This window comes from Convolutriloba macropyga, chromosome 8 (genome assembly GCF_964194025.1).
Source record: "Convolutriloba macropyga chromosome 8, txConMacr16.3, whole genome shotgun sequence".
Taxonomy (NCBI): Eukaryota; Metazoa; Xenacoelomorpha; order Acoela; family Convolutidae; genus Convolutriloba; species Convolutriloba macropyga.
The window spans coordinates 19,267,126-19,395,835 of record NC_134475.1 but is presented as its reverse complement, the minus strand read 5'-3'; the positions used below and the strand labels follow the sequence as shown (position 1 = coordinate 19,395,835).

Genomic DNA, 128,710 nt, shown 5'->3' with positions numbered 1-128,710 from the left:
AATCATTGGAAAGGCTGCAAGCGGAGAGAAATTGGCCGGTAAATTAGGCAATCAAACTAATATAGGGTGTGCTAAGGAGGATTTTGTTGACAACGCAGCGATATTTATTTCCCGTTTCCAGGGTGTCACCTCAGTTAACTCCAGCCTCTCCATTCGGTCTGTTGGCCATCAATGTTGTATTGAGTTCCTTCCGTCACCATTTTTTTGGGCGTCGAATGTCCAATTTCGCAGATCAGGTTTTTCAGGCTCGCTAATTACGGAGACCGTCAGATATACATTAATATCCGTGGAGGTAGGGACTACTCCTACAGGTAGTGCCTGAAATTTGAGTTTCGCGAGTTGTTAGCGTCGTTTTTCCGGGCCACTTTAATCTGAATGGGTCTACGGGTAATTTTGATTTCTCGCCCTAAACCTTTTTCTGAGTGATTTTCAATTCACTATCCGTTGCTTTTCTTCTCCTTCAGGAAACAATTTGTGTTGCTTCGCATATCGCTGACTCAATCTGTATCGATCGCTCACCTTTCTTCTCAGGTCGACTTTATAAACAGAATTTTTAGCTGAATATAAGTTCCTTAATTTTTCGAATGACAATTATAAGTTACTATGAATGCTGCCCGTAATGATGAGCTGGGTGTTCAGTTTTATGCCAAAGTGAGTGTTGAAAGACGAAATCCTGGTAGTTTTTTGTTTGCAAAACTATAAATTGAGGTTTTTTGCAGAGAGACTTGATCTTAATTGAAATGCATTTCTGATTCTGTTCTTTTTTTGATAGACGCAAGACATTTTTAAAAAGAAGAAAATTTATGTTAATCGTTGAACACGCAAAATCCTCCATGGTCACTAACAGGTGCTTCAATAATTTCTGCAATAAATTAAATGTTTTGATTTTCGTTGCGATGAAACAACTAATGTGTCGAACGGTCTAAATGTGTTGACGTCGATAATGAACATGATTTTAAGTACTTGTGCTCCCGAAACTATATTACCCCACATCCCTTTGTTTATCAAGAATATCAGCTATGATATTTTGGCAACCGATTAATAATGGCTAACAAATTCGTTAGAAATTAGGCTAGCAGAACCAAATTAGGCTCTTTTCGTTAGAAATTAGGCTAGCAGAACCAATCATTTGCCTTTCATGAATTTGAAGGAGACCTTTTACACTTTTTATTATTGCTTTAAAGTGAAAAGAGATATTCACAGGTTACCGATTGCGCTACCAGTTGTACAATCAAGTGGCCGTACAAACTCATTGCTGTGTTTGTGCCGCCACCACATGTATTGCAATGAACAGATCAGCCCCAAGTTATTGGGGGATGTGTTCCATAAAAAGTTTTCCCTGAAAAGTGCTGACCGCATATTTGGTCGAGCATTTTTTGTCTATGTAAACACTGCCCCAATTTAAAGATAGAGTTTGCCAGTGCAAGTGAAGGTTTAATGACATCTTGTTTACTTTGAATAAAGAGTTACTCAGTTCTATAAACACAGCGTCTCCTGAGGAAGCCACGAAATGTTGCCACGAAAACACCAAAAAGGTTTAGGGGTGCTCCTCTGGCCAAAGGTCTTCGACCTAGTTTGACATTGATGGTGTTTTAGAATGAGCAAATCCGCGTGATTGATGATGTTTAAATTGGATTTTCTATTTGCGACGCGTTTACACTTGTGTTTAGTTCGCTAAAATGAAAAATTACCTGAAATTTTTTTGGGCAATTAAAAGCTGCGTGGAATTAGAGCCATGAAATCAGAACTACTATTTGTCAAAAAATGGTCGCTTCCCACTTAAAATTGTATCTGTGGCGCAGTTGAAACGCTTAAATTTGGATTGAAATATCTTTGTGTAATGGTTAATCTTTTTTGAATACTGGCAACTGTAGCAAATTTGCAACACAGGTGGAAACAATAATTGAACATTGCGAGATCTTTATGGAATTAAAAAAGACCGAATGACATGTTGGTTTGAGCTGCCAACTTTTGATACGATTGCTGTCAAAAAATATTTCGCCTACGACAAAAAGTTTTTTAGCTATCTGACATATAGAAAGTTAAGAGAGACGTGCTACAACAGGCATGTTTGCACCTGGCAAACGTTCGATAATAAAATTTTATGATTAGAGCAATCGATCAAATTAATCTACAGTTTGACAGCTTTTTCAGAACAATTTTTTTTTAAAATCTAGCTAGCAACGCTCAGTGCTATAAACGTAATTGATTTCCATTCAGATGATATTTCGATAGGGAGGAACTATATTTTCAAATGGGTTTTTTCAGACAATTTTGGCCGATCAATACGTTCATCGTAGAGTTGAGACTGGTATAATTAGAAAGCTTGTACCGCGTAGAATATAGAAATGAAAAGAACTATTTGATTTTCGTTTGTTACAGGGAATTATCGAGGCTTAAACATTTGAGAAAATAGAATGAATTCCGTTGACTTTGTTCATATTTTTCCAAACTTTAGACTAACATTACTACAATTTTACCAAAAATTTGTTAAAATTATTCAAGAAAGTGTTGTTTGTATTGTTTTTTAAAACAAATGTCTATTTTTATTTAAATTTTTTTGTCAAAAATTCTGGCTAAATATTTCACAAATTTCATACTTTTCCATCAAAATCAGCACGAAATAAGTTTCTTTAGTCCATTTTGATTAAATTTGTAGGGCGTGAACACCACTAACACTATTTTTGTAGTCTAAAAGGGGGCTATTTTTACTTCAACTTCCGTTGAGAGTGCTCTGTAATTAAAGCTTTGCCGTTTTTTGCTAAATTTATTCGTTGATTAACAAAAACGTAGCATTTATTTCTAATTTTTTAAACAAAATATCTATATCTATTACATTCGTAAAATTGAATGTTCTTAACAGACGAACAGCATTAGCAGGGTTAGCTCTTGACCAATCTTGTACTGTTACAATCCAAAAATAATTCGGATTGTAATCGGTCGTTCTTTTTTTATTAATTAACTAACAGAACATTTCGAATCAAAACTCACTAGTGATTGATCCAATTGGCTTCCTAATAAGCTCCCAAATTAAATCTTCTAGTCTTTTACTTTAAAACTTATGGTCGTTTTGACTTTTAAACGTATTTGATTTTTAAACAAAAAATGGTTTATTGAAATTCGCCTCCATTTTTCTTTTAATTTGGTCAACTTGTAGCTTAGTGTCAGCAATGAAAGAATTGTTCTTCTTTCCAGTGAAATCAAAATCCCACTTTTTTGCTGTTTTACAACTTAAATTGTGGTTTTCTGGCTTTGATACTACTAGATTTCATATTTTTCTATTTTTGTTGGCATTTGCCCATTTTTCATGTTTGCTAGATTTGTCACATTATCACGTTTTTTACAGTTCATATATCAATTTATTGGCGTTCGAATAAAACAATTTTGATTATATTAAGGTCCTTAAAGATACAGATTATGGTTTTTTACGTTTTCGACACCACTTTCTCGAAGAATTTAATTGAAATTGCTATTTTTGTCTTTAACTGTCGTTTTCACTTTGTCTTTTTAGTCATATAAACTTTCCTGAACAATGACCCAATTTTGTTGGAGATTTGATGAGCCGATATTCTCAAATTAGAAGATAGCTGATGGCTTTCATGATTTTGACAACAATTGTTTTCCAAAATAAAAAAAAACACTTTGTTTTCGCAATTTTGTTTCTTTTATTGTCTGTTTTTTACCTAGTCTTGTTGATTACAGGCCAAATATGACATTATTTATGCCACGAGAAGATTTCAAAAGGGATTGGTGTCACAAAATCTAATGTTTTTTAAGAATTAGTTATGATTTTACTGGCTTCGACACGGGTCTTTCACAAAAAAAGTAAACTAATTTTTGATTTTTGTTATAATTGACGTTTTATTGCAGACAAAAGACATGTTCTGGAAATTTGCTGCACGTCTCAAAGACTTCCTTTGGAAGAATAAACGAACCTATTCAATAATTTCATTTTGTAATTGATGGCTTTCATGTCTTTGAAAATAATGTTTTTTCAATAAAAAAAACAAGTATTGCTTAATTTTGTCCTTTTTTTTCTTTTTTGTCTGCTTGTTACCTAGTTTTGTTGAAAAAAGAGTTCGCATAATACATTATTGGTGTTCGAAGAAGGTGCAATCGAACATGTTTTGAGGGCCTCAAAATTGTTTTCTGGCAAGTTTTAATTAATTTCCGTTTGTTGTCTATGTGTTGTTCTTTTTTAGCATTATAAAAAATTGAATACCAATACATCTTAATTCCCTTCTATAGAAGCTTTTGTAATTGTAAACCAAAGGGATATTTTAGTTGATTTCTAATGGTTTTTATTAATTTGAAATTAATTGTTTTTGTAAACTAAGCGGATTTTTCATCTTTACTGTTTTTGTTCTTTATTGTCTAATTGTTACCAAGCCTTATCATTCATTCGTCCCATATCTTTTCTGTTCAATTACAAATCACTCTGTTGAATTTCAATTTTATCTGACGCTATTTTGACTTTGTTATTAAGTTTTGTTTTTTAAAACGGACAAAAAGTTTTGATGTAACTAATGTTTGTTGTTGTTGTTTGATTTTGCTGTTCGTCTTGACTCGCTTTCCTAATATTGCATATCTCATCAATCTAATTCATCTTTTTATTTACTCCACTAAGTTATTTGCTGTGGAGGCTATCTTTTCGTTCATACGCCAATTTTTTTTTGAATCAAGCTTTATTTTTTGGGTTTTTCTACCTGTTCCTCATTTGGTAGACAATTATGCCACAATTGTGGATGAGCGGGGTCGGAACCTTAAGTGCGATCGCGCATTACCGAGCCTCCTTCTCATGAGAGTCTCGAAGGGTAACAATTTTGATCTCAATTTGCTGTAAATTCAGTTCAATGATGATCTGATTGAATGAATGATCCCATTTTCATTAGACAAATGCAGCTGAAAAGCTATATTTCCTAACACAGACAGTGAATTTCGTTTGGCAGAACAAAAATTTTTTTTAAAAATTGATTTGTAGATTGTCTTTGTATATAAGCCGGAAAAAAAAAATTTTCTTTCTTGGTGCCAATGTTTACAAAGTATTGTCCAAAAAAATACTTTTAAGGCTTATCAGAGTATACTTCACGGATTGATGAATTTCTGTTGGCATGTCTGTGACGCCGTAAGAAAAATGTTTGAATCTGTTAAAGAATTCTGGCGAATTTTATAGAGAACACATTTTAGTGCTGTTTCGGGGTGCAGAAATAATTGGCTGAATGTATACTTCAAGTCAGTTGTCGAAAGGTAAACAGTGTTTTGTGACGCGTAACCATTCTATTTCTGAATTTATTTTCAATTAAACAATTTCTGATTTTAAACTTCATTTAACAATTGATGTGATCAGGGTACTTATAATTGTCATTTAGTTTTTGTTTTTATGAATCAATTCATTCAACTTTTGAATGTAACAATAATTTCACTTTATTGTTTTTTTTTCAACATTGATGACTCTTTATGGACTAAAATTTTGATCAGAGCAGGGGCTCTCTTTTCTTGAGAGCCTTGGTCAATTAATTTCTGTTTTCGTTTTAAGTTTCTGCGGAAATTGTTTTGCACACGTATGCCTTTTGGATGTTTTGGAGTATCATGTTTACAAAATGTCGAACAATGATATGAATTTTTTGCTGGTTGTAGAAGATTGGGTTAATTTAATATATCCCTCTTGAGCTTGTGGACATTGAATTGCTATCTCATTTTCCAGCTGATCTGGTTGTAGTCTAGTGAACATGCAAACAGTTCATACGAGCGTTTCCTTCTCGTCACCATGTTGACAGTTTTACGCTTCTTGATTTTTTTCCAAAAGAAAATGGTCAAATGAATTCACATCTGAATTGTTTAATCGCACAAAAAAGACGTACCAATCGACGATGATATTCCCTGTTTCGACAAAGTTTGTTGCCAATAATGTACAGGGAAATGATGCAAACAAATTATCAATTTCGCAATGTGGCGTTTTGCTATTGAAGATGCGCCAACTCTCAGGGCTTAAAGCTCGATCGAGTTTGCAAGCTCTTCTTTTGTCACTCCGACCGAACTTAGGATCAGTATTGTTCAAATCTAAATTCAAGCCTTATTTTGTTTTCAAATACTGGACAAGACTGACTACATGTCTGTTTTTCTATCTGTTCTTCATTTGTTGGAGAATAATGTCAAAATTGTGGATGAGCGGGTCGGAACCTTATGTGCGACCGCACATTACCGAGCCTCCTTGTTTAATTTAAGTTCAAATAAAAGCAGGACTCAAAATTAAACAAAATTTACTGCCCGCCTCTTTGTGATTTTTTTCATTTTTGAGAATTAATCGTTTTTCTGTTCATCCCACTGAATCGAACGCCGGTAGCGTTTCTATTTCTAACAGTTTTGTGGAGAACTAACACCTCGAGACAGATTATCAGCTTGATAAGGCTAGGGATCCAAGGTAGTCATTCAAAAATCCTACGTTTTGGCTAATTTTTACAACAAGAACTATTTAATGCAAATCACAATTAAGACAGTTAGTTTCTGCCATCATCACAATTATGATGCTCTTCAAATTTTATTAAGTACTGATTCCATTGTTACTACCACTATAACTGTTGAAATTAGCAGATTCATCATTCGTTCATTTTAGTTCTTCGTCACAATTTATGAGACAAAACCTCGGACATTCCCATTTCTTTTTCAAATTAATCTCCGCTATAAAATCACAGTGGGATTCCCAGTTGCATCACGGCATTTTTAATGGCAACTCCAAGTTCCCCAGTGGGAATAGAAGAAACTGTAAGGCAATCTTACAGTCCCTTTGGGATTGGTGGGAAGAATAACTGTTTCCAAGCGTTTCCCATCAATGAACTGGAACCCCTCTTTTTCGCGATAATTTACATTACAGTACACGAGTCAGTTTTTCCTATTCTAAAGTCCTCGCGTTTCATGTGACCTCGCTAAACAAAGTGTTCAAAAAGTTGGCAAATTTAATGAAATTTTGATGAGTGAAAAGTTTCATAAATTGAATTGAAGTCAGGTGCAACTGAGCATTTGGCAGTTTTTGCATAAAGCTCCTGTATGATGATGACCTGATTCTGAGATGACTTAAATTTTTACGACAATTTATGAGATGATCAGAAAATTAATGTCAAAGGAATATGCTCATGAACTGCAAAAATGAAATCTGAAAGTACAGAAGATCGCACTGTCAAATTTAATATTATTTATCTTAAGTTCTGAAATCTGTACTCTGGACACCGTGAAATCAGCTTTAGATTAGAGTGATTCAGTATCGAATTATTAATGTCGATTCTGCATGAGTATCGTCATACCAAATCTCAATTCAATATAATTCAATACTGAATCACTCTAATTTAAACCTGGTTTTTGCTGTACTCAAATTCTAATAGGATATATTGTATTAGTTTGAGTTAAAGTTCCCAGCCCTTGAAAACTGCTCATAAAAAGGACCACACAAGGCCATTATTTGGGACTACAATGATTTATATGATCATGCAAGCCAGGGTCATCTTGCTAATGGTTTCTATAAACACATTTGTTGACAAGTTTCATTAATTTCAAGCGAACTTATGAACTATTGGAGCAATCATTTAGTATAGCAATGGAACTGAACAAACTGCTCATTTTGTTTATTGTGGTTCTGCATCAACGTAAGTATACAGTCATAGATGTTATTTCCCCCATTGTAGTAAAAATGCATCCATCTCTCTCATAGACAGAATCCAATTCTGTTAATTAGTAATGTGGTCAAGTGGGCAAGATGTTGTAGGAATTGGGCTGCAATAGGAGAAAATCCTCAAAAGTTCTCCGATTGCAGCCTCGCTCTGACACCATTGTATCCTTAACATCCGATCTCCGGGAAGCTTGATCAACAACCATCAGCCCAAGCCAGCTCCCGAACACTGCTGCATCCCAATGACTTGGCAATCGGCCATTTATTTTAATAAGAGTCGGAAGACAAATTATCCACTGGCACTAGCACTTTTTAATGCCTTGTAGAAATGACTCCTTTCACATTTGCTTCAATTTAGCTCCCCATTTTTGAACAGGAAAGAATAGATCCTCTAGAGTTCTTCCATTGCAACCCACTCATTTAAAACTTTTTTGTCGGAAAGTGTATGATAGTAAAAAAGACGCAATTCAGGACTGAAATAATTGTTCCGACCAACTTTAGTGGGATAGGAACTATATAATCAACTGGGTTTTCTTTTGTTCAGACAATTTTGGCCGATCGATAAAATTTTTCGAAGAGAGTTGTGAGTGTTATCAGTAGACAACTCCTCCAGCGTAGAATATGGAATAAAATTTTTTTTCAATTTTCGCTTTTTATAGGAAGTTATCGAGAGGCTTAAGGTTTTGTGAATATTAGACGTAGACGTGATTCAGCTGTTTTATTCATATTTTTGGTATTTTTGACCAAATTTTCGTCAAATTTTCTAGAATATGTTGTTAAAATAGTTAGCTGTAGTATTAATGATTTCATCTTTAAGGACAGAGGAGGGTTGCTGAACTGTTTGATCCGAGTTTTTTGGCTAGAATTAATGCTAAACTTTTCAAAATTCAGACTTTTTTCGTGAAAATGAGACCAAATTTGCTTCTTTTAGCCCACTTGAATTAAATTTGCTGGAAGTAGACACCTTAAAACTGCGTTCATATGCTTCTCAAGCTTGAAAAAGAGCTTGTTGTACTCCCGCTGGCCTCAGGAGTCTTCTGGAATTATAGTTTTTCAAATTTTCTCCATTTTTAAACTCAAAAATTATACAAAATGCATTATTAACTTTTGACAAACTGAAAAGTTTGTTTGAAAATTGATCTACTTCGCAACCGTTTAAACAATTGAGTGTTTTGTTAGACGCGCAGCAATATCTGGGTTGACGTTGATCTCAACATGGATCCTTACGATTAAAAAATCTTGATTTTAGTGATCTTTTTTCAAAATATTTCCGCTATGTAAACGTTTTTTATGGAAATTACTGACACGAAATTTCAATCGTGGATCAATTTATGACTGGTATTACTTACAATATACAAAGTCAAGCGGGATTATTTTACTTTTAGAGAGTTTAGCTCATGGCATTTATGGCTCTGACCAATTGTTTTCGTAAAAACTGTGACTTCTAGAATTTTGCTTTCATTTGTTGTTTTTGTGTTCCAATGACTCAGTGTCCCCAATCAAAGACCCAGTTAGTTTTCCACGAATTGTATTGAACCTAGACAACTTTTTCAGTCATTATGTATGTAAGGGGTTCGAATATGTTCGTTTTAAGATGATATCGGTGATTTTTGTACGTTGCCATTATTTCATCTTATTTTTCTCAACTTCTAGTGCAGTCTCAGTAAAAACAAGACAAAAATCAATTTTTTATGAGATATAAACTAATGGGTAACGTTTTCTTGTTCAAAAAATGGTTTCTTTGTTTTGATACTAAGCGTTTTCATTTTTTTTTTAATTTTTGAGTATAATTGCATATTTTATGAGTTCGTTTTGTTTCCTTGTCCATTTATTACAAATTTAACGAGACCAATTGAAGCAACGCATGGTATGGAAAATGCAAAGCGTTGGAAAAAGGATTATCTGGATATGTTAACCAATTTTGTTGAATAGTTTATAATTTTTCGGCTGAGACACAGTCACATCGCATATTGATGTGCATTTTTTAATTTTTTCAATTTTTGTCTTTCTTTTTGTTGTTGTACCCAAAACACCTAATAATGATAGGTCTCAATTGCTTCATCAGGACGTATAACTCAAAGCTGGTTGAAGATTTCAGCTTGTAGTTGTTTGTTTGAATGACATTCAAATAAATTTTTTTAAAAAATTTGAACTGTCTCTTTTTTTTCTTTCATTTTGGTCTCCTTAAAACTCAATCTCACTAATTAAAAGTGCCAATTATTTTCTTGATTCGAATATTTTTTGCGCTTGTTTATGCGATGTGACTGATTTAGTTTCAGATAAAAGTTTTCGAGATTTCTACTGTTCAAATTTTGAAGTTTTTTGTTGTCATGTCTACGTAGTCCCTTTATAAGGAAGAATCGTTGATGTTTTAAAACATGATGATGATTTACAGATAAACAACTTACAGTTCCTTCAGGTAATATCTTATAATTACAGTGCGTCGACCAGTGTGATGTCGTAAAATTATTTGAAGTTCTGCCTTCTTTATGTGTTTGTTGCTATTTTGTGGGATCGTGTCATAATCTCATTATTAACAGATCCAATCAGCTTTCCGAGGTGTTGCAATCTAATCCATCGCCCTTTTGAAATCCTAAGTCTGTTCTGACTTTGGAAAATATTTGTTTTCAAAAACATATTTGGGTTTTTTAGCTTCGTCATTTTTCAACTATTTTTTGGTTGGTTTATAGCTCAAGCTCTGTGAGCACAGGTAACAATCTAATTCCAGTGAACTTTTGTTTAATCTTTATAACGGTTTCAGCTTTAGCATTAAATATTTGCTTCGTTACTACTGTTACTACGAAATTACTTAAAATGTTTGAGATTTTAATTTGTTTGTACATTCTTAAAGATTTATTTTTTTAATTATTAAAAATAACCGTTGGTCCCATGTGCTTTAACATTTTACGCAATTGAACAATGGATAAAGACAGGTGCCAGTTTTTTGTCTTCAATGGAGATATAGGTGACGATTTCAGTGATTTCAGTTGATATCCTATGACATTAATAACTGTAAAAACATTATTTCCTAAAATAGAAACCTATTTTCAAACTTCTTTGATCTTTTTCGTCAATCTGTTAGCCGGTCCTATTGCAGACAGGTCCCATCTCTTTTCTATTGAAATATAAGTTAAATTGTTTTGTTCGGTTTTTTTAAGCGGGTTGGATTTTGTTCTAATTTACTAGTAGTCCTATTATCAACAACTTTCATCAGCTCTCTAGCGTGGCATTATTCTATTTTATTGTTTGTTTACTGAACGTTATGTATGTCTCTGAAAGTTGTTTTAATCTCTTCATCATTTGGCGGCCAATTAATTCAAGAATTTGGATGAGCGGGTTGGGAACACTATGTGAGTACCCACATTACCGTGCCTCCTTGTTGTTACAAATTTTCAAATGCTGATAGCAATTGAAATATGACTAAACAAAGCCCTATTTGCTTAACTAAGGTATAATTTACAACAAGATTTTTTTTGCCTACATATATAGAAAAAAGTATATTTAAATGCAATCTAAAATTGTTTTTTATGTTCTGTTCTTTTTACTGACCTAATAATTTTGCTGAATTTTTGTGTCGTGGATTTTCTCCCATTGTAGTTGATCCATTTTAAAGAAATATTAAAAAGGAAAAGTATTAGGTTGAATTCAGTAACAAAGCGAGGCTCATATGGGTGACAGCACAATAAATTATATTATAATATCATTATTGATGAAGTTCAAATTTCATTTCCCTCATTTATTAGAAACATATATTTGCGGTTTAATAAAAAATAATTCACTGGAAAAAAAAGCAAGTGGTTCTGCATATTTTTTAAATGGTTGAAAAAAGGAAAAAAACGCTCATGAGAATCTTGGTAATATCAAATTCATGCTCCATGCGGTACGTAAAACCAAAAGAAAACGAGTAAGGCTCTGACGTCATTGCTTGTGATTGGCTGAACTTAACGCATATAGAGAAGTATATTTAAAAAAGACTCTGAGAAACAAACAGTTTTTTCCTGCCCTCTCAGCATCAACGAATAATTGGGTTCGGCCCTCTCTCCAGCAACTCTCTCCAGAAGAAGAAATAAACCCAATTCGATCTTTTAGCTGCTCCACTTTTTCCCTCTGAGTACCTCAGCAAAAACAGAAATGAGGAATTGAAATTTTTCCCTTGCAAAAGAAAAGAACAGGAACCTGAGAAAAACAAAAAATTATCAGGCACATCAGAAGAGCTTGACCACCAGAACGTGTTGTAGCAAGAAAAAGACAATCTTACATTGGTGGTCCCAGAGAGGTTACTACGAGGAAGAAGTAGACCAATAGCAGCTCCAGATTGCACAACCAGGCGCTTGAGTGGACGGTGGTAAAAAAGTGTCCGCAATTCCAGCGAAAGGAGGCTCTAAGCAAAAAACACATCAAGTTACCCTCTACCCGCAAAAATCCTCAACTTTCGATCGTTGAGCGGGGCACTTCCGTGCTCTGTGCCACGCCAATGAGTGGAACGACGCCTGTTCAACAGGAATGCTGTCAACGTGCTTGACTGAACGTGCAATTGACAAATACTGCATTCTCCCGTTGCAGTTTCTGCAACAGGAAGCAGGACACCCGGTGCCAACGCTCCAGTTTCAACTCAATGAGCTGATGAGACACAGGATCGGGGGCTACCCAATTTTGAGGATGGCCAGGTAAAATTCATGAGTCTCCAACAAGAGGAGACTGAGAAAATCATGGACTCTTACCAAGAGTTTGGAAAGTTAATGAATATCAGTTATGAGACTCCAGTGCCAGATAGGAGATAGAGGGTCAAGAAGGACGTGGAGTGCTACGCATACCACAAAAAAGGACACTATTCTCAAAACTGCCGAACAAAATAGAATTTTAAGGGAATCTCGGCGAGCCTAAAATAATTCTATCAGCGAAATCTCAGGTCAATAATATGTCACCCAGAACTTCCAAGGCACCATCAGTGCGAGAAAGTAGCCATTCCTCGATACACATTAACAAAATTGATACTCATGAAAAGCAGAGCGCACTAGCAGAAACTGACAAGGCACTGGATTCCCATTCAAACAGTTCGGGTAAAGAAGACGAGCGGTCCTTCACTGGGACAGGGGAACCGACACAAATTGCGACATCATTTTTTTTGTTTCATCAGGAAGAAAACGTACAGCAAAGTCTTGTAGAGAGACTTCTGTCAAAACCTCGAATCAAGGCCAAACGATACCACACATTGGAGCTCAGAACTTGTGAGATTTACCGTAAGCTCCTTGAATTGAACATGAAGATAGATCGATTGCAATTTCATTGCAAGGAGTATTGACGTTTCTGATGTTATATTTTGGATTATCTCTGACCAATCACATTCGAAAAGTTTGGAAAAAAACTCAGTGGAGAGAGCCCCTGCTGTACTCTCTACAATCCACGCAGATGGTCAGTTCAATACGAATGAAAAAAAAGTCCACGGAGGCACTCCCCGAGAATGCAGATGCGGCAAACAGGGAAAAAATTCTAGTTCAACGTATTGTCTAAAATCTTTGAGCAAATTTTTCAAAGGCTGACTAACAATGCATTAGATGTGACAAAACTAGTAGAGCACAAAATTGACACCAGTGATATCACATTGATTGAACTACCCGCTAGTGGGAAAAAGTTGCGGCTTATCGATACTAGTGGAAGCCGATATCAAAACCAGTGGAGCTGAGCGAAGGACTGTTGAGGACACCAGCAGTGGGAAATCCTCATGCATAAGGAGATAGCTGGACAGTAACCCATGACACTTCACAATTACGTACGGTCCGTATGAAATGCTGAAGGAAAACAGGTCCGACTACTGGGAACAAAACAAAAGTTTTCATGTGAGGCAATTTTGTGGAACAACTTTCCCACTAGGACAAATGAATCAACTGCTGGGGCTTTTAGGGTGTTTTCAAACAAAGGTGACAGCCAACACTGTTGGCGACGGGCCAATTAAGATGAGTTGCTTTGAAAGAAGATTCCTCGGGGGCAGATGACTAAACAGAACAAAAATAGTGCCATACGAAAGACTATCCGTAAAGATCAAGGTCCCGGGAGCAAGTGTAAGCAATCCTCGAGGATTTTTCTGAATACAGAAATCAATTGCACTTGGAATTCTGTTTTCGTATTCCCGCAATATATTCTTGAAACAAAAGGGTTTATGGTGAGATTGTCACTGAAAGCCATGACGAAACAGCAGTGAAGACTGAAAGTGTCACACTTTTGCCAAAACTATGACGAACGTCAGACAAGAGAACCTAGATCGGCTCGAAAATACAAACGACAAGTTTTAGAATATTACCCTCAGTTGAATTGCTTACGAGAACATGTCCTCCGACTGTGAACAGAGGAACAGAGTACTGCTGCTGAAGTTGCTCCGCAATTTGCTTTAAAAACAGAGTGCAATAGCAGAAACTGACAAGGCACTTAGACGTTGTTTCTATCTGTTCGGAAAAAAGAACAAGAGCGGCCTTCCACTGGGACAACGGGATCGATGCCAGTTACTTCACTAATAAGTTGTATCATCAATGAGCAAACGTACAAAATGCACTTGTGGAGCGTCTTTTCAAATCTTCGAAAATGAGCCAAATGATACCACACAATGGAACTCAGAAATAAAAAGCAGAACCGAAGCTCATTTGATTGAACGTTGAGATCGTTTGCAATTTTGTTTCAAGAACTTTTAGCCCTTCTGATGTTAGATTTTGGATTATCTTTGACCATTTACCATCCAAAATTATGAATGAAGGCTCAGTGGAAAGAGCTCCTGCTGTGCTCTTTGCAATCAACGCAGATGCTAAGTTCAATGCCGATATGTGGAGATTCACGGAGGCGCTCCTTGAGAGTGCTCATGCGGCATACAGAGGAAAAAAGACGTATTTCAGAGTTTTGCAAATGCTGACAATGCACTATAACTGATCAATTGGTTAAACACAACAATGACACCGGTGATGGTACACCAATTGTGCTACCCGCTCACAGGGCGAACCTGCCGAAATGGAAGAGATTAAGCAACAAATGCGGCCGATGCTTGATTTGAATATCGTTAAACCGATACTGAGAATCTCACCCTAATTGGGATTGCTTACAAGAGCTGGACGTATGGCTGTGAGCAAAGGCACAGAGCTCCATTGCTCATTTTAAAACAGAGCAGACTAGCAGAAACTGACAACGCACCTGGATGCCTTTTAAAACTGTTCGGCATATGATTAAGAGCGGTCCTTCACTAGGACAATGGAACCGATGCAAATTACCATCTCAATCCTTTCTTTCATCAGGGAGAAAACGTAAAGCACAGATTTGTATTGTGCTTTGTCAAACCTTTGAACCAAAGCCAACCAATATCACAAAAAGGAGCTCAGAATTAGTAAGAGGTGCTGAAAGCTCCTGGGATTGAACAAGGCGATCTTTCGCAATTGTGTATGAAAAATTTTTGACGCTTCTTAGGTAAAATTTGCCTCTTTCTCTGATCACTCACCTGCCCAAAAAAGCAATGAAAACTAAGTGGATTAGGAACTTCTGCAGTGCTCTCTACAATGAACGCAGATGCTCAGTTCAATACCGACGTACAAAATCACGTAGGCGCACCCTTAGAACACAAATTTTGTCAACAGCAAAAACAAAAGACCTAGTTGAGCAGTTTAAACACCATTTTGCAGCAATTAGTGCAAAGAATGACAATGGACTATGTCTGAATAGCCTGGTCAACTTCAATTTTGACACTGGTGATGGCATCTCGATTAGGCTACTCGCCTACAAGGCGACCCTTGCCAAATTGCAGAGACTAAGAAATGAGTGCATCAGATGTCAGATTTCAACATCATCCATTCCTCGAAAAGTGATTAGAACACACCAGTGGTACTAGTGAAAAAAAAATGACATTTCACGTTTCTGTGTTTACTTTCAGAAAGTCAAAGCTGTCATCAAAGAGGACGGCTTCTTTTTGGCATTAAAGGATCAGACCTTGGATTGCTTGGAAAGGGCTCAGGTTTACAGCTCCTTAGATTTAGCAGCGGCCTATCGGCATCTATTACTCACCAAAAGTGCAAGACGGAATAAAGCACTATTTTCAACACCAGATGAGTACAAGGCAATTATAGGTATAAATGGTTACCTTTTGGCCTTAGCAACGAACCTGCAGATTTCCAGCGCTTCGTGTCTCAATTGTTCAAAGAGTAGCTGTATGATTTCAAGTTTATATTTCTTGATGATGTCCTCACTTACAGACAGAGCCCTTAACACCTCAGAAGAGCACCTTCAACATCTCAACTTTGTCAATATTGAAACCAAACTCATGAGGTTTGAAACTGAAGCCCAAAAAGTGCAAGCTAAATCAAATAGCGGTATCCTACCTTGGATGCCACATTAGAGCCAATGTAAAATGGCCAGATGAAGCGAAACAGCACGCCATATCAAATTGACCTGAGCTCACCAATTCAAGAGAAAAACGAGCAGTTAATAGCTTCTGTAGCTAATACAGACAATTTATTAGAACTTTGGGAGCATAACGAAGCCGCTGCATGATCTTAGTAAACAGCACCAGCTGTTCTATGGGAACAATAGGTGTCAGCGTTCCTTTGAAGTCTTCAGAAAAAAGTTTGTCGCAGCGCCGATTTTGAGCCATCCAAATCACGACTCACCTTTATTTGGACACGGACACGGGCGCCAAACACAACAGCATTTTGGTTGTCCTATCAAATTTAGACAATAACACGGAGATTCCAATGGCTCTCACTAGTTGTGTGCTAATGGGAACAGAAGTAAACTACATTAGAAGGGCGAAGTAAGCCTTGGCTGTTGTCCAAGAAGTAAAATGGTTCCGGTCCATTTTGCTGGGCATCCTTATTACACTTCGGACGGAGCACGCGAGTTCGCATCAGAACTTCGTCCGAATTCTGATGGAATTAAAAACAGAATGAAAGAGGTGTTGCAAAATTTTTACTTTCAAGTAGTTTATCGGCCTAGTGAGGAATATGATAACGCGCAAACAATGGCAAGAAGGCGACGGAGAGACAGCACCTACATCTTGCACAAAACCCCTTACTTTGAGCCGGCAAAAAGTAGTTTGCGAGCATCAGAGGTTTTTTGTCAACAACGTTTTGTCCAGAAGAAATCGTGGCCTCAATGACGAAGAAAACTCAATGACGAGGGACCAGGCTTAGAACATGCAACCTGAAAATTTTGGGTCTGTTGAACAATTGTGACCAAATGATGATTAAATACATTAGACTCATTCAAACGTATTATAACCTTGTCAAAGACGTCTATCTAGAAGCTAACTACCTATCACAGGTTGCAAATTGCAGTGTACTGGAACAACTCCAAAATGACAGGAGGGCAATTTGAAATGCGTAAAACACTCGATAGAACTTGTCAACGGTACTGGTTGCCCAATATCATTGATCTATAGACCAAAAGCAAACCATGTACAGCGCGATGGGCATTGGGGAAGAACTTGACAGTCAAGTTTTAACCAGTCACAGTGGGGATAAATTTTGCAATAGTGGCTGCCGATGTCTTGACTAGTAACGAGTAACAGAGATAAGGGAAACAGTTACATCTTCGTCATAATTGAATAATTTTCGAAACACGTAATCACTGTCCCTATTAAAAAAAACAACAGCTGTTGAGGCGGCGCATTTGTTGAAATATGGGTTGAAACATGGGTTTTGCAGTTTGCAAACGCTGATACGCTGCATAGATACCAAAGAAATAATTTCTGCAGCGAACTCGTGACCGAATTGTGACCCGGCTGAACATAGAGAAAACTCGGACATCTCCTTTTCACCCTCAAAGAAACGGGCAATTGGATTGCCACAAAAGATGTCTGTCAGATGTGGTATAAAAAAACTGCTCATTAAACTAAGAGAAGGGGAATCCATCAGCCCATTCGTATAGTTTGTGTAGAACACAACGGTCTACAAGTCCACAGAAGAAATTCCTTTCGCTCTAGAGTTTGGAAACAAGGCTTTCTACTCCATTGACTTGATTTTCTCCAAGCAGCTGGATGCATAGTAGACTCTGTTGTTAGAGGAGAAGATGTAGGAGGTCCAAATTAGTGCACTCGAGACCCTGGCTGAAGCACAGCAAAGTCAGAAACTTAAAAAAAGAAATTTGAAAGCATAAATGAAAAGAAACGTATCGTACAGACGACAATGTGTCACCTCAATTGGCAAAATTTAAAAAATTCTACCTCTCATGGCGCAACCCATACACAGTTGTACGAAAAATCAATGAAATAAACTACAAAGTCTGTTTCAAGAAGAACAAGAGGAGAAAACAAATTGTTCACTAGAATCTATTGAAACCTTTCAAATTGCGATAGCGAAGGTGCGATCAACCTTTGCGCTGATCAGCTCACAAGGCAGAGAGAAAAGATTAACAACTATATGATGCAGACGAAGTGGTCAGTGGTAAAAACGAAGACGCTGCTTTCCTGCCGCGTAATTGAAATATCAACAAAAGTGAGCCTGTGTACCAGCGGGACAAAGAATCACATTGGTGGTGGAATTCGAGATGCTGGTCTAACGCGACAAAGAATCACAATGGTGGTGTAATGCAAATGAATGCAAACTAAGGCTGTTGATTACATTCGTTTGAGTACAAAAACTATTTCTCGTTAAATCTTGGTTTGGGAAGCACATTTCTCAAGTGGAAAGTTGCTTGGCATATTCTGAAGAAAATTTTTTACTTTTAAATATCAATGATTTTTTACTTTTAAATATCATTGATATTTAAATATCAAACCTTTAAATATCAATGGCTCTGTGACACTGTTGTCAGATTGTCTTGAGATTGAAAATCTAATTTAATACCTTTCATATCATTGATGAAAAGTAAGACAGAGGTATACGTGGTTAGCTTGCTGTTTCAACAATTATTTGAGAAAAAATTGAACGTTTTTTCCTGAGAGTTACAGTCAATATATTAGATTCAACTTTTACCCGGGTGGAAGTTGTTGCAAAGAAGAAGTGCTAAAAATGAACGTGCTCACTTTTAACGCTTGGCTTGCATAAGTTATTTTGTGAGAATTGTGTTGAAATTTTGATCTGGAAGTTTTAGTGGAGTAGACTGAATGCCAAAAATTTGTCAAACAGTCTGCAACGAATTCAAAAAAAATATTGAAATGAAAGGTGTTGAAATTTTTTTCATCGGAATGAGCACTTCGAACTATTTTTTATTCAGAACATTTGTTTAAAAAAAATGACAAATATGTAAGGTTTGTTGGTTCTTTAGCCATAATGTTGGGCCAAAATTGCACTAACTTTCAAGAATATCACATATTTTACTGATTAAATTGGCCTGGTTCCAGACAAAAAAATCACCCAAGGAACACTAGAAAGTGTTTTATCGTCACAATTAATTTCATCAAAACTGATTCGCTCTGTTGCTAATAGATTAGATGATTATTCAAAATGATGGAGTGTTGCTGAATTACTCATTATTCTGGCTCATTAACTTATTTTGAAATCTTGATTGTAACTTTATTTTATTGTACCAATTGTTTGCGTCATTTTCTCTTCACTGATCTCTGTCGGTCCTCTTTTTCCAAAAATACGACAAAATAGCCAAAAACTGAGAGATATTTCAGAAAAAAATTTTGAAGCACTCTTCAATTATTGAGAAAAAACACTAGGCATGACAGATAGAAAAGAAACTATTTTTTTCGATCAAATTTCGCTGAATTTTGATCACATTTGATTTATCCGGGGAGCATTTTATAGAATTTGACAATGAGCAGTTTTTACATTATGTAATAAATTGAGAGGTTGTTGAATCGATGTTTTAACTGCGTTCATCAAATTAATGGATTTTTGCAAGAATAACATGATTGATTTTTTATCAATTTATTCCTCAAAATTTGGGGGACAATTAGAAAAAAGTCATTCTGAGGGGTATTCAAGGAATTATTATCGTTCTACTTGCAGTGGATTGTTTATTTAGCAGAAGGAACAGTTTTAAGAGAAACATCTATGAATGAATGGGAAGACATCTGAAAAATTAAAATAAGAATTCAAGTGGAGCCAGATGATTTAAACAACATCTTAGTGATTTCCATTGTTTTCCGAAATTTATGATGCTTATCAAAATTAAATTTCTCCTCTTTGTGAATTCTAGTAATGTTGTTGCATCGGAAAGGTTGTGAAAGTGCAGTATTGACAATTGTGATGCTGCTGAGTTCACGATATTTCTCGTTACGCTTGCTCGAATGATACTGAAGCAATGATAAACATTTTTTCTAAAAATTTTTCATGTCAATAAACACTTTTTTCAAACCTATTTCAAATTATGAAAAATAATCTGCGGTATATGGATTAGTTTAAGAGGAATGTGTGCTGCCATTACATTAACCGTTAAATTTAAGTAGAAATTTTGTGAAATTTTGTTATGAACGCTGTGAATTTTATTTACCTTAAGTTTGAAATTTACCTTAAGTTTGCTCATCAAAAATCTGTAAACATCAAAGGCATGCACTATGCGTAAAGTTCAATTATGTTTCGGATTGATTTTAATTTCGAATCCTGTGCATTCTAGTTATAAATATTTAAAAATCACTAATCTTGAAAGGGCGAATTCTACTTGCAAGTGTACTCAAATTTCTTTGTTGTGAGCGCCGCTTACGTTTTCTCGATTATATGTTTCCAAATTCAACAAAAAATTTAAGGTAAGCGTTGATCGCAAGTGGCAAATAAGAAGATATTTGACTCAAGCGATTGACTCAAGACATCTCCCGTCATAATTTTGACGCAAGCTGTTACTCTGGATTTAATTAAGAAAAGAATAATAATCAGAAAGGCTCTTTTTCGAGAGCCGTGGCTGTGTTAGAAACCATCAAGTTACCCATTGATCATGTTCTATCACTTACGGTACTACGAAAAGCATTGGCAAAGGCAGACTGGACATTGAACAGATCCAATTTATTACAGATCAAAGACTGTTTGAAAAACAGAGCATCAGTGGTTGACGGAACACCACATGAAACAAAAATTAATGCTCAAAACGTCGTAAATAGAGAAATATTGCCTCATAATCCAGCCTACTTTTCTAACCAAAAGGGCATCAAAAAATGGCAGTAAAATTGCCCAAAGATGATAGCGCACTCGTTACCGAAAAGATTTGAAATCTTACAAACAGCATAGCGTGGTGACAAAGTTATGTATTATGAACAACTCTAAATATCAAGGATTGATGATTTCTTGTTTGTGTAACTCACTTTTGTTAGTCAATGATTTGCAAGATTAATCAGTTCGTTGGTTTTGCGATGGGACAGAGGCTCCAAATCTCTCTATCAGATCTCAACAGAGTTGAAAGTCTTCTATCAGATCTATACAATTCACGCTTCGATTGACCTTTCGAAACCCTGCCGTTCGTGAATGCTTCTCATCCTGAAGAGAAGCAGTCAGCAACTAAAAATTAATGAGATTGCTTCCGACCAAAAACTACAACAAAGCAGATACGAATAGACATCTAAGATGCAGTTTGGAAAGCATTTATTCATTGGATTGGAAAATTGAATCCTAAATTTGCTTCTTCCAGCTCGGTGAGAACTTAAAGAGAAATGCGCAGTGAGCCGTCAACTGCTCGGATAACAACATTAACAATAGTTCAGAATTTTGCAAAATATATCAAACTGTATTTGCACGGTTTTCTTGACAGTTAAACATGTCTTAACTGCATGTGAAAATTTTCAGTAAATTTGCTCAGAAAACTCCTTGTTATGTGAAGACCAAATTTTGCATTTCTTGAAACAATTGCAGGAACGGCCCTGGGCGTATAAACAAATCTTTCAAATTTTGAACAGTTTTTTCTTCTCAAAGGAGAGCAAAAGAATAATAAGTAAACAAGGACTGAGCAGGTAACAGCTCGCCAACAATCAAAGTGGCCGAAAAACAAATTAGGCAAAAATTGACGAGAACTTACATCAAATTGTGCAACTGTACCAGGATCAGAATATTATTTGATTTCTTGAGTGGCTGCACTTATAATCTTTTACTATTTGAAGTGTTGATTCTGCTATTATGATCAAATAGCTTCCGTAATCTAAATTCAAAATGCTAGAGGTGATAGGATTATTTGAATTTTGATCAAAAACAAATTTTTCAGTTTCTTCTTCTCTACTCAGCTTTTTTCTCCGTTTTTTAACTACCTAGTTGTTTAAACGTTCCGATGTGATTAGCCCTCATGATTTGATTATTGTATAAAGTTCTTGTAATTACTCGAGCAGTTCGAACCGTAGACCTCCGAATCCGTGGTAACTGCACACTATCCACTCAGTAACAATGATTTTGGTGTTTCAACTTCAAAGTTCGTTTTGAGATTATAAAGCTCTTTTGATCGATCTAAATTGCGCATTAACCATGATTGTTTTCTCTGGGAGTGTGTTGCTTGTTTTTTCGACTGTTTATTCTGGGACTGTTTCGCCTGATCACCTGGCTATCGTGTGTAGACATTACATCAATGATCTTTATGTATTAAGGCCACATCAACTTTAAGGCCTCTTCTGTTGTTTCTTTCTCTGACTTGTTGGTCGTTTTCGGGATGAAAAATACACTTCCAATTAAAAATTTCGAGACGCTATCATCACATTTTAATCTCTATAATGTTAGCGCACATTGAAATGATTAAAGATCATTACGCCGTAAAACACTCATATTTACCACTGTAGTAGACTTTGGTTGTAGTTGGACAACAGTGACCTGCTTCAATTAGAAAGAGATTTATATAATTTATCACGAATTAATAATTACCTAAAATCGGATTTAGAAACTATAATTTCCCCGCCTTCAAACCGTCTTTACATTGCAATTCGTCTTCTTAATCCGGAACTAGTAATGCCTTCTATTGAATTATTTTCCAGTTTGGTATTTGTTATTATTTTTAGTTGACACTTTGTTAAGAGCAATCGTGAAAATCAGTTTCGAATTCGACTAAAAAAGCTAGAAAAATGTAACTTTGTGGAGTACTTGTCAATTCTGCGGGCCTGGAAATTTGTCTGATGAAATGGCAATCAATTATTTAGGTGTCTAAGTATGAACAGTGGTTTGGTCAGATGACATTTTTTCAATATTCGGGAATCTGATCGCCCTTACCTAATTGTGAGAGAAACTCCGCCCATCAGAAAATGTTTTACTGCCATTAGTAGCGAGTCAGAGGCTGATTCAGGTTACACTTTGCTCTGAATGAGACTTATTTTTCTTAGAGTGACAAAAAGAAGTCAAATTCAGAGCTAAATTAGAAACCAGAGAATTAATACAAATCTTTGTTAAAAAAATTTGATCCGGAATCAAAAGTTTTTGCTCATTAAAGGTTCAAATAAGTGTGTTTGTTTTGTTGAAGAATTCTTCATTCTTCTCAATCGATCTCTATGACATCAGTCCTGTTCTCCTTAAGTTTCAGAATTCTTCTCGTTTCAATCTTCATTGAACTCTTGAAAATTATTTATGTTCTCCCCGCTCGTTGGGTGATACAATATTTACAAAGACGAAGGTCCCCTCTCGTTGGGTGACACTTCCCAAATTAGAAAAACCCTCGAGTTTTCTGAGTATTCCTATGATTCAGAGGAATCCAGATATTAACAGTGCGGAATTCTGCTCTGATTCAGTGAGGTTCGGAATTACTGCAGAATCGCCATCTTCTACCGCGTCTGTCGTCTACCGCTTAACATATTATCATTGTTTTAGCTACAACAGTCAGGTCCTCAACAGATGTGTGTCATTTAGAAGCAGCCAGTCGCCTGCGAGCGAATGTAGATGCACACAAAAGGCAGAAAGCAGAGAGGGAAAACAAGAAAAAAAGAGGAAGATGGGGTGCAAAGGGAAAAGGAACTGAAGTGCAATCAACTCCAGGAGTTCTCGAATTTCTTCTGCCCAACAACGAAACACTAATAGGACGGCTGTGTAAGTCTTTGAGGTGAGAGCTACTCAAAAACTCAAACGAAAAAATTGACCCAAACTTGCGTCAAAGTATCTGTCAAAGTATCTGTCAAATAACACACCAAACTTTTTTTGCAGTTTTTACTGACCCTAGCAGACCGAATTTATCATAAAAACAGGCGGGCACACTTGGTCCGCGAAAGTCATGTAGAAATTTTGTTTTATTGTCTCGCCACGGTTAGTAAGCTTTCATGTACATTCTGTTTTTTTCTTGGTACATCAATTGAAAAAAATCAGCATCTTGGCACTTTTGGCAATGTGCGGGTGAAACCCTGTGCTTAATCAAATAACCCTGAGTCAGAGAGAATTGCTATTTTGTAAGGTCTTGCAAGGTTCTTGTAAGGCATGATTATCTTGAGTGTAGAAATTTGTACTTTGCTTAGAGTGGCTACCTGGGGACGGATTAGCGCCCAAAACTCTAACAAATTGAAAGGTGAGATTTGAGAAATCTTTTAGAGGGCTGATTTCTCCCCACACTGCTGTTGTATGCTCTCGTCGGCTGTTAGAAACTCAAGTTGAAACAGCGAAATGATTCAAGTAATCAAATAACATAGGATTGGCAAATAAAAGACGTACTTAATTACTGAAAAAAAAACAAAAAAAGAGTTTTTATTACAAAAAATGGTTTACCGTTCTACCCTCGTTACCAAATTCAATTAGCTGAAAACTACTGCTCTTTATGGCTACAAAATTTCACTCCAAGTAACTCTCAATTAAGCCGCCTGATCTAATCTTGGCTTTCCGGTGTTCTCATTTTGCTAAATTGGATCAACTCGACGATGTTTTTGTTTTCACAAGTTCTCTACTGGTCAACTCCTAAACTAAAGCTCTGTTGGTATACTGTTATGGTCCTCCCCCTTAGTTAATTACCAAGCAACAACATATACAAGAAGGCCAAAGAAAAGATTTTGTCCACATCGCAAATTTGGACTGCTTTATTTACGCCTTTCTAAGTTATATTTTGCTATGACTTCAAACAATCAAATGCCCTGAACGCCTTCTTTGTACATTGCTGACTTCTGTTCCAGCTCTTCAATTTAAACAAAAATGGATCAGAGTTCTAACTCAACCAACAAATTTATCGGTCATACACTCAACTCAGGTTATTAGAACTTTCTGGAAGTTTGAAGTCCCCCACGGTATCTATTAAAAAAAATCCCTAACTAAGACAGCAAACATACTTGCTCTAACTTATATACAAGTTTGTCCAGGATACGATAGACTCCTGACAATAACTAATCTTTTATAAAGCTGATCCCCCTCAGAAAATCAATATTGCACCCGTTCAGCTTCTAAGAAATCTCTTTATGTTACCTAAAATTCTGACTTGCTCTATGGCCTTGAACTGCGAGCCAACAATTTTACTAACAATTTGTAGTAAAGAGAGCTTTGAAATTCAAGTTCACTCAGTCTCAATTGCCAATTGAAGTTTTCTCAGTCGACATTTTGTGGTAAAGAGCTATTCTCCAAATTAATCTCCCTTCCCTTTTACATAATGCTTCTCCATAATAATTGCTGAAAACTGTTTCTCTTTTTCGTTACTTGGCTCAAACTGTCAGTATTCTGGTCAACAAATGATTTTATTTCATGCACACTTTAGGAGGTCACTATTACGGCATCGACTCAACCTATTACCCTTATCCCTTGTAGTCTCTAACTCATCAGACTTTTTTGTGAAACATTGCTAATTACAAATGATGGTAATTAGTACATCAAACAACTGCTACGGCACCCTTCAACTTACAACATGTAAATATAAACCTAATAAACTGGGCACTACTTTTGAAAAGGATTACGTGAATTATGAACTCGTCCGTATTAAAATGATATGAAGTACCTAACAAAAAAAAACAAAAAACTCGAAGTCATTTTGGGTACTTCTCAACATCAATTTGGTTAGTTGAGCCATCATAACCTTTGAAATCTTCCCCCTGGCTATCTCATCCGAATTTTCACCCATGTTATGGTTCAACTAACCTATCTAGGAGTATCATAAGGTTAGCACTTATGAAATTAAATGACCAAGTTCTGCTGCGTAGCACTCAAAATAAATAAGAATCACATGTTCCTGTATGTAAGTACTGTTAGTCATCCCCTTCTCAACAATATTATTAAGATCATAAAGTCTATTGTATTCTCTAGACCAGTAATTGAAAACAGGAACCTGTATGAAACAGAGAAAACGATACTAAAGTGAACTAAAGGATTATTAATAAGCTTGTGATATCAAATCTACTCATCAAATCAATTTTACGTGTCAAGTCTTGACATTTTCCCTCCTGTGGTGCTTGAAAGATTGACCTTCAATCTCTTGACCAGACCGCTACCTCACAGCTGTTGGTATCCTCCTCCCGTACCATTTCTCCACCCGTTTCATCCTGCTCCATCTCTCCTTCCGCCTCGTTTCCCATTATCCTTTTCTATGCCAGAGACTGTCTTCGGAACCATTGACGTTTTTGACCTCACACAATCCAAAAGATTGCTGAGTGAAACTCTTCTTTCGGTTGCAGCTTCCACCCCTGATCAAAATCAACTGGTAGGTACCACAGATCCGAAGTTGTAGCTACTTCCACGCTTCTGTTCCCAAAATACTTTGATGAATCAAAGCACAATGCACAACATCTAGCCCCGAATCTGTCCTCCGGTTGACAGAGTGATAAGCTGCTCCTAATTGAAAACTTCTATCACTCGGTTCTTTTTCCTCCATCCAAACATCGCTCTCAACCTCAGTTTTCATCTCACTTCCAGATATGAGAAAGCTGTCTAAACGCCACTTGTCTATTTCGTTCCCCGTACTGTCCTCAACGGTGTTCAAGTCTTTTGAACAAATGCAGGCTCCACCCGCAAGATCTTGCGGATGGTTCTAGTCTTCAGTTATGTTGACAGAGAAATTTTTTACCAAGTCATACCGTCTGTCCGTTTCCTCGTCCTCCCTATTTGTCGACAATGTAAACTTTTGTCCCGTCAACTAGATCAAAATTACTTCCTAAATTTAGATTCTAGAACTTCTGCAATTTTAACAAGTACCTTTTGTATTGGTTTCTCCAAAGCTGACACTTCGCCGCTGGACTTTTAGCAACGTTTACTCAAGAAGCGTTCCGCCATGTCCTGTCGCCTTGTTTCAACTCTGCTAGCACCCACTCCGGCACCAAACCAAGTTCTAAAAAGGAGCTAAGCCTCTGATTACTACTTGATAATCGAATTGGTCCTTTGAAGCTGCATCCTGCATTCACTACTAGGCGAATGTGTACTATTCAGACGAATGCTCAGAGTGTCTACCTCCTTCACCAGCTCTTCCAACCTCCTCTGCATCCCCAGTTTCAAACAATGATCACGACTTACAGTCTCTACTACATACTTTCGGTTATAAGCCGTGCCTGCCAACGGACGAATCGACGCGAATATTGTTGCAAAATCAGAAAAACTTGATGTCGTCTTCCGCACCACAATTGCATCCCAACCTCTGCCCAACACATCAGATTGCCTTGTAAATAAACTGCCTAAAACTCAAGTTCAACCATTGAGTTGTCCTCACATGAAACAACTGGTAAAACCCGTTCAACTGATAGGTTTTCCATCATGTTGGATAGGGACTGCTCCAACGCTTCATGAAAACATTCAACTTTTCTCATTGAGAGAACACTATTTCTGCCTTTACTTCACACCTCTCGAGCTCCTTCGCGGATATGAACTCGTTTGATCATCCTATCCAATAACCATTTCCTTAGTTGGTTTTTGTATTACGAGCACTTCAGCTGTCACAAGGTACATCACCATCGAAACCGTACGATATCCCTTGGATCGGCTTTTGTCCCAATTACCCATGATTCTAATAGAAATTTAGGTTGCGTTTTCATCGTAGAAAAAACACAACTATCAGCTTTTTCAGCCAACCCATCATTAATTTCTAAGAAAGTTTTTGTGAACACGACCTCGTGTATAAATTACACAAAGCTCCTCCGCAATGAAGACGTCCGTTGAACCAGTTGTATTTGTTCCAAGTCTGTCCGTTATGAGACACTCCGCAAAAAAATATTGGTTGACCCGACATTTTTTGAATGAATTTTTCCACCTACTACTGACGAAAAACCATGTTCCCAAAATTTGACGTCCTTATAACTTGTCCTACGTTCAACCCACTCATTGCGTTCTGAGGGAAAATCGACCTCATCGTCTCCATTATCTGAACCCTCATTCAAAATCACTCAAGAAATAGGAATTAGTTTTTCCGTCAGTGGTTGATGAACGGTCTACATAGTATAAAAGCCTTTCAGGATTTTTTTTTCCTCCAGCTTCGACAGAAAAAAATCATATTGACATTTCACAGCTTTACTTGTTCTGGATTTTTCCCTTTCAAATTCTAACAACTTTTCACGGCACTCTCGTTCCTCTCCTTTATTTTGTGACCGGAACTCCGGAAATCTCTATATATGCCTCTTCCGCTACTGATGAAGTTGGTTGCTTCCCATTTGTTATTAGTTTCCTCAATTGGTTGATCCGCAGTGGTTTGATCAACAAGTTCTTTCACTCCCTCTTTCACTCTTGTATTCCAATTTGTGGTCTGCCATTCAGTTGAGGACAAAATTACTTCCTGTCGAGTTTTCTCATCAGCCTGATATTCTATGCCTACTTTCTCTTCTTTGCTAATCTCTCCTAACCTACTCCACTTCAACTTTTCTGCCTGCTCATCCATCATTTGAAGTAAAATTACAACTTGCACAACAATTTTTGTCTGAGCATCTTGAGTACTACAACCTGCCATCATTAATGTATTTCATCATCTACTATTTCATTTTTTGTCTATGCGATAAATCCGTAAACCCACGACTGCTTTTTCTAAATTCCTTCAATCCATAACAGTCTGTTTCAACTACTGAAGACAACCGTTCGTCGAGAAAAATATGGTATCCTTTTATTGTAAATGCCGCCCTGCTTTCCAAAAACCGGGTGGCAAATCACATACTGCTTCCAACGCCTAACCTCTAATTAAGAAAAGCATTGACTCCGTTAATTGTTCCTCACTCACTTGCAAAGACTACAACTTCAAAACAATTTATTTTCCAGTCCTCCCAATTCGTGAAACTCTCTGACGGAAAATGTTCCACAAATGGGAACGAACTTCAATCCATACTTCAAAAAATTTTTGCCGTTAATTTTCTTTTTCGTGTTTTTCAACACTACACTTATCTACTGCTACTACTTGCCTTCCATGCCTAAGAAGTTTTCTTAATCTCTCATTCCTGCTTTGTGTCCCCCTTCTCAACCATCAACTACCCCCTTCTCAACCAACAACTACCGGACTTCGGACTTCACTGAGTCTTTGCCACCGAACACTATCTGACTGCTGTTATTGGACAAACACTTGCCTGCTTTGAAAATTTCTCTCCCTCAGAGTCAAACTCCCAAATTTGTTCACTAGTTTGACAGAAAAACAATACCAGTGAAAACTACACCATCTCTCTCACACACTCTCTATCTTTCTCTCTATTACACTCTACTTGCCTATCTCTCAAAACTGTCACCTGCCAAATGTCAGCTTACCAAATTCTTGTTCTAAAGTTTTGATACTCTGAACCGGCCTTCTGTTCCCAAGAATATCAATTACTAACACAGAGAGTCTTTATCTGTCTTGAATGCACTCAGATTTTTTTCTTACTCTACCTTTCTATAGCTCTCACTACTCTCTACCATCTCTACCTTGCCTCACAAATCTCTTGATCTTGGACAAGGTCTTGTCGCAACTTCTTCTCACTTAGAAAGCTAATACATAAGTTTACCTCTCTAACTTCTTTCAGCCTCACTTTAATTTTCGCTATTGGATAAAAGTTTTCTCAGTCTATCTTCGGTACTAAAAAAATTAAATGAGAACAATACCAACAGTACAGTTTCAACTCAACCCTGATACTGCTCCACAACAATTCCAGCATGCACACCCACAAACTCTCTCTCTCTCTCTCTCTCTCTCTCTTTTTCTCAGTCAAGCGCTATCTTGACTCTGTCCGTTTGTTTCTGTTTCTTCTCTCATTGTCGCAAAAGTCGACTTTTTCTCTCGTCTTCTTTTTTGCCGCTCTTGAAAAATCCAATGTTCCGCTGCAACCACCATAGCCGCTGATTCAAACGCAACCATTCCAACTATCAAGCAGTCTCTCGAGAAAACTCACGCAGGAGCGCCAGTGTAGAATAATGCGCTTTGCTCAGGCTGACTAGCTGGGGACGGCCTGACGCCCAAAACTCTAAAAAATTGAAAGGTGGTTTTGATGTCTCTGAGAGACCTCTTGGAGTACTGATTTTTCCCCGAAGTACTCCGGTACGCTTTCGTCCAACACTTAGAACTTCACGTTGAAACAATGAATTGATTCATGAAGTTAAATAACATCAAATTGGTAAAACCGAAACGTACAAGATCACTGAAGGAAATTAAATTCAACAATAGTTTCTTTTACAAAAAAAATGATTCAGAATTCTATCTTTGTATTCAAATTCACTAGGCTGAAAGCTATTCTTCTTTATCTCAACAAAATTTTTCTCCGGTTAAATCTCAACTAATCTGCCTGATCAAAATTAGCTTCTCCTTTGATATCATTTTTCTAAATGGGATCAGCTCCCTCAACAATGTTTTTTCACAAGTTCTATACAGATCAATTCCTAAACCAATGCTCTGTGGTGGTAATGGTTTGTTCCGCCCCCTAAAAAGATATAAATCAACAATGTACAATAAGTCCAAACAAAAATGTTTTTTCACATCGCAACTATGGACTACTCTATTTAAGCCTTCCATACGTAAGAATTTTGAGTTTTCTACAACTTCGCTGCCACAGCACACAACCATGGTACTTTACTCTTCCTTAGCAACTATTCAAAACACCGCGTATTAGAACGAGTGAACAGCAAATTCGTTCAAACCTCTTTTTGTTTAATATGACTTCAAGTGAACAAGTTTGCCATAACCTCAAGTGAACAACTGAATGACCTGAACGCCTTTTTTATACATTGTTGACTTCTGTTCAAGCTATTCAAATTTAACAAAAAGCGGTATCAGACTTCTGACTCCACCAAATAATAAATCGGTCAACCACTCAACTCAAGAAATTTTGAGAAAATTAAAGTCCCCAACAATATCTATGAAACAAATTCTCCAAAAGTGACAACGAAGATACTTGCCACAAGGTATGTACTTAGTCCCTGCCAATTTTGAATAGCTAAGGTAAATATTTGAGGATAACTAACCTTTTATAAACTTTACACCCATCGGAAAAATCAATTTTGCACCCGTTCAACCTCCAAGATATTTTTTTTTCTGGTTCATAAGTTTCTGGCTGGCCAAATCGCTTTGAATTGCAAGCCGTCAATCTCACTATCAATTTATAGACAAGCAGTTTTCTAATCTCATTATCAATCGTTCTCAATCGCGACACTTTGTGATAAAGAGCCTATTCTCCTAATTCTACATTAAGTTCTGACAAAATTCTTACAATGAATGGCTATCTTGTAAGATTACTGAATTCTCATTCAGTTAAACTGCACTCTCATTGGCTCTTTTGTGCGCATTTTTCTTCATTTAATGCATTGAAAACATGAGAAAAGATTGCGCACACGATTGGTTGATTACAAGATTTCAAAACCGATTGCCTTGCAAAACGAACGCCTATCTTGTAAGAATCTTATAAAACGAACGCTTATCCTATAAGAGTCTTGTAAGACAAAGTCGTATCTCAAAATATTCGTTCATAAAACCGTGCAACACGATGTATCCTCTTGTAAGATTCTGAGAGAATCTTACAAGACCATACAAGATAAACATGCCCAGTTCACTCGGGCATGGTCCGGTTTATTGTTAATTAGGTACTATATGTGGCCTGTTTTATGTTTGATAAGGTATCATATATGGTCCGTTTTATGGTAAGTCCAAAAGCCTCTCAAACTAAACTTTCCTGTTATCAGACAGACCCAAGCCAGCTTACCTGTTAAAACTCAGAAATGCCACATTAAAGGCAAAATCAGTATCACGTGATCATAGAAACGCGCTAGGTCATTGTGAAACTAAAAGGGCGCTCAAGCCTTGCTAAGAGTTTATTGTCTTTTTTAGTAAATTTTGACGCAAGGTTGTGAGAGTTCAGAACAAAATTTTGGTTGCATTTTAGTCTGATATCTTTTGGTGAAGTAATTTGTAATCACATTTTGGCCTGAAATTCTGTCATCAGAAATTTTTTTCGCCTCGAACATCAGCCAGAGCCGCAATTCTCACAATTATCTTAGAACTTGGATTCTAAAAAACGTTTTAATAAACATTTTTTTACTTTTTTGCCTTCCAGGGCTGCTTGGCTTGCTTTTTTGTTTTCTCTGCTATTTCAGCCTGACTCAAGGATTTCTTTTGAATTTATGAACAAAAACCGCTAACAACGGCTCGAAAAAGTATTTTGAGCGAAAAAATCTTCACATTTTAGCACATTTTTACATGACTTCAACATTTTTAGGGATAATTGTAAAAAAATTTAGATGAATTTTTTTAGCTGTCTATGCATTTCTTACAAGTGCATAGACAGCTACGTCTATGCATTTCTTACAATTTCACACTTTTTTTTAGAATTTCTCAACTTTCAGCTTTTATTACACAATTTGCACTTTTTAGCCTGCATTTTTGCCTGACTCGTTTCCGCTACACACAGAACCCGAATGGACTGCGCTACCCAACAGTAGGTGACAAAATGATGTTCGAGCTACTCATAATTCACAGATACAGAAGCCTCAACTGGTTCTCCCTATATCCCCAAACAGGTACGTTTTCAGCCCAATTCGACACTGTAAATCCTAGCTAGGACCTGAGATTAGGAAAAATTTTCCAAAATGTAAACAAAGACCTATTTTTGTATTTTTAAACAACCTATTTTAACGGCTCACTATTAATTAAAAACCTATTTATCATTGAACATAATATTTAATTATTTATTTTAACATTAATCTCAACTACAAACCTATCTTTCATCACATATTTTTATGTACATAAAGACCCATGTAAGCTTCTGTAGTTTATCTAGACTCCATCTGGGATTAAAAATCACGCTGAGTTAAAAAAAATGATCCACAGATTTCCAGTAGCGCCGAGCAAATGTCAATTCATGAGTCGATAAACTCTTTTCATTGGCCCTTTTGAGATCAGAAAAGGAAGTTTGTCAACAATTGAAAACATTCTTCTCCTTTTCGTTCGAGATTCGGGGAGCAAGGCATCAATGACATGGGGTAATTGGGATACATATTTCAAAGTAATATTATTTTAAGTATTCACAGATCCACCGTTCCGTTCTTGTTCATTGCAACTGGACGCATTATGAAAACGAACATGAGGAAAATAGACGGAATTTTGACAAAATGAAAAAAAAGAGTAGCTAAAAAATGACAAAATGCGCCAATGTGAAAATTAAAATGATGCTATAAACACTTTATTGTCCAGATTACATGTCAAATCTCTTCCCGCAATCAAGTGTTATCTTCTTCAAATTTTTATGTGGATTTCACTCTACGTCTGTTATACTTCTGGGCTGGGGCTAGAACAGGAAGTCAAAGGATAGTAAATTGAAAGCCGAAAATTGGGACCGTTATACTGCTGGTCCGTACATTAGATACTTAAACGACGGGGTTAATCGCGGGATCACATGTATAACTTGAGAGTTCAACCCCTAGTTCTACTCTTGGTATATAGTTAAGTATTAAAGAAAGTTAAATGCAAATATGAATTAATAAGTTATGTTAAACAGCATCAAATACGAACCGAGCATGATATAATAGTTAAGGTTATTAAGACTGAGATAGCACAAGTTAGCACAGGTTGAAGTATTCTAAGTTAACTTGTAACTTAGATAGAATTTAAGAGATGTTAATTTATAACTTAGAAAAGTTAAGCTGAACTTACCTGATTTCCAAATTTGTGCTAAGTTAATATTTTATGACTTAGAGAGTTCTTTGTTAAGAACATGTCACAAAATATTCTAAGTTAGAAAAATATCTCAAGTAAACTGAGATTGGGCAAGAGAGCAATACGGGAGTATGATTTTAAATCAGAAGTTATCAGGGACCAAATTGTGCTGGTAGTTGAGCGTGCAAGCTCCTTTTAAACTTGCGGACACATGGTTCTCTAGTATCCTATTGGATAAAGATAACAGTGTCGACAGAGTTACCAAGGTTAAGTTGGTGTTTTCTACGTGGCGTGACAATATCACGTCATGGTAGTTTTAGTTTGAGTTAGTAATCTTAAAATAGTAGCCTATTCAAAACTACTTAGTAATTTGTTCACACGTTAAAATGGACTTTGTCCAAATCAAGTTTGTGCTTCACGCACTATAACGTAAATTCTCAAAATAGCACTAAGATGATCAAATAGTGTTACTGAGTGTAGCACACTTCAGTACATCCCATCCCGGTCCATAGGTATTAAATCAAAGCATCACATTTTACATAATCGAATAAATTATTTAGCTTAACTTTATAATAATTAAGCATTTAAAGTTTGTGAGGTAGATTACTTGGTTAAAGTTCTAAAGTTCATCGTAGCTTCTTGTTTCTGAGTTCTCTCTTGAAGAAGGGTTGACGATGTCCTAAGATACAAGGCTGTACAAAATAATAGATCCAATTTTCTTGACTGGCCGTTATAATAGACCTTTTGAAGTTTTTCTGTAAAATTGTGCTGCTAATATATCTGACGTTGAATAATAGAATAATATAAGTTGAAGAATATACTGGTTAAGTTAATGGTCTATAATGACAAGCAAGGTAAATAAATAAAGAGATTAAAATGACTGAGCACAACACCATAAAGGCTAGTGTTGCCGCAATGACTCCCCAAATAAAGAATTCCGTTTCGTAATTCATCTTTATTTGAGTTTTGTTGAAGAATAAATCAATTGAAGTAAGCTTTGTAGCTATAGTTTAAGGAATTAATATTTAGACTTGGTTGATTATTATGAATTAGCTTCATGAAATAATTATTCTTGCTTTTTGTCGTTGATTCAAAATAAATAACAATTTCTTTTTGTTCAAAGTCTTCAAGAAATAAAATGACTTCGCATTGGAATTCAAAATAATATAATTCTGAGATTCTGAAAAATTTATCGTTAAAAATAATCTGTTTAGAAAAGTTAACCCATGCGGATTCAACATGATCAGAGAGTTGACAATAATCTTTAAACCATTCGAAATCAACACCTCCTTCAAAATATGTGTTCATAATGTAGTAGTTCAATTTTTGTGTCAATGGGGAGAATGGAAGACCAATTAATCTTTGAAAGGAATTGACAGGAAGATCCAAATAGTACTTAAACTATAAATGGCGGATCGCGATGAATGAAAACCTGTTAAAGAAAGGTTGTAACATTTCTATATCCGTGATCACCAAAAAATTGAAGACTAACATATTAATTGTAATAAGTGAGCGGTCGAAAGTTTAGATTATTGATGTTAAGAATTTCTTCTGTATGAATAAGCGTTAGAATTTCAAATAAGTCGTACTCAGGAATTTGATGAAAATAAACTACAATTTCATTGGAATTGTTATCTTGTAAGAATAAGATAATCTCTTGTAACTCAAATGTTCAATGAACTGACAATGGTGTATAGAATTTATTTCCAACTAAGAATGTTTTCGAAGTTTTAATAACTTGCGATTGAATAAATTCAGCGAGATCACAATATGTTTTGAAATATTTAACGTCTACTGAAAGATTGTAAGACATTAAATAAATTATGAAATTCGATGAAATAATTGAATTATGTTATAAGCAAGATAAATCGGTAAAGATAAAGAATAGATTTTATTTAGAGAAGCGAGAACAAATCAAATCTGTAATCTAAAGATAAGAATGGACTCATTGTTCACCATAAAGGGCGCTGAGTGTAATCATAGAAGAAATGCGGATTACTTTACTTGATGTGAGCAATGGAATCAAAGAGAGTAAGGTAATCAAAATGACTAACAATTAGGCGTTTAAACTAACGAATAATTTTCCTCACCGCGGGAGAAAGAAGGAGAAGTAATGAAGGAAGCAAATTTATCTATTCCATTCCGTGAGTGCTCAACGTGATGAGCGGAGGATGTGGAGTTGATGCTTCAGATTTGCGATCTCCAGTTGGAGCTCAGTAATCTGTTGTTCGAGCTGTTGAGAGCGTTGTCTTTCTGTCAGAAAGTTTTGCTGTACCTGATAAGTGAAGGTATCAAGCTGAGGAGTGAGGTTTGCTGTAATTTTATCAAACGGGACTTGTATTGTTTGTCCTTGTAGGTTGTGATTAGTTAGTAGATAAGAACTTTTGTTTGACAAATAACCAATAAGATTGAATCTATTGATGTTGGTTTGCAACTGGTAGATTAAATTTGTATCGTAGTTCGTGTGTCCACAAAAACCGGGGGTTTTAGCTTGTATTTCAGCTTGGTGTTGTTTTTGTAGGCGGTCTTTCAGCGGGAGAGTTGTGTAATGAAGATTAAGAAAGTTTGGTCGTGACGATTGAGTAGTTGTAGTGTTTGCTAGGACGTTGGGTACCGTACTGTTTGTCTTGGGTATATTTACTTCTAGCGGTGTCGCTGGGCTGAATGTCTCTCTAATGAAATGTTTACGTGGTTGTTTCTTTGCAATTGTATCTGCGGTTTCAGTTCTCTTCTTGGATGATGTAACCGTCGTTGATGAATTTGCACTAGTTGCCTGAGTTTATACTGCTGAAATCTTGATAGCTGAGAGAAAAGTTGTAGATGGGGTAACGTGAGTTGTGGTTTGTACTAGTCTGTCAAGCTGTGGAACTCCAGATTGAGGTTTAGAAGTTGATTGTGTATTGTATTCGGGCCAACACTTGAAGGTTCCTTCTGAAAGACTGGTAATAGTTCGTTAGGAATTGAGGAAAGTTCCTGAAATATCAAGTATTCTCTACTCTTATTCTATTCTAGGAGTATATTTTTTGAAGTTATTTTGAAAGTATTCTCTTTTTCTTATTTTTTGTATTCTCTTTCAAATTAAATCAGTAGTAAATAGTCAGTCTGTATTATATTATCATCATATAGTTTGATGATATTAAGGTAATAGAGGAATTAATCCTATACTGGAGACGTAGGAACGTTGTTATCGTTTCTATTTTCGTCTTTATTATTCTCATCATGTAGGGTTGGATAACCACTTTTTTTCTCGTGAGTTAGTGTTTGCATTCTATTATTATAATAAGGTGGGCTTTGAGTAACTCTGGTTGTATCTTCAGATTTTAGAACTTGCATCGTCCTTTCTCTATTTTTATCAGTCTTATCATTCTCTGAATTAGTTGCTAGATAGATAGAAGTCAGAATTGTGGCTGACATTAAATCAAATGTGGCAGCAAAGAGTGCTTTACCAAAATGAATAGATGCATCTGTAATTTTGTTAATTTGCATTGCTCGAATTAAGCACAAGACTATGTCGATGAGTAGCTTAATGAATAAGAAAGCGGCAAAGAATATTCCGCATCGCTCAATTATATATTGTATTTTAGCAAAGGTTTCAACAAATTGATTATTAAAGTCCGGTGAAATGAATGAATCTAGATAAATAGTTCTAGAGTTATAATAATTCGTGCCTGAAATAATTGAAAATGATTTTCTGCAATCTAATAATGACTTAGTAAAGTGTTTGAGAACTCCTTTCATATTGGAGTTGAAAGTTATTGAATTCCAGAATGACATCATTTCTTTATATGTGTAGATAGAAGCCTGAATGCTTGCAGTAATTATATTTGCTAATTGCTGGATGACTATGTGTGGTTTAAAGAGTGCAGGTCCTCTTACTTTTGTTATTTGTGGGGTTAGTTCAACCCAAGAATTGTCATCGTCAACATCTAGTTCAAATAAGTTTGAATGTTTATCAGAGCACAATTGTTCTTCGGCTTCAATGAAGGTTTGTCTAGAAATGGAATCAACAAACTGAATTTCATCTTCATAAAGAATTGGTATTTGAATATAGCGCTTACTAAGAATTTGTAACGGTGAATGAAACTCAGGACAATTATAGCCAGGCGATATTGCCTTTGGTTTTGATAAACATAGATCGGTTTCTTGTTAAGGTATGTCCAGCTGAACGCGGATTTTCATGAGAAATCATTAAAGTGTTGAGAATAGTTGAGCGCTCTAATTCACAGTCATTTCTTAATAGTTCTAGAGTAGAAGTTTGAAGTTTCCGAAGATTATTAAAGTGCAAATAGTCATATTTTGTTCCAAGATGGGCTTCGAAATCAATATTTTCATAGATTTGAAAATGATTTGTATCAACTGTTTTGTTGTCACTGGAATAATATTTCTTTAAGCGTGATGGCACCGGTATCAGAGTTATATTTGTGAATGGGTTCTCCAGTATTCATATCGAAACCGTCACGAAGACTAATATATAGAGAATCATATGGTGTAGGATATACTATTTGTGGATGATTACAAAAAGACTGTGGTTTATTATAAACTTGGAATATAACGCTTTGTAAGTCGAAATCTGACTGAGCTGAAGTATGTTTAGGATCCTTTACTATGTAGTATTTGTCATTAGCTTTAATCATTTGAGCGTCAAAAGCGCGAATTATAGTGGAAAGACAATTATTGGGCTCATCCCAAGTGTATGCAAATGGATCAGTAGATGTAGAATCGCAGCCTCCGGCTGATAAAGGACAAGGTAGAGGTATATTTTGCCAGTTATTAACTGTGCCATCTCTAAGGTTTACATTCAGGCTAACATTTTGCATATATGTTTCATAAGTATAGTGTGTAATTCAACCTCGGGAGTTACATTCACTGTTTCCAGTTCCAACATCGCCTGAGTTAAATTTTGAGAACAAAGATTTGTCAAAATCGAATTCTACTCAATTAGAAGAAGGGGAAAGCTTTATCTTTTTTCTTTCCCTTGCAAGCTTGCATTTCTGAGCATCAAGCTTAACTGAAGTAGTAATAGTATTATGTCTGGCATTTATGACGCTAGAGTCAAAAGAATCGCAGAACCAACGTAATTGTTGTTGGTTTGCTTTACACATAGTTGCTTCTAGCTTAACTTTATAATTTCTTTGTTAGAGGGTGACTCGTGCTTGATTTGTGCTAATTTTATCAGGGCGAATTTCGCAGGGTACTACTTTGTTGAGAGAATACATCTGGTTTGAGATCATTTTTGAGCAGTCAAAGTGGTTAACATGAAGGTTAGGAGCTGTGTTTTCATAGATACTCATCTTTTCAATTGGTCTGGCGTCAGTGAAAGACGTTAAGAGTAATAATGCAAGAAATATAAGGAAGATCAAATATTTTGCATAGCAAGCAGTTATAACACAGAGAAGGGCAAGAGGTATTATAGCAAATAATTTATGAAACTGAGCAAAACGAATTTGGTTTCCTATGTAGTTTATAAAGTATTCTACTCTTGAAACGAGAGGTTTCCTATTAGTAAACTTTTTTTAAAGAGTTGGTGAATATTTAGTGATAACGGTGAATGAACGTTGAGTTTTGACCAAATTTCTGATAGCTTCTCAGGAAGCTCTAACAATTTAAGATACGGAATTTCTTCAGGTAAACAATTGTTACTATCTTTGACACATTCGAAGAAGTGTGGATGAGAATCTACATATTCAAAGAATATCTCTATTCTAATTTCGGATTCACTATCAGTTGCAACAGGTTGGAACAGAGTTAAACAAAGTAACATAAAAAGAAACATTTTGTAACTTACGTTTATTACTTCGTCTATTGCTGGTGATTTCTTGATTTCTCCGTCTTCCATTTAATAAACAAATACAGTATGAGGTGCGTCTAGCAAATTCAAATTAATTTTATTGGTGAAAGTAATCTGATACTTTACTTCATAAACGTGAGTGGAATTATATGGTACCCAAAAAATGACAAATTATGCGTTATTTTCTGATGTTACGAAGAATCCAACTATTCTCTGTTGATTAGAAACAAAACACTTGTCAAGTGTTACAGTTTTATTTCCGAATTTCAATATTTTCTGTAGGAGAAATATTCTAATATACGATAGCGCGTCGAATGCGAGAGCAGTAAGAACTTGTGTTTCAAGGGAAAGTGGTAACATAGATTAAGGGTCTATATTGAAGGGAGCTCCAATGATATCAAGGTTTATTTCGTCTCTGTTGTTCAATTGGAAATGAAAGCGTTCAATATGTTCTGGTTTGCTAGGGGTCCAACGAACAATTATATCCAAGTTTACAAACTGGTCTTTAACGAAGAAAATAACAATGTTTTCTTTATATGAAATATACGATCGGTCAATTGTGGCTGATTTATTGTTATATTTTAAGATTTTATGCGGGATGTTATAAGGACTGTAAGACGTTGCGAAAGTTGTTCTTGAAGCTATAATCCAATAATCGTTTAGCGGAATATTTATTGATCAGTTGGTGGTTCTAAAACCAAACAAGGGACATTTAAAGTGTCTAAGTCAACTAGACTTGAAGAATGAATTTGAATTAATAAACTGTTAAGTTGTTGAGGGTTATACTTTCCCCAGAAGACAGCAATAGGGTCTTCGTTAGAAGTAAAGAACACTACAGTTCTTACTTCTTTAGAAATATGAGAACTGGTTAAGGTGTTTAGTGTGAGAATTGTTGTTTAGAATTCAAATTAGAAACTTTCTGGATTGTCAGTCTTGTACTATGTTCAATCTTAAGGGTTATGAATTCCTTCTATAGTTACTGACTGAAAATTTAAAATTAATATTGAACTGAGATACCTGATATATGTGTTGTAGGAATGTGTTGTGACAAGTATTGGTTGGTCACAATTTGGAATGCTTGAAAACTTTTCTAAGTTTTCTAAGTTACTAATCGAAAGGGGCAAAATGTAAAAGATAGAAATTGGGACAGAGAAAAAAAGAGAGAAAGAGAGAGAGAGAGAGATAGAGAGAGAGAGAGAGAGAGAGAGAGAGAGAGAGAGAGTGTGTTAGAGCTGATTCTGAGAGCAGAAGAAGTAATTGATTTCAGAGAGTAACTGAGAAAAAGTGATTTTGAATTTGGGTAAGATTCTTAAATAGTGGTTATCGTGGTTAAGTTACCAAAATATGTGTGCTCTTTTCTGATTGGCCAATCACTAGCTGTGACTAGTGCCATATAGCATGTGGTTAAACTGTGATATGATTGAAATGTTGCGCTAAGTTCTCTATTTTCAGCACAGAATTGCGTTTATTAGCAGGTTTTTGGGCACAAATTATGTGTGTTTTTGACCATTCCTGTAAAATGAAAACAAACAGTGTATTACGAGTTGTCTGTCGATAGTAGCTAAGTTAAAAGGTGTCATAATATTGATTTGAATATATCTTATATTGTCATTTATTTCATGAAGTTAGGTATTTAGTCTATAACCAATCTTAATACTTGGGTGAATCGTGAACGTTGAATTTCTCCTTAACTAAGATAGCAAAGTTGCTGATTTTTGGGCTGAAGGTAGTTTTTGCATCAGAACGTCGTGTGATATAGGAATAATTAACAAAAAGTTTGCTAACTTTTTGGGGCTACCTTTTTTTGTTTATAGCCAATCTTAAAACATGGGGGAAAATTTGATTTGGTCATTACTTTATGAAAAGGGCTTCAAATTTGAGCAAACTTGGCAGTGCAATAGCTGTTGTGCAGAGACGTTGTTCGAACCAAAATTAAGCGGGAAAAACACTTGAGACGTTCTAGGGCTACCTTTTTTTAATTCTATACCCAATCCTAATACATGGGAAAAATTAAAAATTGTTGTTGTTCTAGAGCTAAAGCTTCAGATTTATTAATCGCTTAACTAAACATTTTATGGGCAACTATTATGTGTATGAGACACCAGAAAACAATTCGTTTTCAGTTTAAATCATTTTATCTCGGTTTTTATAAGCAAAAATTATAATTTCACCAGTTTTCAAAACTTTGTCATGAAATTTCGACAACTTTTTTGACGAAAATGAAAAATCTGCTCGGAACACATTAATAACTATTATCGTGTATGTCATACGACGAACTTTCATTTATCTATCTTGTATAACTTTTAAAGGGGAACACTTTAATGATTGGAAGGTAACGAAATAGAAAAGTTTAGTTTTTTTCTTTAAAACTTTTGCTAACTCTCCTTCTTTTCAAAAGTCAATTTGTTTTTCAGCGTATATCTACTAATCACAGATTTTAATTTAGAAATCTGAAAGTTTGAATACAATCGGAATTGTTAATAAAAAGCGCGAACAGAAATAAATTCACTAACTTGAACTTTTTTGAGATTTATAGTACGGCATTTCTAATTTGTGTGTTGTAAACTTTTGTGAACTATTAAAGCAAGCATGCGTTTGTGCAACTATGTGGTCTGAGTTGTTGAGCGGATAAATTCATCAAGTTATAGCTCTTCCTGACAATTGTGTAAGGTTTGCACTTAGGCGACAAAATTCTTACGTGCGGAATTTAAATTTGCGGTTAGTTATTTGTTCTTAAGTGATCTAATGTTTATTTTAAACATTCCTTGGGTCCTTAAACTAGTAATGTTAGCTCTATTTGTTGACTGGATAAATTGCTTAAATGTATATCTCCTGACTAAATGCGATTTTACGTGGGTTAAATATTTTGCAAGGGACAAATTTTTGTACTTAAGATATTCAATTTAGATAAGGTGTTTGCTCATGGGGGACTTGTGTCCACTTAGCTTTGCTTTGGGTAACATGTGTTTTCAGCGTTAGTTTGCAATAAGAGGTATGCATAAACGTTGAAAGTGTACGAATGTTGAACATGTATAGAAGTTTTTGTGTGTGTAACAGCTTGCAATGGTGATTAATTGCGTACTTTATGTAGAATTTGTGTTTAGTGGGCTATTTGCTTTTTGCCTTAAACCTTCATACTATACAGTTGGTATCTCTTAACTATTAAATTTCAATCCTTTAGCTTCTTAATTTTCTTTCTTTGTTTCAATCTATAACTTCTATTTTGTTCATTTCTATTTTTTCTTCTTCTATATCTTAATTTAGTTGATTCTGTTAGTCTATTACCATGGCTATTTATACTCTGAATTATTTATACCAAACCAGCAGATGGAGGATGACCTTGGACATGCTGAAATTGATTTGTCGCAGAATGGTGTAAAGTTAGAGCCTACATCTGGCTTTCGAAATACTATGCGCCGATATTTCTACCGTAAATACCTCTCCGGGGATGTATTGGGTCTCTGTGCCAAAGAATTCCTCTTCTACATGTCCACTTCTGATCACTACTCTAGACCGGTGTTGGGTGAGGAAGAGATCTTGGGGATAACAACGGCAAAGAGGTATTTCAGTCACTGGGAAAGGCGAGAAACAGAGTTAACATCATCAACTTCTTCTTGGGAAAGGATGTAAGTTATTTTCAATTACTCAGTTAATCTGAGGCTTGCGACGGGCTTTGTTGAGACAAATTAATAGGATCATAAAATCTAGAGAAAAAAATGTAGGGTGTTAGGAATTGCAGTTTTTGAAATATAAAGAACTAAGGGTTAAATAAGAAAATTTTTGTTATAGTTCTTCAATCGCTTATTTCGCAAAAAGGAGATAACTGTCGAAGAGTGTGATATGCAAGAGTTGTTAGAAAAACAGTTGTGGGCTCTTCGTGAAGCTTGGTTCGACGTAACAACGGGGCCGAATTTGCAAAAATTGTATTTACAATTGAGGGAGTGGAATTATGAAGAGTGTCTGCCCTTCGAACCAAACAACTTACGAGCGGTGTTGGTGCGAAACCTTGTGCTGCCATTTATGGAGGATTAACTTTCATGTGTATTTTAGTTTTTTTAATTGCTGTTTTCTATTTTTATTTGGTTTTGTGCGCAATAACGCTTTTATTATAAAAGTTATTATTTGAAAAGAGATTTTGTGTCTCTATTTCTTTTTGAGTTTATGTAGCAAGTCAGAAGGAATAGGTTCACCAAAGAATGTAGGTTTTTTTTCTATTACACTGAGGTCTGCTCAATACTTCATTTGCGTAAGGTAAATTAGATATAATAGGTGATGCTGTAGGTGTAGAATTATATGGTGATGATGTAGGGCTTTTATGCGATGCTTGGGGGAATAATTTGCGTGTAGCTTTAAATTTACTAGTATTATCAGGTGGGGAAGAAAAATTTTCTTGCTGTGGGCTATTGGGTGAATACATATTTTGCATAGGGTAGGGGGTTGAAATGCGTGGAGGTAGAAAATTAGAAGATCTTGTGCCTTGAATGTGTGTAGTGTTATCTACTCGTGTTTGTAGCGATTCTAAGCCTGAATCTTTTGTTGGAGTAGCCGCAACGTTAAATGTTGGCTGTAGTGTAGTACTAGCATTAACAGTATATTGTGTTTCTACTAAGGGCCACTGCAAAATAGCAATATGTTGTGCGCCTCTATTAGCATTAGATCTGGCTATATTATGTTTATTATATTGAGTATAATAATCGTCATTGTCGTCTGGGACTACATAGTTCTCAACTAACTCGTGTATTTTTTCTTCTTTCGGGTAATAAGGTACTATATGATTTCTATGCACGGTTTTTTCTCATTTGTTTTGTCATTTTGTATATCATATGTAGTATTAGTTAGCATTCGTTGCACAGTGTAAGGGCCTGAGTGTAGCTCTTGTAGCTTTTTAGACTTTAGTAGTCCTTTAGAGTGATTTTCTAGTAGTACTTTTCTACCTTCAGGTATAGGTTTTCCGAGTTTAAATCTATTTCTATACTTGTGCGCTTTATTCGTAGTTTGTCTACATTTAGTGTAGGTATTCGAGTATATTGTTTTAAATGTATTCTCTCGCTTTAACATTTCGTTAGATAATCTGTTTTGTAGTAATTTCTCTATCTTTTTGTTATTACAAGTTTCTTCACTATGTGAGTGTGGCGGTAGATTATTACAATACTCTGATGTGCATTTCTTTTGATTATCTCGTAGTAGTCCTAACTTTAGTGATAAGGGTATTTGCGGTTTCGTTCCGAATAGTATTTCATAAGGAGTATATCCCGTACTGTAGTTTACTGCAGTATTGTGTGAAAATGCAAATTTACTAGTGTACTCGGACCAATTAGATCCACTTTTACTAATAAAATGTCTTAGGTAATTAGTCAAATGTTTATTTTGTACCTCTACTTTGCCATTAGTCCACGGTGAATATGCAGTTCGGGGGCATAGTGTAATTCCCATTTCGTTTGTGTATTGAACGAAATCATTACTAATAAAAGCATGGCCGTTATCATGTACTATTTGTTGCGGTATACCATATGTAGTTATAAATTTCTCTAGTTGATTTACTGTTTCGAGAGCTTTAGCATTCTTGCTAGGGTATACTTGGGATACTTTTTTGGGATTTATAGTACGGCATTTCTAATTTGTGTGTTGTAAACTTTTGTGAACTATTAAAGCAAGCATGCGTTTGTGCAACTATGTGGTCTGAGTTGTTGAGCGGATAAATTCATCAAGTTATAGCTCTTCCTGACAATTGTGTAAGGTTTGCACTTAGGCGACAAAATTCTTACGTGCGGAATTTAAATTTGCGGTTAGTTATTTGTTCTTAAGTGATCTAATGTTTATTTTAAACATTCCTTGGGTCCTTAAACTAGTAATGTTAGCTCTATTTGTTGACTGGATAAATTGCTTAAATGTATATCTCCTGACTAAATGCGATTTTACGTGGGTTAAATATTTTGCAAGGGACAAATTTTTGTACTTAAGATATTTAATTTAGATAAGGTGTTTGCTCATGGGGGACTTGTGTCCACTTAGCTTTGCTTTGGGTAACATGTGTTTTCAGCGTTAGTTTGCAATAAGAGGTATGCATAAACGTTGAAAGTGTACGAATGTTGAACATGTATAGAAGTTTTTGTGTGTGTAACAGCTTGCAATGGTGATTAATTGCGTACTTTATGTAGAATTTGTGTTTAGTGGGCTATTTGCTTTTTGCCTTAAACCTTCATACTATACAGTTGGTATCTCTTAACTATTAAATTTCAATCCTTTAGCTTCTTAATTTTCTTTCTTTGTTTCAATCTATAACTTCTATTTTGTTCATTTCTATTTTTTCTTCTTCTATATCTTAATTTAGTTGATTCTGTTAGTCTATTACCATGGCTATTTATACTCTGAATTATTTATACCAAACCAGCAGATGGAGGATGACCTTGGACATGCTGAAATTGATTTGTCGCAGAATGGTGTAAAGTTAGAGCCTACATCTGGCTTTCGAAATACTATGCGCCGATATTTCTACCGTAAATACCTCTCCGGGGATGTATTGGGTCTCTGTGCCAAAGAATTCCTCTTCTACATGTCCACTTCTGATCACTACTCTAGACCGGTGTTGGGTGAGGAAGAGATCTTGGGGATAACAACGGCAAAGAGGTATTTCAGTCACTGGGAAAGGCGAGAAACAGAGTTAACATCATCAACTTCTTCTTGGGAAAGGATGTAAGTTATTTTCAATTACTCAGTTAATCTGAGGCTTGCGACGGGCTTTGTTGAGACAAATTAATAGGATCATAAAATCTAGAGAAAAAAATGTAGGGTGTTAGGAATTGCAGTTTTTGAAATATAAAGAACTAAGGGTTAAATAAGAAAATTTTTGTTATAGTTCTTCAATCGCTTATTTCGCAAAAAAGAGATAACTGTCGAAGAGTGTGATATGCAAGAGTTGTTAGAAAAACAGTTGTGGGCTCTTCGTGAAGCTTGGTGCGACGTAACAACGGGGCCGAATTTGCAAAAATTGTATTTTCAATCGAGGGAGTGGAATTATGAAGAGTGTCTGCCCTTCGAACCAAACAACTTACGAGCGGTGTTGGTGCGAAACCTTGTGCTGCCATTTATGGAGGATTAACTTTCATGTGTATTTTAGTTTTTTTAATTGCTGTTTTCTATTTTTATTTGGTTTTGTGCGTAATAACGCTTTTATTATAAAAGTTATTATTTGAAAAGAGATTTTGTGTCTCTATTTCTTTTTGAGTTTATGTAGCAAGTCAGAAAGAATAGGTTCACCAAAGAATGTAGGTTTTTTTTCTATTACACTGAGGTCTGCTCAATACTTCATTTGCGTAAGGTAAATTAGATATAATAGGTGATGCTGTAGGTGTAGAATTATATGGTGATGATGTAGGGCTTTTATGCGATGCTTGGGGGAATAATTTGCGTGTAGCTTTAAATTTAATAGTATTATCAGGTGGGGAAGAAAAATTTTCTTGCTGTGGGCTATTGGGTGAATACATATTTTGCATAGGGTAGGGGGTTGAAATGCGTGGAGGTAGAAAATTAGAAGATCTTGTGCCTTGAATGTGTGTAGTGTTATCTACTCGTGTTTGTAGCGATTCTAAGCCTGAATCTTTTGTTGGAGTAGCCGCAACGTTAAATGTTGGCTGTAGTGTAGTGCTAGCATTAACAGTATATTGTGTTTCTACTAAGGGCCACTGCAAAATAGCAATATGTTGTGCGCCTCTATTAGCATTAGATCTGGCTATATTATGTTTATTATATTGAGTATAATAATCGTCATTGTCGTCTGGGACTACATAGTTCTCAACTAACTCGTGTATTTTTTCTTCTTTCGGGTAATAAGGTACTATATGATTTCTATGCACGGTTTTTTCTCATTTGTTTTATCATTTTGTATATCATATGTAGTATTAGTTAGCATTCGTTGCACAGTGTAAGGGCCTGAGTGTAGCTCTTGTAGCTTTTTAGACTTTAGTAGTCCTTTAGAGTGATTTTCTAGAAGTACTTTTCTACCTTCAGGTATAGGTTTTCCGAGTTTAAATCTATTTCTATACTTGTGCGCTTTATTCGTAGTTTGTCTACATTTAGTGTAGGTATTCGAGTATATTGTTTTAAATGTATTCTCTCGCTTTAACATTTCGTTAGATAATCTGTTTTGTAGTAATTTCTCTATCTTTTTGTTATTACAAGTTTCTTCACTATGTGAGTGTGGCGGTAGATTATTACAATACTCTGATGTGCATTTCTTTTGATTATCTCGTAGTAGTCCTAACTTTAGTGATAAGGGTATTTGCGGTTTCGTTCCGAATAGTATTTCATAAGGAGTATATCCCGTACTGTAGTTTACTGCAGTATTGTGTGAAAATGCGAATTTACTAGTGTACTCGGACCAATTAGATCCACTTTTACTAATAAAATGTCTTAGGTAATTAGTCAAATGTTTATTTTGTACCTCTACTTTGCCATTAGTCCACGGTGAATATGCAGTTCGGGGGCATAGTGTAATTCCCATTTCGTTTGTGTATTGAACGAAATCATTACTAATAAAAGCATGGCCGTTATCATGTACTATTTGTTGCGGTATACCATATGTAGTTATAAATTTCTCTAGTTGATTTACTGTTTCGAGAGCTTTAGCATTCTTGCTAGGGTATACTTGTATAAACCTAGAGAAAGCGTCTACAATAACAAGAAAATCTATTTCCTTTACTAATAGGTCGTAATGGACTTTTATGAAGAATATGAAGTGTACGTAGAGGTATAGCTTCTAATTGTCCCCATGTTTCTAAGGGTGCTTCGTTCAAATCTTTGCGTGCTGACTTACTAATTTGGCAACTTAAGCAATCTAACATTAACATTTCAATCCATTTAAACATACCGGGCCAATAGAAATATCGCTTAACTCTATTGTAAGTTGTGCTTTCTGCTCTATGACCACTAAGTTCATGCGTATGTGCGACTTCGAATATCTTTATAAACAGCGAAAGTGGTGCACATATCCTAACGTCAAAAGAGCCTTCTTCACGAGGTTCGGAATAACAGAGTAAATCATATTGACTCTCTAGAAACAACAAGTTTAAATTATTCCTATAAGTTTGTAGTGCTTTAGATTGTTTAATAATGTAGTCCTTTTCTGGAGCCTTGCCTACTTTTAGCAAATCTCTAACTTTATTTATCACGGAGTCGTTTACTTGTTCTTCAAGAATAATATCAGTGTCAAGATTAGCGTTTTTTGCAAAATCTGTAACTTTAGCTATTAAATGTATCCGTGTGGACATCCTTTTCTAAGATGTTTTGAAAAACTTCTGGTTCAATAAGTTTCTTAAATTTTGTCTGTCTGATATAGTCGGCTTTAGCAGATTCTAATTGTTCAATAAGTGAATTTTCAATATTTCTTTCTACTAGATCTAACCAATCTTGGTCATCATAACCTTCTCGGTCATCACTTATTTCAGCTATTTCTTCTATCTCGGAATAGTAGTGATTATCATACTCGCTAGTTAGTTCTGAAGTTAATTTCTTTCTTTGATTTATTTGTGTGGCGTAGCGAAAACAATCAGAGAAACTGTGTATAGAATTACAGTGTTCATTTATGTAGTCTGGTGCATCATCTACGCTAAAGTCACCTTCATCATTTATATTAATAAGTTTCTTTCTTTCGCCTTTGACTTGAGCAATAATTGGATAACAGTCGTTAGCTGATGCGTCCTTATCGTCTTGATGCAATACAGAGTAGTTAACTTCTTTTCCGTTAATATGAAATTTTATATCTTTAGGTATTACTTTGTGTTCTAGTTGATAAAATTTAGCATCTGCTAAAGAAACGTTTCGGCTAAGAAGGTCAGGGAACGCTAAGTTTTTGCCTTCAGTGTATATAATTTGCAAGTTTTGGAACTTAGTTATTACAATTTGATACTTAAAGAAACGATGTGACATTTGTCCTCGTCGTGACCAAAAAAAAAGAATTGGTCTGTGATTACAATATAGGTAAATTGGAAAAGGGGATTCAATTACATAAAATTCATAAATTTGTAATGCAAATATTATTCCTCATAGTTCTCTATGTTGAGGGGACATCTTTTGTTCAGCTTTATCAAATACTCTTGAGTTTGCTGAAATCATACGTTTTCTATCAGGAAAATCTTGTATAAGAACACAACCTGTTCCTAAATTAGATTAATCAGCATGTATATGAAAGGGATAGTCATTAGAAGGAAATTCGATAGAAATGTCGTGACAGAATCTTTGCTTGAGGTCTGTGAATACCTTTTCGTGTTCTGGTAACCACTTGAATAGTGTTGTATCTTTAGTTAAATCATATAGAGGTTTTGCATCTATGTGAAAGTTCAAAATATAGGTGTGATAGAAACCCATCATTCCAAAAACTCTTAAAACTTCTGTTTTCGATTCTGGCGTTTTTAGGTGTCTAATATCATCTATGCGCGAAGCAATAGGCGATAGTCCGTCCTTAGATATAACAAGTCCTAGAAATCTCTTTTTTCGTAAGAAAAACATTGTTTTATTGGGGGCTGCTTCAAGGTTTGCCTTTCGAAGCAAAGAGTGATACTCTTTTACTATTGTTAACATTTCTTGTATATCTTTAGCTTGTAATAAAGTATCATCTATATATGTTATGACTTGTTTACGTTTTATAAGGGGTCCGAATGCACAACGCATCAGTTTGCTAAAGAAACTGGGTAATGGCTTAAGACCATAAAATCCTACTTGATAGGTGTGCTGTATGCCTCCTACAATAAAACTTGTAACCTTCTGTGTATCTTCAGTTAATGGTACTTGATTATAAGCTGATGATAATTCACTACTTGTAAATATAGTTCCGGTTATTTTTGTCATTAGAACGTTTAGTGGTTCGAGTGGCCAACTAGAATTACTTGTATCAGTTATAGAGTTTAGGTATCTAGCATCAATGACTAGTTTTATATAATCCTTCTTAGGTAATATGATAACGGGATTGACAAACCAACTATTCATATCATCGTTCTCATTGAGCTCTCTGATTATCCCTGCTTGAATTAATACATCCATTAGTTTTTCTAATTTATCTCTGAGATGAACGGGTATTTTGCTTGGTCGTTGCTTTTTAAAGGTTTCGTCTTTCTTTAGGGGTAAATGAAATTTATGTTTAGTTTTGCCAATATCATACTTATGATGTGAATAGACATCATTATCCTGAAGTATTATTTCTATCAACTCAAACAATTCATCATCAGTCAAATCACTTTGCGTGAAATCAAATTTATCTGAGAACCTTTCTAGATACTCTATGTCTTGAACTGTATTTCTATTTTGCTTAATTACAAAATCACAAACTGCTTTATTTATCATTCGGTTGCTTTGTAGTTTATCTCTAAACTTAGGAAACTGGTCGTTGACTTTAGGTCTACATAACTCTCTTGCTCCGGTAGATAAGTCTGTGGCTAGTTCTCTCTCATCTTCTTTGCATTTTTCTATTAACTCACTCTCAATGATTTCGAGCACCTCTTCCTGTTCTAGTGTATTGGTCTCTACTTTTTGTAGTTTATCAATATCATCTTTGCTTGTATACACATAGATAGTTATTCCTGAATTCTTAAATGTTTGTTCAATTAGAGAAGTTATCTCTCTCCAATCCATTCCGTCTAAACCACAAGCTATTTTTGGCATCGCTATGCAGCGTAAATTTAGTCCTAGCGCATGACCTCTCATAGCAAGTAGTGTTGTTTTGATTGTATCAATTGTTGCCTTCTCATAATGATTAGCCTTAGTGATGAGGTTATATACTAAGTTATTATCTGCTCTGAAAGTTATTATGTCACCTATATCACAGTTTCTACTTTTACAGTAGTCCTTTAATTAGGGTATTCTTTTGGAGATTGAGTTAGCAAAACCTTTTCTCATTTCTGCATCTGAGGAGATCGTGTGCGCTATAGGCATATTAGAGTCAAATGTAGATTGGGTACAAAAATCTGTTTACTACTGTGTTCAGTATGAAGCAACTGTTATAGTCCTCACTTTCGTTTAGTATTGTTCTTGTAAATTCGGTACAGTTTTTGATATTGTTTCTTTGTATAGGTTTGTCGGTTATATCGCACATAGCATAACCTATTATTCCTCTATTTATCTGTATTGGATGATTCTTTTGATTTTCCATGAATATGGGTAGAAATTCTTCAGGTTGTGGACAAAGTGTGTTCACAAAGACTAGGTCAGTTTTTGCAACATTAATAAGAGGCATGAAATATGTTCCTGGTGAAAATAAGGCTTGACTGGGGTGCTTTTGCTTGTACAGTTGTGTATTTTTCTGTTGCAGAAAGATCGGTTGAGCTATGTTTAAAGCAGTCATTTAGGTTATGTATGGATAATCTTTCTCTTTGTTGAGTGAGCCGTAGCAAATTAAATTCTTTTCAGTTTTTAATTCTACTGCGGGGATATCGAAGTGAAGTGCTTTTAAAAATAAATGACAAAAATCAATACCTATTATGTTCTGTCTCTGCTCTTTAGTAACGAATACTTTATGGGGGACTGTATATTTACCGTCAGTTTCAAAGCTAGATTGAATAGTTGTGTAGCCAAGCATTCTGATTGATGAACCAGTATATGTTTTTGAATCACAATTTGTTTTTTGTAAAGGCAATTTTTGTCCGAGGTTTACTAAAGCAAGGTATGTAGGATGGTTGATGATAGTGCAAGTTGATCCTGGATCAATCACGAACTCTACTTCTAAACCACTATTATTTTTAATGTCTCCGGTGGCAAAGTAATATAAGTTGAGGTAAATTCTTGACTTAGTACTACCTTCTTTAGTAGCGTTTGGAGACTTCAAAAGTTTAAAGGAAGGAAGTCTGTTATAGCATTCACGTAGTCATCGTCACCTTCAACGAAACCTATTTGATTTGGTTGTTGCTGAATATTGTTGGGTTTTGATTGTCTTTGTTGTAGATTGTTATTTCTACTTGGTGTTTAGAAGCTAGCACTTTGTTGTGGCTGTTGCTGTTGTTGTGGTGGTGGTGATTGTTGTTCAAGATTTGGTTCATTATTTCTAAAAGTGTTTTGCTGAGGGAAGGTTTGTTCGTATGGTTGAGTGAACCTATTGCCATAACTGCTAAAAGATGTATTTTTTTGTTGATAGTTAGGCTTGTTGAACCTAGGATTATAGTTTGAGTAGCCACCTCTTGATTGATAGCCTTGGTTTCTAGGACCATTGAATCTTGTATTGCCTGGGTTATTCTTTCCATAATCATTAGAGAATGTTATATTTGGCCTTCTTGGTTCAACAATTTCCTTTCTCAATTTGTTAACGCTATCATCTATCTGTTTCTTTGTGCATCTAGAGATGGAATGACCATTGCTTCTGCAATAATCACAGAATCTAGTACTGTTAGGTCTGCCTTTTATGTTTGGGTCTCTAGGCCTAGAAGTATCTATAGCATTCACTTCGTGGCTTTTTAAAAGACTGGTTAAATTGTTAATTTTGCTCTCGAGTGTTTTAAGTTTATCTATTCCTGTAGCTCCACTAGATTCTGTTGTTACAGAAAATGTTAAGTCTTTTACGACTAAGTGATCAACAAACTGTGTCCAAGTTATTGAAGGATTCTCAATAAGTTTCTCGTGCGCTTTGCGTTTTGAACCTTGTGGTTTTAGTCCTCTTATAGCAAAATCTATGTATTTCTGACTTCGTTGTCTTTGTTGGATTTCTTTCTCCTTTCTTATATTGTCATCGCCTTCAATACTTGTTGGTATCTTTTCTGGCCAACCTTTATCAACTCCACTCTTTATTCTATGTAGATAGTTCTTTATTAATTCTCCTTCATGCCTGATTGTGTTCTCAACCTCAAATCTAAATCTAAATTGGTCTCTACCGTCTGTGAATCTTTTTATAAATTCATCTTTTAAAGTATTCCAATCTGTAGTATCTGTGACTTCACTTTCAAACCTTTCTAGTGCTGTATCAGTTAGAAGTGAGCCGAATAAGGATTGTTGCCTTTTATCATAGCTAGGTTGTGCAGCGGGTGCTGTAGGCCTAGTTCCTAATGAAAAGAGTACTTTGTTTTCTACAGAGTTCCAAAAAGAAGTGGCATCCTGATTAGGATCATTGCCTGAAAAACATACAAGTGAAAGATTTGGATGTGTTATGGGAGTTTCAGGTGGGGAAGTAACGGCAGGTGGAGGAGTACTACCACCAGGACTGGTCACTGTTTAAAGGACTGAAGTTTTTGTATTAAGACTATTTAGAACAGAGGAGTAGTTTAATTCTAATTCAAATAAGAATTTAAGTGAGAAGCCCTTTGAATAGTTAAATTACACAAGCTAATTTTAATGGCCTCTCTATAATAAGTGAACAAGTTAAATTGAGATTGCCTCTCTTGTATTAAATGAACAAGTTAAATTGAAGTTGCCTCTCTGTATTAATTGAACAAGTTAAATTGAAGTAGCCTCTCTGGGACCACCATTTATACTGCTGGTCGGTACATTAGATACTCAAATGACGGGGTTTATCGCGAGACCACATGTATAACTTGAGAGTTCAACCCCTAGTTCTACTCTTGGTATATAGTTAAGTATTAAAGAAAATTAAATGCAAACATGAATTAATAAGTTAGGTTAAACAGCATCAAATACGAACTGAGCATGAAGGGATATAATAGTTAAGGTTATTAAGACTGAGATAGCACCAGTTAGCACAGGTTTAAATATTCTAAGTTAACTTGTAAATTGGATAGAATTTAAGAGATGTTAATTTATAACTTAGAAAAGTTAAGCTGAACTTACCTGATTTCCAAATTTGTGCTAAGTTAATATTTTATGACTTAGAGAGTTCTTTGTTAAGAACATGTCACAAAATATTCTAAGTTAGAAAAATATCTCAAGTAAACTGAGATTGGGCAAGAGAGCAATACGGGAGTATCATTTTGAATCAGAAGTTATTAGGGACCAAATTGTGCTGGTAGTTGAGCGTGCAAGCTCCTTTTATACTTGCGGACACGTGGTTCTCTAGTATCCTATTGGATAAAGATAACAGTATCGATAGAGTTACCAAGGTTAAGTTGGTGTTTTCTACGTGGCGTGACAATATCACGTCATGGTAGTTTTTGTTTGAGTTAGTGATCCTAAAATAGTAGCTTATTCAAAACTACTTAGTAATTTGTTCACACGTTAAAATGGACTTTGTCCAAATCAAGTTTGTGCTTCACGCACTATAACGTAAAATCTCAAAATAGCACTAAGATTATCAAATAGTGTTACTGAGTGTAGCACACTTCAGTACACCGTAAACTGGAAGCGATATTGAGGTTGTCATTATATAAAAGATTACGCTATGTATGTGTATATCTTAGTCAGTCGTGAAAAATTACTCGGTTATGATAGAGTCATGTCGTCTCAAGGCCAATAGATTCATGTGAAGTCTCAAGGCGACTGGTCTATAATGGAGGTCTAAAATAAAAGTGTCACTGGAATAAAAAAAATGAGAATATCAGGTTGAACTATGTGCTATCTTGCGTTCTTACGGTTGCCCAGACCCCGTAATTTTGAGAGCAGAATTCACAGGTGTGCGCTCGAGTGGCATAAGTCATTTCGGTCTGCACCTCATCTTGTGTATCGACTCGTGAAGTTGTTCTATTTGAAATGCATCATCAGGAGGTTGCTGCAAATACCAGGTGCGCCAATACTCACAATACGGACAGGTGATGGGAGTTGGGCCTGCCGAATACTTTGCTAGTGTGTCTGACTTTTCTCTCAGAAACAAACACCTCTCATACATTTACGTTAGTATCGTCACTAATACTAAAAACACTTACCCCCCCCCCCCCTCCACACACACACACACACACACACACACACACACACACACACACACACTGACACGCACACACACACACACACACAAACGCTTGACAAGGCCTATGGAAGAACAATTTCTCAAAAAAGATTTATGAAAAACGGTCATTTCCTAAAAATACAAACAACGGTCAATCATTAGGTGGCCAAAATCCAAGAGGGCAATTTTTTTTTAAAATGAGTTTTGTGGAATCTAGTGGCTAAAATGTGTCCCCACTTTTCACGATTCAAAAACCCCTTTTTACTATGAAAATTAGTTACCCAAATTGTGGAACTAAGTTCGTTGTATCGTGGAAAAGGCTTACATTTTATAACGATGAATCATGGAAAAACGTAAACCAGTTCCACAACGTTGAACATGTCATTGGTCTAACACTTTTCAGCTTGTATTTGGTGAACAGAAAACACACTCTTAGACAAAACAGTTCAAGGCAGTACAAGCCTACATAACAAAAAATTCCCAGACAAAACAGTCCCAGACAAAACATTCCCAGACGAAATAGTCCCAAAAATCAGTCAAAACAGTCCCAGACAAAACAGTCCCAACGAGGAACAGAGTTAAACATCTGCACACTTATTGACTTAAAACATCCTTAAGTTATTGATTTGATTTTTGTCATTAAACAAATTATAAATTGATTTTTGTTTTATTCCTAAATCATATCAATTCAAAACAATGCATTCAAAAGCTTAATTCATAAAATATTTTTTTTGTAAATTGTTTGTAAATTGTATTTACAATTGTTTACAAATATTTATTTTGGACTATTTTGTCTATACCTGTTTTTTTCCGGACACGGCAATTTCTTTGTAATTACTTGAAACTCATATCAAAAACTTTAATGTTCTAGTGAACAATGGTATGTGTAATCGCAAAACTGCTAGTTATCATTTTAATCCGCATTTAGTATCGAGAAGAAAACTTCTGAAATTAGTCACCAATTGCACTTTCTTTCATTTCGTTTTAACTGACACTGTCTCAGTTATTTGGAAAGAGTTACTTATAGTGTTGATACTAAAGACTTTTAGCGTAGAAATTAGTGACAAAAAATGTCTAAAGTTTTCACGCTATCCACAAAAACACGCTCTGTGAAAAAAGAGAGCAAATATATAAAATTTTGGAGCAAATTAGAATTTAATTAGCCTGGTGTCACTCATTTCCACGCAGGCTAACAACTATAATCTGGAAGCATATGCGATTTGATGCATATTCGATTTTTTGCACATTAGCCACGTAATGAAAACAGTCGTTTCATTATTTTGAAGGCTGATGGCTGTAATTTCTTAATAGTACCGGTTACAAGCGACCATTTTCAGGTTTAAAAGAGGGCAAAAAACAAAAAGGTTTTCAAAATTTTCTCAAAAATACCGGTCAAAAATTATCGTTTCTTGTGTTTTGGACCCAATTTGTAAAAGAAATAGTGTGTGTTGTGTGAGTGTGTGTGTGTGTGTGGGGGGGGGGGGGGGGCATGTACGATGAATTTTGAGGTACTTGCTAAGTTGGACGTTTCTGAGTTATCTTCGCTCAGTTGGCTTTACTTACCTTTCTCTGTGGACTTTACTTTAATTGAAAAAAAAGACCAATTAATGTGCAATGCGAATAATTGTAAAATTGTTGCTATAATTTTCAGTCATCATACAACGAGACGCGTCTGTCCAATATAATTGAGAGGGTAGGATTTGGGCCTCACAAACTGAAGGTCTCTGGAAAATACAAGAAGGACTTCGACTTCATATTCCCAATTGCTAGTTCTCTCACGCCAACGGTCAGGTTCAAATACAAACTAGGAACGAAAGCGTTTTAATTCCCAGATAAAAGTCTAACCAGGTTTCATATCACCCGAATTTGGAGCATCGGTAATATTATAAAAAAAATTCAAGGTTTAAGATTTTGAATGAGAATTGAAACCTGAATTCTTCAAATGTAATGGAGAAATACGGTGTTCTTCAAAGCGGTAATCAAAATCTTAAAAGCCACAAAAGGTAGAATGTCACAAGAATCGGTTTTTGGAGGTGTTTTTTGTGAACAGCCGTGACAATACCTGGTCAAGCTTTCTCACTTTACGTCATCATTTCTCACAATGCTTTGTGAACAATTGATACTTTAATCGTGGACAAAAGCGACAAAAAATATTGAGACTTAAATTCATCATTGTCAACATAACCCGTTTCACGATTTGAAGCATGTAAACTCTCAAAAAACGATCAGAATCTTTCAGTGATTAAAGAGCTCTATCAAATATAGTATCTGTTCAGATTCAACTAGTGTTTCCAGTTAGTGTTTGCTTTTAATGCAATTTAGCATCAGTTAAACTTTCGTTAAGTTCTGTCTAATTGACATGTAGTTAGCTGATGTTGACAGTTTTGACAATTGTTATGAAATGTTGCTTGTAATTTTAACGCATGACTTAATATGTCGCCATCGTGAATATTTGTGCAGAAGAACAAAATATTTAAAACTCTTATGCGGCGGGGATTTTGTATAGTAGATTTTAATTACCACACTAGAGTTAAACGGGATATTAATTACGCGACATTAATTAAGTGCTAAAAAAGGTCTCATAATTGAAATCTATATAAGTTGTAATATTTGTTGTACGCTAGGAATAAAAGATTTAGACAGAAAGATTAATTAGGAGAAAGATTCAGAAATGATAGAGAACGAACTGTTGGGCGATTTTTTTAATAAAATATCGGGGTTGGTGTCTAAATTTAGGCAGAAATAATGGAAGATCTTTTTGCTGATACTACTCAAATTCGCTGCTGATTTACAAAACAGCAGTTCTACAGTTGCTGTAAAATGTTTTCCCGCTCAGCAGAAGGAGATTTTTTCCTTCTTAGAGCTCAGAACAGAGAAAAATTTAGAGCTATTTTTTAGCGAATACAATTAAGTATTTTGAGTTTACTAGCTGACTAAATCTCTTGTCGCTTCCTCCTCGCTCGCAAGTGTATTAGTTGACTCAACATTTTTCTTCATTGCGAGTCATGGTATTAGCTGCGAACTAATTCCTAGGTCATTCGGGGAGCCAACTTTGATTCATCTTTAGTCAACATTAATCATCAGGACGAGCTAATTTCCGACACGCCCTGGAGAGTCTTTCTATCAATTACTGTACACACGTACTAATAGTGACAGCAAATTCAACAGCCATAGCCTAGCCAGTAGTGTAATATATGCAGTACTGCCTCTGCCTAATGAGTTCATTTGTTCTACAAGTTTAAGGCAGCTTGTAGCCAATTTTTTACGCCAATTTGTGTTAGTCTCTCAGCTGCCACTGGTCATAATGCTTTTCCGCACACGCTTACAACTAAAAATTTAAAACAAGTGTCTTAGTAAGTGCCAGCCTCATATATTAGCTTTACTAAAAAAATTGCACGTTTTGAGTCGTAACGAGGAACCCAAGAGATGAGAGAAAAGATACACTATGAAACGTGCGACAAAAGAACGCACAAAAACATGCTTGAGCTATTGGGAATGATATCTAAATGAATTATAAGGTTCCCCAGTGCATTATTTGCGCGCAGCTATGCAACTTAATGAATATCGCCCAAAATATACGTTTTCGCTTTTTGGAAACTAAGATTTATTTTTTCTCCTGAGTTAAGAAATTAAACATAGCCTTCTATTCTGTGACATAGCCTCGGCCAATACAAAACACAACAGAACAAAGCGTTTTTTCTCATGCTATTTCTACTATTTTCTTTTGTTGATTTAAGTGAAATTTAATTTTTATTAGAGATTTCAGCATGACTCCGAAAGTTAAAAGTGAGAAAGCACATGCACTAATTTCGAGCTAATCTCACAAATCAAGATCAAGCTTTGGCTGGTAATTTACACTATTTATATAAGCTGATTTACTACGTATATTTGCCACCCATAATCAAACAACACTAAATTGATATTCAAAACAGCTGCGTATTCTGCGTGCCCCTCTAACCTCACCAATTGGTTATGGGCCCAGAAATTTGACAAGTGAGACGAGACAAGAGAAAGGGTGGCCTGCCTGTTTGACAGAGGGACAAAAAAGACAGAGAGAATGACAAAAAGGGACCGAGAAAGAGAGCGTGTTCTGGTCAAAAAGTTGTCAAAGACAAAGAAAAAAAGAGAGAAAGAGAGGGAGAACGACAAAGACACAAAAAGAAAGAAACAAAGAAAGAGAGAGAGAGGAAGAGAGAGAGAGAGAGAGAGAGAGAGAGAGAAGACAGTGAGAGAGAGAAAGGATCAAACTTTAAAACTGTTGATTTATTGAATTAATTTTATGCTTGATATTTATAAAGTTAAAGATTCCAGCGCGCGTCAAAGCCTGATTACGGGTGTGTGAAAACCACTCGTGACTTAACAAAAAAAACGGTCGATTGAAACAAAAATTAAAAAGTCGATTAAAAGAGTCCGTTTCTTAAAAAAGGGTGAATCGATCTGTAAATCAGATTGAATTTGTAAAAGCGATTTTAGTCAGAGTTCCTGCAGGGAATGTAACATTGTATACACCAGTCGATACATATGAAAGCCTGCAATATGATTGAATATAGTAACAGCATAGTAAAACATGATGAATAGAAAACTGGCTTGAAGAATTTTGCGAAAGTTGGCCCATGCGTAAGTGAAAAGTTTAAGCTAGTGTTTGAGAAATTAACTGGAGGATCCGTCCTCATCATGCTTAGTCGCACTGGGGAAATCAGTGGCTATATTGGTCAATGTCCATTCCAACTTTGTCGAGGATACTACATTCTCAAACAAAATGTGTCATCATTTATACTAAGTAGACAGAATTTCTCATATAGCTTTTGAAAAGCACGGCTTTCTAAAAAAATTTACGTTGTATAGTGACGAATTTTTGCAGAATCAGCTTTGTTATTATAAAGTTTTAAGTAAAGGTCGAAAGATTTCATAAATAAAGACTGTCTAGTGGTCAATAGTTTTTCCTTTAAAAGACGTTTATAACTTCGTGTTTTTCCAAAACCTAAAATACTGTTGTTTTTAAAATTAGGATAAAATTAATTTTGTTGAAAGGAAAGTAGCAAACTTGTTAAGGTCTGAATAAAGAGAGACCTGTTTGGTGTTCTTTAATTTAGTGGTTTGAGATGTTCGTTCGATAGAGTGTACGGATAGATTTAATTTTAAAACTTTATTTTTACTTTATTGAACGTTTAAATTTTTTTAAAAATTTTCTTAACACACAATAATAGCTCCCTTTTTAAACACGAATAGCAAAACAATTGATAAACTTTTGTTTAGCGGTAAAGAAGAAGACTTTGTCTATTTTTCCGAACAGTTTTAGGCGCGAATGTATGTTTTGAAGTTGAATAAAATTCTCGACGGCACTGTAGGATATAGGGAGTTTATACCTACGCTGATACTACTGAAATTCGCTGCTGATTTACAAAACGAGCTGGAAACGTTACAAAACGCGCTGGAAGTTTTCGCGCTCAGCAGAAGGAGCTATTTTCCTTCTAAGAGCTCAGAACAGAGAACATTTTAGAGCTATTTTTTGCGACTACAATTGAATATTTTGAGTTTACTAACTGACTAAGTCTCTTCTCGCTTCCTCCTCGCTCGCAAGTGTATTAGTTGACTCAACATTTTTATTCATTACGAGTCAGGTTAAGAGCTGCGAACTAATTCCTACGTCATTCGGAGAGCCAACTTTGATTCATCTTTAGTCAACATTAATCATCAGGACGAGCTAATTTCTGACACGCCCTCGAGAGTCTTTCTATCTATTACTGTACACACGTACTAATAGTGACAGCAAATTCAACAGCCATAGCGTAGCCAGTAGTGTAAAATATGAAGTACTGCCTCTGCCTAATGAGTTCATTTGTTCTACAAGTTTAAGGCAGCTTGCAGCCATTTTGTTTACGACAATTTGTGATAGTCTCTCAGCTGCCACTGGTCATAATGCTTCTCCGCACACGCTTACAACTAAAAATTTAAAACAAGTGTCTTAGTAAGTGCCAGCCTCATATATTAGCTTTACTAAAAAAAATTGCACGCTTTGAGTCGTAACGAGGAACCCAAGAGATGAGAGAAAAGATACACTATGAAACGTGCGACAAAAGAACGCACAAAAACATGCTTGAGCTATTGGGAATGATATCTGAATGAATTATAAGGTTCCCCACTGCATTAATTGCGCGCAGCTATGCAACTTATTGAATATCGCCCAAAACATACGTTTTTGCTTTTTGGAACCTAAGATTTGTTTTTTCATCTGAGTTAAGAAATTAAACATAGCCATGTATTCTGTGACATAGCCTCGGTCAATACAAAACACAACAGAACAAAACTTTTTCTCATGCTATTTCTACTATTTTCTTTGGTTGATTTAAGTGAAATTTAGTTTTTTTAGAGATCTCAGCATGACTCCGAAAGTTAAAAGTGAGAAAGCACATGCACTAATTTCGAGCTAATTTCACAAATCCAGATCAAGCTTTGGCGAGTAATTTACACTATTTATCTAAACTGATTTACTACGTATATTTGCCACCCATAATCAAACAACACTAAGTTGATATTCAAAACAGCTGCGTATAGTGCGTGCCCCTCTGACCTCACGAATAGGTTATGGGCCCAGAATATTGACAATTGAGACGAGACAAGAGAACGGGTGGCCTGCCTGTTTGACAGAGTGACAAAAAAAGACAGAGAGAATGACAAAAAGGGACCGAGAAAGAGAGCGTGTCCTGGTCAAAAAGTTGTCAAAGACACAGAAAAAAGGAGAGAAAGAGAGAGAGAGAACGACAAAGACACAAAAAAAAAGAAACAAAGAAAGAGAGAGAGAGAGAGGAAGAGAGAGGGGGAGAGAGAGAGAGAGAGAGAGAGAGAGAAGACAGTGAGAGAGAGAAAGGATCAAACTTTAAAACTGTTGATTTATTGAATTAATTTTATGCTTGATATTAATAAAGTTAAAGATTCCAGCGCGCGTCAAAGCCTGATTACGGGTGTGCGAAAACCACTTGTGATTTAACAAAAAAAACGGTCGATTGAAACAAAAAATAAAAACTCGATTAAAGAGTCCGTTTCTTAAAAAAGGGGAATCTTTCTGTAAAGCAGATTGAATTTGTAAAAGCGATTTAAGTCAGAGTCCGTGCAGGGAATGTATTATTGTGTACACCATTCGATAAATTTGAAAACCTGCAATATGGTTAAATATAATAACAGCATATTAAAACATGATGCATAGAAAACTTGCTTGAAGAATTTTGCGAAAGTTGGCCCATGCGTAGGTGAAAAGTTTAAGCTAGTGTTTGAGAAATTATCTGGACGATCCGTCCTCATCGTGCATTGGGGGAATCAGTGGCTAAATTGGTCAATGTCCAATCCATTTCTGTCAAGGATACTACATTCTTAAACAAAATGGGTCGTCCTTTATACTCAGTAGACAGATTTTTTCATATAGCTTTTGAAAAGCACTGCTTTCTAAAAAATTTTACGTTGTATAGTGACGAACTTTTGCAGAATCAGCTTTGTTATTAAAAAGTTTTAAGTAAAGGTCGAAAGATTTCATAAATAAAGACTGTCTAGTGATCAATAGTTTTTCTTTTAAAAGACGTTTATAACTTCGTGTTTTTCCAAAACCTAAAATACTGTAGCTTTTAAAATTAGGATGAAATTAGTTTTGTAGAAACGAAAATAGAAAATTTGTTAAGGTCGGAATAAAGAGAGACCTGTTTGGTGTTCTTTAATTGAGTGGTTTGAGATGTTCGTTCGATAGAGTGTACGGATAGATTTAATTTTAAAACTTTATTTTTACTTTATTGGACGTTTAAGTTTTTTTTTTCAAAATTTGTTAACACACAATAATAGCTCCCCTTTTAAACGTGAATAGCAAAACAATTGATATACTTTTCTTTAGCGGTAAAGACGAAGACTTTGTCTTTTTTTCCGAACAGTTTGAGGTGCAATTGTATGTTTTGAAGTTGAATAAAATTCTTGACGGCACTGTTGGATATAGGGAGTTTATACGTACGCTGTGGGGACGACCTTCACAAGAGCAATTTGATGCGGCCAATAGAAAAGGAAAAGAGATTTTTGACAAAAAACAGATGGCGATTTGGTGTGAACTTGTTCAGTGCCTGGACAAGAATTCAGTTTTATTTTTGCTACCATATAGGGGAAAACAATCTGAAGCTTGGTGCGTGTTGTGTAAGACATTTCAAAATTTTGAGAGGCCGCGTTTAACTAATATCTGTTTAACAAATTTGAGAACATACAATTACAAAGCAGAGTAGATTATATTACTAGAGCCGAGGACACGCAGTTAAACCTTTCCGAAGTTGAGGAGTCAATAAGTGAAAAAATGTTTGTCTCGATAATTTTGAACCGACTTCCTAGTGAATTTGAAAGTTTTTGTACTCTGGTAAAATATGGTCAAGATAAAACCTTGGATGAAATTAAACGTGATTTGATAAATTTTGAAAGTGAGAAACGCAACGACAGAAATACAGACAATTCAGAATCCGTTTTCTTTACCAATGATCGAACTTGTTTTAATTGTCACAAGAGGCGGAATATTGCAAATTTTTGTCGTGCACAACAATCGGGACCTAACGAAGAGAAACCTAATTCAAAAATGACTCGTTTTAAGTGCAAAAAAGATGGAAATATTGCTAAAAATTGTTTCACTTACAAAAAATTTGAAAAATGAACGAAAAAATAATTCGAAAGAAAGTCAAAATTTAGTTTCGGAAGAACAGGAAGGGGAAAGTTGTAGCTTTTTCTCGAGTAAGAATTGTAATGAACATCAAGATTTTATCATTGACTCTGGTGCAACAAACTAACAGATTAAAGATAAAAGTGCTTTTGCTAACCTGGATGAAAATTTTTTTGGCATAATTCACAATGCCAACAAAACGCACTCCGCAATATTGGGAAGAGGGGATGTTGAGTTTTTCGCTAAGAATAGCAATGAAGAATTGAAAAAAAATTGTTTTAAAAGATGCTGTATTTGTACCTGATAACTCAAAAAACTTAATTTCTGTTTCAAAACTTAGAGAAGCGGGTGTTGATGTTTCTTTCGGTGAAAAACTTAAACTTGTTTTTGATAAAATCTCGTTTCCTTTTGAATTTGAAAGTGGATTGCTTGTGTGGAAAACTTTTCCTTGTTCTAATGAAAATTGCCTTAATGTTGACAGTTTACAAATGTGGCATGCAAATCTGGGACATAACAGTTTTTCTTATTTGAAACGTCTGCCAGAATTTGTTGAGGGTATGAAAATAGTTAATTCAAAAATTGAGTGTTGTGAAGTTTGTGAGTTAAATAAATCGAAAAAAACAGCCTGTTTCCAAAGATTGCATGACAAGAGCGAAAAAAATTTTGGATATTGTGCATACAGATGTCTTAGGAAAAATTACTCCTGAAGCTTTTGATGGCCATTGTTATGTCATTGGATTTGTAGATAGTTTCAGTCGTTTCTCAAAAGTTTATTTCATGGAAACAAGAGACGATGTCTTGGATAAGTTTAAACAGTTTTGTGCTGATATTGGAAAACCAGGAATTTTAGTTTCTGATAGAGGTGGAGAATACATTTCAAAAGCGTTTAACCGCTTTTGTAGGAACCAAGGAATTCATTTTGAAAACTCTGCACCCTATGCTCCACAAGAAAATGGAAAAATTGAAAGAATTTGGGGAACTTCTGTTGTTATGGCTCGCTGTTTCTTAGACAACGCTTGCGTGGACTAAAAATATTGGACCCATGCTTTAAACATGACTTTTTACGTCAAAACCAAGCTTTTGCAATCAGCTCTTGAGAAAAAACCGTTTGAAATGATGTACAATGAAAAACCTAACTTATTTTTTGTTAAACATTTTGGTTATGTGGAATTTATGCATATTGAAAAACCATTTCGCAAAAAACTAGATCAATCCTCAAAAATTGGATTTTTTTTCTTGGGAATTCTGATAACAGTAAATGTTATTTGACTCGGTTTTTAGACGAAAAAGGAGAACTCAAAGTCCGAAAGTCACGAAACGTAAGATTTAATGAAAATGAATTTTACTTTAAACTGAAGAAAACACAAAAATTAGTCGAAGACATTGGTAACGATTCAAATGAAGTTTCTTTTTTGTGTCAACTAGCTATCGATCCTTTGCTTCCAAAAAAGAATGAGGCTTTGCAAAATCCCAATTGGTTTGATGCAATGAAAAATGAGTACGACTATTTGGTTGAAAACAATGTTTGGTCCTTATTGAAAAATGATGAAAAACCAGTAGGAAGTAGATGGCATTTTGCTTTCAAATTCGGTCCTGATGGTGATATGGGTCGCTATAAAGCTCGTTTTGTTGGAAAATGTTTTAGCCAAGTTTCCGGAAAAGATTTTTATGAAACATACTCACCTACAACTAGACTTTCAACCATTAGAATTTTGATGTGTCTGGCTATTTCTAACGATTATCAATTAAAACAAATGGGTATAAAAACTGCTTATTTAAATGCTCCAATTGAGGAAGATGTAGTCATTAAATAACCTGAAGGTTTTGAACTTTTGGATGAAAATGCAAAATCAGTTGTTTGTATGTTGAAAAAGAGCTTGTATGGTTTGAAACAATCTGGAAGAAACTGTTTTATGACTTTAAAGGCTTTTTGATTACACTAAGTTTTGTTAATTCATTTCATGATGAACGTTTGTTTATAAAAAAACAGTATGATAAAATAATTGGTTTTCTTTGCTTGTGGGTAGATGACTTATTAGTTTGTGGCATATCTGAAAATTTTTGTGATTGGTTTCACGCAGAAGTTTCCAAGAAGTTTAAAATTAGTTATTACTCAGATTTGACGTGGTTTTTACGAATGAAAATTGAGAGGACTTCATCGAAAATAAAAATTAGCCAAGAGAAATACATAGAAAAAGTTTCAGAAACTTTCAAAATGAACGATTGTAGACCAATTGGCACACCATTAGAAAAAATTGTAAACTTTCAAAAAATGATTGTCCTCAGGAGGGGAGTGAGGAACAACTTAGTATGAGCAAAACTAATCTCCGAAGTTTGATAGGTTGTCTTAACTATTTAGATTTGTCGAGTAGACCCGATATTTTTTTTGCTGCTAATGCTCTAAGTTCGTTTGTTGAAAATACCGGAGAAGTTATTGGAAAGCAGCCAAGCGTGTTCTTGGATACTTAAAAAGAACAAAGAATCAGACTTTAATTTTCCGTAAGATTCGGACTCTGGATTTGTAGAATTTTTCTGATGCTGATTGGGCAGGTAACATAGATAACAGGAGGAGTACTTCAGGTTTTTGTTTTAAGATAAGTGAGTTGTCTGGAGCAATAAGTTAGGGTTGTAAGTCCCAAAAGACTGTAGCAACATCAATTGCTGAAGCAGAATTTAACTCTGTTGTTGAGGCGAGTAAAGAAGCCACCCACCTAAGTGGAATCCTAGAGGACTTAGGAATTTTCTCTAAACTACCTCTAAAAATTTTTGTCGGTAATCAGGCTTGTATTGCTTTAAGTAAACATTCTATGCAGCATGGAATAACTAAACACTTTGCCATAAAACTGCACTTTGTGCGAGAACTGGTAAAAACCAGAAGCTGATCTGTCATATTTGACTACAGAAGACATGCCTACAGATATTTTGACAAAATCGCTTGGAATAAGAAAACACTCACGTTTTCGTACGTATGTTCTTGATGAAATCTAGCTCGAAAGGAGGGTTTCAGCATGACTCCGAAAATTAAAAGTGAGAAAGCACATGCGCTATTTTCGAGCTAATTTCACACATCCAGATCAAGCTTTGGCGGGTAATTTACACTATTTATATAAGCTGATTTACTACGTATATCTGCCACCCATAACCAAACAACACTAAATTGATATTCAAAACAGCTGCGTATTCTGCGTGCAACTCTAACCTCACCAATAAGAGAAACAAATTATTGGTAAGTTTTGTAAAAAGAAAAATTCAGCCCGAAATTTACAACTATATTCTTTTTAGTGAAATTATGCAAAGGCTTGAAAATTATATCTAGCGCTCTGAAAAATAAAAGGGCTAAACTAAAAACAAAACTGATTATAAATCTGATTTAGTGACTCAATTGTGACTAGCTTTTGTGACTCAATTGATGTACATGTTAATTAGTAACTTTTATCCATAACAAGACGCTGAGTGAATATTTGAGCTGAACATATCACTATACGACACCAGTTTCTAAATGTTTTTCAAAAGAAAACGAAACTCATGGGAAAACATTTTCAACTATTCTTCAGAATTGATCTGAAGAATTTTTCAAAACTAATCTTTAGAAATTCTTCAAACCTAGAGTTTTTCAAATTTCTACAATTTTTTCTCTGAAAGTAATAATTTCTAGATTTTTTCTCAGTTTTTCGCCACTTTTTGACGGAGCGGTTTTAATATAACTCGCTTCAGACGTAGATTTTTAAATGAAGAATAAATTTTCAATTTTCTTATTCGAGGTATCGAGGTTTGAAATTGTTGTGAGCATTTTAAATTTGGTGAGTTTTGTGGAGCGTTATTTTTGCTCAAATGTAGGTGTTTTGTATCAAATGTTAAATTAAATGTATTCTCTACGACAAAATATGGACCAATTTTGTGTTCCGACAAAACAAGCAGCCATGAAAAAAGCTAATTTTGTTATGATCGTGAAGTCTACAAACTAATTAAATTTCTTTGTATTTGTAAACGTTTCTTAAAATGTTTACAGGAGGTTCACAGCTTTTTTCAGGGGGTTTAACTGTTTGCATTCAGGGTTTCACTGCTCATGGTTTTTCGTTTTCTGCCTCTGACTTTGTAGGTTTGTTTAATGAATATTTGTAATTTGACTGCTTTTTTGGATTTTCTAATCCTATCAATCAATCTCCTTAATTAAAAGTGCCACTGTCTTTGTAAAAACCATTAAGTGGACCTATCTAATGCTTTAGATTTGATAGCTGTTAAGATATGAATAGAAAAAAACTTGTAAAACTGAATCTTATTTGCCTCCCAAATTCATTTCAGTGAACTTATAGGCCCAGTCCCACTAAAGACAGGCTTAATATATGCTTAATATTGATTTGAGAAATAGTCTTATTAGTTGATTCGTTTTTTGTGTCAGACACTACAAGTGTTCATAAAACTTTTTTTTATTTTTGAATTTTTGATCGAAATTTCTGTTCTTTTTTGAGATTAAAGCTCGCATTGCCGTTGAAGAGAGTCTTGACTAAGCATAAAGTTATCAGCGATTAAATTCTGGTTTTAATGGATTTAATTAAACTTATTTCAATGAACGTGTAGAACGGTCCCACTAAATTTAAGCAGATGTTAACCCGGTCCCGTCTAAAATTTCAGATTGTTTAAATCTTTTGTTTAAATCAGATTGTTTAAAATGTTCTTTTTTCTTCTTCTTCTTCTTACTAAATTGAAACCTAGTTACAACAAGCAGTGGTCCCATCCATTTGGTTTAACATAAATAAGGTTTTCGGCAAAATGATTATGATTTTGAAGGCTCCGTCAGTTTTTTCTTGCACTTTTCAAAAGAATTTGTGGTTTTGACTGTTTTTGTTGTCGTTTTTGTAGCCTTAAGACTTATTGGGATTAAAGAATGACCCATTGGTTTTCAGTTGGTGTACAGGATAATCTTTGCTTTCTGTTGAGAGCTAACGGTATTAATGGCTCTGATACCATGAGTTGTCTTAGTAAAATGTTTCAATATTTTTTATGTTACTTCGTATATGTTGACTTTTTTGAAATTTTTTTTTGACAATATTTAGGACCACTATTGATTTTGAAAGGCAAAACTTAAATGACTTATCAAATTTTTCTAGTGATTAACCATGCATATTACTAACTTTGACAATTTTCTCTTGTTTTTTTCTTAGTTTTCTGCTTATTTTCCTGAAGTCTTGGTTCTTTATGTTGTCGTAAAAGTTTGTCTGGTTATTGACAGATCTCAATAGATTCTTTTAAATGGGTAATTAAAGTTTTTGATAGCTAATGGTTTTGGCAATTTTGATGCTTTGTTTTCAAAATTTTCAGATAGTGCAATTTGGATTTTTTTTCTTCTTCTTACTAACTTGAAACTTAGCGACAACAAGGAGTGGGCCCAGCCATTGTCTATTGAGAAAGTTTCAACTTCTCATTTGGTTTGTGTTACAAATGCCGCTTTATGTCTTCGACACTGTGCTTTCTAGTAAAAACTCTTTGAGTGGTCGATTTTTGCCTCTTTTTGCTGTCGTTCAAAATGTTCGCGTTAATAACAAGTCCCACTTCTAATGGCACCTATTAGAACAAAAAACCATCTCTCCATTTTGTGTTCAATTACATAAATAAAGAACTTTTAAATAATATTATACGTTTTTAGATGATAGCTCATGATTTCAACGGCTCCAACACTTTGTGTTGTTGTGATTTGTTTGTACATTTCTCTTTTTCTGTATCGATAGTTATTTTGGAGTCGTGTTCTATAATTTTGTCTTGCTAAAGACTGCGCCCATTGGTTTCGGGAATATCTTTAATAAACGCTATCTTGACTTTTTAGTTAAAAGCTATTGTTTTTCTGAATTTCGAGATTATTTGTTTTATAAAAAATTCTATACAATTTTGAATTTCGACTTTTTTTCTTCTTTTGGCGACTCGTTAACTAGTTCCATTATGAACAGTTCCCATCGGCGTTGTAATTAAGTGCCGGTGAATTTGTGTCTTTAGGGTTTTATCTGATAGTATTTTGACTTTAATAAAACCCTTTTTTAAAATTAGATATTTTTATTACCTGTTGCCGTAATATTTTTTTTGTTTCTGTGTAATTTGTCATTTTTATTGTTTTGTAGTCTTATAAATGGCAGGCGTAATTGTTTATATATATATATATATATATATATATATATATATATATATATATATATATATGTATGTATGTATGTATGTATATCTCTTCTAGTCTCTTCCTTTACTAAATAATTAAGTCAAAAATAAAGAAGAGCGGGGTCGGAAAATTATGTGCGAACGCACATTACCGAGCCCGCTTGTTTTTTTAATGATCTCTTTACCCGGGTCGAGGCCGAATGGTTATCTTGTAAGAACTTGCAAGTTTCTGGCAGAAACTTACAAGGCGATGCATCCCCTTGCAAGTTTTTCTTCCGAAAACTTGCAAGTTCTTGAAAGTTAACCATTCGCTTGCAAGTTTTTACAATTTAACCATTCGACTTACAAGTTACTTACAAGTTAACCATTGATACACACCACACACCACATACACACCCACAACGCACGCACACACACGCGCACACACACATGCACGCACACACGTACGCTCTAAACTGTAAATAAAACGTTGCAAGACATGAATGTTAACGGATGTTTGGAAAAAACAGAATCTGGAAAATGTGAATTTTATTATAAAAAGGGTATAAAAATGAAGCGCCACTTAATTATTTGGGAAAATACTGACATATGAATTTGAGAACCCAATCAAAGTCAGTATTTTGAGAACGTTTTTTAAAAATCAATCGTGAAGAAGCTAATTGAGGTCTACAGCTTTTTAATGCAATTGCAAGAGGAACTCTTTTGAATTGATAAATTTCAAAAAGTAACCATTTTCTCTACTTAGGTCGAATTGTATTATGTTACCCAAACAGAGCAACTAACTGCCACGCGCTTTCTACGCTAAATAACTAAATGTTAAAATGAACTAACCAATTAGAGTTGTGCTCGACCGGAAAAAATTTCCCAGAAACTGACAAGTTAGCCATTCGCCTTTCAAGTTCTTACAAGTTAACCATTTGACTTACAAGACCTTACAAGTTAACCTTTCGACTTGCAAGTTCTTACAAATTAACCATTTTTTGCAAGAAACTTGCAAAATCTTTCAAGTTAACCATCTTTTGCAAGAGACTTGCAAAATCTTACAAGTTAACCATTTTTTGCAAGAATCTTAACCATTCGGTCTCGACCCGGTTATTCATTTTTTATCACCAAACTCCAGTGCATGTTTTTGAGTTTTTTATTTAAAAAATGGGAAAATGGTCATAAAATTGAAGATTTTCAGAAGTTTAGGCCCCAGAGAAAGTAAAGTTCCTGTCGTAAAAGTTCCCGACATTGAAATAAATTCGTCGTGTTGCATCAATAAAGATGGCCGACTTTTTTGTCGTTACAGTTATCAGCGGGTAAATCTATTTTTTGAACTGAGATCCTATTGAATAGGATCTTATACGCCAAGTGTTGCATGCAATTATTCAAATTTATTTTTTAAAGAAAATTAATCAATTGGGGTTTTATATTTTTAAACGATAATTTTGGGAATTAAAACGCGCATTCATTTATCGCAGTTGCGGTTCAGTTGACGTTCGATTGGTTCAGAAACAATTTCATTTGTCAAGATCAGCCTTGGGCCTGTCCGTGATTAGACAAAGCCCACCTAGACAATCAACCTAAACTTATTCAACAGCAACTGTTCACTTAAGAAAACTTATAATTTTAGAAAATTGAATAAAAAATTGAAAATTGTTAGATGATCAAGCGAATTGTGTTTTTTACCACAAAAACTATGATAATCTGTTTAATTCTGAAATTTTAGATTAATTTATGAAATAATTTTGGCCGAATCTGATGAAATGAAGACTACTCGGCCCAAACAAACATTTGTCAGCCTTACCTGAAATGGTCAATATTGTTTCCGCCTCCACTTTAATATGCTGGTTTTGCTTTAATGTAGGTGCAAAATTTCTTACATTGATAAAGGCTTCAGCGAATCAATGAAACAAATGAAATCAGACCTGTCTTCTTACGTTCAAACATGCTGTCAAATGAAAACTTTTTTACGTTTGAAACCGAAAAAAAAGAAATGTTTCTTAAAAATTCATGTCGTTTTGTTCGGTCTTCTGGGATAGGCTGATGAAGCCTTTAAAAGGAGAAGGCAAGAGTAGCCATCATTACGCTACAGCGTTTGAGGTCACAGATCTTGGTCTCGTAGCATATCAGTACTGAAACATTGTATTCCAATTGTATACATATATATATATATATATATATATATATATATATATATATATATGTTTATGTATATATATATATATATATATATATATATATATATATATATATATATATATATATATATATATATATATATATATTTATATTTATATATATATATATATATATATATATATATATATATATATATATATGTATATATATATATATATATATATATATATATATATATATATATATATATATCGTCGACTCAGTACTGTATCAGTGCTTTCAAATAGTATTTTGCTACTCTTGGTGTGCAGTATAAGTACCAGAGATACTTTTTTAATAAAAATAGGCTGTGCATCCTTGATTTTGATTCCCATGAATTTCATAGCAAAATCATAATAAATTGTGAAAATTTCAAAAAAAATCGAAGTTTTGGGCGACGCACTTTTTGAGCATGACGTTGACTAACAATCTTAAAACGTTGCAAGAAACGTATTAAGGCTAGGCAAAAAAATACCCTGAAAAACCAGTAAGAAACACGTCGACACCAGTAAATGCACGCCTGCCGATTTGCGGATTTTTGCGGTTTTTATTTTAGATTGTAATATTGTAATGGAATTTGATTATAGTTTTGTCTTATAGTTTTTAGCCTAACGAAAATAGATACAGTACTGGGCCGACGATATACAACTGTAATACAATATTTCAGCACCGAAATGCTATGGGACTACAGTCCGGTTCCGCTACTGAAAACGCATAGTGTAGTGCACCATTTTTTTGTGTGGCTTCTTATAAAAAGCACTTATAGATGACGGATCCAGTTGTTGGGTGCACAAATTTAGGGAATTCAACTGTGGGGTAGTACGGGGGTGGGGGATAAAACAGATGGGAGTGGTAAATAACGCTGTTTTAGCTTTAGTGGACAACAGTGAAATTCCTTCTCATTTGAAGTCATGAGAACGATGAAAAATATATGTTAACCGTAAAGAAATAAGACAAAATGTGGCTATTTTTTCATTTATAATTGTGGATAATGTAACTACTGTCCATAATTTTCAACATGCAATTTTTTTGCGAAGTTAATTAGTAATTAACTAAGATCCATTTCGCAGACCTAATTGTTCTTTTGAGCGTTGATACGTGATCAAAAAACTGTTATCTGCTCTTTAGTGCAAAATTAAAATCCAGAGGGACAATTCTGTAACTCAATAAATACTTCTCTTTTTTTCGCTCGAAATGATATGCTAACTATCGCATTTATTAGACACTCTACTCTGACTATGGACAAAAGTGACGACAGCGGGGACTAGAATTACTGCGGGCATGGAAAAAAGAGACAAAGTGTACGCTTGCTCATAAACAGGCATCGAAAACAAAGATGTAAGATAATTCAAAACCTGAAGAAAACATGAACAAAATTAGCTTAATATCAAAATTTTCTACTAATACTTACAACCCTTATAAGAAAATAAGGCAGACCCTTCAAGGGCTCCTTTTACAAGGTTAAGAAGTGAAGAGTTAGGACTAATTATTTCCGCGCGCGAAGTAGACCTACCCAGTACTCTCAGACTAACCGACTCCGTAAAAGATTGAAGGAATAGTTCAATTAAAACGGCGTAAAATATAGTTAACACCGGTTTCAAGGTATTGAGTATACACATAGCGTGCTCAACTATAACTACAAGACCGACTAGAGTCTGTCGTACAAGTACTATATACAAGAGAATTGCGTCTTATCAGTCTCTGATTGGTTGAAGGTGTAAAATCAGCATTTCATCTGCTACATCTATCCGGGATCAAGAGTTTTTCGTCCCAATCCGTAGAATGTGGCTGAAACACGTTGAATGTGTTATCCTCGTCGAGTGTTGGCGTCGGTGACTTGTGTCGTCGTCTAAGGTTCCTGTCTAGTGAAGTCTGTGACTAGAGCCGTCAGTCAGTGACCCACATCTTCTCAATTGTGGGGTCAGTAAGGGTGCAAGTTACAGGGTGTGCTGGCCAGTATCGTCAGTCCTGTAAGAGTATCCAGCCGTCCCCACAGTCATGGAGTGAGGATTTGTTCCCAGCTGGGTGGGGAGTTTCTGTCTGCAGTATCTGTCGGTAGTGTACAAGGAGATCTCAATTTATGTCTATCTGGTACAAGTCTTGTTTCGATGGGATTTGCCAGCTTACCTTCTGGTTAGAATAAATCCTTAGCTGCTGTGAGCTACTTGGTTCCTTCATCTTTATAAGTTTAATACCTTATGAGTCAGTTCCTTAAGAGAAAAAAAGAAAAAAATAAAAAATTCCTTATCTTCAATTAGTTATAAAGAAGAATAATTTCAAGAAAAATAAAAAGAAGAAAAAAAGAAATTAGAGTTTTTATAAAGAAAGAAGTCTTGAGAGTTTCTGGTGAGAACTCTGTCTCTTTTAGGGACAGTGATTCCCTTGAGGATGAGACTGTCCCCATCAGTGGTGTTCGAACTTGAAAGCCCGGTCCCGGTGGTCAGGATCCAGGAAGAATTCGGGAAACTAAATGTCACGTGCTCGACAAGCAGCCAAAGCTTGAGGGTATAAATCCGCGTTGCAAAGCGATTGCATTGCCAATAGATGGTACAAGATCTGCTGTTCCTCGACGGACGGCTCTCGGTTGGTCCATCTTTTGGCGATCCAATCTCCCAAGAGGAGGTTGAAGATGGGCCGTACATACAATTCGTAGCGCCTCCCTCTACACATAGGAGATACTTGATTGGGTCGAAGACGGGTCGATGCGTCGTAGCTTATAGGGGAACAAAGAGGAAGTACTTTTTAATCGGATTAAAATTCTTCAATGTTCCTTCGCAATACCTAGGGCCAAGGAAGTAATAGTAATTCAGATAATACGGAGATTCGATCTTCGCGTTGACAAATTGCAGTCGTGAGCTGATGCAAATTAGGGGATTTTTGTTGTGGAAATGATGCTGCATGAAAAGATAGTTGTGGATCGTGTGGAGCGTCTTTGCACAGTTCAATTTGTTGAATTGATTATCTACATCCATCTGTGTGTGACGTAGGAATTGGAATTGCAAGTAAAAGGTATCGTATTTCTGGTAAACGTGTTAAGTAGTCGTGTCCCTCGTGAATATCGTGTTCAAATGATCATTTTGGCGATTAAAAAAACTAATTGGACGTGCGCCAAAAACGTTTTCTGAATTGTGGATTGACGGGGATGTGGGAACACACAAGTGGTAGGCTTTGCTTGAGCCCTTTTCAGAATCGCTTTCTAGCTGTCCGATCTTGCAAGTGCAAGATGTGGGTTTAAGGGTTTTGTTCAGTGTTGATTCCCAGAGGGTTGCAAAATTCATGGAACAAGAAACTAGGTACGGGCTGTCTGTGAAATGGGCGATGTGTTGGCACAAAGGCATTGGGTTTCGGTTTTGATGTTGAGGGCTGTGAACATGCCGGTGGGCTAATCGTGGATTGGGATGTTGAGCTCCAACTGGGGACCTGCGCACTGGACAAATTTCATGTGTTGTTGGACGGTTTATTCTTCGAGGAGAGCAGTCGGTGCATGGACAGTTGTTCGTAGAAGTGGGTCTCTCATACTGTGGAGGTTGTGGGATCCGCTTATGTGGTCAGATTGTAGGCAATGTGTGACTTCTATATAGTGGCGTATGCATCCAAGTAGTTGGTGGTAGTGTTACTGTTGCTCTCATTTGAGTGGAAGGATATACGAGCAGTGGGGTTGCGCGCATTTGTCCAAAGTCGGCCCAATTCGGGAAAACCATCTCGGTTTTTGAGCGCTGTGACTAATCGGCCGCGACTTCAAGGGCACAGGATTGTTGCTAATGTGGAGGTTGTTGACCCTTCAGCAAGAGCTCTTGGGACGAGCTAGCTGTTCCATGGACTGTTGTCCTGGAGTTTTTGTCACAGCCAATGAGGAACTGTTGATAAACCAAAGGTGAAGAGTCGAAGAAGGAGACGAAGTGGTGGTTGAAGGCAGTGGATTCACCCGTGAATATATGGCAGCGTCCATGGAATGGTGCTGATGATATGCCTGTGCCATCGTAAAGAGGGCTGGTGTTTGCATTTCGCACACTGTTTGGGGCACTGGAGCGATCAATAGCAATGGTGTAAGGGCCAAATTATTTTTCATTCGTTGTCCAAGTAACCTACAGATTCCAGAAATAAGGACGTTTTGAGTAGAACTGCTTTAAAATTTTCACTTCAGGGGATTTGTTGATACCTGTTTAAAGTTTCTAACATTGTGTTTGTTGTTTCGTCTTGTACAAGGACGTCATCCAAATATGTGATTAACTTTTATTAGTGGTTTCAAAACGCTGCTCATAAATGATAAAAATGCGGCCGGGCCGATACAGATAATACAAAATAGTCGTTTAAAGCAGAGTTGTTGTCCTGCAAGGACAACATTTTATTAAACCCTTCGAGCGTTAATTTAGCGGCAATTGGTTATATGAAATCGGCTTTGAGACAACCGGACCATGAATTAGGGTTATTTAATGTGTATTGGCTCTATTGGCCAAATACTTTTTGTCTCGTCAATCTTTTTGTTCACCTGACGCCTAGGACAATTTTTAGTGAGACATTTTATTAAAATGTGTAAAGATATCAGGTAAATGTTGTACTTTTTCTAGTAATTTTAGAAATATTTGCGAAGCACGCGGTTTTCTGAAAACTGCTCTGGCTTTCAAGGGCTCTTTAAGTGGTACTTTATTTTGCCTACATCAATTTTATATTCTGCGTAACAATTTTTATAGAAAATAACAATTTTTATAGTTCAATGCGTAACAATTTTTATAGTTCAAACTGTTCTTGTTTGACTTTCGTGTCTTCAACACTGAAACTTTGAAGAAAATTTTCATCGCTTTTGTGAATGAAAACATTTAATCTGGGATATTAAACGTTTTTTGTTGTGAATTATATTCGTGTTCCTGTTGCTTAGTTAAATTTCCACAAAATAATTTCTTATGTGCTTCAGATGTGTCATATGTTAGATAGTTAGCAAAGTAGGCATCTATAATTTCTGAAAACTCATTAATACAACATTTTGAAGATTTTAATTATCTATGAGTGAATTATTTTGTTGAGGAAACCCAATGAGCCCTTTATTTAATGTTAATGGGCGGTTTTAAGGATTTTGCTTTAACATCTATATGATAACTTGGAAATGATATTCAAAATAATAGTACCCATTATAGAGAAGTACAAATTTTTATTTTGAAAAATCATAAAGGAAAAGTCTGATTCAAATAATGATGGTCCCTTCGAATAACGGCCATTGCATTTGTTTGCAGATAAAAAATAGGTTAAAATACGGTGTTCAAATGGTTAAAAATATGAAAATTGATCTCGTTTGACTGGAAACTGTCGGCAGTATAAAGATGGGTTTTGTCGAGGAATCATTAAAATTTAGGGTTTTCACTTCATAATAATTTTTTTATCTCTTGCGTGAGAGTATTTGATTGTACATATTTCTCTAGGATTGGTGTACCTGGATTATAAAATTTTGTAGTTGACACATGGAAAGTCAAAACAAACACCCCTATTTTCGCCTCTCCGATTTTCTGTTACATCTGTAAAAAGACCAATTTAACCGTTCCGTGAGACTGTAATTTAGTATTATTTGCTGTAGAGAGAACAAGTTTAGATGTTTTTTTATGTATGTTGTTTTACTCTGTAATTAATACAAAGTAAGGGGTAGTAACCAAATAATACCTTTGCACGAGGTTGAAACAATATACGCTTCGGTGAGAGTGTTACAACCTTCCAGACAATTGAAATATCCCTCTTGTGATTCTTGATTAGGTTCTAAATGTATATCGTTAAAATGTTGCTCAAGTAATTGTTCTTCTAAAACATTCATTGTTTCCGTAGTTCCTGACTTATAAATAGTGTTATCGGTCTGTTCTTGGTCTGAAAGTGAGCTAAGATAGTCTAGTACGTTTCTAAGTCAATTTCTTTAGAAATGTCGTCAAGAAAGATTATCGTGTCTGGGATAATTAGGTTATTGTGTTCGTTAAAAAGAAGTATAGGTATTATTATTACTATTTGCTCTATTATCTTGAAAGTTTTGTGATTTTAGGTATTCAAAGGATTTGGTATAGAATTTCTGTTTGCACTTCTGTGATGGGAAGTATCTCGTTTGTCTCTAATTTTGCTCCGTGAGGGATAAGTTAATGGTAGAGTTTCCTGGTCATGTTATTTTATATTACCTGTTTGTTTGCCAGATTTTTTCTTCCTTGCTTGATTAAACGTTTTTTCGGCGAATTTGGTTTCTCGTGTGCTTTTAAAAACCGACGGTTAGGGCAAGTTGAGATACTATGTCATGAATGCAAAAATTTCTTGCAACTTTTTAGGAAAGTTAGTTTTTGTATAAAATTCGGATAAGTTGAATACTTGTGTCGTAAAACATTGGTGCCATATGCAATGTCCCGTTCAATAGCTTGAGCATCATTAATTGTAAGATTGAACATCCTTAATTGTAACATCATTATTTAAAGAATGGAATTTGTTTTTTGATCTTGTGTCGATCGATATGAGGTAGTGTCTTTTTGATGTTTTTCTATACTAATTGTGCAAATGGAAATTGTGGTTTCATTGCTGTTGATTTGTGGTTAACTGATTTCTCTGAGGCCATTCGTGCTGGTTGTGAATCTTTTTGTTTTGACTATGGCATCGTTCATATGTGCATTCCACATATTTGGTGCGTTAATAACATTTGCTTTTCTGGCAATTTGTGGAAAGCTACTGAAACAATTTTTTCTTCGGAGGCATGTGTAATTTTTTGTAACTATAAATTCGCTTGATTTTGTTATTGCTGAATATCAATTGTTTTTGGAATTCTCTGCAAAAAGCTTGCCGGTCTTTCTCTATTGCTAATGGTAAAAGTGAAAACTACTGTTTTGCACGGTCTATTAGTGCTGTTTGTAACATGGCAATTCGTTTTAGAATCCATGCTTCTTGATAGAATTAATCAGTCTGTTCTGGTCCTGCTGTCCCAACCATAATCGATGTGATAGCATCAGGAAAACCTTCTGTAAGGTATGTTGGGTGTGTAACACCAAATGGTCGTAAGGTGTGTTGCATAGGTACTGATCCCCTTAAATAGGGAAACATCATTTGTGAATTCCTTCTCACTACAGTGAAGTTGTTTGTTTTGACCCTGCTTGCAAGTAGTAAGCCGTCGCGGAGTTTGTTTTTTGTTAACTGTTCTGTGAATTGAACAGTCTAACAAAATTCACTGTTTGTTGTGGGGTTAATTGTTTTTTTTTATTACTGTAGCCTGTAGTGATTGTTCGGTAGATGTGTTTAACGGACGGTTTTCTGCTTTGTGGTTTCGCAATGTCAGCTTTGAACGATCAATATTCAATTTTTTCAGTTCTGAAATTAAGTAGTTGCAGTTTTTTGCCACAGTTTTTGTGGATGCAAAAAATTACGAACAAAGCTTTTCAAAAACTTGTGTATATACAATGATAAGAGTGCAAGTACATCCATTGTATCTACATCTGATTGATCTGCTTCATGTACTCAGATCAAAAACGTCCTTTTAAGATGGTTGAAGCCTTTTTTTTCTCTTACAACCATATTATATACATTATCCGCTCATGATTGCGCAGCGGTTGCATTAAATCCGGCTGCTAGTCCTTTTTAAAATTCAAATGATGATTATTTAAGTCCGTATTCTCTGTCAACAATGTGTATTTTGTCGTATGCTCCTTTTAAACATTCTAATAGCGCATCTGGTAATTGTTAAGAGAGTATCATGAAGAAGGGAAGTTTTTACTGCCGTGATGGAATCGCGGATAATAAGGATTGTGTCTTTTGTTAATTGTTTTCCATAGATCTCTATGCAAAGGAATGAAAAGCGGTAAGAGCTGTTGTTGATGCTTTTTCTTAGAGAGAAAAGAAATTGTTGATCTCCACTGAAGTAGTGAGTTTAAAGTTGACTTGCTGAGCTTAGAATTAAGTGTCATTCACCCGAATTCTTAAAATAATTATTTTCAAAAGGTTTTATGTCCCCTGTCAACCAGTCATTTTCTTGTCTAAGTAAAAACTATATGTTTTAGGTTTTCTAAGCGATTGTGGTTCTTATTTACATTTTAGGTGTGTATAGGGGTTAAACGGTAGAAAACTTTAGCTCTAAGTTTCTCTTTAAGAGAAAAAAATTGGGTTTTTTGTTTTTTTTCTTCACTTTAGAGTTTTTTCTTCACTCACTGTTCGCATCAGTTAAGGCAGACCCTTTGAGGGCTCCCTTTGAAACTTTAAAGTATCAAGAGTAAGGGCTGCTTATTTCTGTACGTGGAGTACACTTACCTAGTTCTCTCAAACTAACTGGCTCATTCAAGGAATACTTCATTTATGACGACGTATGACATATTTACAGCTGGAGTCGAGGTATTGAGTTTACAGAAGGCGAGTATACACTGACTGGTTAAGTTCACTCCAGCAAAGCTAATTTTTGAACGGATTTTTGCATCAAGGTAAAAGATAGTGATCCACGTTATGGGTAAAATTGTACTCGATCGTCAAATAATTTGAAGCTTGAATTCGAAGCCAGTTTTAAAAAATCGTTTCATACCCAAACATTGAATTACATAATGCCATGCTTCATTACAGTGCTCAAGAGAGTTACCGAAAAAATACTACGAGAAACAAAAGCAAACAAAATAGGCAAAACTACAAAGTTAACGGCAGAAGCTCAATATCGAAACGTAAAAGCACCTAGTAAATAACGTCAAAGTGCAATCAGACAAAAAACTTAACTGCACAAATTTTCTTTTAACTTAAACATACAGCTGATGGGATTTTTCCTTAAGGAGACCAGTAAAAAGAAAAGAATCATCAGTCAATTTTCAAAAATTTATTAACCAAACATTTTTTAAACCAAATAAATTCACGTCTTAAAAATAATTAGGTTTTGACAAAATAATTCTCGATAAATTGACTAAACAGTCATTATGAAACTGAGAGGACCTGACGTTTGTCAGCTTTAGCCAAAGAAATGGACTAAAGATGCAGGAAAGCTAACGAAATTACGAACAATCTGTGAAAATACAAATTATTGAAGCCATTAAAATTATTAGCTATTATCTAAATGCAGTTTTTTTCAATTGTTATCTATACTAGCTGATCCAACATCATACTGCACGACTAAATAAGTTCACTTGGGCCTCATTTGAAAACAATGGGGCTCTGTTATTAAGTGAATGTGGTAAAAGAAGAGAAAAAAACACAAATAATGGGCACTCACAAATTAATTTTGAAAACCCATATTGTCACACAACCAAAACATCAGTTACGACAAAAGTTCAAGAGAACGTTTAATTTTTGAATTACCACGAGTTACAAGGGACCTTTCAGTGATGAGAATAAATTACAAATTGACGAAAAGAACAATAAGAGCTATACAAAACTCTATGCAAACAACAAAGGACGAAAAAAATTACAAACAAATAAAATCATAAACTTTAAGACTATTCTCTATGAACTGACTGCATAGAATAATATCACTCATTGAACCATCATTCAGAAACCTATGTGACCTCTAACAATTTTACGGCTACATAACGAATAATAAAACAGCAAAAAAAAGCAAATTCTGAAAAAAAAAGAGACAAAATTGTCGAAGCCAATAAAATATGAGCTTTTCAAAACAAACGTTTCTTTTTTCTATTATTTTTTTAATGAAAAAGAGGACTTTTCTTTCTTCAACTATAAGAATTCAAAAATTCAACAAATATGAACAAATATTTTAAAACTTGTGAAGAATTTTTGAGAAAACCTGTATTATAAACCACATTAAAATCAAAGCTTTCAACGGAAGTCAATATATACGCTAGGTTATTCCTCGATGAGAAACGAATGCTGTTTGTTGTTCACAAGTTATCAATAAGATATCAGAATAAGGTTTATGACTATGAAAACAATAACAAATACAACCAGTAACAAACAAATAACAAAAAATGAATAGAGGAGTGCGAGGGAAAGTGACGAAACCAATTAATCCACCAGCTGTTCTCTGAAAATTTTATCCGAGACTATTTTAACGTCTTCTCTTAGTCAATGGGAACTATCAAAATTAGGATAATGTGATAAAATTCCAAAAAGGTACAAAATGTTGAAACGAAATATCCGAGAATTAGAAAAAATATATGAAAACTCGTCGCATCGAAGTCATTAGACCAATAATTGAAGATAAAACAGCTAACCAGTTATTTTTGGCCGCAGTAGAAAAACGGGTTGCCTCTCGTTATTGAGAAAGTCTTAGAGTTCGCAAAAATAGGTTTAATAGCAGCTAATAAGCAAAAAAAATCAAAAAATTGTTTTTAAAGCCTTAACAGCCTTTAGCTGTCCACTCAAGGCACTAGATAGGTTCACTTAATGATCATTAGGATGAACATTGCACTTTCAGCTTTTATTGTTTATGGCATAAGTCTTCAAAAATTCAGTAAAATCTCAATAAGAAAATCAATCTTTCATTAAAATTTACGATTACTCAGAGTCCAAGCCAAAAATATTATGAGCGATTCTTTGAAAGCTAATTTTCTGGGCATTGGGCATTATTGGACTGTAAATGAGATTTTTGAATAACGAAAACTTCATATGAAAGGTGACTGTTCTCCAATTGACTTAAAAAACAAAAAAAAATAAAAACTTTCCTCTAAAAAAACAGCTCTCGAATAGAACTCGAATTTTTTATAGTAAATTTCCCTATGAGACCAGAACTAGTCTTTTTAATTGTATCTCGTCTTTTAGGAACACCAAATTGATGCGTTTTGTGGCGTGAGAGGTAATTTTGATTGAAAATTTTTTAGAAAATATGTTTATTCGAACAAGAGTTACGCTAAAAGTGAACAAAAGTGAACGAAATATCCCATATTCACATGATACTTTAAACCTCGATAACTCCTCGGAAAAAACAAAATTGAAAAAAAAAAATCCTTTTAATTTCGAATTCTACGCTGGACGAGCTTTTTAATCATACCACTTACATTTCTCTACGATGAATATATAGATCAGCAGAAATTGTCTGAACAAAAAAAAGCCATTTGAGTATATTGTTCCTCCCTCCACAAGTTTGATTTGAACAATTACACATCACCACAAACATAAGCGGTATTGGTTTCAAGATTGATTTCGTTGTGCAAATATTAGGACCAACCGATTGAAAATTTGGATATTTTTTTGATTACTTTCTATATTTTTACTGGTCCCAAAATGCAGACTTTAGTTTTAATTTGGTCCATTTTTTCTTTTAAAAATAGTTTTTTTAAAGCAGCTGACAAGTGTTTCTTAAAAAAGAGCTCACTTTTCTGGTTTTTTAATTTTTGAGTTTAGATTACAAAATTATCTGGGTAATTTTGATAAATTTTTCAGCCAATTGTTAGCCTTTGTAGTTTTATTCAGACCTCTTCTATCACTGGGAAGATTATTGAATTCCAGAATGGTAACGCTATAAATCGTCTCCTCCAATAAAAAAAATTACTTAATAACCAATTATTTTCAGTGCAGCAGAGGTCAGTGAATTATAAGCTAATTATTTGGGTTGACTTTTGGCGAGTTAGAAGGTGACCTATTCATTTGGTGTATTAAAAATCTACAGGTACTTAAAATGATCAGAGGATTTTTTATAAAGACTTCTCACATGAGGGGTATTATGGAGGGCTAAGATAAAGTAAAGCAAGTGGATCAAAAAAGGTTCCGACAAGTGCAATTTTTTGATCGGCATCGAGCACGAAGCACTTTCTATTGTTAGATGAACTTTTACTAGTGCGCTGTCGAAAATCGAAAAACCCCAAGGCCCCGTAACATATTGTGGTTAGGCGGTTGATGCAATGCTCACGTTCAGATACTCGCTGCTTCAAAGATTTTTTATTTCGAGGACATAGGAGGAATAAATTTGTACTCTAAAAATGTGTACAGGAAAGCTTGTCAACTTTTTGTAACTTTGGTTTTCCTGGAGTTGAAGTAAAAAGTTTGTGCGATGTAATGAAGGAACCATTCTTGAAGCCGTAAGTGCAATTGATTCTACCGTCGTATATTCATGATAACTGAGGATTGATCTCATTCGCGATAAGAGAGTGAAATTCTGTTAAGGTTAGATCAATAACTGGAAGATCTGACTGCGTTCAATAAAAATGTCTATTTTGAATTTTCTCGACTATCATATTCAATTTATCTACTACATAAAAAAATTGACATAATCTCGGGTTTCGAAAACTGACTTACATGATACTGGAGTTCAATGATATTCATGTGTCCACCTTGACCGGCGTTACTTAGGGACTCTTATGTTCATCGGTCTTATTAATCGTATTTTTCAAAACAACTCATCCAATTGCTGGAAACTTATAGTTAAGTTTTGGAGATATTTTTTTTCCGAGGATTTGCGCAAATGGCCTTCCTAATTTCACGGAAAAACTCTAAGCGCTTGAACGCTACATCAATCCCAACACAAAAAAAAACAACCCAGAGATCCCCTCGGCAAATAATCACACCAGACACCTACGGAGAAAACAAATGACCCCTGAGTTTCCTGAACATCCAAAAAACCTCAAATAGAGCACATAGAAGAACAAGCAAAAACTTTTTGACTTTTTCTACTTAAACCAAATGCATGTATCTTGTAATAACCCACTTTGCTTTTAATTCCGCTGAATGTGTACTCTGCTCGCGTGAGGGGAATCTGGAGGGCTAAAATCAAGTAAAATAACTGGATTACAACAGGTTTTGAAAAGTGCAAATTCTTGATGAAAATCGAGCACCAAACGCATTCTATTGTTTGACGAACTTGAAACATTTACTAGTGCGCTGTCGAAAAACGAATAACCCGAGGACCCCAAACACGTTGTGGTTAGGCGGTTGATGTACGCTCGCGTTCATATATTCGCTGCTTCGATGATGACCGTTTTATTTTGAAGACAGACAAGAAAAATACTGCGTGTCACCTTTTTTGAAACTTTGGCATTCCTGGATTCAAAATAGAAAATTTGTGCGATGTAATGAGGGATTCATTATTGAAGCCATGGAATGCTTTTGATTTTACCGTCGTTTCGTCATAATAATTGTGAACTGATCTTTTTCGCAATGGGAGAAAGACATTCAACTTTGGTTGGATCTTTAACTGGGGGACCTGCCTGCGCTCAGAAAAATGTCTCTTTCGATTTTCTCGACTCTCGTTTTCAATGTAACTACTACTTAATAAAATTGAGATGATCTCTGGTTTCGAAAACTGGCTTACACGGTCCATGCATTTTGATACTGGCATTCAATGACATTCATGTGTCCAACTTTACCGGCGTTACTTTGGGACTCTTATGTTCATCGGCTTTATTAAACGTATTTTTGAAAAGAATTCATCCAATTTACGCAAACTTATAGCTAAGTCTTGGAGAAACTTTTTTCCAAAGATTTTTGCAAATGGACTTCCTACTTTCACTGAAAAATCTAAACGCATGAACGCTACATCAGTCCCAACAGAAAAAACCAGCCAGAGATCCCCTCGGCAAATAATCACACCAGACGCCTATGGAGAAAACAAATGACCCTTGAGATTCCTGAACATCCAAAAAAGCACAAATGGAGCACATAGAAAAACCAGCAAAATTTTTTTTACTTTTTATACTTAAACCAAATGCATGTAGCTTGTAATAACCAACTTTGCTTCTAATTCCGCTGAATGACTACTCTGATCGCATGAGGGGAATCTGGAGGGCTAACATCAAGTCAAATAAGTTGATTACAACAGGTTTTTGGCAAGTGCGATTTCTTGATGGGCATCGAGCACGAAGCGGTTTCTATTGTTAGACGAACTTGAAACATTTAATAGTGCGCTGTCGAAAAACGAATGTCCCGAGGACCCTCTAACATGTTGTGGTTAGGCGGTTGATGTACGCTCGCGTTCATATACTAGCTGCTGCAATGGTTTTTCATTTTGAAGACAGAAGAGAAATAAACTGCGTGTCACCTTCTTTGAAGATTTGGCTTTCCTGGAATGGAAATAAAAAGTTTGTGCTACGTAATGAGGGAATCATTCTTGAAGACATGGAAGGCATTTGATTTCACCGTCGTATGTTCATGATAGTTGTGAACTGATCATTTTTACAACAGTAGAATGACATTCGGTTTAGGTTGGATCGTTAACTGGAGGACCTTACTGCGCTCAGTAAAATGTCCGTTGTGATTTTTCGGACTATCAAATTCAATGTATCTACTACTAAACAAAATTAACATGGGCTCGGGTTTCAAAACTGACTTACACGGTCCATGCATTTTGATACTGGCGTTCAATGACATTCATGTGTCCACCTTGGCCGGTTTTACTTTGGGAATCACAGGTTCATTGGCCTTATTAATCCTATTTTTCAAAAGAAATCATCCAATTGCTGCAAACGTATAGTTAAGTCTTGGAGAAATTTTTTTTCCGAAGACTTGCCGAAATGACCTTCCTACTTTCACTGAAAAACTCTAAACGCTTGAACACTGCAACAATCTCAACACAAAAAAAAAACAACCCAGAGATCCCCTCGGCAAATAATCGCACCAGACGCCTACGGAGAAAACAAATGACCCATGAGTTTCCTGACCATCCAAAATAGCACAATAGAGCACATAGAAAAACCAGGAAAATTTTTTTGACTTTTTATACTTAAACCAAATTGATGTATCTTGTAATAACCCACTTTGCTTTTAATTCCGCTGATTGTCTACTTTGCTCGCATGAGGGGAATCTGGAGGGCTAAAATCAAGTAAAATAACTGGATTACAACAAGTTTTGACAAGTGCCAATTCTAGATGAAAATCGAGCACCAAACGCATTCTATTGTTAGACGAACTTGAAACATTTACTAGTGCGCTGTCGAAAAACGAATAACTCGAGGACCCCAAACACGTTGTAGTTAGGCGGTTGATGTACGCTCGCGTTCATATATTCGCTGCTTCGATGACCGTTTAATTTTGAAGACAGAAAAGAAAAATACAGCGTGTCACTTTTTTGAAACTTTGGCTTTCCTGGAGTGAAAATAGAAAGTTTGTGCGATGTAATGAGGGAATCATTATTGAAGCCATGGAATGCTTTTGATTTTACCGTCGTTTCGTCATGATAATTGTGAACTGATCTTTTTCGCAATAGGAGAAAGGAGAAAGACATTCAAATTTGGTTGGATCTTTAACTGGGGGACCTGCCTGCGCTCAGTAAAATGTCTCTTTCGATTTTCTCGAATCTCGTTTTCAATGTAACCACTACTTATTTAAATTGAGATTTTCTCTGGGTTCGAAAACTGACTTACACGGTCCATGCATTTTGATACTGGCGTTCAATGACATTCATGTGTCCACCTTTACCGGCGTTACTTTGGGACTCTTATGTTCATCGGCCTTATTAAACGTATTTTTGAAAAGAATTCATCCAATTGCTGCAAACTTATAGTTAAGTCTTGGAGAAACTTTTTTTCCAAAGATTTTTGCAAATGGACTTCCTACTTTCTTTGAAAAAATCTAAACGCTTGAACGCTACATCAGTCCCAACAGAAAAAACCAGCCAGAGATCCCCTCGGCAAATAATCACACCAGACGCCTATGGAGAAAACAAATGACCCTTGAGATTCCTGAACATCCAAAAAAGCACAAATGGAGCACATAGAAAAACCAGCAAATTTTTTTTGACTTTTTATACTTAAACCAAATGCATGTATCTTGAAATAACCAACTTTGCTTCTAATTCCGCTGAATGTCTACTCTGATCGCATGCAAGGAATCTGGAGGGCTAACATCAAGTAAAATAAGTTGATTACAACAGGTTTTTGGCAAGTGCGAATTCTTGATGGGCATCGAGCACGAAGCGTTTTCTATTGTTAGACGAACTTGAAACATTTACTTGTGCGCTGTCGAAAAACGAATGTCCCGAGGACCCTCTAACATTTTGTGGTTAGGCGGTTGATGTACGCACGCGTTCATATACTAGCTGCTGCAATGGTTATTCATTTTGAAATTAGAAGAGAAATATACTGCGTGTCACCTTCTTTGAAGATTTGGCTTTCCTTGAATGGAAATAAAAAGTTTGTGCTACGTAATGAGGGAATCATTCTTGAAGACATGGAAGGCATTTGATTTCACCGTCGTATGTTCATGATAGTTGTGAACTGATCATTTTTACAACAGTAGAATGACATTCGGTTAAGGTTGGATCGTTAACTGGAGGACCTAACTGCGCTCAGTAAAATGTCCGTTGTGATTTTTCGGACTATCATATTCAATGTATCTACTACTAAACAAAATTGACATGGTCTCATGTTTCAAAACTGACTTACACGGTCCATGCATTTTGATACTGGCGTTCAATGACATTCATGTGTCCACCTTGGCCGGTTTTACTTTGGGAATCTCATGTTCATCGGCCTTATTAATCGTATTTTTCAAAACAAATCATCCAATTGCTGCAAACGTATAGTTAAGTCTTGGAGAAACTTTTTTCCGAAGACTTGCCGAAATGACCTGCCTACTTTCACTGAAAAACTCTAAACGCTTGAACACTACATCAATCTCAACACAAAAAAAAACAACCCAGAGATCCCCTCGGCAAATAATCGCACCAGACGCCTACGGAGAAAACAAATGACCCATGAGTTTCCTGACCATCCAAAATAGCACAATAGATCACGTAGAAAAACCAGCAAAAATTTTTTGACTTTTTCTACTTAAACCAAATTGATGTATCTTGCAATAACCCACTTTGCTTTTAATTCCGCTGATTGTCTACTTTGCTCGCACGAGGGGAATCTGGAGGGCTAACATCAGGTAGTATAAGTGGATTACAACAGGTTTTTGGCAAGTGCGAATTATTGATGGTCATCGAGCACGAAGCGGTTTCGATTTTTAGACGATCTTGAAACATTTACTAGTGCGCTATCGAAAAACGACTGTCCCGAGGACCCTCTAACATGTTGTGGTTAGGCGGTTGATGTACGCTCGCGTTCATATACTCGCTGCTGCAATGATTTTTCATTTTGAACACAGAAGAGAAATATACTGCGTGTCACCTTCTTTGAAGATTTGGTTTTCCTGGAATGGAAATAGAAATTTTGTGCTACGTAATGAGGGAATCATGGAAGGCATTTGATTTCACCGTCTTATGTTCATGATAATTGTGAACTGATCCTTTTTGCAACAGAAGAATGACAATCGGTTTAGGTTGGATCTTTAAATGGAGGGCCTGACTGCGCTCAGTAAAATGTCTGTTTTGATTTTTCCGACTATCAAATTCAATGTATCTACTACTAAACAAAATTGACATGGTTTCGGGTTTCAAAACTGATATACACGGTCCTCGCATTTTCATACTGGAATTCAATGACAATCATTTGTCCACCTTGGCCAGCGTTACTTTGGCACTCTTATGTTCATTGGTCTATTTCATTCGTATTTTTAAAATCGGCTAGTCCAACTGCTGCAAAAGTTTACTTAAGTTTTGGAGGAGATCTTTTCCCGTAAATTTGTGCAAATTGCTTTCCAGCTTTTCACTGAATTAAACCATTATGTCCGCATATTGCTACACCTTAGCGTTTATTTTGGGAGGCTCGATTCTGGAAGGCTTGGTTAGGAAAATTTATAAGTCGCTGAAGTAGTCTCAATTACGAATCCTGGGGCAAATTCCTAGAGTATATTAGCTGAAATATCTTCAAGGGGTCAACTTTGCGTGCAGTCTTTATACGAACACATAGTTTTGTCCAAGGAACCGGCTGACTCTTGTTTAAAAAAAACTCACGCGTGTTCCCAATGCTCGTTTCGCCTTCCTGCTTTCCAACGAAATAATCTAAACGCTTTAACGCTACATCAATCCCAACACAAAAAAAAACAACCAAGAGATCCCCATGGCAAATAATCACACCAGACACCTACGGAGAAAACAGATGACCCAAGAGTTTCCTGAACATCCAAAAATGCACAAATAGAGCACAGAGAGAAGCGAGCAAAAGCTTTTTGAATTTTTTTTTACTTAAACCAAATGCAGTTATCTTGTAATAACCCACTTTGCTTTTAATTGCGCTGAATGTCTATTCTGCTCACATGAGGGGAATCTGGAGGGCTAATTTAAAGTGAAATAAGTGGATTACAACAGGTTTCGACAAGTGCGAATTCTTTATGGGTATCGAGCACGAAGCGGTTTCTATTGTTAGACGAACTTGAAACCTTTACAAGTGCGCTTTCGGGATCATTCTTGAAGCGATAGATTGCATTTGATTAAACCGTCGTATGTTCATGATAATTGTGCACTGATCTTTTTCGCAATAGGAGAATGACATTCTGTTAGGGTTGGATCATTAATTGGAGGACCTGACTGAGTTCAAAAAAATTTCTGTTTCCATTTTTCGGACTATCATATTCAATGTATCTACTACTAAACAAAGTTGACATGGTCTCGGGTTTCAAAACTGACTTGTACGGTCAGTGTAGGTGTGAACTTGGAAGAACTTCACAGTGTTTTTTTGCGCTATCACGCAACCAAAAATTTATCAAGAGCTTCTTCCTACGAAGGAACTTGATTTTTTACAACAATTGTAAAGTAGGTAACTGTAACCGTAAAGTTTAATTTACCAGATTACTTTTCATTTAGGGTGACCTTGAGATCAAACGAAAGGTAGACTTGAAAAAAAACCATAGAAGAACGATGTTGAGAAGATGCTCTAGTAAATTGATTGCTGGCAAAGTGGCAAAAAACAGTTCCTTTTAATCTTAAGGCCATGATGAATTAATGCATCAATTTTGAATCGCTAAAGACTAACTGTAATTACTCCCGCATCTTAAATCTATTCAAGGACAAGTGCTCTCCTTTTTGAATAACTTCTTTAAAGTGCTTTGGTTCAAATTGAGACAAATATCTTGCTATTGATATCTGTTGAGCAACCAATATAGTTTGAAGTGCTCTCTTGTCTACAATTGATGCTCTCTACTTCAAACCCTGTCAAAAAACTCTCTTCTGAATGTCCGTTGGACCTGTCTGCTTGCTAATCAATGTACAAAACAACAATTTGTCTATCGTTCACATTATTTTTTGATGTTGCTGCAACAACAAGATACGCCATTGATAAACTGATTTTGCCTAAAACTGCCATCGTCTCAACAAAACACAGTTTCCTTTTTAAAAAATCCCCATGCTGCCCTGCCGCGTGCTGGCATGCAATAAAACAGAAACTTTGTATTCTAAACAATTCAAAAGTCAGAGAGATAGGATGAGAGAAGAATGAAACACAACCAGTTAATCAACAGCGGTAACATAATAACCAAAGTTTCTCAAAAACAGTATCTCAATCAAATTGCATTGCTGATGTTTTTTACCACGTTCCAAATACCGCGCCTCAATTTTCGCCGAGTTCAGTTCACCTGTTAATTGCTTAACTTGCTGACTAGCTCTTTTTGTTGCCAGAATTTTTCCACCCGTCTTTGAACTTCTGCAGTGATAGATGGTTTTTGTTTCCAGGTTCAACAAAACTTTGTTGCTGACCTGTACCAAACATTTTTTCTCTTAATGGCTTCATTTAAGGGCTTCACACATGATTGCATGCCGGCAACTGAAATGCGAATAAGGTAGACTTGAAAAAACCAAAATTGGACGATGTTGAGAAGAAATGGACGATGTTTTTTTTCGCATGAACAATCAAATGATAGCTCGCTGAAACCAGTTGTTGACAATAAGGCAAGAAAAACTGTTACTTTTTTTTCTTGAACCATGATTTGTAATGCATCATTTTTGCATCAATATATACTATAGTCATTGCTCCTGTATCTTGAATCTACTCAATGACCAGGGATCTCTCATTTTGAGCAACTCCTTTATCGTGCTTTGGTTCAAATTGAGTCAACTGTCTCCTTTTTGATATCTGTTAAGCAGCCAGTAATGTCTGAAGTGGGTTTTTTGTTGATGGTTGCTGTTCTGTACTTCACAGCCTATCAGACTTTTTTCTTTTGATTGTCTGCTCGGCCTCGCTCATTGCTAAAGAACGTAAAATTTGAAACTTGTCCATCGTCCACAATAATTTGTGAAGTAACTGCGACAGTGAGATGAACAATTGTGGATATGGTGGTGCCTGAAATCAAAAAAGTTTCAAAATTGAAGAATTTTTTTCTTTTTCTCTCCACGACCTTGCCGTAATAAAGGAAAATTGGAATAGAGGAAACTGCAATTTAAAGATTTACAGAAAGAACAAAAAAGGATAAGAACGGAATGAAATACAGCCATTTAATAAGCAGTTCCAACACTATAACAACGGCTTCTCAAGAATCCAACATCGATTGAACTCTGTTGCTGATGTTTTTGCTCCCGCTTTTCTAACCTTGCATCAATTTTTGCGTAATTTGGTTCTCTTGACCTCTCAACTTCTCAATTTGCTGACCAGCTGTATTTTTGTCAACAGAATTTTTGTATTCATCGTTGAATTTCTGCAGCAATTTTTGTTTTGTGTCATCAAGTTCTGCAAAACTATTGCTCCAGCGCTCTATCAAACTCTTTCTGCTCCCAATGAATTTTTTATGACAGAACTGCACGCCGAAAAGAAAATTAGGTAGGCAATTCAATAAAACCAAAAATGGGTAATGTTGAGAATGTTCAGTCACATAAGCAACTAATTGATTGCTCGAGCAAATCAATTGCTACCAAAGTGGCAAAAAACCGTTAGTTTTTTTTTCATCATGTGACCATGAATTATAATGATTCAATTTTGCATCACTATGGATTCTTTGTAATTACTCTTGTAATTTAAACCTATTCAACGTTTAAGTCGCCTTTGGTAGCAAGACTATGCCTAAAAACGCCATAGACTTGAAAACTGAACATTTCAAATTTTTTTAATTATAGTAACAGTCTGTGCTGATAATATGTCACCACACTTTGTGAGAGAATCATTAATAAGTTCCTCATTTCATGCGCTTAGGTACTCACTTTTAAACGTTCAGAGCTATTTTGTCTGGGATTGTTTTGTCCAGGACTGTTTTTTCTGTGTCTGCTTCGTCTGGGTCTTATTTCTGCGGACATGAAGCCTTTGAAATTAGTAAAAGTTACATCGAACGCAGAAAAAGCAATTCCAATGTTAATTGTGATGTCAAAAAGATGTGTTTAGCTCTTAGAATATTTGAAGCGTACTTAAAAACAAACAAGGAGGCTCGGTAATGTGCGTTCGCACATGATGATCCGACCCCGCCCAACCACGTTTTGATTTAATAGTCTACCAAATGAGGAAGAAAAGAAAGTTTCAAAAAAATTACATATCTTTCAACAAACAATTAAGTAAAAAAATAATGGTGGATTAGACACCTGCCATTAGTGAGGGTACTGGACAAGACATACATAAAAACAAAAAAACAAATAATAGCAAACATTATTTACGACCAAAACTCGATGACTATTTTTTAAAAAAAAACAGAAATTAACAAAATGAAAAAGGAATCCAATAAACCTTGAAAAAAAAATCAACCTGTTTGTCAACAGATGTTCATTGGATAAGATATAAAACATCTCAACAGTGAGACTCGGTGACAGGCCGACAAAGAAGACAAAGTTCCACAATTGTTTTGTCTTTTTGAAAAACAAACAACTTCAAATTGATTGAGACCACTTCGTATCAACTGGGCCTATTAGGAAGGCTAATTCATACGTCCTAGGAAGCCATTTGATTTTAACAAGAACGCGGTGCAGCAACCGTTGAAACCACGGGCTATTTATGGAGAATAATAAATCTCCTTAATTTTGAACTTTTGCTATGCCAATTGAGCAACCCTGCTAGAGTGATAATCTGGAAAAGAAACAAAAATCTCCGTATGAGCAAAAATCCAAGAATATATTAGGAATGCGTAGTACCAAAGTCAGGAAACCATTAGATTAAAATAAAACTGTTATGAACATGTCATCTCGGGTTACAGGAAAGAGGCTGCGACCTGTCAGTACAGAGACCAAGTTACAAAATTGAAAGAAATAATATAAAAGTGACAAAACTCAAAAACTTTTGAAAGTAAACAAAATACTTTCAAAAGTTCAATCAAACTACTTGCTTTCAACTTGAATCAAAGACAGATCAATTTGCAAATGCTCAGAAATCTTGTTGTGCTTGTTATTAATGAGACCAAATCATAGGATGACAAAACAATAAAAACGGACAGAAATCAAAATTTCACCAACAATTTATCGAAGCCACAGTTTGAAGCCATAATATCTATAATACATTGAAAAGCATTTAAAAATTTAATCTGACAAAACCAGTTAAATAATTTGCTTTGGTTCTTTTTAATTTTAACTGGTCCTTCTAGGTAAACGTCTTCTTGTAAAAGGTAAAAAGAACCACAAATATTGACCATTGTCGAAAACTCACAAAGTTTGTATTAAAACACATTTCTAAGCTTTATAGACATCTCTCAAAACAAAAACAACTGCAAAATTTTGATTAGAACAAAAAAAATGAGTTCTGTCAATAGTAAGCCTTAGGTACTTGTTGACGACAAAAAGAACAAAAAAATAGGAATAAGAAAAAAAAGTTTTCCATAAAAAATTATTTGAAAGTCTTTAAAGGCGCTAGCTATAAACTGAAATCATGAAATAGATTCAGTTAAACAATCGTGAAAGCAATCAAGGCCGTTGATTGGCATAAATATGCCAAATGACAACAGAAAGAACAACATTTAGCGGCAAAAACAAAAAATCCTAATAAAATTTTAGGAGAGTACTGATGCGCAGCCGTTAAAACCATAAGCTAATCACTTAAGTGTTTAAACAAGTTCTTTTGCGCATGTCTTCAATGCCAATTGGAACTTTCTTTAATTTGATAAGTTAAAAAAAGATCAAAAATCAACCCTAAATACAGGGAAAAATGAGAAAATTCAGAAGTACAAATTTGTTTTCGTAAAAAAAATTAATTGAAAATCATTAAAACCTTTAGCTCTGATTTGAAATCATCCGGAATATGACAAAAATATGCCGTGCGAAAACGATAAGTACCACAATTAAAGGAGAAGTCAAAAATCCAAAAAGTTTTGTGAGAGAACGACCTCGCAGTCGTTACAACTATCAGCTATTCACAGAAGTCATTAAAAATGTTTATTTTGCGCATTTTTGCAAAGCCAATTGGAGCTATATTTAACATGATTATCCGTAAAGGGAAAAAACAACTACAGGAAATTACGCAAATTATGAAATTTCGTAGTAAGAAAGCTAAAAAAATTACTTCAACATAAAATCACAATAAAGAGTGTTCTTTCCTTCACTTGGAAAAAGTTATGCCCGGTATAGTTCGAGGCTAAGCCACAAGACAAAAACAATATTAATAAATGAAAAATTTCGAAACATCACTAACAGTTTCTGAAAACAAATATAATCAAAATCATAAGAGGCATCAGATTACAACTGAAGGCATTGTATAGACTAATCTGCAGCATTTTAAGAACCTAATTGATTTTTTAATTTAAAAAAACGTAGTCATTAGGCTGCAAAAAGTATGACAAATTAATCCAAAACAAGAAAATTTATTCAAAATTTACGTAAATACAATGTCTAGGCCATAAAAATTATGAGCTTTTCTTTCAGGACGCACTTTTTTTCATATGGCTTTATTTCGTTGTAAAGTCGATCTATAATTGATTGGGCCTTGATTTAAAGTAATTCTTGTCATTAATCAACATAATAAAGCCGCAATAAAAAATTGAAAAAGACCGCGCCTTAATATAAGTTCAAACCTATCCCTGATTTTTTATCAGCGTCCTAACAAAAACAATTAATTATTCCATATATTTGCAAAATGAACGAATTAGCAAATGAAACATTTCACGAAACCACTATTAAATCATGCATTTAGTATAATTATTAGGTCTATTATTCGAAAAACTGGCGAAAATTTCATTCCAGAAAACTCCTATAGGAAGCGAACGTAAAGCTATCTTTTCAAAGTTTTCAAAAATTTTGGCATATGTTCGGTCTCTACTTTCTGAAAATTCAAACGAAGTAGGAACCAAAAACTTATTTTGAGCCTTTTTTATTTAACAGAAATATTAACCAAAAAAACTCGGACGAATCAAATTGGCGAGCCTTTTCAATCCGTAACCGTAGAACCAATAGCATTGTTTTTAAAAATATTTCCAAGCTTTGGCAAAATTGACGAAAATTTGGTTGAAATTTGCGGAAAATGTGAATAGGAACAACGGAATTCACTCTACTTTTCTCAAAAGTTTCAACCTCGATAGCTCCCTGTAAAAAAACGAAAATCAAAAAATCATTTTAATTCCATATTCAATTCTGGACGAACTTTCTGTTGATGTCAGTCTCAACTCTCTACAATGATTATATCGATCGGCCAAAATTGTCTGAACAAAAAACCCATTTGAGTACATAATTCCTCCCCACAAGTTCCTCCCACATTTGAGTATATAGTTCCTCTCCCATTTGAGTACATAGTCCTCCCCCACAAATATTTGAAACCACCTGATTTCTTTTTGTCAGGTCAGGGCCGCCAGCATTTTGAACCAAGAAACAAGAGATCTAACGCATACCTCAAAGACTACTTATAACATTAACAATTTAGCTTATTTGATAGTTCATAAAATATCTATAAAATCTTTTTCAATACGCAAACCATATTTTTGAAGGCCGCGTAGTTTACAAAAAACTGTAAATAGTAGTACCGTGAAAAACTTATTGACCATAAGGTAATGACGAAAGCTAATTTGTAATCACACAAATCTGAGCATCATGAAAAATGAAATGCAGCTGATAAAAGCAACTCAAAGACTTTCAAATTTGAACAATTTAATTACAATTGGCTTTGATATGCCTCAAATGGATCTCATGAGCAGCCTAAAGCTTTCAGAAAATATTGTTTTCAGTAACAAATTTTAAATTCTAAAAAATCAAAATTAAGAGCTCTTCTGCAAAAAAAGAAATGACTCTCGAGGTTAGAATCAGAGGTCCCAAATGCCTTCAGCTGATTTTTAAGGCAAATTTTACGAGTCAACGCCCTTATCAAATAAAATGGAACAATTCCACAAAACGTATCTTACTTCTTCTAAATTGCACAAAGTAGCTCAATTTTATTAAAAGTAGGGGTTATGGCTTGTAATCTACCTTTGCTGCGGAGGATTGAAAAGGTCTTGAATCGTTTTCTTTTAATAAAAAAACAGTGATTACCAGAACCTTTTATTTAGAAATTAAAATATTTTTCAGATCTTTAAAATAGGAAATCTAAGAAGTTTCGTCTAATGAGCACAACTATGATCATATACAAGCTATTTTTGAAACAAATAAACAATTATATATTCGTGCGATAAAAAATTGCAAATTGTGAATTTGATTTCTTCGTTCAGTTGTCGTTGTGAGGCACGTAACCAAAATTTGCCTCTCCTGCGTCCGATTTCTGCTCCATAGGTGCAAAACCAACTGGGTCTGCGGTGGGGTACGAGCTTCCCGTCGGGTAAAGAGGGGGGCTGGTAGTAGGTGCTGCTGTTGGATTTATAAATCCGGGCTGAGCTGTGGAGTACGTGGGCGGAAGTGGACCCGGAGCGTAGGTTACATGGGGTGCTCCACCTGCTATGAAGCCTCCACTTTGGTTTTCGTTACGCTTTCCTAAATGAAGCAAAATGAATAACTTTTAATTTTACCCAATTCCATAATACCACATCTGTTCCCCTAGATCTATTCGTTCAACAATGCGATTTTTAAATTATCAGTCTATCGGTATTACATTCATTTTAAAAATCAAATTTACCATGTAGTTTTGATAATTGCTTTTGATAATTTCATAAGTCCTATGGGTATCTGAGATGCGGCCATGGCCACAGTATCTCTGCTAAATTTAGCAATATGATATAATGTTGGGTATATTTTGGGTATTTTGCACTGGCACCGTGATTTGTTACAACCAATCAGGATACCATAACTAACGGGCGTACAGATTACTGGACCAAAATGGGCACTTAGATGCTTCTGGTTTTAAACATCATCTACCAGCCTTCATTTCATTAAACAGCCTATAGCAACTGCCTTCAAAGTCTGCAGGTTTCCAAAGAAATTCCAAATCAACTTGAGAGATCTGAGAATGAGAGATCTCAAATTTAAATTATGACATCAGTGAGGCTCCCATTGGAGTAAAATAATCGTAAGAACATATTAAAAGTAAGTTTATATTCATTCGAATAGTGGACACTGGTGAGGTGGTATTTGCAAGATCTCAGAAGAAAAGACTTCCAGTACCCTATTGGAAATAGTTGAAATTTAAGAAGTTTCCGTATTCTTTTAAGAAAATTCTCAATGCTGAAATGGGTTAGAATCACGAAATAGAATGGGATACTGATAAAGGAAGCAAAACAAGTTCGCTCATACTTTCTGAGCTTGGGTAATAGATAACAAAAGTTAATTTGGGATAGATAGATAATTTAGCTGAGACTCGGGAAAGCCGGACGGGAGCTGTTGAGCAGACATAAAGGAAAAAATTTGATCACTGGGTTAATTGCTAAATGACATTCATGTGATCTCAATTATAGCACAGGTAAAACACATGGCCTGAAAAATGACCAACTGGACATACCTCTTTTGAGTCCACAGTAGATTGCAACTCCAATCGCTACTGCACATCCGATACAGCAGAGTGTGGGCAGTACAATGACGAGAAGAACAAACCAAACAGTCTCCCTGGAAAACAGTTGATTTGACTAACAGGCTACCAGTATATCTGAGCTTAGGAGAAACCCAAGAACTGGCCAAATGACTATTTTAAACTCGCAGACAGTTGTCGAGGTCAAACGTTTCTCAAAAGAGGCGATGAAACAACGCCCTGCTCGAAAAAGAAGGGTTATCCTGCAAGTATTTGCACTTTTTTGATAGAATCTTGCAAGACATTACATCGCCTTGCAAGTTTACAAAATGACGATCGTCTTGCAAAAATCTCGCAACCATCTGGACTTGACGAGGATCACATTTGCGTAGGGGATAACCTGACTAACTTCGTGAAGTCTTTATTGAGGCCTCTGCATTTAAAAAACACAATTCCGCACGATAGACAACAACAGTGATAAAGCACTGCTGAAATTGGCAGTGATAAAGTGCTCAATAAAATTTTTATTGCTATGTCAGAAAAACTACTGACCAACCAACTCCTTCAACTGAAAAATCGTGGAGTTGTATACGTATCAGTTAGGGTTATTTGCATAAAACAAATATGGATGAAACTAAGAGAAAAAGTCCGAATTCTCTGTGAATTAAATTTTAGTGTCTTGTTCATAGCTCACAGTTATGGGAACGGAATGGCACGTCAAAAAATGGATGATAAGGTTCTGAAATTTTAAACAGCTATTTGTCCCTTCATAGCGCTGCAAATGTATATATAAAACATCAGTCAAGTCTGAACAAAAATTTAAATAAAAATTGCGGCTCCCTGTTAATATATGGGATTTAAAATTGTTTTTCGGTTTTGGGATAGATGGCCAATACGCATGCTCAGAGAGGGCCCGAAATCCGAGATAAATTATTTCCGTTTAGGTATAAATTTGCGGCCTAATAATCTAAAAACTGGGGGAAAAACGACAACTCCAGTCGTCAACACCTGAAAAACAAGCGGATTATGCCCGCTGATCAATTCGTGAATAAGTGAGTGAGTCATTGAGTGAGTGAGAAAGTGGGTGTGAGCGTGTAAGAGACAGAGAAAGTGTGTTTAAGTGCGTGTGTGAGAGATATGAAATAGGAAAGAGGCTGTCCGAGAGAGAGAGAGAGAACAAACGAGACGCACACACACACACACACACACACACACACACACACACACACACACACACACACACACAGAGAGAGAGAGAGAGAGAGAGAGAGAGCGAGAGCAAGAGAGAGAGAGAGAGAGAGAGAGAGAGAGAGAATGGAGAGAGAGAAGGAGAGAGAAAGAGAGAGAGAGAGAGAGAGAGAGAAAGAGAAAGAGAGAGGGAGAGGGAGAGAGAGAGATATGGAGAGAGAGAGAGAGAGAAAGAGAGAGGGAGAGAAGGAGCGAGGGAGAGAGGAAAAAAAGAAAGAAATATATATATATATATATATATATATATATAATATATATATATATATATATATATATATATATATATAGAGAGAGAGAGAGAGAAAAAAAGGAAAAAAAGGAAAGATACTGACCCCCGTCCCCGTACATTCCGGCACCATCAAACTGCATTTAATCACAAATAAATATTTTTCCTTTTTTTTCTCTCTCTCTCTCTCTCTCTCTGTATATATATATATATATATATATATATATATATATATATATATATATATATAGAGAGAGAGAGAGAGAGAGAAAAAAAAAGGAAAAATATTTATTTGTGATTAAATGCAGTTTGATGGTGCCGGAATGTACGGGGACGGGGGTCAGTATCTTATCTGCTTGCAGGATCTAGGTTTTTAATTTTGTTTGCTAAAATCACCATTACAAGATTTACGCTAGATTTATCGTAAGATTATCTTTCGTCACGATTCATGCAAGATCTAATTTTTCGTGCAAGATTAACTAAGTAGAATCACAATTTCAACAAAAGTGGCCAGGTTTGTAGAATTTTTGAAATAGAGTTTGCATCTTGAATGAAGGCTCTCACCAATGACAGTTCTCGTGGCACTTGTTGTCTGAGCAACACTCTGTACCCTCTGGTTTCTCGTACACTTTATTTCCAAATGCATCCTCGTACCACTCTGCATGGGCCTCAAACCACTCACAGTCTATATCATGCGTGCAAATATGCGACCCACCACACCAACTCACGCGTACATTTACTGTTGCCATGACAACCACGACACAAAATACCGATTTCATTGCAAAACCCATTGTATCTCAGCAATTTGATGCATTGAAAAATACGTGGTAGAATTTTAGTTTGAAAATAGGTATATCTGTAAACGATGTATTTGCTAAGAAAACTAATTATTTGCAAAGATGGTTTTCAAATAATGACGCAAGATTTTAAATATAAAACAAATCTCCGAAAATCAGATGCTAAGTGCTATCAGCAAAATGAATTTTTCTGTGGTTTTTTAACCAAATATGCAATCGAAAGATGCATAAAAACGGTTGGTTTAATATTCAGTATGTTTGCTCATATAACGCATGTCCTGTTTTTATATATGTTTTGTATATTTCAACGTGCAGAGAAAAACATCTGCGTCAACTGAAGCTTTATCAGATAAACAATCTATTTATATGGCATACGCAAACAATTGAGCATATATTGCTCCCTATAAACAAAAGCAAAAAGACCAAGAAACGTGACTCGCAATGTCATTTATAGTCTTAAGGGAATAAAAAATGACTGGAATCTCCGCGCGCTGGAGCGATAGTGTGGGAGGGGGGAGAGGGTGGAGGTGAGCGGGGGAGGGGGGTAGTTGCGGGAAAAACAACGCGCTTGAATGGTGCAAAAGATTAGACATGAAAGCTGCTATGCAACTTCTTAGTGTCAGGATAAAATGGCCAATCCCAAAATGCCCGATATGACCACATTTCAATATTTGTTCCCACTCCACATGTGGGGGAGGAACTATATACTCAACTGGGTTTTTTTTTGTTCAGACAATTTTGGCCGATCGATATATTCATTGTAGAGAAATGTGTGTGGTATCATTAAAAAGCTCGTCCAACGTAGAATTTGAAATATTATGGATTTTTTTACATTCATTTTTTCGAGGAGTTATTGAGGATTGAAGTTTTGTGTGAACACGGGATATTTGGCATGACTTTGTTCACATTTAGTGTAATTTTTCTTCAAATTATGATCTTTTTCAAATATTAATTCAAAATTACAATTCACGCCACGAAATGAATCAATTTCGAGTTCCTAATAGACGACAAAAAGACTAGTTCTGATCTTACAGGGAAGTTTACTTTCAAAAGAATTCGAATTCTATGTGAGAGCTCTTTTTTAGAAAACTTTTCCTTTTTTTGGTTTTCATGCAACCTAGAGACTAGTTACTTTTCATATCGAGGTTCCGTTAATGACAAACCTGATTCAGAGTCAAATGAAGCCTGATGAAAGAAAATTTTGTATTCACGGATTCGTTCAATTTTTTTGGCTTCGACTCTTTGTTTTCGTAGTTTTATATGATTTATTGATTTTCTTTTTGAGATTTTGCTAAATTTTGGAATCAAATGGCAAAGACTTGTTGAATAAAAGAGCAGTATGTTTTTTATTGAACATGCATATCTAGTGCTTTGAGTGGACAGCTATTGGCTCTTAAGACTTTAAAAATGATTTTTTGCACAAAAAATATTAACATTAACCAATCGTAAACATATTTTCATAAAATGTAAGTCAGTCTCAGTAATAATAGGACCCCCTTTCTTTCTACTAAAACAAAATTAATCTGGTTAGAGCTTTTAGCTGCTAGCTATTGGTTATATGACTTCAATGCCACAATTTTTTTAAAAATTAAAACTTGGATATTTTTGTATCATTCGGTCCTCTTGAAATCTTAACACACTACCCTGATATTGAGAGCTCCCATTAGCTTAAAACAGACTTTCAATGGATCATAGACAAAGTTTTCACAGAAAAATTATGGTTCAAATGGCTTCGACACTTTTCTAATGAATTTTTCGTTTTTGCTTGTTTTTGTTGTTGTTTTCACAGTCATGAGACTTATTGTGATGTCTTATTTGTTACAGATGCAAAAAAAATCCGTGTCCTTCCACCAAGACATAACTGAGCGTATCTAACAATTTCCGTTGAAAGTTATTGAATTTAATGGCTGTTTAAACTTGAAAAAAAACTTTTTCGATTTTTTTAACATTCACCAATCTTGAATCAGAGAACTTGAAGTCAGTCACAGTAATAACGGCAATTCAATTTTTTTACTTAACCAAAGTTATTCTAGTTAGCCGTTTTATCGTCTAACTATTGGCTTTATGACTTCGATCAACGGCTTTTCAAAAAAAATTTTCAAATTTTTTGGATATTTTTTTCGTAATTTTGGTTCATTTCGAAATTTTATCACAATATTCCAATACTGACACTTCCCATTGGTTTTGAGAAGACGCTCAAGGGATATAGACTAAATCTTCGGAGAAAAGCTTATGGTTTAAATGACACTTTCTTCTCGCAGTTTTCTACTGACTTTCGCCTGTATTTGCTGTCGTTTTAAATCGTAATTTGCTGATTTATTTTAATGTCTCTTTGATGACTAACGAATGACAGACATGGTTGTTGTCTCAAAGAGGCGTAACTCAGCGTATTTATTAGCTTCCATTGAAATTGGATGTAATGGCGTTCATTCTAAGGCTTTTCTCAAAAACTTCGTGGTTTTAATGTATTTGTTCATATTTGCTGCATGTTTGCAGTCAAACTGCTAAAAAAGTCAGAATCCTTTGCTGTTGAAAAACTAATTGAACATAGAAAATTTCTAACTGAAAATTTCATTTTTTTATGTCTTCCAATTTTTTTGCTCAATTTTTCGAAATTGCCGTTTTCTGCCTGTTCTGTTGTTTAGGTCGAGGAAAAATGCTGAGAGGTCTCATATGCTTGAGGATGGAATGAATGATTTTATCCGAAGCACTCAGTTTATAGCTAAAAACTTCAATGTTTTTGATATTACACTTTTCTAATGATTTTTCAGCTTTTTCATTTTTTGTTGTTCTTTTCGTCAACTTTTAACTTATTCTCATCATTCCTTGGATTTCAAAACAAACTTATCGTCTGATATTATGTCGTAACTGATGTTTTGTTTGTTTGAGAATACGCATTTTCAAAAAAATTTTGTGAGTTGTTAATTTGTGTTTCTTTTTCTGTTCTTTAATCTCGTTCCCGTAATTACTGATCCCAATGATTTTCTAATGTGGCCCGCAAAAATTTATTTTCTTCTTTATTACAATTTAGCTGCATTTATAAAAAAAAATTGAAATAAAAATACATAATTGTCAGATAATAGCTAATGATATTAAGGGCTTATGTAATTTGTGTTTTCGAAATGTTTTTATTTTGTTGTTCGTATTTTTTTGTTTTCCTGCATCTTTAGTCATTTCCTATGGCTTAGTCTAACCAAACCAAAGACAAGTTCTTTTGTTTCCATAATGACTTTTTAGTAAATTTATTAAGAACAATTTCGTTAAAAGCTAATGATTTTAAAGACTTGAAATTATTTGGTTTGAAAAATATTGATTGAATTTTGAATTTCGCCTGAGTACTTCTTCTTTTTGTCGACTTTTACCTTGTCTCATTAAGAAAATTTTCCATCTGCTGCATATTTAGAAGAAAGTAAATTTTTGCAGTTAGGGTTTTATCTGATTACATTTTGACGTTGTTACTAGGTGCTTTTAACTTTAAATATTGAGTTTTGCTTTTGTTTATTTTGTTGTTTGTTTTTTTCTGGTTGTTTTATTACTGGCAGATATCGTGAGAGCTGTAGTGAGGCATGGCATTAAGTAATTCAGTTAGTAGTTTGGTTGTTTAACGATTTTTTTATAGCTCAAATATCTTTTTTTGTTATCTCTTCATTTGGTTGACAATTTAGTCAAAAATGTAGATGAGGTCGGTGAACATCATGTGCAAACGTACATTAACGACCCGGGTCGAGGTTTTGACAAAAAATAATGTAAGATTAGCGGTGAATAGCGGTGAAAAAAACTTTTTTCACCGCAAAGCGCCCGCATCTTTTAGCGTTGAATGCGCTGAAAGCGGTGAATTTTTGTAAGAATAGCGTTGAATTTTGCGGTGAAAAATTTTTTTTCACCGCATTCACCGGAATTCTTACAAAAAAGAAACTGCCGTACAAGGGTTCGAACCTCTACCTCATGCGTGTGAACAACTTCGTAATCCACTGCGCCATCTGTCACTTACTTTAATGATATTTCCTGTGAATATAAGATATATTTTGAAATTAGCGCGGTAAATTTTTGTAAGAATTGCAATTTTAGCGGTGAAAAATTTTTTTTCACCGCATTCTGCTGGTAGCGCTGAAAAAAATTTTTCACCGCTTAAAAGTTTTTTTTCACCGCATTCATCGCATTGAACGCAAATCTTACACTTTTAGCGATTTTAAGCCGTGACACCTCGACCCGGGGAGCATCCTTGTTCATTTTATTGTTAAAATTGCCAGATTGACTATTCACCATACTATTGTCTAATCGATATAGTTTAAAAAGAAATAAATTGCAATTACCAAGTTTTAAAAAGTAAGACTCGTGAATTCGTATAATAAAAACTCAGATTTAGCACCAGTAAAATTTTTTTGAGCAGCTCAAAACACATAGTCGGATCACTACATCTCAAAGTTTCTAAGAGTAACTCCAATATTGTCTAAGATCTTAAATTGAAGTCGAAACTAAGTAAAGATGTGGAATACTGTTCTAATTACCTTTGAAATAAAAACAGCAACAGGAAATGCTATTTCATGCTGTTTCGCTATTCATCTAACCATACAAACCCATCCTATCAGAAACCCACCCCAAATAAGCACAATACATCCGTACCAACAACATACACTTCCGTTCTAAAATTATTTGTTAAAAGTTGGGGGAATTTTATATGCACTCTGAGGAAATTTCGAACTATATCGGGTTTCTGTTGTTTTTTTTATCTTAAAATGCGATCTCTCTGTTTCAGGTATAGTTGGTTGTAATATTCAACTTTTACGAACGAGTATTGGAGTCAATTCCGGTATTCTACCGATGATGTTGTCTATATAAATTGACGTCATATTAGCGGAAAATAATCCCAACGAATGGCATTAAAAGTTCCGATTAAAACTGTTCCGTAAACTACACTTGTTGTCGCCAGTCGTACCATTGATTTGTTCCAAATTTTAAAATTTGTGCAGAATTAATCTTAAGATTTATATTTTCTAAGACCTTATAAACCTGATATCAGGTTAAAAACGTACTTAAAGTTTTATGGTTATCTTTTTTTGTTACAGTCTCAATTGAGCAATCGAAAATTTTTCAACCTCCAGTTTTGATTTCAGAAACCTATTATTCCTTCAATTGTTTTTTTTTTCGTTTGATTATGAAACAACAAAATGGTTCGATCGAAAACCTTACTACCTTAGTTTAGATGTGTAATTTATATAAGACTGTTCTCGACCAATATGAGCCATGAAAAACAATCCTGGAAAGATTTTTGGTGTAAAACGACTGCGTCAGCACTTTGCGTGATATTCTAGAATTTGGCTGGGACTAAAACAACCGTCCTCGAATTTGGCTAGAGAATAAAAATGATCTCGACTTACTGAATTTACTCGTAGCAGTGTCTTTCTTTTCCAAGGAAATTGGAGACGTGTAGGGAAAAAACGGTTAACCATTTGATACGGTTGGAGAGGGTCACAAGATTTAGCCCATATGTTTGCGGAGTTTTTCGGTTTCACTGACTTTGGTCTATGAACAAAATTTAGCTGGAGTTATGGAAAGACTTAGCCGAGACTATGACAAGGGTCCTCGACCGTGTAAGTTAATTCAATTATTACCCCCACCTGGAATTATTAGGTCTTTTCATAGATTCCTGGTACAGACTAGGGTGTTAAATAAAGCGAATGCTAAAGCTTAGGTTTGCAATAACGAAATAGCACAAAAATGGGTTAAAATTGGGTAAAATTGGGTAAAATTGTTCTAACTTAGTAACTTCATTGAGATTCTGATTGCAAAAGACTCTTTTATTAACGTTTACACAGTCAACTTTGACACCAAAAAGATTAGCGGTGGATAGCGGTGAGTTCACCAATTTAAAAAATACTACCCAGGTTCGAACCTCTGCCCTCTTCCTTGTGAGTCCCTTCTGCTATCACTGCTCTACCTGTGGTTTAAATTCCTTTAAGTTCTTTCGAATTTATTTATACGCATTCGACAATATTGCACAACATAAGCGGTGATATTTTATAAAATTTGCTGTTTTAGCAGTGAAATTATAAATTTTTACCGATTTCAGGGCAGTTCTTGCGTTAATTTCAGACAATAATTTTAGTGATAATTTTTCTTTATAATATCGGCGAATTTTGGAAGGGTCATTAGCAGTGGAAAAATTTACAGCATTTAGTGCAAACCTTACATTCTTTCATCAAATTCAACTCATGACCTACAAGTTCCAGAGGTGACACCTCAACTAGGGCAGTCTGCATAAAATCATTGAAAAAAACCCTATAATTGGGTTACTAATAAGAGCATTTTAAAAAAATTCAAGTAGAAGAAAAAGTGCTATTCCAAGTCACTCTAGGCCAAAAGTCATCTGAACTTCCATCTATCATAATTTTTATTTAAACTATAGAGAAAAATTTTAACTAAAAGAACAAAAGATGGAATAAGGGAAAATGTTGCATTCATTTTGATTTTCCTCTTATTTTTACACTATAGCTTATTTATTTTTTATACACAATTGTGATACAAAAAACTGATAACTGATTGCTTATAAGATATCGCAAGATTTTTTAAATACGGTAGCATCTGCAAAGTTAAGGCAGAAACAAAACATTATAGAATAGGAGAACCATAAAAATTAGCATTAATTTAAGACGCGATCTCAAATGAAATTTTAAAAAAACTCTGAACTAAAAAGCCGCAGCTGAAGACTCAAAAACCTTGAAAAATTAAAAGAAATACAATCCCAAGTGGCAAAGTTCCAACAAACCTCAAGGACATTCAAAAAACTACAAATATTCACTTAAAATCAATCCATTTGAGTACTCTTTTTCACAAAAAAATCTTGATCTATGCTGACCAGGTTAAAATCTACCCGGGTCGAGGTTTGGCGGTACATTTTCGTAAAAATTGTGGTGAAATTCAGAGAAAATAACTAATTTTCACCGCGTATTTCTTACATCTCTTTGCGCTGAATCGCTGTGAATATTTTTTGCCACATTCAACGAAAGTCTTACAAAATTAACTTCCGGACAGGGGTTCGAACCTCTTACCTGTGCGGTGAAATGCTTTGAATTATAATTTTTCACCGCACTCACTACATTTCTCACAGTATTTTAGAACAAAATTTGATGCAGTAAAATTTTGTAAGAAGTGCGGTGTTTCGCGGTGAATTTTTGTAAGAAATGCGGTGAAATGCATTGAATTGTTTTTTTACCCAAAAACTTTGACTCGGGTATTGATATAATTGATGTAAATTTTTTCCATTGCACTTAGGTAATACATTGATGGGATTGGGGCATTTTTGCGATAGAAGACAAAAATATGTCTGAAGTTGTTGACTAAATATTAATTAAACCCCTTTTAGAATATAAGTTATAAATACATCTGCAAAATCCAACCGCAAATCTAACAGATTGCCTCTAATGAGCATAAACATTATCAATTATAACATAATGTGTAACAGTCATTGAGTCTTATGATGTGAAAACTTTTGCAAAGTGTTCCCAGTCCCTTTTCAATTGCCGTCGAGCGGCTTACTTCTAAAGTTTGCATCTTCTGTCCCGGACCTCTGGTCTGCTGGGGAGAAAGCAGCTGGAGCTGCTGATGTTGAAATTATAAATCCAGGCTGAGCGGTGAAATACTCGGGCGGAAGGGTGCCAGCTGAGTAGGCTATAAGGGGTGCTCCACCTGCTATGAAGCCTCCGTTTTGTTTCGTTACTTTTTCCTATATGAGGCAAAAAAAATTGAAATTCATCCCAATCAAAGCACACCAGGTTGAGGTGCCAGACGGAAAACCGTACGTGCAGCGAGTCAGTCAAAAAGTGGCTTTGGTCAGACCGTACCGGACGGACACCGATGTCCAGAATTTTGTGCGTTTATGTTCAGACTTTCGCGCGTCTACCAAAAATTCATGAATTCCGTGACTTTGGTGATTACGCTTCTACCAAGATGTTAAAAAGTAAGTGCATTTATGTCTAGATTTTTATCGGTTCATGTCCAGATTTCACAAATTCATGTTAAGGGTTTTGTGGTACAGTAGTACGTTTCATTCATTCTGGGGCTATTGATTTGGTATAGCAAATCAAGTTATTTTAGCTAATGTTAACTTAGTTCACTTTCCTTCGCCATTTAATCTTAATCATAATTTTAGTTCTTGTTTGAAGATCAAATCTTGAGTTTTCACGTTATAACAATTTGTTTATATCCTGTGCCTGATAACTTTGTCTGTTCATATTGTTCATGTCGTCTTGTGATCTTGAGTTGCCCGAATTGGAATTCAATTGTCGTTATCAAATTGTTGATCAATTTTAGTTATTTTAATTTTTTTTATTCTGCTCAATTTCTTAATTCAAATTAGTTATCTCTCTCTTAAACTAGAATTTGCTCCGCCAAAGCATTAATTTGTATCAAATAATTTTGAGTCCTATTTCGCTAAGCGAAATACCAGTCTAACAATAGAACTAACTTTCGCTGCCCCAAATCTACGCATATTCTGCATTCAGAATATTGAATCGTTCAACTACAAAATTAATAGTAAATTCGCCCCGCGAATTGACCCATTAAATTGGAATAGTAAATTGAAAAAATCGGCACCGCGAATCAACTCAGATTACAGATTGCGAATCTGTATGACATGGCACAGCCAGCTCGTGAATCTAGAAAGACACCATTGTTGATAGAGCCATTTTGGGAACGCCCAACGTCGGACCCACCAATCCGATGGGAGAAATGGCGGATCCAAGTAAAACTTGCGATTCTCGCGCGAGAGAATATCACACTGGACACGCTACTGCAACCGAAACCAACGATGGTACGATTGTCAGCTGAACCAATGTACGAGATGCCAATTGAAGATGCAACAAATGAAACGGAGAGACCGTCAGATACGAAACAGCCAATTGAAGTTGCAATGGGACTTAAAATGTCAAAAGATGAGAGAAGCGGGAGTATTATGCGGGGAACGACCATGGCATCTTTGCGATCAAAAATGTGTGTCTCGCTTGTACCTCAGCATCGGTACAGAGGGAAGACGCTTACTAACACAAAAATTCCCTCATGACAATATTTATGACCTGACTACCCTCAAACTTTGGGAGATGATGGAGATAGCTTTTATCCGCCCAAGAAATATCACATTCGATCGGTATGTGTTCTTCTCACGAAAGCAGAAAAAGGGTGAAACGGTAGAACAATTCTACAGCATTTTGAAAGAATTGGTGGAAAATTGCGATTTTGAAAATCGTGAGGAGGTGATCATCAGGGACATTTTCATCACAAACAAGTTGGATGATGATATTCAACGCAAACTTCTCCGCGACACAGTTGACCCCGAAAGAGCACTTAGTATTGCAGTCAATATCGAAATGGGCCATCAGAATCTGCAGAAAATATCATCAAATAACGGCGCAACTGGCAGTACGGTGAATGCAATACAATCATTCAATCGATTTCGCGGCGCGAGTGCACGTGGAAATCAGTCAGGCAGAGTAGCAGTTAATCGTGCATCAGTTGGCCAATGTAGAGGTTGTGGTCAAGCTTGGACAACAACGCACCGCCAGGTTTGCCCTGCTATGGGTAAGAAATGCAATCCTTGTGGTTTGCTCAACCATTTCGCCAAGGTATGTCGGAAAAAACTTAATAATGCACGAAATTCACGTCAAAATAATCGTATTAACAATGTAGAAACTGCTGAAACTACAGATCAAAACACAAGTAAGGAAAATCAAAACGTCAATTATATAAAATATAATGAACAATTTAATTCTGACTCTGATTCCTCGGACAACAATTACGATGCGACAGTAGAAAACGATAGATCACCGCCAATAGAGTTGCAAAATATGACGATAACGATCGGCAATACAGATTCTCACTTGCTCCTCGATTCCGGTAGCGATCGTACGATTATCAATATGTCACTCGCCAGAGAAATAATGTATAACTGTGCGCAATCACAATGGTCATAGAAAAAACCATTAGAATTAAAGTCTTTTTCTAATGATATTGTCGAAACTCGAGGCATTTTAAAAACGCCAGTTCGGTGCAATGATTGGAAAATTCAGAAAGCAAAAATCACGGTCGTGGCTGATGGTTTTCGACCAATTTTCGGACGAGATCTCCTTGATCAATTAGGCATAACAATATCACAAAAACCTTGCCCGAATACGGAAGTCAATAATAAAGAACCACCTTGTGCAATTAAAAAATCGCTAGCAAAGGAATTTCCAGAATTAATCTCCCAAATAGGAAAATCTAATCATCACACGGTCAATTCAAAATTCCACAAAAATTATCGAGTTACACATCAAAAAGGAAGAAAAGTGCCAATTCATCTCCAACCGAAAGTGAAAATCGAACTTGAAAAATTGCTAAACGAAGCACATATTGAAAAACTAACCAATTGCTCTGATCAATTTTTTATTTCTCCATTAATCATTACGGTCAAAAAGTATCAATCAATCAAAATAGCATTAGATTCCAAAATCCTGAATAAAGCCATTCACAAAAACAAGTATCAAATGCCGAATATAGACTCGCTAATTCAAACAATTTCTCAAACACTGTCAACCGCGCCGCAAGAGACGGCTTATTTTACGACTCTTGATTTGCAGTACGCATACAGCCAGCTCAATTTACACAGTGATACGGCCCACCATTGTAACTTCAACCTCGTAAGCGGAGATATGACTGGCACATATCGTTTTAAAACTGGATTTTACGGCCTTACAGATATGCCGGCTGAATTTCAAAAAAAGCGATTGATTGTACTCTCGCAGGCCTGGATAATACTTTCTGTTTTTTGGACGATATATTAAAAGTGAGCAGAGGAGGAATAGAAAAACATCTCGATTTAGTACGAAAATGTCTGATAAAGTCAGATCAAGAAAATCTCCGAATAAATCTTGCTAAATGTCATTTCGTAAAAGATAAAATCGAATGGCTCGGGCATAATATTACACAAAGAGGTTAAACACCATTGTCGAATAAAACGGATGCACTCGGAAAATTATCAGCACATTCCAATCTCAAAAAACTCAGATCCTTTATGGGCTCAGTTCATCACTTAGGAAAATTCATTCCAAACTTGTCGCAATTATGTTACCCACTTCGACCTCTGCTTAAGAAAAATACAAAATTTATTTGGACGGATGAACATGAAAAACAGTTCACATTGATTAAAGAGAAGATTGCAGAAACAACCGAAAATATAACCCGGACTTAGAAACACGTATAAAATGCGACGCTTCACGTAAAGGTTTGGGGTGTGCATTAGAACAACGAACCCCAAGTGCTTGGCATACTGTGGCATTCGCATCGCGATTTTTGATTTCTGTGGAGGACAGATATAGCATTATTGAGCTCGAATTGTTGGGTGTTGTCTGGTCCGTTGAACTTTTTAAATATTATTTATACGGCAAACCATTTACCGTCATAACTGATCATTGGGCTCTTCTTTCAATCATGAGAAAAAATAGAGCAAACAAATCCTACAATAGTCGATTGACACGTTGTGTAGATCAACTACTGCCATTTGATTTTACAATTGATCATCTCCCTGGCTCCAAAATGGGATTAGTAGATAATATCTCTCGCGACCCGCAACAAAAAGCTGTTAATATATCTGCATATGACGAGCAATTTATTGTAGCTAAATTGGATGTAATTAAACGCAGTGCGAAACGCTTCTTATTAAATGCGGAAAATTACGTCGAGTTCACAGAGCGAAATCCGTTTACAAAACAAGCCTCAAATACTCCAAATTCCACTAACAAATTATGCAGTGAATTCGCACCGCGAAATCCAGGATATTCTTCAATTACGGATAGTGATAACTCACTTAACAAATTAACACCAAATAACTCAAATTCTAATATCCAAATCGAGACAGCTAACATTCCTCACTCGCTTTTTGCCTTAAATCGCCCTACCGATCAGTTGCTATCTCAATTGAACAATTTTCAACGAATTGCCAATAAATTTAAAACAGTCTACATGATGCCACACTCGAACTCAGATGCAGAAATTTTAATGCAAGTCAAGCAATTGACGCCCTCCAAATTGAGATTTGCGGACGAGGCAGGACCATCGACAGCTCCAGCGGTACCAGCATCGCCAGTCACCCCTAATACAGACACAACAACAGTAACGTCACCCTTAGTAGACGACCTCTACTTGGATTCATTTAACTTCGCCCTTTCGAAGATGTTTTCTAGCACGCTAATGGCCAGCCTCACCACCAAAAATGCGATTTTAAAGGAGGTACGGGACTGCATCTTAACTGAAAATGAAGATCGCTGCAAATACTGCCGTACATACACTCATTCTGGAAAGATCTTGATGTCAAGAATGGTTGTGTATGCATCGACGACAAGATAGCTCTCCCTCATGCAATCAAAGATGCATACATCGAAGCCATACATGCCACTCATCCTGGAACTTGGTAGATGACAGATATGGCAGCCCCTGCATGGTGGCCGTACATGCACAGGGACATAATCACAAAGACGGCAAAATGCAATCCCTCTGTAAAAATTGGTTAAAATTTAAAGTCTATTATTCCTGCTAATAAATGGGCACCATTAAAGTTATGCAGAATTCCAAATGATGAAATTCAAATTGATTTTGGAGGACCACTTTATAATGAAAAAAATCAAAAGATTTACTTTATTGCATGTATAGATCAATTTTCAAAATTTCCAACAGCAGATGCATTTGATAGAGCTAATGCAGATAACATTTTGAAATTCCTTAAAGAGTATGTTTTGCTACGCGGAATACCCCGTTCAATTAGATTAGATCAAGCTCGATGTCAAACGGGACAACAAATTGAAGCATTTTGTAGTCAAAATAATATACAGTTAATTGAAGCTCCAATACACGATCACAGAGCAATTGGCTTAGTTGAAATGCTAATACAAACAATCAAGAATCGCCTAGCTTGCATTAAAACGGCGGCGCAAAATCAATTTAATGTGAAAGCATCGATAAATTCAATTATTTACCAGCTACGAATATGACGTCAAAAGACTATCAATGTATCAACATTTGAAGCACATTTTGGTAGAAAGGCTAATATTCCATTAAGTAATATACCGACGAAACCTGACCCAAGTAGTCTGACATATAAAAAAATTTTAAATAAAAATTTAGATTTGGAGACAGTCAGATGGGAGGAACTAATTTCCGAAGAAAACTGGAACAACGAGGAAAGGAGTGACACAGATCTCGAATTAAACAGAGATAGATTTAACAAGGACGCAGCAAAACGGAAGAATGAGGACACAAACAAAGAATCCAGAGTGATCCCTCACCCAAAGTTGCACTGTCGGTGCCACGAAATAAAGCGTCCCTGGAAATTAAGCTCGGCAAAAAAAGACCACGAACGAAACGCTCCAAAAAAAGCCTGGACGGGCTATATGAAGTTTTAGCGCCCGGTTGTTCGGTGGTGAAGACAGATACCTTTAAATCAGTGATAAAGGAACCTAGAAAAAGAGATGTGACCATGCGTAATTCAGATTTGGCTAAATTTGGCACAAAGGCCGAGCGCCAAACTGAATTACAATTGTATGCGAATCGTCGATCGAAAACACCAACGGGAAAGATTACTAAAGATCTTATTAGTCACCATGCAAAAGAGACCAGGAAAAAATTAGAAGGAGGCAAACGAATGAAAACCCGAAAAATAGCAGGCGATATCAGTGCGGTCTCCTCGATACATTCAAATGTAACTCGAGCTCTTCGAGTACAAATGCCCACAAAACCAAAACGAACAGTTATAACAGCGCCGCCAAAGCCACCAGCAGAAGTAACATGTGATTTCGCGGTGCCAATGGAGATGCCGTCGACATCCATTGTAATCGCGGAGCCCCCTAGTAGACCGAAACGAAAAGCTGCTACCAAGGCTTCAGCGGCACTGAAACCGTTAAAAAGACAACGCTCGACGCCTTCAGTAACTGAGTCAGACAAATCACTTGCATCTGTGCAAAAATGTCCCCCAACAGCTTCAAGTTCCAGTGCACCCTCGCGAAAAAAAAGGAGACAAATTATTGAGCAAACACAGATCAAGAAGAAGTCAATAATTTCAGCTATAAAGACGGCCACAGCTCAGAGTCAGCACAACGAATCAGATTTTACAGTCGGCCCATGCTCCCCTGCACAGTCTTACCCCACACAGTACTATATTTCGCCTAACTACAAGAAACCAGAGGCATCAATGACGGTCGGCGAGATTTTATGAGAGTGACAGTGATTAAAACTTGCCGAACGTTAAACTGCTTTGACTAAAACTTTCTGAAATAAAAACATTATAGTAGTAATTATAGTAACCAGTACATATAGTATTAATTTTATGATAAATAACTTCGTCATTTATTTTGTCGAGGGGGAAATGTGGTACAGTAGTACATTTCATTCATTCTGGGGCTATTGATTTGGTATAGCGAATCAAGTTATTTTAGTTAAATTTAACTTAGTTCACTTTCCTTCGCCATTTAATCTTAATCATAATTTTAGTTCTTGTTTGAAGATCAAATCTTGAGTTTTCACGTTTTAACAATTTGTTTATATTCTGTGGTTGATAACTTTGTCTGTTCATATTGTTCATGTCGTCTTGTGATCTTGAGTTGCCGCAATTGAAATTCAATTGTCGTTATCAAATTGTTGATCATTTTTAGTTATTTTAATTTTATTTCATTCTGCTCAATTTCTTAATTCAAATTAGTTATCCCTCTCTTAAACTAGAATTTGCTCCGCCAAAGCATTAATTTTTATCAGATAATTTTGAGTCCTATTTCGCTAAGCGAAATACCAGTCTAAAAATAGAACTAACTTTCGCTCCGCCAAATCTACGCATATTCTGCATTCAGAATATTGAATCGTTCAGCTACAAAATTAATAGTAAATTCTCCCCGCGAATTAACCAATTAATTTGGAATAGTAAATTGAATAAATCGGCACCGCGAATCAACTCAGATTACAGATTGCGAATCTTTTTGACAGGTTTTGTGCATTTTTCGATGTTTCCACACTAAGTATTTTCGAACGCGCGACGCTCCCCTCTTGTGTTTGCCTTTGCTCTGGACACATTTCTTTGCGTCTTGAGACCTCAACCCGCGATAATGTAAATCATGGCAAAAATCTTCACAAGATTAACAATGTTTACAATGTTTCATATCAAGTCTATCATAATTTAATTCATCATGGTTATATCTGAAATGTATATTTCTAAGTTTTTTTCATCATTTGAAATGACAGACAACAAATGATAAGATACGAATTTAAAATTGATGAATATGTAAGTCTAATCCAAAACTATCAAAAGAATTTTTATTTAAGAATGAACGATTGAAAAGTTAATCGACGACTATTTGAAGGTAATGCACCGCAAGACTTGCAATCCAAACACAGACCCGAAAAATTGGACAGCATAAGCCCAGAAGTGTTTCTCTTTTTTGATATCTGAAAACTTGTTTTGGCATTGAAGTTTCTTCGCTTCTGCTCAAGCAGAAATGAAACATCCAATTACATTCTTTTATATAAGTTGTTTTAATTCAAAACAAAATAGGCAAACAGCTCAGGCATGTGAAAAAATTCAAAATAGTCGAAATCGATTCGAAAGTTTTTGATTTTTAATTATTAAAAATATAGTTAACTAGAGCGGTCATGACCAGCTGGTCATTAAACGCAAAAATTCCGGAATTTTTGATCCAGAGTAATTTGCGCATTTCCTTGCCTTATTTTATATAAATATATATATATATATATATATATATATATATATATATATATATATATATATATATATATAAGAATTTCTGTAGTGACCTGATGTTTGAAAGATCAAAGTAAAATTAGATTCAAAAGTTCAATTGAGAACGTTTGCTCTCTAAACTGACTTCCAATAGCGGAATATCAAACTTAAGATTTTAACTCTTGAACTTTACTTTTATTGATTGCTTTGTTTTGGTAGTGTTTTGAAATATAGAGAAACTAAGTTGAAAAACTAAGTTAAAAAAACAGGGCAAACAATCTTTGGTATCGTGAAGCCACACTGAGCAGCCGTTATTTGTGATGTAATATATCAAAATAAACGGAAGAAATTCACTGTGCTTGCTCCTTTGAAACGAAATAGACAACCGCGTTCATTAATTCAATACTTGGTTAAAAAAATACCTGTTTATTTTTTTAATATCAGCAAAAGAGTATCAAAATTTTCATACATTTTGAAAAGTTTCAGATTCTCAAGCAATTAAGGAAAAGCAGCACTTTTTAATCAAAAATTTCGGCTCAATATTTCCATATATACGCTTTCATGCGGCTCGAGAATTGAGTGCTTTTTCTCTTTCAGAATATCGTTCTGATAACTAATGATATGTATTAATCTACAGTTTATGCAATCTTCATGTTCTTAAGAGTATTGGGAACGTTACAAGGCTATAAAAATGCATAATCTTGAAAAATTAATGTCTCAATAAGTACTTGAGAAATGAAAATTGAAAAATGTCGCAACATCTTAAAAGTTCCTCAATTGTACCTTTTTTGTTTTGCGTGCAAATAATTTTGATCAGCTCAAATTAGCTCCACAATTAGGAAAACCATGCTGGTCGTGGAATTTACCTCAATTGAATGCGGAATATCCGAACTAATTAATTAGATTTTTCTTTTGAACAATTAATACTTGCTGAGGCCAATTCATTCTAATAGCAAAAAAAATTGTGAAAAAATTTTCAATAGAAGATAATTTGATCGGCACTAAATCAGCGCCAACCTCTGTTTGGGAGCAGCACAATTAAAGCAACCATATTAATTAGAATGGTTGTCGGAACCGTATATTCTTGACAGCCGTAGTCTGTAAGGATTGGAATTAAATGTGGTAATGACAAAAGAGTATAAATGTTTCGCCAACTTGTTCAACTCGGGCAATAAAAGAGTAAAGTGGCATAGATGTCACAGCCTAGGAACTTTAAACCTAAACCGCAACTAGCGATCTATGACAGAAAAGAAAAAAGCGCTGATCGTAGAAAACCCGGGAGTCTCAGTTGTAGCAGAGGCACAAACATTATTTAATCCTAAAAATGATTAAGTGTGAACATATCTTTTTCAGGCCGCAGTATATTGCCAATCCAATTGTTATAGCACAACCAGAACAAAACACAGTGGGCAGTAGAATGACCAGAAGAACAAACCAGAACTTCTCCCTGAAGAATATTCGCAGCATTTGATGCCTTGATTCAGACTAACTGATTCAGAATTCAAGCACGTAAGAATTGCAACCAAGGGTTTTTTAGGCTTTAAAATTATCATTTAGAACGCGAACAAACACTTAAAAAAAGACAATGAGACACTGATAACTTTTGCTAGGAAAAAACTAAGCCAATTTTGTGCAATTGTTCACGGCAATGATCTGAAGTGTTTGCTTGCTTGTTTCAATCTAATCATTTTAGTTGTGCAAATGCAGTGTAGCTTTGCTACCTTTTTAATCTAGACAAATAACTTGACAAGTGATCTCGCAGTTTAGGTCGCCCAGCAAAGAAGAAAAAATTGTGTAATCTAAAAAACCAAATTTTTTGTCATACTTATTTTAGTTAACATTCTCGTGTTTTTTCTTAAAAGTAGTTGTTTTCACATCTATACTAGTCTCTACATTCAATTGGCTTTTCATGGAAGAACTTTTTTTGATGTATGAAGTTATTGATAGAATGAAACGAGTATACGATGCAGTTCGGCCGAGTACATAATTTGGGCCATCAAAAACAGTAGTAGTGGGGTATGCAATTGTTTGAAGTCTTATCAGAGATCAACTATCCTTATGATGGTCGGAAACAACATTTCGAGCGCAATTTAGTTGGGACGATGGTCTGATACTTGTCTGATCAGAAGTCAAATCGGTCTCGAACTGCGTGATCGGAGGTGGCTTCGAGCGCACTTTGAGCGCACAACAGTCTGATCAGAAGTTACTTCGGTCTCGGGCGGGCCTGATCAGTGGCAATTTTGGTATGGGCCTCAAACTGGGAAGGAGATTGTTTTCTTTTTACACTTTTTACAAAGAACTTGCGACTCTCTCCTATACCGCTTCGATGTAAAAAAAACTATATTTACAAATCAAGCCAAAAAAGTAACAAGTTTGAATCTGGAGTCGGTTTCTCACCAAAAACAGCTCTCGTGGCATTTTCAGTCTGAACAGCATTCAGTCCCAACTGGTTTTTCGTTCCATTCTGAATTTTGCTCAAACCACCCACACTCACTATCTTCTAAGCATAGATGCGATCTACCACACCAACCCAAGTGCACATTTACTGTTGCTATGACAGCCACGACAAATACGAATAATATCACAAGCAAATCCATCTTATACCGAACAATTTAAATGCTGGGCTGAGAAATTAAATAGGAAACTATCTTGATTCCATTTTTCTACCTAGAAACTAAAGCAAATTAAACATGAAATAAGAGGCAAACCTCTATATCTCAAATTTCAATATAAAAACATCGTTTTTGTCTGTTTTTTGCTGAACTGAACGTAAAAAATGTAAAAAAAGCTTTGTTAAGTACCAATCCGTTTCACGATTGTGTGTTCAAATAACTCGTGCTCTGTTTGTACAATTGTTTTCTTTTTAGGGTGCGTTGAAAGTGGTTTTAAAATGCTAGAATTTTGTTCGATACTGTCCAGATCAGTTTTTGCCTGACTGGATAATGATGACGAATCCAAATGGATGAATCCAAAAACTAAAACAAAAAATACAACACACCCGTGTGTCAATCGGACTCACGTTCTGTTAAGAACCGTAAACTCCAAATAAATTTGCTGAATTTAATTAGGCAGCTTTTATACACCAGCTACAGACTTAAACAAAAAAACAATGCCAACTAGAAAAACCTGAAATTCCCATTTGCTGCATCTCTTTTGTTATCTTTAAAGCCAGTTCTCAATTTGAGGGACTAAATTTGAAATTGAATTTAGGATTGATTTCACTAAATCTACTTGTTGAAACTTACTGAAGGGGGACTCTATGATCAACAGTTTTTACGCTCAGTCAATTTTAGCCGATGGATATATCTGACGTAGACAACAGTCATGAGTGGTATCAATAGAAAGAACGCACATTGAGCCCCGAATAGTTTAGATGGAATAATTTGTCGTTTCAGAGAATTTTTCGAGAGAATTTATCGAAGGTTTAGGTCGATTTCGATTTTTTTTCTCACTTTTTCGCTGATTGATATTCAATTTAATGTAAGTTGTTAAGACATTTGCTTAATACTCAGTAATACTTAACAATTTTTGTAATTTTTTAAGATGAAAATTTTATGATAAAAAATTGTGGTTCAGCCATTTGGACCAAATCTATCTATTAAAATTTCGCTTCTTTTTTGAATAATTTAAATTTTGTTCGTAAAAATTTGGGTCATATCAGCTTTTTTCAGATTACTTTGTGTCTATCAAATAAACAATTTCAATCAAAATTAAGAGCCTGAACCGGAATCACACTCATGAAAATAGAACAAAGTCTGTTTCGTATTACACCATAAGGCAGATTGCGTGGCAACTATAGTTTTGCTGTTTTTTTGCTATTTTAAAACAAATTTTTTCCACTGTTTATTAGTTTATCGGAAAAAAATTAATTATAGATCTTCTTTCATTTGAAGTTTCGCTTCAATTCTGTTTAATCAAATTATCTCCTACTAGGTATTGTTAATGATTAACCTTTCATTATTAGGTTAAATTTTGATTAAACAGGCAGAAAGATTACATATTGAAAAATTTTGAAATTTTAAACGAAATTTTTTCTATTCTACCTACACATTACAAAACCAAAGTAAAGTTTAGTACGAAAAGAGAAATCAATTTAACCAAATAGTTTTTCGTGTTACAAGTTCCATTAAGAGGAACATCAGTAACACTAAGAAAATGTACATCTTCGAAAAAACACTGAAATAGGTTTCTTTTTCTCTGTCTAAACATTTCAATTATGTATTCTGCTGTACAAACTAAACAATTGAACGAAATTCAGTGTATTCCAACCATTTTTTTGCCTCGAGCAGGACATTAACGGGCCTTTAAATTCGTGAACAATAAGAAAATAAATTTTCGACGAATTTTACTGAAGGCCGTTCCTCTTCCTTCCTTTCATAAAATTCTTAATCCTATTGTAGCTGGGTCAATTCATCACTTAATAGTTTTGGACATATTAATAGCCCTTGGGGAAATATAAGACTTTGAACTTAAATAAAGACTCAAAATTAAACGAAAAGGTTTTCAAATAATAAAAACAAAAATCTATTTCTGTCCACTCATAGTAACTTTAAGTCCCACATCGAAACTAAAAACTGAGGTTCATTTGATGATCTCATTAGATTTTGACTCTGATCGAGGAGAACAAGTCGGAACAAGAAAAAAAGAAAACAAAAAAAGAATAGTCAAAAACGTATCTTTTTGTCCAAACTCTTCAAATTGAGAAAAAATAGAACATTAAAAAATCATAAATTGACCAGAGAGTAAATTTTCATACATTGCAGTTCTACTTGGAGAAACAAATAAAGGATAAACAATGAAAATAACCCAAAAGTAAAAAAGTGAGAAGTTTATATTGTGCCTCTTTTTGCCAAAGTTTAGTTTTTACTTAAATAGTAGGACACATAAGCCAAGTTTAAAACAGCTATTTCATTTTCATCACACATTATTGATTGATTTTGCGAAAAATTTCTCAATCTTTTGATCACGCCAACTGATGATCACAAAAAAATCAAAGGAGGATTTTGTTTTTTTGAAATTTCTTGTTACATTTCAAATGTTTCTGAACTTCGTTCTGAAAATTTTTTAGAACATAATACATAATTAACGCTCAAAGTCGAGAATAAAAAACCTTTTTGCTTAAAGCAAGGTCAGTGTACAATCTCTTAGCTTGCCGCCATTATGTACCAGTCCCAATTTAAAAAAAACAATAAAAGTCTGCCATAAAGACCAAAATTTTACAAAAAAGAATTATTCCGACATTCTAAGACTATCGGCATCTATCTTTTTTCAACAACAGTGAACAACTTTTTGTGATAATCTGCAGTTCCACGCCCAACAAGAAATATTTTGGTCGTATTTGGAAATTCATATGGCATATCAGCTACAGAATAAAGCAAGTTTTTAATCCTTATCTGCCCGGCGAATCTCCGCTGACAATATTGAAGTAAGAAGAGCGTGCTATTTCTCGATTCAAATTTAGCTGAATGTAGGCGCATTTTAAATCCAAGGTTATAAACGTTTGTTGCTTTTTCTATGTCAAGTTCAATTAAATTTGTGCTATTTAGTCAAATAAATTCTTAATGTTTGGCAATTGTTATTAGTTTTTTTGAATCGACACATTTAAAATTAGAGAGACTTATGCTAACTTTACAAATTGTTCACTTTTCCGTGACTTAAATTGATGATATGTTTTAAATTGCTCTTGAATGAAGTTCATAGCAATTATTGTAAACGTGTGTGTCTTTTTTATAGCAAATTTTTTGCTTGACAATTTTGCGCTTTTCTTCTAGAACATTCTTTGACTTCTCAAGTGACTTTTTCAAGCTTTCGTTCATCATTTTTGAGTGATCGCTATTGCTCTCACTCCGAAGTAAAGCTTGTTGCTATTATATAATCGGTTGCAGCATAGCAAAGCTTAGTGACTTATAGAGCAGTGGTTAGGGCCGGTGCCTATGGCTCGGGAGGTAAATTGCTCGAATCCCGTTGGGGCCAAGGATTTTTGCACCCATAAAGAAAAATTGATTTAGGCTACAGACCCTGAATTAAATTGCTTCGCCTGTCTTTCAAGAGCAAATTTTCCGACATTTGTTGGTTTGTTTTTTTAAATAGCCCCTCTCATCTTCTCAGCCGGCTATTATAGCGCTCCTATTTTTACAATTCAAAGAATTTGAATTGTATTGGGGCGCTGTCTTTTTACGACTCGAAGAGGAGTATTGGAGAAGTCCTTTTTTTAAATCAATTTTATTGGAGTGAATTTTTAAGCGGGAAATGAAACGCGTGAAAAAATTTGGAGTGATTTGGTTGCTGAACAAAAGTGAAGAGCGGAGCGAAAAGAGAGTGGTTTTTTGTTCATACCGCTGTTTTTGAGAGAGCGAGAAATTGATGTGTGAAAAAATTTTCTCTGAGCGAGCGAATTTTTTTTGTTCACGTGCGGCTTTTAAAAGCAGTTTTTTTTTGCAATTTTTCTTGTTTATGAGGTCTGATTATGATATTGTATTGAATTTCAACTCGTTCTGATAGGAATTGGAGGTTTCAAGTAGTTAATTTGAGTTTTATGCAAATTTGGAGGTTTTTGATCAGTTTTGCTGATTTTTCGACGAAATTTAATGTAATTTGGCCTTTTGTTTGGTTTTACTGCTTTAAGTGCAATTTGCATGGAAGCTCATATCTCAAAGGATATCAGGGATATAAATTGATTACAATTTTGTTGGTATAGAACATTTTTTTCTGAAGAAAAATGACAGAAAAATAGAGAATTTTTTTACCACTATTTTAATTTTTTGTTTTTTTTTTCGTTTTTCTTCCGATCGTAGACAATTTTTTTAGTTTGATATGACTTGCCCACTATTTTGCAATTATTTCATTGCTCTATTTGCTCAAGGTAACTTTATTTGGTTTTATTTTTCCTCAACCTTTGATAGCATTTGGGTAGTTTTCTAGTGGAATTCAGTTGTTGTAGCTCTTTTGGATGTCTCTCATTTTGATTGATATTAGTTTTGATTTGTTTTTGTTGAAGAAAATCGAGTAAATCAGAGCAAATTTTGGCCACTCTTGGTCTTTTTTCTAAGTTTTTTGCCTGTTTCTTCCTATTTAATGTTTTTTTTGTTGGTAACTTTTTCTCAATAAGGAGCATTTTTGTAGGTGTTGATTCTATGAATTTGCACTTGAAGGCTTAGCAGGGCAGTTTTCATTTAAACAAATTATACAAAACTCTAATTCGTTAAAGAGTTTTTCTTAGTCTTTTTTTAGTTTGTTGTTTAACGTTTTTCTGCAAGTACTAGGTGGGCGATTGATCTAGTCAAATATATAACTAATTGATTTCTATGAGTTATGGATGGGAAGCTGCATGTTATATTTTGTAGAGAATTTTGTTTGGATTTTTAGAGAATATTATTTTTTGCTTTTGTTCTTTGTCAAATTTCCACTTCTCCAGTCTTTTCTTTGTGAATTGGATACAATGTCTGTCGATTGGTAATATGCTGGTGATGCATCTGATTTGTGAGAATAGTCAGATTTCTACTTCGATTCGTTTCCGGAATTCTTCCGGCTATGTTTTTTTTAAGATCTGTTCACACATTTTCGTGATTTTTGAAGTCAAATTGGAGTGGTGATTTTGGTCACGCCGAAATAGGAAATGGAGCGAAAAAGCGAGTGGTTTGGCGGCGTGAATTTTTTTCGCTCTAATTTTAAAGTAGAGTGAGAAAATGGTGTTTGAACAAAAATTCTGTTTCTCGGTAGTGGTTTTTTGTTCACATGCGGCAATTTCACTCTGATTTTTACTGCTTTTTCGATTTTTTGGATCGGATTTTTTTCTAAATGGTTTTCCCAATCCATTCACAGCTCATTCTAGGCCTAGTTTTCTGTTTGAATCGAATTTTCATTTCTCGCTAGTGGTTTTTTGTTCACATGCGGCATTTTGACATTGATTTTCTGTTTTTTTTCTTAGTTTTTTATCTGATTTTTTTAAAATGGTTTTCTCAATTCACTCATAGTCCATTATTGGTCTAGTTTTTCTGTTTAGTCAATGAAAATTCTTTGAATTGTACGTCAGGACTTGTCCTGCTATGTTTTTTTACTTCGTCGAACTTTTTTTCGCTTTACCCATTTTGCCGCTTTTTCGAAATTTTGCGTGAAATCTTTTTGACTTCTCTAGGCTAGTTTTGCTCTTCTGTCATTCTGCTCAAAGTCTTTTTAAACAGCAGCTGCTAAGCAAAGCAATTCAATTGAAGAGTCAGTATTAAAAAAAATCAAAGTCAGAAATAGAAACGGGATGAACCCATAAGGCCCATTTTTAGATGCCCGGTACTTGAACTTTGTTCTCATAAGTTTTAGTTACTATCTGTAATGCTTATTGGTATTGATACTAGACCCTGTAGCCTCTCACTGAGAGACAGGAGTATGTTCAATTACGAAATATCATCAGAATAAATTGCACTTAAAAATGTTTTTATACAAAAATCAATTTTTGTGGATATTTTCTTTCAATCCCAATAGAGTTATGGGAATCAACGGCGGCTATTTTCCGGCAATCTGCCGGGTATATTTTTGTGTTTTGTCGCCTGACCTTTTTTCATTTGACTGTTATGGTGTAAATACAACGTAAAAACATTGAGAAATAGGGCAAAAATCATTTGTCGGTTTATGTTTGATCTTGAAAACTTTCTAGTTGTTTAAATTGCCCAAATGTAGTATCTTTTTGATTTTGACTTTGAATTTAATTGTATATTAAATGCGATTGTTCTTCTTCGTTATTTGGGGTATTGTTCGTGAAGTTTCGATAGTAAAATGTGCGTTTCTGGCCCAACATTGCGACTAATCGTCGCAAATCTTATTCCGTGTGTATGCACTCTTTCAGAGGAGATTCAATACTGAAACCTTTTCAATACTACACAAATTGATTGGAGACCAAATTGTTCAAAGACATCATATCTCAGAAGGAATATTTGACCAATTTTCAAAACAATAATATTTGTCAACAATAATGCTTGTCAATATTATTTGTCAACTCTCAGAAGGAATATTTGTCAACTAGATTTGCTGGTCAATTGCTGTTTGTAAATTATGGTTTTAAATTCAAGGCGTTTTTGAATTCAAGCATTTGAAGCTTTTTTTTACCTTTTGAATCGGCTACCCACCATGCAAGTTTTTATGTTGATATTACAATATTTCCTAATCTTTAATATATTATAGTACAATAGCTGCTGAATTTACTATCATTTTTTCCAGATTTCCAACTTTCATTATCTGGTTTACTGGTTGTTCTCTATGTATTGTGAATTATTTCTGCAATACAATTTTTTTCGCGTTATGGACTTTCCGGGTTACGTAGGAGTCAAAAATATTGAATTTTTTATTAACGTTTTTATCCTGTGAACTGTCGTTTTCTGTTTTCTACGGCCCTTCGCAAATTGATTTCTCAAATCAAAACTGACTGAAAAAAGAATGTTTTTTCTTTTGCTTGAAACCAATTTTTTTCCCTTCTATGCTTCATGGCAAAATTTTTCGTGTTCGTATTGCAAGTGCGAGTAACAAATTTGACTGTGTTCTGGTTTTATCGCCATCTTGAAATTGATTGCCAGGGTTAGAGTTCTTTTTGGATCAATTCTTTTCCTCAATAACCCTCGGTGACTAAATATCCCATCAAGCATTTCGGCTATCAAAACGCCTGTCAAGATAGAGTCTTCTTAATCTGAAAGGTCTTAATGTCAGAGATCTTTTCACTCACAAAAATTTTTCGATCGAATTACTTTTCTGTTGTTTTCTAATCAAGAATTGGTTTAGTTAGAACACAATATTGCCTTGTTTGACAAATGCATCATCCATTGGATCCTGCTTTTCTGTAGTTGTTTTACCATCCAAGTTGCCTTGGAGAGTTTCTCTGTCAAATCCCGAGTGGACTGGGGATGGTTATCTTGTAAGATCTTGTAAGACTCTGTCAGAATCTTACAAGAGGATGCATCGTCTTACAAGATTTTCTGACAGATTCTTACAAGATAGGCATTCGTCTTACAAGATTCTTACAAGATAGGCATTCGTCTTACAAGATTCTTACAAGATAAGCATTCGTCTTACAAGATTCTTACAAGATAGGCATTCGTCTTACAAGATTCTTACAAGATAGGCATTCGTCTTACAAGATTCCTACAAGATAAGCATTCGTCTTACAAGATTCTTACAAGATAGGCATTCGCCTTATATGATTCCTACAAGATTAACCGTTGTCTTGTAAGAATCGAAATACACACAACTGCAATACACAGCGCGTAAAAAATTTAGAGATGATGCACATGACAAAAAAAACATGTAATTTGCTTTAAACATTGTAAAACTTGAAAGTCCAAAAATTTTCTATGAGTAATAAATATTCACCCAGTACTAAATGGAAATCACGAATATGGGTTTTTCTGTTCCTCCAGATTGAATGCAATGAGAAAAATCTATCTAAAAATAAATATTTTCAATTTTTTATTCATAAGAGCATAAAAAGTAAGGAACAAATTATAACTTCATTCATGTTTTTTATTTATGGCAACGAATCGAAAGTAAAAGTTAATAATTTTGTACCGATGCAGTAAAAATTATGTTGAAAAGCATTTTTCGATCAAATTAAGAATAAAAATATCAGTCAGAAATGCGCAACCAATTCTCAAAGCTTCTATGCATTAAATGAAGAAAATTGCGCATAAAAGAACCAATGAGAATGCAGCTCAACCGGAACGAACTTGCACGAATCTTACAAGATAACCATTCATCTTGTAAGATCTTACAAGATAACCATTCATCTTGTAAGATCTTACAAGATAACCATCTTTTGTAAGAATTTTGTCGGAACTTATAAGATAACCATTTTTTATAAGAATCTTGTAAGATCTTACAAGATAACCATTCTCTCTCGTCCAGGGATACGCACCACCTTACCACATCAAGACTCAGATCTGAAAAAGATGGTGCCTTTTTTATTGAACAATGCCCTGCCTGTCAATCTTCTGATAATTATTTCTCAAAGTTTTATTTGTGCATTACGCATTACAAATGAAAAATTTTACGGTGCCATAAAATAGTTCTTATCATAAACTGCTGTTGTTGCTAAATAAGCCTTTTTTCAACGACTTCCCTCAAAAAGCGGGCTGTATAACTACATGCATTTTTTATTGTTTTCAACGGAAAATCAAAGTTGTATGTCAGAATAATTAACTTATCCTGAAAGTCGCTGATTGTACTGATTTCTATTATTTTTATAGTCTGCCGTGATTATCTTAAAGCCTAAGCAACTACAACTATATTAGAGCCTGTATCAGCATTTTTACTTTTGCATATTGAGACATCAGCAACGTAAACGTTTTTTCATCTATTACGTTACATGGTCGTCTATTACGTTTTCATGGTCGTTTGTGCTCACAATTCTTGATTGGCAGATTTTACTTTACTAACTTATCGTCTTGACGAATTTTTTCAATTTCTGAGAAATCAATCTCATAGGAAAAAAACTTATTATTATTCCGACTCCACTTGTTGGGGGGAGGAACTATATACTCAAATCTGATTTTTTGTTCAGTCAATTTTGGCCGATCGATATATTCATTGTAGAGAAATGTGAGTGGTCTCATTAAAAAGATTGTTCAGCGTAGAATTTGGAAACAATTTTTTGAATTTCGTTTTTTCGAGGTTTAAAATTTTTAGTGGAATATAATAATAATAATATATAGTTCCACCAAGCTTAGTAATCCCAGACGGGGCTTGAGATATTTGGCTTGATTTTATACAATTTTAGTGAAAATTTTGTTCAAATTAAGATTTTTTCAATCAAAATGGTAATTCAAAAATTAAATTTTACATAAAACGAAAAATGTTGAGTTTTTCATAGCCCAAATGCGACTAGCGACTTAAAAAAGCTAGTTTTGGTCTCCTAGGGAAGTTTACTATAAAAAAATCGAATTCTTTTTGAAATGCTGTTTTTAAAAGACCTTTTCATATTTTTTTTCGACTAAGAAATCATTTAACGACTAGTCACTTTTCGTGTCAAAATTCTGTTAATAAAAGACGTTATTTACAGTCAAATGATGCCCAATGAACAAATAAATTTTTTTCAACGAATCGCTACTTTTTTATGGCTTCGACTCTGTGTTTTCGTAATTTTTTTTAAAA

The 128,710-nt window shown here is 35.2% G+C and overlaps 2 protein-coding genes across 2 annotated transcripts; one reads left to right on the top strand and one right to left on the bottom strand.

Annotated features, from left to right (window-relative positions):
• The first annotated feature begins 7,555 nt into the window (after nt 1–7,555).
• LOC142343986 (uncharacterized) lies at nt 7,556–71,568 on the top strand. Its single transcript, XM_075395411.1, has 6 exons — nt 7,556–7,637; nt 23,338–23,566; nt 32,219–32,364; nt 54,912–55,039; nt 56,744–56,878; nt 71,374–71,568. The coding sequence occupies exons 1-6, from the start codon at nt 7,589–7,591 to the stop codon at nt 71,386–71,388; spliced, it is 702 nt and encodes a 233-aa protein (XP_075251526.1). The 5' UTR covers nt 7,556–7,588; the 3' UTR covers nt 71,389–71,568.
• Nucleotides 71,569–97,156: 25,588 nt separating this feature from the next.
• LOC142343985 (uncharacterized) lies at nt 97,157–101,165 on the bottom strand. The gene is made up of 3 exons (XM_075395410.1): nt 100,604–101,165; nt 98,560–98,663; nt 97,157–97,598 (listed from the first exon to the last, which is right to left on the bottom strand). Exons 1-3 carry the CDS (start codon nt 100,828–100,830, stop codon nt 97,336–97,338), a joined length of 594 nt encoding a protein of 197 aa, XP_075251525.1. The 5' UTR covers nt 100,831–101,165; the 3' UTR covers nt 97,157–97,335.
• Between the last annotated feature and the right edge of the window lie 27,545 nt (nt 101,166–128,710).

Excerpts from the sequence above, each read along its gene's own strand:
- LOC142343986 (XM_075395411.1), top strand. The coding sequence starts at position 7,589 with ATGGAACTGAACAAACTGCTCATTTTGTTTATTGTGGTTCTGCATCAA. Across the intron at positions 7,638-23,337 it reads TATTGTGGTTCTGCATCAAC|CTACAACAGTCAGGTCCTCA; the intron begins GTAAGTATACAG and ends TCATTGTTTTAG. Across the intron at positions 32,365-54,911 it reads CTCCCTATATCCCCAAACAG|GAGGTTGCTGCAAATACCAG; the intron begins GTACGTTTTCAG and ends ATGCATCATCAG.
- LOC142343985 (XM_075395410.1), bottom strand. The coding sequence starts at position 100,830 with ATGGGTTTTGCAATGAAATCGGTATTTTGTGTCGTGGTTGTCATGGCA. Across the intron at positions 98,664-100,603 it reads TGCCACGAGAACTGTCATTG|GGAGACTGTTTGGTTTGTTC; the intron begins GTGAGAGCCTTC and ends ACTGTTTTCCAG. Across the intron at positions 97,599-98,559 it reads CTACTGTGGACTCAAAAGAG|GAAAGCGTAACGAAAACCAA; the intron begins GTATGTCCAGTT and ends TGCTTCATTTAG.